At 40.5% G+C, this 144179-nt stretch overlaps 2 protein-coding genes across 2 annotated transcripts; one reads left to right on the forward strand and one right to left on the reverse strand.

The window, feature by feature from the left end:
• Nucleotides 1–4890: 4890 nt before the first annotated feature.
• Nucleotides 4891–70775, forward strand: GAS2 (growth arrest specific 2). The gene is made up of 7 exons (XM_054390609.1): nucleotides 4891–5032; nucleotides 12554–12678; nucleotides 30375–30516; nucleotides 36665–36728; nucleotides 40028–40172; nucleotides 43476–43583; nucleotides 70557–70775. Exons 1-7 carry the CDS (start codon nucleotides 4891–4893, stop codon nucleotides 70773–70775), a joined length of 945 nt encoding a protein of 314 aa, XP_054246584.1.
• Nucleotides 70776–76851: 6076 nt separating this feature from the next.
• On the reverse strand, nucleotides 76852–82468 carry SVIP (small VCP interacting protein). The gene is made up of 4 exons (XM_054390566.1): nucleotides 82388–82468; nucleotides 81341–81391; nucleotides 79018–79131; nucleotides 76852–78239 (listed from the first exon to the last, which is right to left on the reverse strand). The coding sequence occupies exons 1-4, from the start codon at nucleotides 82448–82450 to the stop codon at nucleotides 78225–78227; spliced, it is 243 nt and encodes an 80-aa protein (XP_054246541.1). The 5' UTR covers nucleotides 82451–82468; the 3' UTR covers nucleotides 76852–78224.
• Nucleotides 82469–144179: the final 61711 nt, after the last annotated feature.

Consider the following 144179-nt stretch of genomic DNA (forward strand, 5'->3'; position numbering starts at 1 on the left):
TGATACACTTTCCAAATCTGGAAGATATGCCAAGACTGAGGCAAGAAAACTGAAATCAGTTTTCAAATGTGAATGTATTTATGCTTGGACGTGCAATGTGTGTAAAAATGGCACTTGATTATGTGGAAGTGGTGTTTCCAAGTATGGGTCCCAAATTGTGGGAAGCCTCATTTCTGCTTGCACAAATGTATTTTGTTGCTGCAGCTTAATCTGTTCATGAACATTGGATCTTGTATTTAATTAAGCTTCTTTTTGCAACCAGCTTGCAGTTACAGTAAGCGAGTGCTTCATGCTTACACTTCAGTGAAGTTTCAAAAGTTCTGCTCTTTTCCATCTGCTTGAGGTGATTAGAACTAGCAGGGAGATCCAGCAGAAACCCTTGCCAGACGCTCATGAGCTCTGTTCTGGCTTTTGATCCGTTGTCTCCTTTCTTTCCAGGATGGCTGTTTTCCAATAGCATTACCTTCTCTCTAAGACAGCAGGAGATTGTCTGCAGTTATAGCTGATACCCTTCTGTCAAAGCCAATGTGCAGTCTAGTGCTCAAGTTCCAGTTCCTTCAGAGAAAACTATTGCTGCTCTTGTCTTTGCTGGTTGCTTTCTATCACTGACAGTAGAGCTATTGCACACTTGTGTGCATGATATTATGTTTCTTCTACAACTGATAGCGAATGTATTTCCTTAGTCATATTACCAGAGACCTCATTGCACAAACTTAAAGCTTAATTCTTTGAAGATGTTATGAAACAGTCTTTGGACTTAGTGTGTAGGGTGGAGTTATGCCCTCTTCTGTTACAGCTGTTACAGCTCTGTAGAGCAACTGGGCCATTGGGTTGGCTTATGTGTGAATCTCCAGTCCTGGATAACTCCATTTTGGCTGCCAGCTGAACAGAGCCAATCAATGAGCTTGCTTGCTAGGCAATAGTACTTGGAGGGACCAAGAATGGATGCACAGTATCATGGACAGGCTGGTAGGGAGCAAACAGGACATAATGTAGGACCTTTACTCTAAACAGAGTTCTGCATTTGGTTTATGACTTATGTCTTTTCCCTCCATAGACACCTCCTTTTATGCTTTTCTAATTCCGTACAAATACAAAGAAAAATGTTTGTTTCGCTCAATACTTAATTTCTATGCTAATTCTTAAGCCAAGTCATAAACAGCAAGTGAGTTAGCAAGACTTCTTCATCCCTGACCTAGAAGGATTCTATCTAGGAGTAAGTTGAAAGGAGTGGTTCAAGCCTTCTTTTGTTTGAGAACAGATGCACATGTTGCAATTAGGAGTAAGGGTGAAGTGACAGTGAAACTTGTCTAATAGAGAGAGCTCTATATAGCCAGCAGCTACTCAGACCAAGCCCTTGTGTGTATATCCTGGAATTGCATGGGCAAATTGGAGTGAAAACTTACTGGTTTGTGTGATTAATTCACAGAGATATTTTCTCTGTATGTATATCTGTGCATACACTCACACTTTTCTACAAATGTTTTTACTACACTGAATAAATTTTTCCCTCCTGATTATACTTGATTTTGGTTGAAAAGTATTACCACAGTTTTGCAGGTAAGGAGGGTGGGTGAAGTAGGAGATGGAATTGAATTGAATGCAGGGATCTGCAACTCTGAGTGCCTAATTGTGCAGCCAATTTCACTTTCTGGTTAAATAATCTTTGCCTCCCATGTGTGTATCATTCCCAAATCCTTTTGTTCTACCAGTTAACCCTAACAAAAGCCAGTGGAATTACAGAAGATCACTTGTTTGATTCTCATTGCTTTCACCTGATGATCACTGACAACAATCAGCAGATAGTGTAAATTACACTGCTGGCAAAATACAAACACTGAGCAACAATACACAGAAAAGTAAATGTACTACTGTAAAGCAAAATAAAAACTTCACTGTTTGGTAAAAGAAAGTAGGGGGAAATATAATCTTTTAGTGTGTTGAATCTGTTACATGTCACTGGGTCTGCTGTAAACTATCCCACACTGGTTTCTTCAGCTAGACAATAAGTCTAAGAATTTGAGATGTCGTCCTCTTATTGAGAGAGGTGGAAAAAAAAGGTGTGCTGCATAAATATGACCTGTAACAAAACAGAGTGAAAAGTAGTTAAAGACCTTTCCTTGTCTGCATTCAGAATAGTAGGGGGAAGAGGTTGCTTTTTGAGGAAGAAAACATTTAGAGGTAAGTTTTGAAAATGCTTCTGCATAGCATGTCAGCCTCATGTAGAGAGGTGTAATGTTCTATAAAATATTTGATGTGTTTGTGTTGGCTAGTTTTAAAGAGCTGTGTATATGATGATGTTGCTCTTAGAAAGTAGGAAGATTAGGAAAACCAATATTTTTTTGGCTACTTTGTTCATACCTTATGTCTGCCAAAAGTAAAGAATGAAATAGTTGTTTGAGCCAAAGAAATTTGCCTCAGCTGTGGGGATGTATCCTTGAATGCTACTGTCTGCCTCTGTGGCAAGTTAGTCTATTTCTCTGACCAAATTCCTCACTGCTAAATTGTCAATAAACTTTTCCCCAGCTCACCACAAATTAAATATATTCAGACATTTTAAGGAGGTGAGTTAACAGTATCTGAGTGAAGAATTAATAGCCTGACCTTGACTGCAGGTAGAATCCTCAAAAGGGTCTTGAAGGAGTTCAGAATCCAACCGCTGTCACCTTCACCTAATTCAATTCAGCTTCTTTACAGACCCCAGCCAGTGTGTGGGAAGTTTCAATAGTTTATTTATGGGCTATTACAGTTGATGATGTAGATGAATATTTTAATGAAGCTTTGGTACTTCAGCACTGAAGTATTGTGGAGGCTTGAGTTAAAGTTTGGTAGTGGTCAGTCTTTCCATAAAGAATAATGAAGAGTTTGATAGTTTTTGATGCTTGCTGTTTGATAATTGTTCCACAGTCTCACTTGCAGAATTTGTGACAGGGGCTATGGGTAACAAATTGTGCTCTGCTCTTCGAAAGCTGATTTTATTTTTAATTTTTATTGTATTTTATAGTTATTTTAAGAATGCAAGGTAGGAATTTTGTTGCTTTAGTTCTAACAGGATTTTACTGACGTGTAGGACAGGTTTTCAGGGAAGTAGCAGGGAAGGGAAAAACTAATTTATTTAGAAATGAAATTAAAGAAAACTTACACAGAGATAAGGTTGGATTGTGTGCAGTTCACCTGTGCTTCCCCAGGATTCTTCTCAATGGAGACTCTTCATCAGTATTAATTTTCTCATTCTGCAATCCTCACTTTGCATGCTTGCTTCATAAATTAACCTAAACATCATTATTATTAGTTCAGGGCTACCATTTCAAGCAGAACTATTCACAGTATAGAGATGTCTGAAATTTCCAACTTCTAGAGATTTTTTTTGCCTGCCTATCTGTCTTATCTGCTCTGCATCTTCACAGAGATCAGCCTAAATTGTTTCACAGACTGATTGGAAAACCCAGACTACCTTCATGTAGCTGCTGCAGAAGCCTTCCCTCTCTTTTCTCTAGTCTTATAAAAAAATAGCATTTCCGATATTTGGAAATATTGGTTACAGCACAGTTTTATGGAAAGGCAATTGCTTTTTTACATTCTGCAAGCATTTTCTAGTTTTCTTTTCTCTCTTTTTTTTTTTTTTTTTTTTTTTTTTTGGCAGAGGAATTGTTTTTGGTATTCTTGTTTTTCCAGGCCACAATGGAATAGTAAAACAAGTTGGGGTTTTTTTGGTTTGGTTTTTTTTTTTTTTTTTTGGTGGTTTTAAAAGTCACTGTTACCTCTTACCTGACTTGAAAGGTATGTAAAGAAAAGAAGAAAGCAGTGTTTGGAGAGTATCACAAGCTGAAGCCTTCTGACAAGTATGACCACAGTTTGTATGGATCAGCCAGTTAAGAACAGGCAAAGAACTATTCCACTCTTCACTTAATGCTGTCTGGTGCCTTATACAAGTATATAAGATCTTGTGTCTGCTAGTTGGTATGACTGGGCTTTCAGCAGGCTACAGCCTACCAGGCAAGAAAGTATCTCAGCTCATTGCTACAGGCGTTTGGGGCCAGGTCTGTTTCTTTTCAGAGAGCAAAAGGACCTTTCTTTAGCACACTTTTGCTGCAGATGGGGGAATTATGCCATCAGGAACAGAGATATAGGTCCAGTGGGCCTGAAGTCTTTGACTGCTGCAGGACTCACACCACTTCACTAATATTTAACAGATGACATATTGTCTTACCTGAAGCTAAAGTTTTGGCAAGTCAACACTGAAGCAGAGGAGTCTCTGTGTAAAAGGTGGAAGTAGGAAGTGTGGCTGACCAGCACTAGCTGTTGTGCAGCTCTCTGAAGGTATAATGCTATTCAGTAAATAGATTTGGTGGGTTTTTTTACCTCAAGTGTTCTGAAGCTGTAGAATAGACTGGTTCCATTTGGTAACAGCACTTGGTAATTGCTAGTACTTTGCTGTGGTGGTGTAACTCAGGTGTTCCCATGTTTTTCCTGGGCTTGATCCAAAAAAATCTCTGAAGCTTTCCAGTATTTTGAATGCATCAGGCATCATATTGAGTTGTTAGCTTTATGTAGAATGTTTGTTTTGATTTGATTTTAATCATTCCTTGCAGAATATTTGGTTGTGTGTTGACAACATGTGTAGTTTGGTGAGTACAAATGAAGCTGACATTTATCTCTATGATTTAATCACTGGCAACATGATCCATTAACAAAACAAACCTTCACTCATCGATGTGTTAGATCTACATCTGTTTGTCTGACAGCTGATTTATTAGAATCACAGTTACTGCTCTTCTGAATCTGTGAAACTTGATTTGGTATAACTCAGTAATTATTTTTTATTTCTGTTCTTTTTTTTTTTTTTCTTTTTCTGTAATTAACAAAACAGGTACAAGAAGCAGATAAGCAATGTGCACTGCTCTGAGCCCGAAGGCACGTGGGCCTGGCCTCTCTGATATGCATCAATACAGTCAGTGGCTTGCAAGCAGACATGAGGCCAACCTGTTGCCAATGAAAGAGGATTTGGCCCTGTGGCTCACAAACCTACTGGGTAAGATGCAATAAGATCAAATGCAGTTACTGGACAGTAAGTGAATTCTACTGTTAGTTGGGAATTCAGTCCTTCAGACTTCTTTGCATTTCAAAAATAAAGGTAATCTCGAGTAGGTAGCTACTTCCACATAGTGCACCAAAGTCAGAAGAGCTAATAAGTAATTTGTCTCCACAGTGTTGCCATGAGTAACATAGTTGAGCTTCATTAGTAATTTCACGTTTGTTTTTCCTCAATTTTAATTTTCAAATGTTCTTTTGCGTGTGTTTTCTGTATTAATACCATTAAGCTGAATGGTGCTAATTACTGCCATCACTCACATTTTCCATTTTTATTGGTAGGCTTCCTAAAGGCTATGGGTGTGCTGACAGCCTTGAATGGAAGGAGCCATTAAAAAGTCCTATGCTGCCCAAGTAGTAGTGATTGATAATTGCCTCCCATGGCAATGCATGCTAAGACTTGTGGGAGCTTGTGCAGAGAAGGGTCAGACCGAGTGGCTTCAGCTGGGACCTGGAGGTTTACTGGTTGCAGCTGTATGTCTTGGTATATGAAGCCAAAACATGTTGATGAAAGAGGATGCAAACCAAAAGCCAAGAAAAAAATGAGGTACACATGACTAGGGCCTAATGAGAATATGTCCCTGGCAGCAAGGAGAGAGACAGTTCTGTGGGGTATGCAACTCATTCAAGAAGGTGGAATTTAGGAACTATGAGCCAGGAAATAGTATGTTGTTTGTTGAGAACAGTCAGGGGAAAATGGCTTTTGTGTGATCTCTGTAAGTCCAAGGGATTCTACGAAAGAAGTGCATGACTTAGGCAATACCTCATCCTGAGGGAAACATGCCAGCAGTTCCTCTCATCAAACAAAGAGGAGGAAATATTTCAGAGGAGGTGGTGTTTACATGAAGCTCCCATGGATGCTCTCTTGGAGGAAAATTTGTGTGAACATTTTAAAGTCTGGTGTGGTTTAGAGTGGGTTTTTGGGTGATTTTGTTGTTGGTGGTTGGGGGTTTTTGGTTATTTTTTGTGAAAGTCTGTTTTGATGAGACACAGGCAGTGTCTTGTCTTGGCAAACTGTAGCTGAACCATCTCAGTGATATCATACAGTGATAGAATATATCTAGTGCCCTTTATCTGCACATTCTACATTGCTGTATTTCCTTTATCTTCTTTCTTTTTTTCTAAGAGGAAGGGAAGTGTCATGATGTTATGAGTGATGTAGTCACTAAGTAGTGTCAGCAGAATGCAAGAACGCAGTATTTTGCAGGTAGACAATGCTCATTTTAAATCTGGAATCGTTCTGAATCCACAACTGCAAAAGTGGCACTTGTTTTAAATTACATGTTTGTGTGGTAATTCCATTTAAATTAATGAGTTTAGAATGTAAAATTGTCTAGACAATACCAAAGCAAAATCCAGAAATCCTGACTTTCCATGCCAATTACCACAAGACAGCAGTCCAAAAGACTGTTTTTTGAATCAGAAGCAGCACATTCCATTAAAGATTTAGTATATGTTTAAATATTTTAAACAATGAAGCCACTCTAAAACAAATAGAAGCTTGTTTGCCATTCATAACAGAGTTCTCACAGTGACAAGTTTAGGAATGAGGTCACTTTTTTTTTTTTTTAGCAAGAAAGTAGCAAACAGCAGGAGGTTCTGAAGTGCCAACTATAATTAAAAATCTGATTTTTTTTTTTTTCATATGGACACCAAATTCTGTGCTGCAGAACTAAATGGACACAACTTGCTTTTAATTAAGCAGGATACACAGTTCATTTGCTTAATGCATTCCCCCCACACCTTCTCACACCAAGTTCATCTTTTCTCAGAGTTTGTTCTGAAAAACTGAAATTATTTGTTAGCTGCTTCGAATTCCTGTGTAGATATTGTTATTCAAATTGACAATGAAGTTAAAATTCACATTCAAACTAAATTAGGTGTAACAGAATTGAAGTAATTAATATTAATGTAAATATACTAACTCAGAAGTAAAAATGTGGTTTAATTGCTCTGTCATTGAAGTTAACTTTAATGAGAGGAGGGACATATGAGCATGTTGCTGTAAGGAAAATAGGTATGAATTTATAGCATGCTGTTCTCTTGTAAAAAACTTTGTATTGTCTCACTCTTCATCATCAAAAGGATAGAAGGATATGCAAAGCCTTTTGGTTTTGTCACGAGGGATTTTTTCCTCCATACAAGGAAAAAACCTCCTTTGCATTAATGGTCAGCATATCTTCACAGCCATGGATGTGCAGATAATATTCTGTGTATCCACAGTTTGCTCTGTGCTGTAACTTGGGTGGCCTCATTTTAAGTGTCTTTAATGCCAGATTTAATGTGGCAGAATGTCTCTGTTTATACAGAAAATGAATATGCATTTCAATTAATTGTTGCCATGCTGGTTCATGTTTTGTTTCATCTGTATTTTGGTCATTCATTTGTGGTATGATTCAACAAGGACAGAGTATTTTCAAATGTAGATTTGTTTGTTTGTGTTTTTTGTTTTGTTTTAATACAAAGTAAGTATTTTAGGCAAGCTCTATTGGACTGAACCTCTCTGAGGTAGTTTGATTTTTTTTTTGGTGGAGAGGTAAATATGTCCTACAGGGTGGTACTGGAAGTTGCAATGGTGACTGTTTTGGAGCAGCAAAGCCTGATGTGGGCTTGAAATGACAAACTGGAAAACATTAGAAGGCTGTTGCACTTTCTAATATGAATGAGGGCTTTTGATATTAGATGGAAATTAGGCATAGCTGGAATTTGGCTTTACCCAAGTGATAAATTGGAAGACAGATACATGGTGCAGCCTGAAAACAACACTGAAGAATTTTCACCCTGAGCCTTTGGGAATTGTATTCTAATTTAGTATGGGCATTGTTGTGGATTTTTTTTTTTTTTTAATTAATCACTAGCACTCTTGTACACATTTTGCTAATTATTTTTGGAACCATGTCAGAGAGACTCAGAGCTGCTGAGAGGACAGTTTGTCATTACAGCTTCATTGCTGAATAGATTTTAGCTGCCTGTATTCGGGGGGCTGGAAAAAGGACGTTGTAGATGAAATCGATGTGTCAGATGGGATTAACTCATACAGTATTGTACATTATATCCTTCTCAAAATGGGACACATCAGCATTGCAGAGGTTTGGGACTGCATGCTGTAAGGGAAGATTTGAGTATGGATGTTGTGTCTTCCCTCTGCAGATCCTTGGTGGCTAAGTTGAGAGATCCTTGCAGTAGCTAAGTGAAGGAGATGTGTTGACCTAGCTGTCTGGCAACCGATGATCATCTCTCAGCCTTGTTTTTAGTATGTGTAGGGCCAATGAAGCACTCAGCGATGCTTTCACTGCTGACACACTCCAAATTTGATAGCTTGTGCATGGAGTTGGAGATGGGCTCTGGAATTTAAGATGTCTTGAAGAATAAAGTTTGGGGGATGAAGAGTGGGAGGTTTTCTGCAAGAAGCTGTCTGTATTTGATGCTGAAGTAAAGCAAAACCTGCTTCAGCTCAGTGTTCATCTTATCTAAGAAGATTCTGTCACAATATCTTAATTTTCAGACTCAGCAGGCTCAGCTTAAGGCAATGGGTAGTGTAGGTTTTAAATATCTGAGTATCAGTAGTCATGCTACTGATGCTTCTAGTGATCCTGCTGGAACTGATACAGTTTCTTAGTTAGTTGAGTATCTTTATAATTTTCTTCACTATCAGCATGCCTTTAAGATTGTTTACATGCCCCATTTCAAGTAAGTGAAAATGTCTCAGTGCTGTCAAAACTATTTCTCTTGCTGTCAGCTACTGTGGGAAACAGAAGTAGCCTTGTCAGAAAAAACAGCCAGTTTTACATGGGTGTAAAATCATTGGCCTTTGTTTTCTTTATTTTTATTGTGCTTTGTTATCTTGGCTTTAAATGCCACACAATTTGAGAGGGTCAGGAGGAGCTGTTCCACTGGTGCATCAGTATTGTAGAAGCTCATCTGTCTACCAATGTGTTTCAGAGATGCACCTGAGGGAAATGTTTCTGTTTGTAATGTAGCAGCTTTGTGTTACCACTGAGGCATACAATTACAATAAGTGATCTGCTGGTTGTGAGGCTGGAGTCAACACTCTGCATTGTAGTGAAGAACCCAGTGCAGCAATAGAGGACCCAAGTAGATTTTGGTACATTGTTTTAGTCTTTGAGTTCCTCTGCTGCCTTCTGGAGGCTCTGGTTGTCTGAGATGGTCCATATGGAATACTTTGTCTTTGACCTCTTGAGCACACACTCTGGGCATGGGCTTCTTTTTAGTTATTCTTTTATAGACCTCCCAGTCTGGTCACATTTGGACCTCCAGGTCTGGGTGGCCTTACAGAGAACTGTCTGCAGTGGTAGATGTCTGTGTGCAGCAGTTTGTCTTTTCAAGGGGCATCTGGTGATTGAGGTAAAAGGGAGGGTAAGCAATGCTTGGAAGGTTTGAGAAAGCCTTCATTTTCCTTTTTTTTGGTGGGTTTTTTTCATATTTTTAGTGTTGTTTTTTATTATACTTAATGTTATTACCATTTTATAAAAACATTGCAACTGCTTTCTTGTAATTATAGGGGGAGTTATACATTTTTAATAGAGTTTAATGTTTTTTCCATACAAATATACAGAGCCATTTTTTTTCCTTAGGCTATGAACATTACTCTCATTTGAATCAATACATTTCAACTGTTAAATATGTCAGAGTGTCTGTTTTAGCAAAGAAATGCCACCTTTTGGAGCCATAAAATACAGTGAATTGAAAGCTGACACCTAATATATTTTTCATTGAATACAGATGTTCAGTGCAAAGCTCATTCTTTCAGCTTTCATAAAAGGAACAGAACGAAAATACTCCAGCTTAGTGTACAATATGCAGTGACCATTGCTAATGCAATTCAGCATTTAAAAGAATATAAATGTATTGTTAAACAGCAGAAGAAGATAGAAGAATTTTTTCTGTGTCTGTGAAATACCTCTGGATAGGTTTTAGGTTTTTATATGCTTAACCAGTGAAATAATAAATCTATGCATCATAGGGCAGAGTAAATGTGTAGAATGTGATTTTTCTTGTACCTCTGCGAAAAAATCATGCTTTCCAAAATAAAATAGAAATCATGGGTAGGCTAAAAATATTTGAAATAAGTTTTGGTTTGTTTTTTTTTTTTTTTTAGAAGGAAGCAAGTCTATAATAAAAATGTAATACTCTATTAAAGCAGTTCCTATAACAATGACAGTTTTTTAATGGCTTTACACCTTCTGCCACAAACACTGATAGGGCAAATGGGAAAATACATAGACTAGAGTAGTGATTAAGGTGCTGAGATGTTCAGTTCTTGTATCTGTGGCCTGTTATAGTTTCAACCCAGGCTTCAGCTGAGTTGGAGATGCTGCTAAAGCAGTCAGTTATGCACAAGCTACTACTGAATGTCTGCAGTGCTGCTACTGCTCTTTTGCCTGGAGAAGTCGTTTAGCTGTACAGGAGCTGTAACGTGGGGTGTATGGCAAGAGAGTTAAGGGGGAATAAAATTCACATGAAACAGATATTTCTGGAGTAGAAATGTGTTAGAAGAAACCAGTTTAACTTCCACTAAAAGTCTTTACCATTGTATCTGAAGATGATTTGGTGCAAGAATCTTAGTTACTGATTTTTAACTAATCAAACTGAAAAAGACTTCTTCCCCAATGGTTTTCAGGCAAGGACCCAGAGAAATTTACTTTAGCATTTTTGTAATCATATTGCTTTATAATACTGTTCTTTTCAGTGTTATAAATGACATTGACTATCAGATTACAATGTACCAGCCATATATTGAAGTACAGTAATATTTTTTTATTATCTGCTTCTGCTGTTAGTTTTCCCCTCTGAAGAAGTACAATAAGCATTTTTGATTATCTACTTCTGCTGTTACTTTCCCCCTCTCTTCTGAGTGAAAAGGTATAGAAAAATTTTTCTTCCTTCTTTTTTTTTTTTTTCTAAATGTACTTTTCCTAGGGTGTTTTGACAAAGAAATGTTGTGGACCTGCTCTAAACAGATGAATGTTGTCAGTTTCCAGACATCTCGTAGAAAATCAGTTTTCCCAAGTTAACTAGAGAGAGGAAAAGCAAACAACAACAACCACTAAACCAAACAACAACAACCACTAAACCAAACTCAAAACAAAACCAAACAGAAACTTCCAGACCCCAACAGCAACAACCCCCCCTAAAAACTCAACCAAACAACACCTGGTTTAGTCAGGCAGCTGTTGCTGAACAAAAATGTGTGGAAAATATGACCTGAAGAGTGGTGATTGGACATTTTGAGTGTCAGGAGTAGGTGTGGATGGAATGAGAAACCACTCTTACTTCTAGTTGTATTTTCAAAGGTTTTCATTATCTTGGCAGGGCAGACCATTGTTACTGCTGAGTGATGTGTAACTGATCATGAAAAAGCAGTTGATAGTGTTATTCCTGATCCCAAATGACATACCTAATTATCACCCCCTCCCCCCCAATATATCCTGTCTTAATAGGAAGAGCAAGTATAAAGTTCTTGATGCTCTCTTGGTATTAATACAGTTAAAAGCTGAATAAAAAGTGTCCAAAAAGAAGACAACTTTCCCAGGAGAAATTTGAAAATGGAAAACCTTCCATAGAAAATGTAAGATCCTTTAAGTTTAGTCTAGGGTGGTAAATGATTCCCTTCTCACCTAGACTCTGCAGGCTGGCTAGAATACACATCTCATCGTGAGACTCATGATCGCCTCTGGTAGGAGGATGTAAGCACAGTGTAATGGAAGGTTGTCTTGTCTGCTGCACCCAGGGAGGACATTCTGTGGCAGCTGAAGGACAGCACACCTAGCATAAGAGCTGATGTATTTTGAAATGGGAGTATTTTGGCTTTGCTCTTTGGCTGAAAATTTTAATCTGTGTAGCAAGTAGATATACGACATGAACTTTCTCCCTTTCTTTGAGTGTACCCTGACTTCAGTTCTGAACAAGCTCTTTCAAAGGAGCATTGCAGTCACTGTGGTATCTTGTCAGCGTCTTGCAGGATCAAATCTTAAGTCTTTTTTTTAAGTACAGTTCTTCCCTTCTTGAATGTTTTGGTTTGTTTTTGGTTTGGTTTTTTTTTCTCTTCTGTTTCAAAGTAAACTGCAATGCTGGTAACACTACAGCTGCCCAGGCACACTGGTATAAAGCGTTTGCCTACTGTATGCTTTTAAAACTCTGTGTTGAAGGCACTGGAATTTCAGAAGTAAAATGAGACCTGTGGAGTCTGATATGCAAGAATTACTTTCCAAATGACACATGCCTTCCCAAAGAAAGCATGCTGCTTTTGAATAATTTGCTGTATGTCTACCAATAAAGCAGCAGTGGGATTATTCACTAAACATTCCAAGCAATGCCAGTATTTTAGTTAAAGCTTATTTCCAATTGTTGTCAAGATTTCTAGTGATTTCTCATCTCACACAAATTGTAGTGTATGCTGTTGTGTGATTTCTGCCATGTTAACTTTCTCTTTGCTGTTCAGGTAGAGAAATAACAGCAGAAACCTTTATGGAGAAATTGGATAATGGTGCCTTGCTTTGTCGGTTAGCTGAAACCCTGCAGGAGAAATTTAAAGAAAACAGCTTTGATGCAAACAAGCCTGGCAAAGTAAGTGTTGGTTAATGTTCTAGCATGTATTATCAGTAGCTGAGCTATCTGACTGTTCTGGTACTGAACTTTTTTGCCCAGTTAAGAAATTTTATTTGTGGAGGCTCTGCAAATGAGCAGGGAGTTAATTTCTGCGTGTAGAAAAATTGCCATATAAAATTAGAGGAATTGTGTAATTAAGGTAACTATAAGAGGGAGTCAAAACATGACTTGTGCAGAATAAGACTTAGAACAAGGTCTAGCAGTGTGATGCGATAGCCAGTAGAGAAAATGCAATCCTTGTACTTATTTGCCAAGGGAATATTAAGTAGCTGTGGGAGGTGCCTTTTCCTCCATAAACAGGTCTAGGGAGACCAATAATAAAATTCTGTCATTCGTTTTGGTGTCCTGAGTCTAAAGGTTCTGTTTGTGTACTGGAAGGGACTCAGTAAAGAGTTGCAGGGATGATGTAGAAAATCGGAACCTTCAGAAGATACTGTAGAGCTTTGTAGGGATCAGGTTAAGATCTTGCTTGACTGGAACCTCCCTTGAGTTGAAATGATTTTTCCTAGGACAGCATTATTGGGAGCAATTCAAGAGTACAGCAAGTTTCTCTCTGGGAAAAGTTAAATTAAATGAATGCATTTGTTGTGAAACTGTTTTTATTTTTCCTGTTAGCTTTCAAGGAAGATGTATCTGAATTTAAAACACCAAATAGAGAGCAGATAAAAAAAGAGCAGAAATCACATAATGCATCTTCTATTTTTTGATGTTTTCATAACTAGCCTGTAGCAGAAATAAGGGCGCAGGATAAATTTTATCAGCAGTTCTGAAACCTGACAATCTTGTGTCAGCTGCAGCTGTGCAAGTTGTTTTTCTTGGTTTCAAGCTCATAATTGTTGCTGCAGGAGAAATCATCTGGACTAAGGCAGGATTTATTAAATTATTTTTACACTGCTGTGGGTTGTGGAGGTGCAAGGGGACGTTGTGTGCTTGTTTTGATTTTTCTTCTTATTTTTGTTTTTCCTAAAGAAGAAGGAAGAGGCAGCTGGGAAGAAACACAAAAAGTAAAGTATAGAAGGAGGGAAGCTTTCTTCCATGAAGAGGAAAAGACAGCTGGAACTCATATTTTACATTTCAAGTTGTAATCAGGGTTTGGTTAATAGAAGTACTGGATGATTTCTGAGTTCCTCTTTGTATTATGGTACAGCTTGTCTTCACTTAAGTGGGTGCCTGTCATGGTAGCTCCCATGCTGAGAAACTCTTAAGGCTGTCTCTTTGATTAAGCCTAGAAACCAGCTAGCAGAAAGTAGGGATGCTTGTTCTCATTTGTTTTTCCCCTTAACAAACAAAATGTACCATTATTAATTAAAAACTACTAGCAGCTTCAGGGAATACCTAAAAGGTAAACTTGGCTATGTAGTTCTGAAACATTCCCTTTTCATGTCTTGCCCAGCTAGCTGCTAGAAAAATCAATTAAATCACAAAGTGTAAAGCGTTTTTGTACAGACTGGCATCTCAGGAATCTGTGTCTATCAAATATAAAATTCTCAGGAAAAATATTAGTAATAAATGCCACTACAAACTTCTAGTGAATATTCAGAAGCTCAAAGTGGTGGATATCTAACTACTGCTTTTTGCTGGGTTTATTGGGGCTTTTTTTTGTGTCATCAGAGTGTTGTTCCATGGTAGCTTTTTTGGAGAGAGCTACTATTTGGAAAGATAACCCAGAAATGTAACAGTGTTTGGTACTTCTGTGTTTTACCACTGAAAAGAGGTAGACCTCCTCCTAGTATTAACTTCCTCAGCTGAAACTGTGCCCTTCCTTCCTTCAATTAGCTGATCCTTTTTTTTGATCCTACGTTACATTAGAAGGCAATCAGGCGTTTGTAATCCTGTGTGTTGTAATTGCTTGATTTGTTGGTGTTGTATTTGTCAAACTGGTGCAATAGGCAATGCAATGAAAGGGGAAAAAATAATCTGCTCCACTGCCTATTTTCTCAATGTATATTGCTTCATACTTAATATGGTAAGAATTCAAAGATATGGCAGAGTAATTGATTTGTGTTATTGTAGACTATTAGGAAGCTATTCATCCTTTCAGATTTTAATTCCCTGTGTAGCAGTCCTAGGCAAGAGGACTAGTCTACACATTGGAAAGTCTGGCTTGTTGTGCCAAGGAAATTTATAAGAAGATTATGCTGTAGAAATTTAGCATAGTAAGAATTCCACAGAATTCCTCCCCTCCAAGAAATCCTCCCCTGAATCATTATTAAGCACTCTGTTAATAATACATATGGAATTTTGAAGTCTTTTGGCTATTTCTCTGTGCACAGGAAAACGGAAATGGACTTTCACCCAGGTGCCCTGGTGACTTCATTGGCAGCTGGAAGAAGCTGCTGGTTTCTGCAGAGTCCAGCCTCTATCAAAATAGATAATGTGCTTTTCTAGTCATATATGTAACTTTCAACTTTTTTAGATAGAGGCAGACTGATGAAAAATGAGTGGCTGCCAGAAGGATCAGCTTGCAGGCAGCACTAGGTTGCAGCTGAGAAAGGGAGACAGGATAAGGCTGTAGATAATGAAGGGTCCCTCCACAAGCTCAAAGATTTGATCTGTTTTCATAAGTTTTTCTTTGTATGTGAGCTACTTCCTAGATGGCAAAGCTCCATAACATATCTTGGGTTTGCTTTTGTCTTAGAGGAAGATGTTTGATATGTACTACTGATCATGTATCCATGTGTGCAGCTCCTTGGGACTGGCTAGCCAATTTGGCAGTGATGGCAACACATAGAGACATTAAAAACTGATATTGACTACAGTGGCTCATCAGTTGCTTCCTGTAATTACTTAACTTTATATGTGATGCTGTGCAGAATGGCAGAGGTTAATCCTCATTGCTTCTGGGTTAACTGCAGTAGGTCCCTCTCAGTTTGTAGTTTGTTTCTTAACAGAACTGTATCATTCCCTTTCTTATTAGGGAGGACTGAACTTGATTCAGCTTTCAGGGACCTCCTAGATCAGCATCAGCCTTCTTGAGTATGGAATAAATCAGGAAAACCAAAACAGTTGTGCCTCCCAAAATATTCTGCTTTCCAAATCCAGAAGGAAGATGGTGGTGTTGATATAAACCCTTCCTTTCTGTGTCCTGTGGAGACACTTGTGTGTGTTGAGGACATTTTCAAAAGAGTTAGGAAACTGCTTGGGATATGACTTGGGAATACAGCTTTAAGAAACTGAAAAGGAGTTTCAAAGGTGCATGGTGCACAAGTAAAGCCTGCTTTCCTTTAAGAGTCAGAACAAGTCAATGCAGTAGCGACCTTTTATGAGTGAAGGGGATCAATGGAGTAGTTTTTTATGAGTGATTGACTGGGTTAGGATGCTTCATTGTGGAAAGAGGTAGCATGGGGGCACATGATGGAACATGCAGAAAACAGCGATGATGTGGTAGTTGTTTAGCCTTTTACAGTACAAAACTATGGGACGCTGAAGCTGGTAAGAGCCAAACACAAAAAGGGGGGTCCTTGTTTATGAACTGGTTGGCAATTTCCTGCCAAGGAGTGTTAAAAGTTTTATCTGAGTTCAAGAAATCACTGAATAAGGTAATAGAAGAGAGAGGTCTTGGAAGGCTGAATACACAAAAATCCCATCTAGACAAGGAAGTCCCCATAGCTGGAAATGCTTAGAGCTTCAGAAAGTATTGAGAGGTGTAGCCTATTTGCTATGGTTTTAGCCTTCCCTGGATAGTTATGGCCAGTTTGTGTCTGGGTGAGACAACCCCTTAGCTGGCCCAGAAGGGTCCCTGATGTTCTGTGCCTTACTGCTGCTTGGAGCTGAATACCTTGCTGTTTGTGCAGGTGGACATGAGCAAATCTATCCTTTCACAAGGGTCAAACTTCAAAGAAATTATTTGAAATTACATTTGTACTTTTCTGTATAGATGCTTCTTGAGGACTGAATCCTTGCAGCTAAAAATAGTCACCCGAGTCACGCTCTGCTTTGGTATTTTCTATTCAGGGGAGTAATGTGCGGTTGAAAGCCCTGGAGTTTGGCAGCCTCTACTGCCGTTTATGCAGGCCCTGCTCATTGCCCTTCTGAGCTTGAAGCCCAAATAGATGCTTTTGGATGTCATAATGGATACTCAGAATATGTCCTCTATGAATCTAGCTCCCTAACCTTATGAGGTTTGGTTTATTAATCATTCGGTAATTAGTTATTACAAACACTTCAGTTTGTAAAGATGAAGCATTTAGCAGTTGTTAATTTCAAGGATGTTAGGTGATAGGTTCTTTTTCAAATCCCATGAGACAGTGTTCTTCATTGTTAAGCAGCAAAACCATGCCTCAGAACTTGATTCTGAAAACACTGATGTTGATAAACATTGATGATGTGTCACTGATGCTGTGTCAGATAAAGCTTTGTTTGGCTCTGCTTCAGGCAGACAAATTTTTTTGAGTTTTAAGTTAAAATGGAGATTTTTAAATAGAAAGGTCATTACTAAACTGCTGTGCCTATATGATATATTTTTAAGAAGTCATTTTCCCCCCTTTTGTTGGTTTTGCAGTCATAAATAAATCTCACCATGTACAAATAAAGTGACAAGTGGGTGGCTGATATCAGTCTTAATAAATCCTGAATATTTCTGTGGTAGTAAGTTGTTGAAAGTACCTGTGCTGATTCTGCTAATGATCCATTGTCTGGAAACTACAGATTTACTTCAGGAGTTATTCAGTAAAAGTGATTCATGTCACAGGATGCTATTTTGTAATTTTCTCCTATTGGCTTGGATTTCATCTCCATGCTCTCCTGGCAGTATTTTACTTCTCCTGACAGATAGTTAATTTGAGAGTTTCACAGCTGTGCAAACAAATGTTCAATATACATGGAACCCACATTTGCTTGGGCTTAGTTTAGTAAGCCCATTAATTAAGATTTTGAAGTAAACATAAGTAACTTGTGTTAATAGTTATCACTTTTTTAATAGTCAGGGCATAATAGTTTGCACACCATCCTTGAAGCTGCCTAGATGTTTATGAACAGTGCACTGAAAATAATGTTTCCATTGCAAATGAATGAAAATATATTGAAAATGGATCATCCTTCTTCTCCAGGCTCTCAGAGGTTAATCAGATGAATCTCAACTCCGATCTCTCTTAGAAATACTTTGGATTAATGAATTGGAATCTAAAATTCAACTTCATTTTCAGGAAGCTGGGATCTATATTTGATTTAGCCTATAAAAGAAATGGAATTAAGTACAAAATAAATCCTGATACAAATATTTCTTAAGTCCTGGAAGATTTAATTCAAGTAAGTACTTAATTTTATTCTTCCAGTGGGAGTTAATTTAAAAAGATGAAATTGAATATGCGCTGAAATAAAACTGTTGTGTAGAAAACAGTGAGGAAACTTTGTCCTTGGATGTGCAGGTGGATTTCCATTGCAGCTGTTTATGAAACAGTAATTTCTGCACACACACAATAGGAAAATACATCCATTCCTGTGTTTCCTAACATGAAGAGATTCTGTCCACATCTTACCAACAGTCCTAGTATCTGAAGTGTATTTTGCAGTTTTACCATATCGAAAGCTTTTGTAGATGTATAGATTCCTAGAGTGGTTTAGGCTATAAGGGACCTTAAACATCATTTAGTTCCAACCCCTCTGCAATGGGCAGGGACACTTTCCACTGGACCAGGTTGCTGAAGGCCTCATCCATCCAACACCTCCAGGAAGGGGGCATCTATAGCCCTGCTCCTGAGAAATGTGTTTAGTGAATCCATGCATGCAATAGAGAGAATTGTTTTGATATTTATTTTTTTTTAATGTGGAGGTTTTCCTCATCTGTTTTTTTTTATCTGCTTTGAAGTATCTTCCTTTGAAGTATGTGAACCTTGCTTTTTCTTGGACCATGGATGGCCAACCTGAAAGTCTGATCTAATCAACATGGTGGTTTTACTTTTGCTGTAGGCTTCAGTTTCTCGAGGTTATCTGTGTCCTGTAGCTGGGGTGAAGTCCCAGCAAATACAGCATTCTGCATGCTTGGGGCCTTGAGCCAGTGTGCCCAGTGTAGAGTCCTCTGCTATAGCAGAGCAGTGTTCAGGTGCTCTCTGTAATTTATAAATCTGACTCTCTGGCTAAGAATTGCATGCATGTGGTTAGGCTGGGAACAGATTCTTTGTGGTCTGGGGCAGCAATTTGCTTGTCTGCACACTAGTACTTACTGGAGACTTTTGCTTTGCAGTAAAAGTCTGTGGAGCCAATTTCTGCTGGTACACAATACAGATATGGCCCTCAGTTAGCTGGGGGGAGGGAAGTGTACAGCATTGTCTTTTTTTTGTATATTAATCTTTATAGTGGCAGACATCTGAATACAGGAGGAAAAGAATAATCTTACAAAATGACTCACAAGTGCTAATCCATCTGGAAAGAATCATTTCCACCAGACTGTAAAGCTGTTTGTTAGAGAATTCCTTGCACCATTTTCAGACATGTCAATAGCTTGCTGAGCTCATGCTCAACCGGAGTGCTACCAGGAGTCTTGCAGATTTGCCTGCAGCAGGCCATGTGGACAAACTCTATATGCCTAGTAAATAACTTACTACTAAAGCTAATCTACTTCCATGGCAGGATAGAGTTCTGTTTCCCACTAGACCTTGAAAGGAGATTTCTGAACAAATTTAGGATATTTGGTGGCTGTCTGTTTGGCATCTTCCAGGTGATTGATTGAAAAACTTCTTACAAGCTTTTAGGCACACTTAGAGCCATACACTGTGTTGAGGGCAGAACTATACACTCCTGGAAGAAGCACTTTGAGACATCACGTCTCTCCAGGTTATTCTTCCCACTGATAATTCTTGTCCTTGGGAAAGCATGGTTTGCTCCTTGTGCTGGAGCACAGTTAATCTCTGTTGTGAAGTGGCCTTGTTCTTGTCAATAAAGCTGAGATAGGAATGCTCCTGCACACGCTTCCATCCTCTCCTATCTGACATTGAATCCTAGAATGGCTTAGGTTGGAAGGAACCATAGAGATCTGCTCCAACTCCCCTGCCATGGGCAGGAATCCCTCTCAACTAAACTTGGCTGCTTAAGGCCCCATCTAGTCTGGCCTTGAACACCTCCTGGGAGGAGGCATCGACAACCTCCCTGGGCAATCTATTCCAGAGTCTCACCACCCTCATACTGAAGAACTTCTTCCTAATATCCAGTCTAAACCTTCTCTCTCTCATCTTAAAATAATCAGAATTTGCATCTCAGGATAACTGCCCTGGCAAAAGCAGTGCAGATTTAAGCAGTTAACTGCCTGTTAGCTCCTGCTTTGGAAAAATACTATAAAGATTCAGACTGAAATCAGGTCAAGAGGAGAACCAACCTCTGATTTTGAATAGCATAATTTAACTAGAAGGCATATCAAGCTTTTTTTTTCCAGAGATATTTAATTGACCTTTTTATGGAATACTAATACTTAGACCCTTCACAAAACGTGTGCTAAAACTGGAAGTTTTTGTACTCTTTTTACTACTGCTTCAGACCAGGTCACTCAAGGCCACATCCAACGTGGCCTTGAAAACCTCCAGGGAGGGGGCATTAACCACCTTTCTGAGATGCAATGGCTATTTATAAATTTGTTAGATTTGCTGGATTTTTGCCTCTTATGTGAAATGATTTGTAGCATTTATTTTAAGCCTTTAAAGAGAATTATGACACTCTTTCTACTAGATCCTTCCATGGGGCTTTTTGTTGAGGCTACTAGGAATAGTCTGGAACAGAAGTGTAAGATTGGAGACTTGAATGGAAAGTAGCATCTATTTTTGAAAGCTAGAGAAAATATAATTTAGACCAACCATCTTCAGCTTAATTGTGCAACTCTTAGGCCAAACATAGTGCTAGTAGTTTTTAGGGAATAAAGAATGAACAAGAACTACAGAATTTGGTCCATTTACCAGTAGTGAACTTAGAATAATGAGCCAAAATTTCTGAAACAGTGGGAATAGTGAATATACAGCCAGAAGTGATGACTGCAATGTAGAAGGAGAAAACAGAAGTCAGTTGGAGGCATAGACACCAATTTATAGATCTTTTAGTTATATCTAATTTGTTTATTTAAATAAATGTGTCTTTCTGTTTGGACTTGTATCTCTAAATTGACCTCAAATGCTTCAAGTGTACAGTAAGTTCTGTTCACAACTTTAGAGGCTGATTTGAGGCTGGTTTGGAAATTTGGCTGTATAGATTAACATTCCAACATGTTTTTCAAATCATGGACATTTTTTAAGTCTGCGCCAGCTCAGAATTCTCAGGGCTCTAGCAGTTTCCTCGTGGTTTCTAATTGGAAAACTCACAGAAAATCAGATTCTTTATCATAAAGGCAAAGATGCATTTTTTCATAAAAATGAACACACAGAGGTTTGGAGAATCAGACTTACCTGGAGTGAGCTGCATGTGAAATTCTTTCTGAATATTTTCAGCATCTGCCTAAAAATTGTGTCTTTGTTAAACATCTGGAAATCCTAAAAGTGAACAGATAAAGCATCTGAAAAAATTATCTCTTCCTTTAGACCTTGTAGGTCTTTATCACAGTCTTCCTTGACACTTGGCTTGTGTTAGGTAAAGCACCATTTGGAACTAATCTTACCGAAAGGGCTGGGAACCCCACACCCTGCCTTGCACTTTAAAAGGTCACAAAGTGTGAAATTGGTCCTTGAGAGAAAACCGGGAGGAAGAGGCAGAAGCAGCATGACTGCAACACAGCAGTGTACACCATGTTACAGTGACATGGAAGGATTTGAGTGGCTTCTGACATTTGTTACTCAGACTTCTAGTGATCCATGATCATTCTACAGAGTCATAGATCCATAGAATGGTTTAGGTTGGAAGGGACCTTAAAGATAATCTAGTTCCAAACCACCTGCTATGGGAAGGGATACCTTCCATTACACCAGGCTGCTGAAGGCCTCTTCCAACTTGGCTCTGAACACCTCCAAGGAGGGGGTGTTCATGACCTCCCTGGGCAACCTGTTCCAGTGTCTCACCACCCTCTCTGGAAAGAATTTCTTCTTAACATCCAGTCTAAATCTCCCCGCTTAAAGCTGTTTCGTCTTGTCCTGTGGCTATGAGCCCTTCTAAAAAGTCCCTTCCTGGCTTTCTTGTACCTTTTTTCAGGTACTGGAAAGCTGCTACAAAGTTTCTCCTCTTCAGGATGAAAGCCCCAACTCTCACAGCCTGTCCCCATAGGGATGGTGCTCCAGCCCTCTGATCATCTTCATGGCCATCCTCTGGACATGCTCCAGCAGCTTCATGTCCCTCCTACGCTGGGGCTGCCAGAACTGGATGCAGTGCTCTAGGTGAGGTCTCAGCAGAGCAGAAGGGCAGAATCCCCTCCCTGTCCTGCTGCTCTCACTGCTTTGAATGCAGTCCAGCACACAGCTTCCTTCAGGGCTGCAAGCAGCCATTGCTGGCTCATGTTGAGTTTTTCATCAGCTGACACCCCCAAGTCCTTGTCCTCCAGACTGCTCTGGCCCAGCCTGTATTTGTGCCTGGGATTTCCCTGACCCAGGTGTAAAAAATATGTTGGTTAATTGAACTGTACTACACCACACTGTAAGGGAGTGTGAAAAAATCTTTCTATATGAAATTTTTGAACCTATAATGTGTTTTGATGGACTTCAGCAATTCAAACTGAAATGTTCTAGGCATTGTTCTTAGCTTGGGATTTTCTGGAATGGTTAAGGGGAAAAAGTGATTTTTAAATTTCTGAGACTAAAATGAGTTGTTTTTGCCAAAATTTAATATTTTTCATATTTAGCTTTATTTTGAGAGAATCCTATCCCCTTCAAGAATGTGACGTTTGATAAGACATTGTTGTGGGTTTATAAGTTGCTTTCTGAAATGTGTCCTATGAGAATCCACTCAGATTTGACCTGTTTATATCTCATGGGAAAATTGCTACTTCTGCATGTAGTTGCTGTGTTCTTTCACATGTTATGCAGTGTGACAGTGAAATGGAGTCTCAGGATGCCTTTGGTTGGAAGAGACCTTTAAGTTCATCAAGTCCAGCCGTTAACCCAGCACTGCCAAGTGGCCACAAACAACTTACTCAAATGCAATCCTCCTGTTTTTCTCATTAAATAACAACATAAATGAGGGAAATTTAGAAAGTAGGATTCTTCAGCTAACTGCATTAATTCAGCTCTGGCTTCTGTGGATGGAATGGGGAAAAGCTCATGGTAACATATCAAAGATAAGGTTTCATCTTTCTGTAAAAGAGTAACTGAGAACTGTCCCATTCGAGATATTATCTCAGAAATCTATTGTGAAATGCCAGCTTTAAAAATCCTCATGTACATGTAAAGTTCTGAAAAGAAGAGGTCTGAGGGCAAAGTACAGACTATTTACTGAGTGAGAATGAACTACTGAATCCCAGTCTTTGCCCATGGTGCTTGCAGGAACACTGCAAGGAGCACTTAGCGTCTCTGTCTTAGTTTCACTGTTTATAAAATTTTAATCATAGAATCAAAGAATGGTTTGGGTTGGGTTGCAATGAGGGTGGACATCCTCCCCTAGATCAGGTTGTTCACAGCCTTCTGAAGCCTGGCCTTGCACATCTTCAGGGATGGGGCCTCAACTACATCCCTGTGCAACCTCTTCCAGTGTTCCATCACCCTCATGGTGCAGATCCTGTTCCTAACATCCAATCTAAATCTCCTCTAATTTCAAACCATTATCTTTCATCCTATCACTGCAGGTCTTTGGAAACAGTCCCTCTGCAGCCTTCTTGTAGGCTGCCTTCAGGTACTGGAAGGCTGTTATTAGGTCTCACCAGAACCTTCTTTTCTCCAGGCTGAACAACCCCAGCTCCCTCAAGCTGTCCTCATAGCAGAGGTGTTAATAGACTTGTTAATCAACTTTTGACTGCAGTCTCTCTCTTGAATACTGTTTTATAGTAATCACTCTCTTAAGTGCTATTGTGACATTAGAAAAAAACCACTTTTTTTTCTGTGTTAGGTCCTAGCATTTTCAGATTGTAGGTAAATAGAAGTAATGGCTTTTAATATGTGGTGCTGGAGTTTGTAAATTGATTCTACAAGATCTTTGAAATACTATGAACAGAAGTGAACTTGTCAGTAGGCACAGATATGTTATGGAGTTAGATGTTGGACTAGATAGAGGTTGGACTAGATAGAATGCACTGGGTTGGAAAGGACCTCTTGAGGCTATGATTTAATGACTGTATGTTGTGAAAGTGAGTTTATAGACTTCCCCAAGACTTTGGACTATAGTGACTTCATCCTGTTCTCCGTTATGCAAACTGAGTTGGCAGAAAGAGAGTCTGACATCTGTTTAAGTGGGTTCTTTCTTGTCAGCTCCCATTAGTTGAGCCTCATCTGCTGTCCAATGGAAGGTTCTTGGTTGTTGGTCTCTGTGTGTTATTCAGCTGCCCAACAGCCAGTGTCTCATAGGTGGCCTTCTGATTCTGGCAGATGTTGTGATATTGCCTCCATATGCTGAAATGAGCATGTGACTTGACTGCGTTTAAATCAGTTATTAATCAAATAATCAGATGTACATAAGCTGGTGAACGAAGCTTCTGCCTTGCCATTTTTTGACGTTATTTACTTCTGAATATCCCAGTTGTCTGGTGCTTTGTAAGTGAATTGAATCATCTCTTGTATTCCTTGGTTTTCTAACACATTACTAGGCATGGGAGTTGCAGGTTCTGTTTAATTAGCTTTTCATAACTATTTATTAATCCCATCTTTTTTTTTTTTTTTTTTTTTTTTGCATGATAACAAGGGTTTTCAACTTTTGCTGGGTTGTGTCACGGACAGAGCACTTAGAAGAACAAAGACATGAACACAATTTAAACTTTTTAAATCGACATTGTTGTTATTTGAGCTTCTCTATCTATGCTTACTTTTAAGTTAAAACTAATGCTGTGTGGAAGAAGTGGGAGAACGTATTCTACTTTGACATTAATAGCATGGCTAAACCATTCACTTTGTTCTGTATTTATTTTAACGTGGTATTCTGTGTGTTGATATAAAGCCCTGATGATGTTAATTATTTTCATTGGCATATCATGAATTCCAAAGTGATCACAAATGCTTGCATAGAATCTAGCAAGTTGATAATGAGTGATTTTTGGCTTCAGTGATTAAGTAGGGTAAAAATCTGGTCAACACATGATCTTTAAACTTGAAATCCAACCTGCTATTCTATTAAAATGACATCTCTCTACAGTACTTATGTGACAGTGCAGATGTATTTCACTGAAGGGCAATGTTTTGCCAGTTGTGAACTGCTTAGGGATGCTTTCTTTATTGTAAGTGCAATGTCATTTTTCATTAATCTGGAAGCCATTCTTGCTTCCATGTCTGTTGAAAAGCTTGGCAGTTTTTATTGGTGTCTCCTAAGCCTTCAAAATTTCCATCTTGGGTGTGTGGGTTTTTTTAGATTTTTTTTTTCTTAGGATTTTAACTCTTACTGTGACTTTGGGAAGGCTGAGGCAGGATTATATGTATATATTTCGTACTTAATTAAATGCTTAAATTTTATTTAATTTTTTTCAGTGGGAAAATGCTTAATTTAAAATTCTGTGTATGTATTTCTATATTCAGAGGTCCTTCTATACATTTTGCATATGCATTTAGCACATACTTTTGATTATTGGTCCAGTTATTCTATTTGGTAAGCATTCTCCTCCATAGTAAATGGGGTAGGGGGAAAACAAAAAAGCAGTCCCACCTTGCCAAGGAGTCATTATTTTACCTTGTAGGTATTACAGTTTCATTTATTTAATGGCTACTTCATACTTGCCCATGCTTCATGGCTATTCGCTAAACCTGAATTTTGGCACTGCAAAGCAGTCTAAGCTAAACTTAATTTGCCTTTGCTGAGATGAGTGTCTGGGACACCACCTCTGATTTATAAATGAGATCTGAAACATTTTAGGTTTGAAGCATTGATAGCAACTGAATAAATGAAGCTTGGCTAGGGGTATTGTCACTCCGTGCTGAGCTGAACTGTAACGGCTCAGTAGGAGCAAATTCTTGTAGCAATGAACTTCAGTTTGCTTAGGTTTAACAAATTAACAAAAGATAGGGAGCCAAATCATGTTTACTGAGAAGATCGTGGCAAAAATTATTTTATATTATCTATCCTACTCATTATAATTATATTTAGTATATCTCAAATATAATTATAATAATTATACATTATATAGCACATATTGTTTATATTATAATGTGTAATAATAATATAACAGATTATATTTTATATTTATAATACATAATTATTATTTCTTTGTAAGGGTGAGCAGGGCTTTTTTAAGAATCCCTGAGCAAAATGAGGGTAGAATTTAGGAAGAAACAGAATAACTCTGTGGTCAGTAACAAGGTTAAAGTCAAAGCTGTGAGGTGGATGCAGGTTCTGTTTAGCTGATATATTATATATATGGATATATAGCCAGTAGACCCCACTACAGGCAGATACTGAGGTCTGCATAGTGTCATTTCCACCTGTATTTTGATTAATGTAGGTCATCAAGTGCCTATCTAACTTTAACCCTCTTCCATAACAAAATTGCAAATCTTTTTCCTTTTATTCCATTGCAAGTGACCCTCATCAATTCAAAGAGGGAAGTACGATTCGGAATCTGGAAACTATGTCTCAAGACTGCTGTGCAAAGATGGGACTTCTAACACATGTTGGTGGACCCTCATTTTTGGAAAACCAGTAAAAAAAAAATACATTTTTCCACGTGATTTCAGAGCATCGGTGTAAGAGAGGCTCTTTTGGGTTTCCAAGTGAACCTGACAGCATTTTTCCAGGATTGCATCATATGTTTCACTCACACTTTCACATCCTGCATTAAACCACATGCATGCACATCAACAAGACAAGACTGTAAAAGGAGTGTGACTGGGGAATTGTTTTCATGATATTTGATAGGAGTAATTGCAGCCACTGCTGTTTCAAAGCAACTGTGGTTATACTACACTATGTCAACAAAAGTCACTTTTGCCATATGGAAACCTAATTACTTCAGAATGATCTGCTAGAAAGCACTTTTGAGATAGTCAGGCCATTTATACAAATCAGTAAAAATTATTTGTGCATTAAACCTTTCTTAAATAAGAGCTTTCATGTGTTACAGGCTGAACATTACACTGAGGGCTTTGGAAGCACTCAAAAAGTGGCCTTTATTTAAAAGGTGGTAGACGAATTTATTAGGTGATAAAAAAAATAGAGGCATTTCCCTATGATTTCTGTGATAAACCTGTTGGTGCTGTCCTTGAATGGAGAGGAGGTATTTTGCTGTTCAGCAAGTCCCTAATATTGTGGGGAAATGGGATGAAATATGAAATGCTACATTTTTCTGAGATCATGTGATGCCAAGGATATTTATCTCTGTCTTGTTCCATAAAATGACTTAAAGGTTTGGTTTTTTTGTGGTTTTTTTTCTTCAATAATGTAGATTTTTTTCCCTTCTATAGCCTAGGGCATGCCTTGTTCTTACATTTGGGTGTTTGTCTCTTCTGAGTTGTTCAGAGCACCTGTTTGATCAAACATTTTTTTCTGTCACTTTCTGAGATACTAGAGAATATCCCAAGTTTTGATTCATTAAGTATAATAGTTCTGTACCCAAACTCTTACTGTTTGCTGTCAGTAACTGCTACTATCAAAATGTGCTTTTAAAAGACTTTCTGATCTTTATAATTGTAAAAGAAATGTTGCAAGCTCTGTGAATGTCTAAGCCTCACAGTGAAGCTAGCTTGACTGATGTGTTTAAAGGTCTGTTTTAGTTGTCGAGGTGTAGCAGCATAATTTACGGATAGTCCATTACATACATGAATTTTTTAGATGGTTAATTTGCTGACTCTGTTGCATATATTTCTGACACCTAAAGCATATGTTCTGAATTGCTTTTCTTGAAATAATTTTTATATTCAGTCCTTATGATCCCCCTAAATCAGAAGACATAACATGTTTAGAACCAGATTTATCTGTGTGTTGTTAGTATTGGGGAGCAGCAGTGACCCAGTGGAAGACTGGAGTTTTCTGTGTTCCTGCCAGGCATTGCAATGTCTTCCCATTATCCCCTTTAAAAGAAGGGTGGTGCAGGCTATCTCCTTGCTTCTAGCTGCATTTGTACTGCCAAGGGCATCTGCAACAAGGAGTGGCTCCTGTTCTTCAGGGCCGGTGCTACAGCATTGCTCATGCCCTGTGGGCTCTGGGCCGAGTAGAGCAGATTGGTTGTGCCTGCACTGAGCCCAGATCTCCTCTGAGTGCCAGATGGCAGCCACCAGCCATATAGCACAATATCTTTTTATTTTTTTGGCTGGGGCTGTTTCTGGGATTATAAATAGTTTTCATCTTGGAGAAGCCTTGCTAGTTTTCAGTGAAGGAGAACTTGAGAGCAGAGCAAAAGAGGCACTGTAGAAAATTGAGAGAGAACTGAAGAATAAACTGGGAGGTGACATGATTTGACACTGCAGGTCTGCTTTCACACAAAAAGGAATTGTAGCTTCATCTCCTTTCCCTGCTCTCTGAAGTACCTTATGCACCAGACTGCAAGTGTCAGGAATACTGGAGCTGGCTTCTTGTCATCATATTCCTGCCACAGTGCTGCCAATCCATTATAAGGTCATCCAGAATTTGCGCTCTAATTTAGACATAATCCTTTTGAAAATTCCAAAGAGTACAGTTTTGTCAGGTGTAATTTGTTTGGTCTCTTTGTGAACTGACTGGTTCAACATCCATTTATCACTTCAGATGCTGTAGTCCATGCAGAGGTATTCTGGGCAAAGAATTTCATTCTGGCTTGATTTGAACTGTGTTAAACCAATTTGTAGCTGGGTCTGTGAGAACATGACTAAGTAGCTGCTGCATACAGCTGATGTTTTATGCAATTAGGTTAGACAGTGCAAAGTGGAACCTCTTGGATCTACTCAAAGGATAAAGTTGACTATAAATTAGCTATGTGATTCTGAAAGGACTGATTGCACTGGGAAGCTAAAAAAAGCCAGAATAGTTGCTATTATAGGACCTGAGGGAACCAAAATACCATGATATTTGTGACCACCCCACCTGGGACCTCAACTTATGCTCTCTGCCCATAGCCCAGGAGCTCTCTTTGGAAGCACCACTTTTTCCTGAGCCATGTTGTGGATTCATCCTCAGCCTTGCCTCTTGCTGGCTGGGCTTTATGGCTGAAGTCTCAGCTTCTGCTGTAACCCCACATTTAGCCTTGTCTTCTGCTGTTTCTGACTTGTCTTCCTGGACAGACACTAGATGTGACTTGTTGCCTCATTTTGTTGCAGGGGAGTTGGCCAAAGCTGGTATGTCTCCAGCATTGCCCTGCTTGGGTGCTGTGGGACTGTGCTGTTGCACATGAGGGTTGCCACCACCTCTGCTGGAGTCACCCTTGGCTCCTGGCTTATCTTCCCTCATGGAGCAGCCCAACGCTGGCTGCTCTTTGCCTTTTTCCCATCTCATTTCAAACTGCTGTTAGCCAGATGAGCATCCCTGCCCACACTGCTTGTTCCTCTCCTGCCCTGGAGCAAGTAAGGTCAGGTTAGACTTTTGCTGTGGAAGTGGTTTTGAGGAAGGAACTTCTTAGAGTTTTTTTTGCAATGTTTTGTGTAAGGTTGCAGTAGACAATCATGAAACAAAAGGCTTGTTTTTACAGCTTTTCTCCACTTGCAGATTGGACTGGCTGACCTTCCTCCAGCAGGCTGCCAGAGAATTTTTTGAGACTCCTTTTTTAACAGAAGCCAGTGCTCTTTTAAGACTATTGGACTTGTCCAATTAAAATCTCCTGAGAAAGGATATGGAGGGGGTGGGGGTAGAGGTGGCCTAATGTTGTGTAATTTCTTCCTAAAGGCTGTAAGCCACAGGGGGAGGCAGTCTGTAGAGGATAATGAGAATTTGCCTCAGGTTCAGATAGTCATTCTTTCTTTGAAAAAGTTAGTGTGATGTGGGAAGAGTGCTAGTCTGGAAATCTGCCTAGTGCTAATAGCATTTTTGGTTGCTTGCTTGCTTTTGGTTTTGGTTGGTTTGTGAGGAATGTAGCTTTCCTCTTTCACAGGTTCACAGAACGCATTGGGTTGGAAGGGACTCTCTAAAATCATCTTGTCCAACCCCTCTACAATGAGCAGGGACACCTCCAACTGGATCAGGCTGCCCAGTGCCACATCAAGTCTGATCTTGAATGTCTCCAACCACATCCCTGGGCAACCTGCTCCAGTATCTTACCATTCTAATTGTGAAGAACTTTTTCATAATGTCCAACCTTAATCTGCCCCAGTTTAAAACCATTGCTCCTTGTCCTATCACTACAAGCCCTCCTAAACTGTCCTTCCCTAGCCTTCCTGTAGGTCCCCTCCTCCCTCTTTCCCCAGGCTCAGATATTGATATACTTTGAGTAGCACCTCCTTTGACCAAACACTAAACCCCAAAATTGCAGTGCTAATATTCTTAAGAAGCTGATAATACTGATCCAGCTGTGAACTTCACATCCTGTAGCCCATCGCAATGCTTTTGAAAAGACTTTGTGGTTGACAACTTCATGCTGTTAAATTCACTTAATTCTTCCTTGGTTGGAATTCTTGAATGGACAAGGAAATGTGTTGGTGGCAGTTATTTTCATGTCATTAACACTTCAGCATTATGCTAGCATGTATCCAGTATCTCAACAGAGAACTTCTGTTTTTCAGACCTTACCAGTACGGAAGATTCCATGCAAAGCCAATGCTCCTTCAGGGTCTTTTTTTGCACGGGACAACACAGCAAACTTCTTATCATGGTGCAGAGATGTAGGGGTGGATGACACCTGCCTGTTTGAGTCAGAAGGTTTGGGTATGTACTTGTTTACATAATAGCTGGCAATTTTAATAACGTTTGTGTTTTGCCTTGAAAGACAGAATCATAGAATCAACCAGGTTGGAAGAGACCTCCAAGATCATCCAGTCCAACCTATCACCCAGCCCTATCCAATCAACTAGACCATGGCACAAATTGCCTCATTCAGCCTCCTCTTGAACAACTCCAGGGACGGTGACTCCACCGCTTCCCTGAGCAGCCCATTCCAATGGGCAATCACTCTCTCTGTGAAGAACTTCCTCCTAATACCCAGCCTATACCTCCCCTGGCACAACTTGAGACTGTGTCCCCTCATTCTGCTCTCTTTAAGAGATCCTGTCTCCAAATCTGACCTGTCTGACATGTTAATTCTGTCACTTATCTGAAGCATGAACAAATAAAGGACACATCACTTAAAATTCATTTAAGTTCATTTTGAGAGGAGCTTAAATGAGACAAAAATCTTGCTGTGATTTCATGCATGCAGATGATTTTGTGATCATGGAATGCAGTTCCTTAGTTTGATGTTTAAGAAGGTGCTTTTCTCTTTCAGGAGAGTAGGATACAAATGCATGCTCAGTTTGGCTGCAGACATTAATCTGCATTAGCTATTCATGCAGACTCAATGGGTGTCTCAGGAGGCAAGGAAACTTGATTATTTTTTTTCTATCCTATACTGACTTTCCCCTGCCGCCCAGCTTATTCCCTTGTGCAGCTCTGGACAAAAATTACCTAACACTAGTGCTTCAGGTTATCCCATCAAAAGATTGGACTACTTAGGAAATCATTGTTGTAATAGAACATATTCTTCATTATTTTTACCCTTCTCTCTTCAAAGGAAAAACTTATATATCTTACCTTGAGAATTTGTTTCAGCCAAATATCATGAAATGAAAAGAATAAATCGTTTGCTTGCTATCTGAATTCAAATAGAAGTGTAAAGCAGTTGTGATGATTGACAGCTTGGTTTCCATAGAAGACAAATGAACACACTGTACTGAATCAAGAGTGTTCTGTTGCTCAAAAGCTCTTGTCTGCGTTGCAGCTATCTATTCTTTTACAGCCTTGCTCTTCTAGCACAACTCTGTCTGAAGCTTTTTTTTTTTCTTTGTTAACTTATTTGATCTTTTATCCTGTGGAGTTGTTAAAATTGAATTAAATTATTTTAGATCTCCAGAGGAAAATGCTTGGCAGTGAAGAAATTAATAGCAGAAAGGTGATATAGTATGGTGGGTATATGTATTCTCTCTGTTTTGTTAATTAAATCTTCCAAATGAAACTTTTACTGGACGTGGTAAATCATGTGGGAGATGACCAATAAGATTTGAAGTGAAGAAGTTGGACATTGCCTAGGACAAAGACACTTGCAAACTTAAGAATGAACTGCACTAGCCCTTTGCAGTTTAGGAGATGTATTGCTCTCCAATTCCTCCGTTCCTGTGACGCTTTCATTTTGTAAGTTCCTCTTTGTAGGTTTTTAGGGCAGCAGATCCACACACAGGTGTGGTAATTCAATTTATGGAAGCATTCTAGATGGAGATATTTGTAATTATGGTGCTCAAACATGAATTGTGTAATCCTTGAAGGAAACTCTTCTTGGTCAAAATAGTAAGAATGGTAATACTTTGTGTGATTGCTGTAGTTAAGCGAAGTTCTGAACTCTGTCAGTAACGTAGTGTTGTTGGATGATTATAGGATTTGGAACCAATGAATATTCTACATCTCTTCTATGATAAGAGTCTACTCAGCAAGAAAAGGGTTTGCCACTGAGTGTGCCAGCATGCTAATGTGTGTGTTTGTGTTGGGAGGTGTTGGATGATATTGTTGTATTCATGTTTTGTGCTTGTATACTCCGTAACCACCTACGTACACAAAATGTGACATGGTCTTCTTTTGATGCAACTTACTGATTGAGTTTTGTGGGCAGCTTCCCTAAAGAAAAGCACCTAGTGTTTTAGTGGAAATGATAGACTTAACCACAAGCACCTCTGATCTCTATTCTAGTATTATTTGGTTCAAATATTTAAAAAAAAAAAAACACCACTTCAATGTTGATTGCTTAAAAATGTTTTATGTACAGGGCATTTATACTCTGTTTTATCTAATTTCATATTATGAAATGGAAGGATTTTCACCATTCCATCTCAGTGACACATTTACAGCTTGGGACAGCATACTAAGTTTGTCATGCAGTTGCATCAAAATAAGGCTTTGTCCTGTCTTTCACAACATTTTACTAAACAACTCATAATATTATTGAATACATCTAGTTTTGAGGACTATAGAAGCATTCTGGACACTGTGTTATTACTGCCATTGGATTAGCATCTTAAATTCATGGATTCCAGTAAATTCTTAGTGTTTAGATAATCTCTGTATTAATTCTAGACTATTTTTTGCTATTAATTCTTTACTATCCATAGAGCTACAGTGCTTGAAACCTTAATTGCTTCAAGACTTTCATAAGTGATAGTACTGAATGGGGGAACACAACTCTTTGATTTAAGTATGTGGTGGTATAACTCTTTGGCTCAGAAGCAAGGATATGTTTGGGCCAAGTTAAGAGTAAATGTTGTCAGTGATGTTAAGAATAAACAACAAACAAAGCCAACCAACCAAATAAAACAAAAAAAAATACAATGGAATTGGAATAAAAAGTAGGAGAAAGTGAAAGATGACAGGAAGAAGGATCAAAGCATCAACCTTTTGAAAAACTCTCTGATCATGTATGAAAGTTTGGTGGCAATTGGGATAGTATTTTGATGTTGCTACCGAATATTTTTGGAAGAAATGACTACAACTCTATTGCATAGCTCCCAGCAGGAGGATCTGTATCAGACCTTGTTATGGGATCACTAGTTGTGTTGTTTGATTTCATTCATACCAAGGCAGCATTAGGAAACTCAGCAGTAGCCTACAGATCAGACAGTAAGTATTTTAGAACAGCACCTAGTTAAAGGTATTTTTGTGTGTCTAATATATGTAACTTAATTCCATGTATAAGGTGGGGATAATAAGAGTACTTACCTTATAAAAGTGTTAGAGAAAGCTTCAGTTTTACTCATTCTTTGAATTCTTTGCATCATACGGTAGCACTCCTGTGATGTGCTAAGAGCAGCCTTCTAGAACCTGAAGGGGACTTACAAGAAGGCTGCAGAGGGACTGTTTCCAAAGGCCTGCAGTGATAGGATTGAGGGGCAATGGTTTGAAATGAGAGCAGATTTAGATTGGATGTTAGGAACAAGTTCTGCACCATGAAGGTGGTGGAACACTGGAACAGGCTGCCCAGGGAGGTAGTTGAGGCCCCATGCCTGGAGATATTCAAGGTCAGACTTGACAGGGCTCTGAGCAGCCTGATCTAGTGGAGAAAGTCCCTGATGACTGCAAGGAGGTTGGACTAGCTAACCTTTGGTGGTCCCTTCCAATCCAAACCATTCTATAATTCTATGTTTTGAAGTGCTTCAGAAATACCAATTAACTCAAGTTCTATGAGTAAAACTAAGAAAGGAAGTGAGTGTAATGTTTCTTTTTCTGTTTTCTGGATACAAAAAAAGTGTAAAGGTAGCTTTCCTTTTCAAGAAGATTATTAGGCAGACTTTTGAGAGTTACTAAATACTGAGTTCTACCACTTACTGTGGAATAGCACCAGACAAAATATTCAAAATAAGTACTTGGAAATCAAATCACTTGTAAGTATTAGTTGTTTGCTCAAGGTTATATTGAATGCTTGGGACCAAGACAGGTGTGGAAATGCACTCTCATGGCATTCACTCTTTATCCTGACCAGTCTCCTGCAAGATGATGTGGGCCATTGAACGTTTTTATTTGGGAAAAAGAAATGAAAATCTAAATTCTTTCCAGTGGGTATTGCAGTATGCAAAAGCACACTTATTTGTCTCAGAAGTTCCTGAATACATATGCTGGTATAGTCCTCAGGAATGCTAACATTTTCTTGTTGAAAGTGCTGTGTCACTGTCTCCTTATCAGATGACCAGATGTTTGTTTTTGTGCCTGGTTATTGCCTTCACAGCTCTTCATCCTCTAACAATGATTCCACTGTGTCACCCTGTTCCATGTGAAATGCATGAAACGTGCCTAGATTATCTTGAGTCAGATTTGCTAAAGGACTTTAAATTGTCTTTGGGAAGACTGACTTTAAACATTGACAGAAAAATATTTTACCTTTCTTAATCAAATCCTCTGACAGTTCTATTTATGGATCTTTTTGGCAAAAAAAAATATTGGTTAGGCTTCTGTTTTTCTTCCTCCCCTCCAATATCATTCAGATGTGCATGTGTGTGACTTGCAGTTCAGAAACATTGGACTCCTTTTGACCATTCCAAAACTGATTTATTCCATTTAGGCTTTGGGGGATGCCTTATTTCTTAAAAGGAAATTTTGGGTTTGAGCAGTAAGACCAAAACAGCAGAATACAGTTCTAGGCTCATGAACATAACAATTTTTTAAAACACTGATTACTTGCAAAGGTAGTTTTAGTATTTCAATAAAGTACTGTGTTGTAGCAAGGAAGGCTGAGTGTCCAAGTCTGCATCTTTTATATTCCTAATAACAGATGGCTGAAGGATAAAAATAGTTTTCCTAGTGTAGTGGCATTTTAGTTTTCATGCTCTGCAGTTTAAATTCTGGAAATATATTTGGATGAGCTTAGAGAGGAAGAATGCATACATCCCAAGTGCTGCATAGACTAATAAAAGTTATTGAGATGAGCATTCAGCTCACACAATTTACTGTACATTCATTCAAGTCAGAGGAGCTGGAAATTAAGGTTGCAGAAGCTGAAGACCTGCCCCAGAGTGTTAGTTATTTAGAGATGTTTGTTTGTGGATTCCCTTTCTGAGTCTCCTACAGACAGTGTAGGCCAAAGCAGTGACTTTCAGAGCTTTAACTAGACATTGAAATGTCTTTTTCAGGTATGCTATTTTTTGATTCATGCATTCGAGTTAGGTGAGTTTGTAGATAACCAAATGTTTATACAGTGGATGTCTTGAACTTGTTAAAACCAAATCAGTTTTGTTACTGTTTTGTTTTGTTTTTTTTTTTTTAACTGATTTATACAAATATTCATGGAATTGTTTTTTGGTGTCAATGCAATCTGAAGTTGCAAATCTTCTGATAATTGTGGAAATTTCTAAAACCTGAACTTTATCCCTAACATGAAGGTTTTACTGCAATAAGAGAACACAACAATGCCTTTTTTTTCCTTTTTTTTTTCTCTTTTTTTCTTTTCTGGTTTTTTTTTACTTTCTTCTTTTGAACTTTTTGGAGAGTTGATTATGCAACAGTCACAGATCTTTCCTTATTTATTGATTTTTGGATTTTGTTTACATATTTTGCTAGACTTCTCCAGACCATTACCTGTCTGAATGGGAGGGGAGAGGGAGCAATTATCTTGGATTATTGTGATAATTCTTAATGAGAAATTCGTGCTGTGTTACAGCTGCTTCCTAAATCTTAAAACCTGTGGGTCTTGTGTGGAATCCGGGCATGAAAACTTGCACATGTGTGTATATATACAGGAAAAAAAACATGTTTTATCTGGATTCTTTTCTCTGATGAGCTGTATTCTTTATGTATTCTAGTTTCATGTTTACTTTAAGAGTAGATGTATAACAAAATCAGGCCCAAATTTGTAATAAGATGTACCTTTACTAAAGCTATTTTGTTATTTATGTAATTTAAATAGGCTGAGAAAAATACTAATCTAGAGAATAGGAATTCTCATACTTTATAGAGAGAAAAGAATCACTTTGGTGCTACTAATTCATTTTTGACCTTCTACTGTTTTTAATGTTCTCCAGAGCTTTCAAGTATTTTTTTAATAGTTATAAACTGCTTGCAGGTTACCAAATAGCTCAGACAATTACACAGTGATGTAGATTTAGAGTGGTATTTTAAAAGGAACTAAAGGATTAACTAAATGGTAACTTCCTAAATCATCTGCAATGAGAACTACTCCTCAATCCCATCCTTTTTATTCCAGTAAAACTGCAATGCAAGACTTAGAAAACCAAGTTTTATCTGAGTCAAGAGTAACAGATGTTGATGATTAGGTTCCATTCATCACTAAGATCTTTAAAATACCTTTTATTTATAAATGTTTTCCATCTTAATTTTGCTTTACCAGTTCTCCACAAGCAGCCAAGAGAAGTGTGTCTTTGTTTGCTGGAACTTGGAAGGATTGCAGCAAGGTAGGTGAAAATATTTGAAGAATGAAGGAATATTTACATTCTTGACAGCAGTAGCTATTGAGATACTTACTAAATAAGCACATCTCAAGCTAACTTTTATACTCATTAGGTTGAAGGAGAATGGTTATCTTGATGGCACTCAAGAATCTCCCTGGGGGCAGTTGTTAAGCAATATAATGAAATCTCTGTACCATCACCTCAGTGAAGGTACTCACTGGCTATCCCCCTATTAGGAAGGGAAAGGGTTGAGAATTATGTTCTAAATAAAGCTTTGAGGTGCTTCTCCTCCTAACAGTTAGATCTCTCTATAAAAACCTGAGATTTCATTAACTTTATTGATAACTCGATCCTCGTATGACCTAAATCTAACCCAAGCATCAGTGATTCTTATTTATTTCAATAAACTTCTCTCTGATTTTCACCAACAGAAGCAATATGAGAATTGAGGTAACAGTCTGTACCAGTCAAATGGTTCTAGCCAGGCTGGACCTTCAGTACCTTGTAGCATTATCTTGGTTGCCAAGACAGCAGTGACTTCTGCTCAACATTCAAAATGACAGCAATGAATGTGATTTTTCCTTTTATGCAGATTTAACCAGCATAGCATGTAAGATTTGCTAGAAAATATGAGGACAGTGGTGCTGCTGCCCAGATTTACATGTAAAGTGCAGTTGTGTTCATCCATATATATATATGTATATATCTATCTCAAATTGGAGTGCCTTGCTATTCTGAGAGTTTCGTTAATTTCAGATTTCCTTGTGGTTCCAATCCTTGTGGAGAAGACCCCTGTTTATTCCTGCTTTGAGAACTAGTGTTTTCATGTTCTGTTTATGTTAGGGATATTCATCTTTTTTGTGAGTGTAACAACTAGAAATTTGTCTCTTGGTCATGTTTCAGAAAAGCCCTTGCTGTCACTGGAAGCTTGAATAGGAATAGTGTTGGCCCGAAAGTGTAAATCCCAGAAGTCTTAATGCAAATAGCAGTGGGATTGAGGCACAAGGGAGCTGGCATATTCTAGTGGCCTTTTAGCCAAATTATAGAGAGATGGACTGGATGAATGGATCATAGTGTCAGTGGAAAACTGGTGTGACCACTCAGCTCAAAAAGTGACAGTCCAAAGCCCAGGTACTAATAAAAATAGATTTACCTGGTAAACTATCCTGGATATCAGTTGTTTATGAAAACAACATTCAGAGATCATCTATGATATTTCAATATCTGAAATGGGCCATTGTGTGCACCAGCAGATATCATGCAGGTAGGATGAGAACATTTATGATAAAGGGAAGTGTCCCACAGGATGAAAATGAGCATTGGCTGTACACAGAGCTGTTGCAGTGGGTTGCACAGGTTCAACGTTCTCCCCAGGTGTTTTAAGATGAGAGATTATATAATGGAAAACAGCTGAATTACTTTTTTTTTTCTCCTGCAGAAAGAATGAAGTTCTTGGGTAACTATTAAACTTTGAGGGGGTTAAACAACTCTCATAGGTTTTTGGAAATTCCTCTTGAGCAATTTTAGATCTTTTTGTTATTGTAGTCAGTTTTTCCTTTGTAAAAATGGGAATTGGTGCTCTACAAAGTCTATTGGAGATCATGTTACAGTCTGGTGCTGCTTCATCTGTAGTTATGAAAAGGCAGGCCAGTAAAGAGCAGGAAAGGAAATTCTCAGCATACCTTCCAGAACAGATTTTGCACCTCTACCCCTCCCAGAAAAGATGTGGTTTGTGCCATTCCAGCTTTCCAACAACTTTGCTTCAGGTTGATACAGTATGTGGAAAAAAAACTTGCGTGTGTGTTTGTGTTGGATTTATTTTTCAACTCATCACCAGAGGAATTCAGAATGCTTGAAAGTACAGGGCACTTGAAAAGTCTGTCACAATGACAAAACCTGGAGATTATGAAAAGCAGTAGAAGCAAAGAAGCAGCATTACTTAGCATGGAAGAGTTTTATTTGATGAGTAAGGCTGCATGCAGGTGTCGGCTTAGAGCCCAGTGGGAATGTAATGATTTACAGCCTGTCGGCATCTGCAGACAGACAGGAAGTAAATGGATTGTATGTAAGTGCTTGCTTCAGTGTTGGCTGACTTTTCAGTAGGCAAACTGCACCAGTTAGAAGCCAATGCAAGCACAGAATTTGTTCTTGGTTTTCATGATATTAATTTACTAGGCAGTAGTGTGACAAAACCCACAAAAGACAGTCTATGTGTTTGTGCCCTTTTCTGCACACTTCTAACATTATTATGGCATTCAGCTAGATTTTTGGAATATATTTGTTACTGCTCAATATTGTAGTGTCCAGATCTTTACCTAGATAAGTCAGCCCAGTTCTGCTTCTGGGCTGTGGATTTTTCTACTGCAGAATAAAATATGGTTTCATTTATGCAAATAGTTTGCTGTAAGGAGCCTACCTGGTCTGATGACTTTTCCAAGCTGAAGTCCTTCTCTGGAAAAGGAGACCTTTCTGTTTTTCTGGATTTTCTTCAGTGTTGGCAAAGAAAAGAAACAACAACAAAAACCAGAGGGGAATTATTAATGATTAGGAAAAATAGGATGGGCTTTTAGACTTCTGACATTTGTCCAAGCTCTGCCTCTTGCTATGAGATTCTGACTTAATCACTTGCCATAAAGCTTTCAAAAGCAGGCATTGTTTCAGCCATGCTCTCCAAGTGCTGTGTTTGAGATGCTTCATGCCAAAGCTGCATGCATTTTGTTTTAGTTGGAGCTGCAAGTGTTTTGCCACTGTTAACAGAGATAGGAAGATTTGCTGTCCAAAATTGGTTACAGAAAGCATTAGCCACTTCTGAAAAATATTGGCCATGTCTCCATTTATTTATTTGTAGGTTCAGTGCAGTAGTTGAGACCCAGATAACATTTCATCCCTTTTCATCTGGATTTCTTTAGAAAATAGTGGCACAAAATACAAGTTGTCAAGTGGTGTGGAAGGATGTTGGTGGGGGGGTGGAGCTAAAGTACGAAGCTTAAATCTTCCCTACATGGCACAGCAATTTTTGAAGCCTACTGTTGTTCATAAATTAGTCATTCACCAACATATATGTTGTCAGACAGAGAAATTGAAAAAAACCTGTATTTGCTGTAAAGTTGGTCAACTCAAGATTGCATCTAAATTCATTTTTTTATATTAATTTGGAATGATGGCAGTAATGATCTTATACATATTCACTGATGTATGTGGCATTCTATTATTTCGTGATAGTGCAATACAGAAAGCATAAATCCTTTCCACCTGTTTGTTTTAAAATATGTATTTGTCATTTGTTTGCATGTTTCCAAAAGGTTTGGGGTGGAGCCTCCAGGATTAATAAAGTTGGAAAAAGAGATTGAACAAGAGGAAACACTTTCGGCCCCACTTCCATCTCCTTCACCATCACCAACAAAGTCTCCTGGGAAAAAGAGCACAGGAAAACTGTTGGATGATGCTGTAAGTTGTGGGAGGAAGCTTCTTCCTATCTGACCTATGCATTTACTTGCAGAGCACACAGAAGCCTGAGTTTAAGAGCCCACTGAATTTTAAAGATTTGCAGACTGACAGAGTTAATATATTTTTGACCACAATTGTTTATGCCTGATGCTTGGAAAAAATGTTGCACTGTGTAGGAGATCTGCAGTTTAGCCCAGCTTTGTGTTTAGGGCCAAGTTCCCTTCTTATTACTCCGTTTGCTTGTTCTGCTCACTTCTTATTCATCAACTCCCACTTGGTGTTTTGTCTGAGAAAGGATTGAGTCAGGCCTAGGAGATTTAGCCCATGCTGACTTGTACAGAATGTTAACAAACACTTCTAAGTTATCTCAGCCTAATTTTTACGCTGCTGTTCTGCATGTTTCTCATGTGGTAAGGAAAGGAAAAAAAAAAAAGGCATTCTTCCCCCCTCATTGTTAGAAGGAAAGCATCTTGCTTTAAAATTTCATTGAACTCTTTGCACTGTGGTGGAGTGTTCATTTCTCTGTGGCAAACCCTAGAAAAATTCATTTGAAACAGCTGGAATCAGATGAGAAGGATACATTTTGAGACTGTGAAAGGGTTAAACTTGAAAAGTACAAATTTATTCTATAAAAAGCAGCAGTTACTATAGTAACTGCTATATTACAAGGTAGATGTGCCACCTGGGAGTTACAAAGCACTCCTTGAAAAATCCATGTGCCACTCTTTTGTTGCAAAAAGCAGATGGAATATAATGTTCGTTCGTTTTATTGAAATACTTTGGAGTATTTGATACAAATAATTGCATTTCACTTTTTTTTTTTTAATTTTAAACATTTTGTATTTCTTCCCTAACTTTGCAAAAGCACTCACTTGTGTTTCAACAGACTTGAGAAAGAACAGTTATGTGTAGAAGGAGGGTGGTGACTGCATATCTTGTAAGAACAGAACAGAGGATGAAGGCTGTCTCCAACCACCTCCTTTAATTTAGAAAGCAGTAGGGATAGAAACAGAATGGAATTCATCCAGCTAGATTCCTGACCCACACTGCCCCAGACACTCACACCATAAAATAGCAGCAGTACTCATATAGTCCAGACACAAAATAAAATAGGATATAATTCTTCCCTCTGCTTCCTAATTTGATTTCCAAATTCCACTCAGTAGTGCTTCTGTGTCCTTTGGGATAGTAAGGTAATGGAAGCCTTAATAGCAGCATCAGCAGTGAAGGTCTCATTATCCTGTGTTTTACACCGGTATAAATCTATTGGCTTTCCTTCCTCACAGGCCCGAGATGGCTCTATTTTGCTTACAGAATTTAAAACAACCTTGAACCTGTTTGGTCTGGCTGCTCTGGGTTGTTGTTTGCTGAGATGAGCCCTGGTAGACACAGCTATTAAGGCATAGTTCACACTGTCCATTTTCAGCTTTGAATGTCGAGGTTGTCTCCAGAAACGATTAAATGCCTTAGGATAGTACGTCAGAAACTACTGATTATCAAGCAGCATACAGGGGGCCATTGCCAAATAGTCCTCTAAGAACAGGCCCAGTCTTGGTACCACATGCCAAGAGGTACAAGAATATACCTTTTGTATCCCCAGCAACCTGCACTTAGGTTGAAGTCATCATTCACGAAGTCATCATTCACTGACTTCATGTAAGTTATTCTTATTGTAAACTATCAAAATAGTTTGATTCTCCAGAAATGGAGGCTAACATTCACCCATGTTGATTAAAAATCACTGGAATAATTAATCTCCAAATAATTCAGTGACTGTTCATTCAACCTGAGGACAATTCATCTGATACTTGAGAAGCACTTCTGGTGTGTAAAATACACATAGAGTTCCTCATCTATTTTTAAATTAAATAGTTTACAAAAATAGCATACCTTGATTATTTTTTTTAAGCTGAGAATAAATAATTATTAAAAACAAATCATCCACAAAGTAATAGTTATTCAGATAACAAAAATGAACAATTTCAGAAATAATTGGAAAGCCTTTAAATTGGTCAGCAGGGCTAATTTCAAAAGCATTGTGGCTCCCTATTCTAGTACAGGAAAAATAATTGGTTAACATTTAATTGTTCTGTTTTATTCAACATGCTATAACTTTATTCTAAAAGCAGATCTGAAAGGCATTTGTTGGGCTTCAGAAGCCTTTCCTGTTTGCTTATTCAAGATAACCAAAACACCTATCAGAGTGCCATAGCTTTGCCCTGATATTGTTGTCTTTTTATGAAAAAAATTAAGACTTTAATTTAACTGTTCTGAAAGTCTTCTTTCCCAGACCTCAGACTGTTTTTTACAGGCCTTGGTTCACAAACTGGATTTGGAAAGGTCTTTGGAATATTACCTGAGGTGGACAAAACTTCTAGGAAATGTCTGTGGCATTGTGTAGTTTGACACTGCTGTACTAGGTCAGCTTTCATCCAGGACAACTACAGCATACGAAAATTCTGCATGTGTAACTACTGCTCCTACTCCATAGTGCAGCTTGAATGCCAAGTAAGAGCTTCTCAACCAGGTCTGCTCTTTTGGCATTGATGGCTGTGTTACTTTCAGATCACTGAAAAGTACAAAATATACTTTTATGCAGCTTTAATTCCTTTGCTAGTGCATGCAATGGCCAAGTTTTCACAGAAGACTGAAGTCAAGCTGATGCAGCTGATAAAAAGCAGGAAAGTAGTTTTCATCTGTATTTTTTTCAGCCCTTATTGTTGGCCCTCTTGAGGCCCCTTTAAATTACCTTTGACTGTGCCAGTGCCCTCAGGTGAAGATCACCAAAGGGTAGTTAACAGTACTGGGGTGGATTTGTGATTATGCCATAGTATTCTCTGTTAATGCACTACTTTAAACCAAGTGAAGGTATTGGGCAGGGCCTTTATTGATAATCAAGATGTTCTGTATTTATTAGGCTCATTTAAAAGCAAAAATTCATTGTTAAGGCATCTTCATTTTGCCTGTCAGCTATATTAGCACTTTGACAGTTGAGCTGATTCACCACAAAATACTGAGAGCACGTCTACAGAAGTTTAATGCTGAACTCAAAAAGCTATTTGACTTCAGTTAAGCAGTGCAAATACTATGTTGAACTCTGGGACACTTGCCTCTATTTTTACTTCATTACAGCTGTAAAATTGATCTTAATACTGGAAGTGCTGTAGTCTGGGAGTAAAGAAACATACAGAACATATCATCACTGGAAACCTCGATTTGCCATGTTATGGCAAATTTTTCTTACATGTTTTGCTATACAGGATATTTCAAACAGTTTTGGTTAATAACTTCCCTGTTTTGCAGGTTAAACACATTTCTGAAGATCCACCTTGTAAATGCCCTAATAAGTTCTGTGTGGAGCGTCTTTCACAAGGAAGGTACAGAGTTGGAGAGAAGATCCTCTTTATTAGGGTAAAGATTTTGATTTCTATTTTGTAGTGAATTGCAAGTATCTGCTACCTTTCACTTTACAAATGATATCACTGATTAACAGGAAAAACTCTTTCTTGTTAACCAGCACTGACTCATTTTTATGATGCTGTCAGGGAATCAATAAACTACAGTGTGTTATCTGACCCAAGGAATTGTTAGCATGTGGTATATCTTTCTAAATTTAAGCCATTGAATTTGCTCTGTCTTTGATCAGTGCCAACTGAAAGTTTTTCACCGATGGAGTTGACGACTTCCTCTCATTTTGGTTTGAAAGAATATCTAAAGCATTATAACAGTCTTTCTCCACTTCTGTTTTAACTGATACTATTTGACAGGTCAGGAATCAGATCAAAGACTTCATGGTCACTGAATTGCCAAGTTGTGACTAAGACATATTGCTAAATTAGGATGAGCAAAACATTAATGTCCATCGTACTTCATTTGATTAAGAAATATTTCCAAAGCCTGTGTTGTATTTCAGACTTTGTATGTAATGTATTAACTCCCATGGCTTAAAGTTAATCATTAATATAAATATTTGCAGCCAGTATTATCTGACTGAATTTAGGACAAATATACTATCCAAACTTAATTTTGATTCTCTTAAACTTCTCTTTATATGCTTAAGGTAATAATAATGAAACTATGCTAATCACAATCTTCCATAGCAGGTTTATGATATGCTTCTTTCCATTTTTGTCTCCCTGTTTACTGTCCTTAATATAATGATAGCTCTTGCTCTCAAACAGCTGTTATCCCTATATTGCTAAAGGCACAAAACTGGGGGTTTAGCACTTGTGAGAATAAAAGAGGCTTCCTCCCATCTGTAGAAGTCAAGTTCCCAGTTCAACAAAACATCAGAGTGCTTGTTCTGACATTAACTTATGATTAATTTACAATGAAGTCAAATTTAGATAAGGATTTAGGTTTTCTCATGCGTATAGAGTTGAGAATATATTTAAGTCCTGTGCTGAATAGGGACTGAGAACTCCCAATTAATTGAGTAATAGCTCAGAAGGAAGAAGAAATACAGGATTTGTCACAGATAGTTTGAGGTTTCACATGCTAGTATAAAGGATTAATAGCCTTTCTGCTTCCTAGACAGGGAGCTTTCTTTTATTCTGCACTATTTTTAGGTACTAGGTTTCATACTAACTTCAGAAGACTTTGAAGAAGGTAATGATCATTAACCAAGGATGCCAGTAATCTGGCACATGCTTAATGTTTTCTTCCTTTTGATTTTAATTTAAAAGTATTTTTATTCTTCTAGTTGTGAGAAACTTCAGCTTTTCTGCCAGAATGGTGAGTGTCAAATTCCCTTTTGCTGGCTTCTTTATGGTGCAATCTAGTCCAAGTCAGACTGGATTCCAAGTCTGCAAACAAAACACCCTTTTCGTATCACGCTACCACATTCCAAGTTGAATTGTGCCAAAAAATAGCAGTAATATAGATTAGACATTAAACTCCAGTATTAGAGATCATTCCTACAAAACTGAGATCAATGGAAACATGCCATGAACTTCAGTGGGAGCAAATCCATATTCCTAGGTTTTAAAAGTCAGTTGTCTTTTGGTTTTGGTTGGTTTGAACCTCATTTTGGAATGCTTCACGTGATCACAGTAAGTTTTTCATTCTATGTGTTCTTATTGTGTACATAAGTTTATCAGCCTGTGGAATCCTTTGGACTCTTGTGAGAAAACATGTTTGAGATTTGTAATTTTTTTGATGTGTGGCACCCTATCTGATGTTGCTGAGGTAGTGCCTCCTATGTTGTACATTCTTAACACAGCAGGACACAGCTCACACATGACATTTATTTATAACCTGAAGTCTTCCAGTTGAATTGAGATCAAAAGTGTCATTGTTTTCAGTTAGCTTAGTTACACCCATTACTGCCTCTATTAGCTTTCACCAGTAACCTGTATGGGACTTAAGCCTATATAGTTTCAGTGATGCTACAAGTATACCAAATGATAAAACATTACAAGAGGCAAGTTTAAAGTGGAGTTAACACCTGTTCATAGAATCATTAAGGTTGGAAAAGACCTTTTGAGATTGAGTCCAACGTAACCCAACTATCACGACCACTAAACCATATCCTGAAGCACCACATCCACAGATTCTTGAACACCTCCAGGGATGGTGACTCCATCACCTCCCCAGGCAGCCTGTTCCAATGCCTCACCACTCTCTCAATAAAGAAGTTTTGCCTAATATCCAATCTAAATCTCCCCTGGCACAACTTAAACCCATTTCATGTCATCCTCTCCCTGTTTACCTGGGAGAAGAGACCAACACCAGCCTCACTACACCCTCTGTTCAGGGAGCCATAGAGAGCAGAAAGATCTCCCCTCAGCCTTCTCATCTCCAAACTAAACAACCTCAGCTCCCTCAGCTGTTCCTTGTATGTTATGCCCTCCAAACCCCTCACCAGTCTCTTTGCTCTTCTCTGGACACACTCCAGCACCTCGATATCTTTCTTATCCTGTGGCACTAGAAGTGAACACAGTACTCAAGCTGTGGCCATACCAGTGTCAAATACAGGGGCACGATCACTTCCCTACTCCTGTTGGACACACTGCTTTTCCAGGCCAGGATGCTGTTTGCCTTCTTGGCCACCTGGGCACACTGCTGGCTCATGTTCATCTGGCCATCCACCAGCATCCCAGATCCTTTTCCATCGGCCTGCTTTCCAGCCACTCTTCCCCAGGCCTGTAGCGTTGCTTGGGGTTGTTGTGACCAAAGTGCAGGACCTAGCATTTGGTCTTGTTAAACCTCATTCCACTGATGTCATCCCATTGATTTAACCTGTCCAGATCTCTCTGCAGTGCCTTCCTACCCTCAAGCAGATTGAAAAAGTATCCAAGTCCCTCTTTTTGTTAATTTTTATCTGTATATGAAAGAAGTGAAAAAGGAACAACAAAGCTTCCTTGGAGCCAGACTTTCCTCCCTGGCAGGAATGCGTCAAGGTAAAATTTCCCCTCACACCACTATCAGAGGTATTTTCTGTGTGGTATCTAATTATGCAAAAGAATTCTCAGTACTTCAGAGGTAAATAAAGATGAGTGACAAAGCTAGCCGAGTATGTTATGTATTACAGATCTCATTATGTCAGTTTTATTTCTTCATCTAAAGTGCTGGCAATACAAAAATAGACCAAATTAGAGAATCCCCCTCCTGTTCTCCCCACCTGCTTTTTTTTAAATGCTCTTCTGACTGCTTGGATACAGAAGATATGGATCAGTATCTGCATATCTAAAAGCACAGATAAACTGCTAATCCACTTCACCATCAGTCTACAGAAAAGAATTTGCAAAATGAACAAGCCTTTACACTTTATAGCAGAGAGCCACAGATCTGGTCTACCTAAAATGTTAATAGAGGTCCTTTTAGATCAGTTATTTTCTTGTCATGGTTCTGTTTAATAGACTAATCACATTTTAAGAATCCATTTAACACTCAGTAGACATTAGTATACTTTTACATTAAGGATGAGACAGCAGTTAATGCTTACAGTTTGGAACTAGGAAGCCTGAAGCATTAGAACTGGATATGCAGCTGTTTGTGGCATTGCTCTTCAAGGATAGCACTGAGCTTCACGTTTTATTTAAACTTCCCTGATGAAATGAAAAGGTCTTGTGTGAGAGTAACACGAGTAACATGAGGAAAAGGATTTGGCAGTTCTGGTGGATGAGAAGCTGGACATGAGCCAACAGTGTGCACTTGCAGCTCAGAAGGCCAATGGCATCCTGGGCTGCATCAAAAGAAGTGTGGCCAGCAAATGGAGAGAGGGGATTCTGCCACTTTACTCTGGTGAGACCTCCACCAGCATCCATCTCTAGAGCTCTCCATGTCTCTAGGAGGGACATGGATCTGATGGAGTGGGTCCAGAGGAGGCTTAAAAATCATCGGAGTCTGGAGCATGTCTCCTCCAAGGACAGGCTGTGGGAGCTGGGGTAGTTCAGCTTGGAGAAGGGAACGCTTCAGGAAGACCTAATGGTGGCCTTCCAGTACCTGAAGGGAGCCTACAAAAAGGCTGGACAAGGACCATTTGCAAAGGCTTGGACTGATAGGATGAGGGGCAGTGGTTTGAAATTAGAGAAGAGGAGATTTAGATTGGATGTTAGGAACAAGTTCTGCACCGTGAGGGTGGTGGAACACTGGAACAAGTTGCCCAGGAAGGTGGTTGAGGCCCCATATCTGGTGATATTCAAGGTCAGGCTTGACAAGGCTCTGAGCAACCTGATCTAGTGGAGGATGTCCCTGCTGACTGCAGGTGGGGAGGGTGGGACTGGATGACCTTTGGTGGTCTCTTCCAACCCAAACTATTCTATGATGCTAACATAGCCAAGGTAAGCACATCTGTCTTTTATAGGATGCTGCTGCAATATTTTATGGAGTGAATTAAAATTAATATCCTTCACTCTACCTTTAGATAAATAATATACTAAGCCAATTAAAAAGAAAAAAAAACAGCTGAATTTTTGTTATGCTGGACTTTGTGTACAGTATACTTTTGTACTATATGTATGGCTCATGCTGCCATCTAGAGAAATGACACTAAGTGAAGTTTATGTGGTAGCATCAGGAAACTGCACTGTTCATCAGAGAGCCTCATTAAAGATTTAGGATTCAGGCATGAAAACACATTGGTTATCTGTTGAAGTATTCTTTAGCTTTAGGGTAATGTTCTTAAAGACCTCTTAGCTTACACAGGAATTTCCAGCTGGACTTTATATCTTGACTTGGGAGTGATGGTTGTACATAGAACTGAATTAGCCATGATTTAACAAAAATGGTATGTGGGCTTATAAAATACTTAGTTCAGTGTGGTTTGGCCTTTCCATTCCTGAAATAACAGCAAAAAAACACTTTTAAAAAAGTGCTTTTTTAAAAAAAAAACTGTTTTATTTCTTTGTAATTCTCTTATCAGAGTGAAAGCAGTGGCTTTTCCTCCTGCTGCAGCCTTACACTTTGCATGCATTCGTCTTGGTCACTAAAAACTATTTCTGCCTCCAGGATTGTATTTTGAAGCTCCATCACATTTCTGTGGCAACACACACACTGCATGGAAAGTACTTTTTTAGCATAAATAAGGGCAGCAGAACTTTATCCCATGCATTTATTGATGAGTTTGTCCTTTGTGCTGCTTTCTTATTCTGACCAGTAGAGAAGTAGTAAATGCTTTATTTCCGAATCCTATTTATCATGCTGAAATATAGAATACTGTATGTTAATGAGAAGATTCATGATTTGCATACCAATGAATCCATCAACCTGTCTGTCCCACTAAGATGTCTTTTTCCTAGCAGAAGTTGTGAGATGCCCATTCTTCTGAAAGAGAGAGGGGGAATCTGAGTTCTAAGTTTTTGTTTGCTTAAAAAAATTAATATTTTATATGAGGGCTGCATTCACCCCTCGTAGATTTCATGCCTCCAGGGTTCTTCCACTGGAAAGGAACAAGCAGTTTTTCTTTATTTCTGTTATGTTGATTAACTGGATTGTTAATTGGCTTACAGAATTAGATTAGAATGATCTTAGATAAAAGAATTAATAAAGTGTCAATTGGAGATATTCTTGGTTCTGAATTATAGGGAGTTTGTGGTTTACATTGATTTCTTAACATTCCATCTTGAGATGTTGTGTTCCAACGTAAAAAATACCAAAAATAAACCAACAAAAAACCCCAAACAAAACCAGAATAAAACTTCAGTTGCATCTGTGTGAGTCAATGGGAATTGACTTATCTTTCAAAAACAACAACAAAAAAAGTTTTTTGAGCATAAACTCTCCTGATAGAGTGGATAGAACAATGAGACATTTATTCCTAACAGTTGTGTCCTTGGATTATTTATTCATCTGTCTAGGAGCCAAAGACTATGAAATAGTCATGATAAATTCAGTGTATCTGCCTTACATACACAACAGCATAGAAATGGTACTTTTAGGATACACTGAACAATGTTCTTAAGGTGCAGATGTTTACATTTCATGTAACTACAACGTAATAAAATTGCCCTTTGAAATGTAATCTGCTGTTAAAAATTTAGCACAGTCCTAATAGTTATTTTTTAACTCCATATTTTAAATTTAATTGTTGATTTAAATTAATCATTCCAAAAAGTGGTTGGCAAATGTTCTTGCTTACAGGGAGAGAATATTAAAGGAAAGGTGTTTTAAGCTTATGTGCACTGAAATTTCATTGTATGTTTTGTTCTCATCTAACGACCACTTGCCCATTCAAGCTGTTTGTGCTAAATATATATAAAATTTAGTTCAGGATCAAAATACAGGAGCAGGTGAAAATGTAGATTTTACTAGTTCTCCATGGCCAGCTGTCAGACCTTAGCCTAGACTATCAGTTACTGTCTCTGCTTCTTGAACATATGACTTCTTCTTATGTCACAAGTAGAAATAGTTGCACCAAATGACTTCACAAGTTATGCTTTCATGGCTTCTTCAGCAACAGAAACTGCCAGTGCTCAACCAAGGTCAACATTTGAGCCTGACTTTACATTCTGTGTCTTTGTTGAATTTCTGATTGGCATTAGAAGTAATATTTTTGGAGTCCAACTCCTCTTACATGTTTTGTGCATCAAATAGTGAATTTTCACAGGAGTTATTTCTATGTAGTTTTACTCCTTTAGCAACAGAACATTTTAAAGGCTATAATTAATTCCTGCTTTTTTGCCTTGATGAAAAGGTTATGAATCATCAGATGAATGCTACAAAGTGCCAACTTAGAGACAGATATAAGGTGGTAGACAAACATTGAAGTCAGTGGTAGACAAACATTGAAGTCAGTGGTAGACAAACATTGAAGTCAGTGGTAGCCCATAAAAACCAAGGGATTCTAGCTTCTGCAAATGTGAAATTTGAGGTTAAAACTGGGTATGAAGTTTTGCTTAAATATATACCTAGTGCCATTAACTATCCTTTCCTGAAAACAACATTGTTTTCTTTATGTAAGTCCAGTCTGGATGATTGTCTTGTAGCAATGAACTTTTTCATAGCTGTAGATGACAAAAATTTGTCCTATATTTGTTGATTTCAAAAATAGTGAATGCACAAATTAATATTTAACTTTTTTTAAACCCTGTGGTTTTATCATCATCTTGTTTTGCAAATCTTCTGAGACCTAATACGTGTAAACTCCATCTTAACTTTTTAAGTAGTGTTGTGCAGGTTTTAACGGAAGTTTAGGAGTCTCTCTTCTGCTCTTTTTTTGTCATTAGTTTCCGAAGCTCAGAGCAAAACAAGAGGAATCTATTGCTGTAAGGAAGTATTAAATACAGCAAACATTTTCTTTGGCAAAGATTAGTAAACTCTGGAGATCCCAGACTCAACTATTTATCTGAAAGGTATTTTCCAAAAACCCAGTAACTATTAAGCTGAAGACCAGATATAGATTGTTCCTCAAACCATAAATCAGCATCAGTTGATTCAGAGTGCTTTGTGGTGTGCTCTCATGCCTTGTTTTCACTTGCCAGAAACGAATTTACCTTAAGATTTTAAAAAAGTGACCTCCAAATAAACCCCAAAAACCTCACCGTACCAGATCATCAAAACTGTATTATTTTATCAAGTTAGTGTTTCAACCATGGCAACAGATGCTGAAATGCGTTAGTTGGTATAAACATTCTGTTTAGATAAATGCGTGTTGTAATCAGAACTGATGAAATCATTTTATGTTTTGCAGTTAAAACCATGCCTTTGGTCTACCCAAATAGATTTCCACCCTATTGGTACCTTTAAAAAGTCAAAAGACAGCCAGAACTATTCCCTTAACTGTTAGTTATTAGGTTGTGATTGCTTCTGTAAACAATAACGACATTTTTAGTTAGAGTTAATATCTTTTAAATTCTATCACAACATAGCACAGGAACAAGGAACTGTTTCCTGTGGTGTATTTACTACCTAAAGCCTTTGACAGTCTGGCTTTTCTCATTTCACCTCAAATATGTAGCATGTCTTAACTTCTCATGGCCATTATTGTATTTAAGAGTAATTATTTATTCATAAGATACATGCTTATAACTATTTGTCAAATGCTATTGAAACAGGAATATATTATGACTAGGAAGGAGCATTTAACAGTCTCAAAACAGCTTCTAAATATAAACAAAGTGGTGTTATGCCTCAGTCTCACTTCTACATGTGTTACATTAACTGCACTTCATGTATGGAACTGCTTTCTACCTCAGCTATGTTCTGCCTCAGTGGACCCCAATTTGAAACCTTTCCTTTTGCTGAATTTTTTATTTCTTTTGAGTGAGATTGGGGTATAAACCTTGATCTCTACACATATGACTTTCAGCCTTGATTCCAGACACATGACATACGGCCTGGGCCTTTTGGCTTAGCAACTGACCATCTTTAATTACCTAATCTAATTCTGCATGAGAAAGCAGAGCAAAAATTAGCAAGTGCAACATGTTGACTTTGGGCTGTGTGAGTGTTCCTAGCTGGTACAAGCAGGCTGGTAAATGCCAACAGGTTATAATTTCCACTTGTAAGTAAGGTCAGTTTCTTTCCTGTGGCATTATTAGAAGTGTCTATTGTCTGTGTTTCAGCAAACATATTTCATGTCCTTTCCCTGTTCAAACACACCAAAAAACGCTGTGGAAGTCAATGGGATCTGTGAGTGGGAAGTAGAATTAAAACTCCAAGCCAGTTTATAGCTTGAGCTAAAACACCCAAACACTCTCACCCCCACACCTCCTGACATCAAGGCATAGTTACAGTTATGATTCTTCTCTGTATATGTGTAAAACACAGACATCCGTTACAAAGAACAAAAAGCTAATCCTGACTAGCCTAAAAAGCTTTCTTTGCAAAAAGAATGCATTTTAAATACCACTGTTCTGTTGTGCCTAAGGTGTAGGACCACACTGGCACTCAGAATTCTGTGTAAAACTTTCTAGCCAGAGTCACATAAATCAGGTAAATGACAGGTTGGTGATTTAGCCAAACCAGGTTTGCAGAATGACTATGCTGTTTGTGCTGATTTCTTGGTTCGTGTTACTTAACTGCTTCCCCAGGATTTACTGAGGGGCAAGAGGAAGCAGGAATCATTTGGCGTTTCGTAAGGGTACAAAGAACCCTGTTTCTGTTTCCTTCCCTCCTCCCTGCCCCAGTCTCTCAAAGTGTACATGTTAGCAAGCCAAAGAATGATATCATAGCTCTTTCATACTGAAAGTGTACATTGTTCTCAAGCCTCCCTACTTCTCTTTAGTCTGCTATGGTAGAGTAGTGGAATTTATTTTTTTGTGTTGTTATATTTAAATTATGTATGCAATGTTTGCAAAAGATGCTATAGAAAGTTTTACATAAGGCAACTCTGAGCATAAGCCCTGATTTTGAAGGAGTCAGCAAAAGTATTCTCTGCATATGCTGGTAATTGTTTAATTATCTTACAGGCTCATGTATGATACAGCTAATTTGCTTAGAGTTGCTGTCTTACTGGCCTTATTTTGGAACAGATAAGGAGAACTAATGGGAAAAAGTGTGTGTGTGTGTGTATATATTGGTTTGGCTTTCAAATAGGATATTATAATGTAGGTATTCAGTCTTGACCTAATCCCTGATTCCTGTGCAAACAGTGCAAAAAGCAGAAAAATCTCTGTGGACTTAAATCAGTTCTCAGTGCTCCAGCAAATCCCATCAGTACACAAAGCCAGTAAGGATAAGTAACCTGCCAGCAGGTTAGGAGTACTAGAGTATGCATAGGTCAGTAGGGGAAAGACCTTTTGTTAAGGATGTTAAGCATCCAGATCCTTTCTTTCAGCTACTGAAATGCATTGCAAGAGTAACAGGTTGCATTGGCTTGGAAGGGACCTTCAGAGGTCATCTTGTCCAGGTCCCAGCTGCAGTGAGCAGGGACAGCCCCAGCTAGATCAGGCTGCCCAGTGTCAGTCTGAAGATACTTAAGATGTCCTTAACATACTGACTAGGCTTGTGAGAGTGCTTTTAACTCCTCTATCTTCTCTACTGTGGCTTCAGTACTGTTCAAAAGGCTAGCCTGAGTGCTTTCAAGCTGAAGGCTTTGCAGAGTGTAGTATGGTGTCTGTGATATGAAATCTTTGCTGTAGGAAATGTGGAGATAAAGTGTTTGAGCCAGGTCTGGCAATGTATCTATTTCTGGATAAAAGATTGGTCAGCGAGTTCTTCTGTGAAGCCAAGAGTCTGGCTGTATATGGCTTAGAGCCACCAAGTAATTTTTTGCAGGTTCTAGTGAATATTAATGTATTGACATTTAATACTTTAGCAATCGTTGCAGAATATCCCCGTTTTGCTAATACTGAAGTACAGAGTCCAACACAAAAATGAAGATTATATTGCTGATAAAAGATGTTGTTGACATCAAAATAGAAATAATTATATACCTGATCTGGCCATGAAGATGGGAAACAATGCTTCAATTTTATGAGCATTCTATAACTATTACTGGGAGGGTACAGTAAGTTCATAATCAGCCTTAATTGACATTCCCTTAAATTTAAGGGAATCTTTACCAGAGGAATTAATTTATATTTCTTAACTGGCAAAAAAAAAACATAATAGCTTTAATACATTACAGCTGTAGAATTTCAGTATGTGATTTGAAGAAGTCAAGAATGTCCATGCTTTGTGTTTAGATGATATATATGTTTTTAATAATAATTTACTCCCTAAGGGATCATAATAAGGCCTTAGACATTTAACAGACCTGTAGATTCAACTAAACTTTTTAGGAGCTGCAAGAGCAGTCTTTTTTAGTCAGCTCTGACTATGTTTACATTATGAAGTAAATGTAATTTTGGACACATGGGATTTCTTGAATGTCCAGACTGAATATGCAGCTAGAAATGTTGTGGCTTGTCTTCTGTCTAAACCTGAAAGTAAGAGGAGAGAGAAGGTTAAAAAAAAAAAAAAAAAAAAAGCCAAACCCAAAAGGTCTTGCTTTAAGATGTGGCCAGGGCACATGATAACAGATGTGGAACACAGGAACTGCTTTTGAGCTCACAGTTCAGTTGTAGCAGCAATGGATGGGAAAGAATATTGGAGAAGGCATTTCAGCCAAGAATATTTCCATAGCATTTTCAGGCTTTACTGGAGCATCACCTTAATGGAAAGAAAAAAAACTCAAACCCATCCTAAAAGTCCCCTCCACAGTCATACAAATAAATCATCATCGTGCAAGTTCATCTTGTAAATAGTCACTGAATTCTGTTTTGGAGCATTATCAAAGGAGACACTAGTATGCTAGTGTCCTTGCATACTGGGTTTGACTAAAGGTAGAAAGACTTTTTTCTCCCCATTTTTTCTTTTTTTTCTTTTTTTTTTTTTTAATTAAAAAGGAGTTTTCCATAGTTCCTGCTATTGAAATCACGATTGAAAAGCATGCAAGCATTCGAGGTGCTGTTTCTGTTCCTATCTGGTGTGTACTCCCTCAGTCTCCTGCAATGTAGGACTAAATGGTATAAAATTTATTTATGCTCAGAGTAAGTGAAAATGGGTTTGTGCATTCTAAACCAAGAGAGTCACATAAAGTCTAGCTATACATAAACTAGCACTGAGGAAAACACCTCTGCCAGAAGAGTCAGTTCTAAATCAGAAACAAGTTTACATATTAAAAGGAAAAGGATAGAAACTCCAGGCTACTCTGTTACAGTAATCAGTGCCTTTTTGGCAACTAGTGCACTTTCCCATTCCAAGATCTTTGCCAGAACCTAAAAAGATCTTTCTTCTGGTATTTGTGGAAAGATATAAAACTGATGAGTGCAAAGAGATCCAACATCCTAGAATATATACAGTAGGGGATTTCCATGTGACTAAATTGAAGTGCCGTCAGGTTACAGCTGGCAGCTATCAAAACTAAACTAAATTACTAACTTTAAATAATTCATTCCTGTGTCAAGAGTATGGTCAGAGTCCTAAAATTATTAAATATCCCAAAGAATGGAAGCACTAGGTGAAAAATCTGTGCACTGTTTAAGTCTGATTCTTTTCCCCTTTATCTTGATTTCCACACCAAGGAACTGGTTTGGGTTTTTTTTTTTTTTTTTGGTAGCACTCACAGCACTTTAACAGGTTTCAGGGCTTGGCACCTGATCAGCCACTCACGAGTGTCATGATAATGCAATACAGTAAACTGTCCTAGAACATGTTCCAAAGATAAACTTGGAATTCTGCAGAGCACAAGTGATAGTATTACCATGATTTTTTCCTGGATCTGTCTTGTGGAAAAGTGAGGATTAGGCACAAAGTTAACATCAGATATGCTGTAAAGTAGGGCTGAAGAGAACAAACCCACTATTTTCTTTTGTCATCCACATTTACCAAACTGGGAAGTCTTGGCAGTTTCATGTCCATCATGTGTCAGGAAAACAAACAAAGAAACAAAATTACACATCAAACTACATGAGACTGATGTCAGCTGAATTTCGATTTGGGCTGAATTGATTTAAAAGAGATTCCTGATTGAAAAAAAACCAAAACAACAAAACAACCCCAACAAAAAAACAAACCAACCAAACAAAAAACCCCCAAAACCCAAACAAAAAAAACCCCAAACAAACCAAAACCAAACAAACCCTCAGCTGATTCATGTGTGTACAGCTTAGAACACTAGAAAGATCTGCTAATGTTCCTGAGAACTGAAATCGCTGCAATTTGTGTGTTCAGTTATGTTCTGTAATGATGGAGTAATAATGAAAGACTGAGCCTGGGTTACTGGTAAGAAGGTCCAAAAATGGGTGTAATGACTGTGACAAAGTAGCTGTGTGTGTGTGAAAGGAGGTACTCAACTTCAATATGTAAAACTCATACATTTTGTAAGCTGAAACGCAGCTCCCTCATTTATGGCACTATAATTTCAAGAGTAAGGCTGTTTTAGGTTCAAATGCACTGGAAATTTGAAACAAGATGACTGCAAATGCTGATCTGATCCCAGAAAGAAAGGAAAAAGGTGGAACAAGAAATGTTGGCAATAGTGAAAATGTCCTGCAGCCCTGTTGATATATGTTACCTTGTGCTTATGCTACCCTCATCAAGGCAATTAAATCTGATTTGCATTTGGATGGCTGTTTTTAGAAGCTGGGAGAGTGGGCAGATGTCGATTTCCTGCTTTCATATTGTATCAGAAGTAAATGCTGTCTACTTGCTGAGCTAGTTTAAATTCTCTATCCTCTTCTCCAGTTATTGCACCCGGTATGTAATTTCCACTGTTGTTTATACTATGACTGAATTTGGCTTACAAACCTCCATGCAAACTGCAGTCAGTTGAACCCCATGGTAAGCCTTGGGGATGTGTGGTTGGAAAGCTGCAACTTGGAGAGGGACATGGGGGTATTGGCTGATAGTTGGCCCAGGTGGCCGAGAAAGCCAATGGCATCCTGGCTTGTATTGGAAACATGGTGGCCAGCAGGAACAGGGAGGTGATCATCCCCCTGTACTCAGCACTGGTGATGACTCACCTCGAGTGTTGTGTTCAGTTCTGGGCCTCTCACTATAGGAGGGACACTGAGGTGCTGGAGCATGTCCAGAGAAGGGCAGTGAGGCTGGTGAAGGGCCTGGAGCACCTGGCATATGAGGAGGGCTAAGGGAGCTGGGGGTGTTCAGTCTGGAGAAGAGGATGCTGAGGGGAGACTCTCACTCTCTACAGCTACCTGAAGGGAGGTTGGTGTGAGGAGAGGGCAGCCTCTTCTTGGTGGCAAGTGACAGGACCAAAGAAAATGGTTTCAAGCTGCCCAAGGGAAGGTTTAGGCTGGGTATTAGGAAATATTTCTTCACAGAGAGGGTTCTCAAACATTGGAATGGTCTGCCCAGGGAAATGCTGGAGTCACTGTCCCTGGAGATGTTTGAGTGGCATGTGGACCTGGCACTCAGGGACATGGTTTCATGTTCACCCTTCAGTGCTGGGTCGAAGGTTGGACTGGGTGAGCTTGAAGATTTCTTCCAACCAAATATATTCTGTGAACTATGGTGGATTAGGGTTTAAGTAATACACTATAGATTGCCAAAGATATATCCACTTGAGTCTGTTGTCAAGACTGATGATCTGTAATGTCTTAACTTGATTTGAAGTTGTTCATTCCATTCAGACTTTTTCCACCATTTTTTAACACATTAGTGTAGCTTTGGTTCATTACTTACAATGTTGCTTTCATAGATCTGCAGTGACATCATTTCATTCCAACGCTGTAACATCACACCCCATTGACTCACACTCACATCATTTTGCAAACTTTGAGAGGATGCTTTGTAGTATTTAAAGGAAATTAAGCTTAAGCATAAATATTATTGAAATTATGCTACCCTCATTCTCCCCTCATTACCCCAGTGAAAATTAGAAGGGATTTTTTAAGCCCATGGTGCTAAAAAAGTTTATGTCAGGCGCTTTCATTTAAAAGATTTATCTCTAGTCTTAATTCAAGCAAGACCTGATTAAATAATCTGTCCCTAGATACGTTCCAAATGTAATTTTCTTGGTTGTGCATGTAGTTCTGCTGATTTAAAAAACAGGGGCTGGAGGTAAGAGGCAGTTTCCAAATCTCTGCATCTTACTTCAGGACATCTGTGGTTGTTTTCACAATTTTGATGTTGCCCTTAACTGTGGAAAACAAATCTTTTGAGACTTTTATGTTCTTTATCTATTAGATCTCACCTATACACATGGATTTAGGCTTACAGCATAACTAAAAGTGACAAAACAAGGAATCTGAAGCACTTTATAGGTGGCCAAACCAGTATCTTGGGCTATTTGCATTTTGCACAACTCTTCTGAAGTATCTTAGAGAATCCTGACATTAAATATACATGATGCATTTTTTCAAAGACGACTGCTGTACAACATAAACCTCGACTGAAATTAATTCAAAATAGCTGTTAGAATAAGTGTATAGTGTACTGGTATTCAGTATAATTACTATGAAATACCAGTTATTAACTACTATCTGTTTACCAGGAGGATATAGAGGAGACATAGACATACACATCTTAAATGTTGGTCAGCTTGTGGTTTTTTTGCCTTGCTGTGCTCTGCCTACAGGGCTTAATAATCTAGGAGGGTCTTTTTCGGAAGAGGAAAAGGACATCTAGTTGAATGGAGTTGTAGAGGTGGAACTGCATACATTTGGGGGCATGGGGGGGAAGTGTAGGGTTTTTTCACTTTTTAATTATCCTGTCCGTTATGTGCTCTTTTGTCCACGTATCTTTGCTATACCTGGATGAGGCAGGAATGGCATTGAGCTGGAGCCCACAGTGCCTTACTGCATACTATAAGGAGTGAGGGTGTAAGGTGCTTAATGCAATGTGATGCTGTCCTGCAACTCATCAGGAGAAGGAGATGAGTGTGGAGTGGTGGAAACGTTCCTACCAGAGAGAGCAGGAGTAGGAGGGTATGGGATTGCAGCTCCCGCTACATTACACCATGGGGGAAAGCAACTGCAGGCCAAGACTTCATTTCATGACCCAGAACTTTTTGGAAGAGATTCAGACTAGAAGATCTGTTTCAGTACATTGGGAATTAATTTGCCTCTCCATAGAGCTAGATTTTGCTACTTAGATTTTTGGGCAAGTTAACCACATTACTTTTACAGTGTGTGTTAGTAACATGTCAACTACTCCACAATTAAGTGTTCGCATGCATTCTTTCACCTTAAGGTAAACGTTAACCAATAGTCCCTACTGGGCTGGTACTAAAATTATATTGTACCTGTTTGAGGAATATTCTGGTTGCAGAATACCAGAGAAGTACAAGACAGGTGAGAACAGTTTCCTATTTTCTTCTCCTTTCCATGTTGCAGTGCTGGATTGCCATGGGGCACTTGTAAACAGTGCTCATGCCCTTCTCTGTTTCTGTACTTGTGCCTTTGTGTTTCCATTCTTAGGCGGGGCTTAATTTTCTCTCCCCTATACTGCAGAGAGCAGATTTTCTCTAAAGCTTCTGGGTTATGGAAAGTGAAGGAAAAAACCCACAAACATCCTGTAGAGGAAGGTAGAGGAAAAATTAGTGAATTACATTATTGAAGCGTAACATATCCTTAAACACCATAAATGTACCTCAGTGGTGTTTACTAATTCCTGTTGTTACTACAAGAGATTTTGTAAGCAATATCCTCCATGAAGCCACAATTTAATGAGTCTTTTTTCAGAGAGGATAAGATAAGGAATAATTTCCTTCTAAGAGACCATATTGTTACATATATTTAAGGGTAAGACTGGACAATAGCATGTAACCTTTTGAATTAGTCAGAATAAAGGCCAAATGAATTTCTTTACATCTCTATTCTAGGATCACTAAGCAACCAAGGGCAAATGGCTTTGTGTCTGGCTGGTATATTGTGTTGCTTGAAAAAGCTTTTTTTAAAAGACCATTAGTTCTTTGGCACAGGAGTAAATGGATTGTAAGCATATTGCAGCTCCTCTTCAATCATAGCTGGGGTTTGGCACATGATCTCCCCAGGCCAGTGTAGTCACAAGGGCTTCCCCGGTTTTAAATCTCTCACTTTAACTAAACTTCCTAACTATCCTCCTTGCTATGCATCATTTTGGTGGTGTTCTTTTGTGTTTCTTTGTTGGTTAATTAATTTAATAAGCTGCAGTCACAATGAGATAGAGGCCCTAGTGCCCTATAGAGTTGTTGCATCTTCAGGCACATGTAGGTGGCTTGATGTTAAGTCCACACCAATTACACTCACAGTTTATTGTAGATGCTGTGCTTAGGGACATAACTTAGCAACAGACTTGGTAGTGTTAGGTTAATGGTTGGACTGGATCTTGGAAGTCTTTTCCAGCCTAGACAATTCCTATGATTCTCTAATAAAATGCTTGTTTTTCAGGTCCTTGTAATCTGCTAAAGTGTCTAGAAGCTTTTAGTTTCCATTAGTTTTCATTACACAAGCAAGTGAAAAAGTTGTAACTGTCCTTCCTGAGGTCTTCACTTGTCCTGAATGCAGTTTTTTGTTCCTTTTTCTCATACATTTAATTGATTGTGGTGTCTGTCTGCCTCCTTGTGATTTCCTTTGTAATTGCAATCCTGATGTGCTTGGTGGGTTTGATCCTTTGATTGCTTGTTGTTTTTTTTCCATAGACTGTGCTAAGCAATTGAATTGTACTGTGATGGCTCTAGGCATGCCATTCTTACTTATTTCTCAGAAACAGAGAAGAGTGATGCCCTTGAGAGACTCTTAAATGAGAAGATGAGTGTGCTCCCATACTTTGTCATCATTTTTCCTTTGTGATAAGTGGTAGCTGATGCTACTATACCCCCTCCTTGCTGACTATGTTTTTAATCTTATGGATGCACAATGAAAGAAACACATTTCACATTTTAATTCCAGCTTCTCCATTAATCTTGCATACACTTCAAAGCAGCTGTTTTAAGTAATTTGGAATGTTAAAAAAAAAAATCCAGGCAGAATAAAAGGGAGTTCTGCAGGTTGCTGGAGTTGAATGCATGTGATAAGTCAACCTGTGCTAGACGTACAACACATCTTTGTCACCTACTACATGCACATCATTTCCACAGGCAAGAAGTGGAAGAATTCTGTAGGTGAAAGTGGGGTTTTTTTGTTTGGTTGGTTGGTTTTGGTTTTTTTTCTTTTTTTTTTTTTTCATTTGCTCATGGGAAATACTTTCTTTTGTTTGGAAATTAGGAAAGACAGAATGAGTCTTGAGAAAACAGCTAGAAAACAGATGGCACTTCAGGGTTCAAAAGAACACTTTGCTATACTTCTGCAGTGCTGTAACACGAGCATGTTTGCATGCAGCCCACGCACATTTGCGTGGTGAAATCCTAGACTGGCTGAATTCAGTGGCAAAATCTAACTGGATGGTTGCTGTGCACCAATACACTCTGCAAATGGCTTAATATCTTTAAGGAAATGTAAATCAGGAGAATCTTGATGGTCTGGGTAGAATTAATTTCCTTTTGTGCTTAGAGAGGTTTCTGTTTTGACTTTCTGCACTGTTTATAAGCAGAACTCTTGTTTTTATTTCACATTAGATTTTGTCTCTTATTCAGCACAGCATCTCCCTGTTCCAAGATATGATGTCAGTGGTATTCCTTGAGGGGTAAAAACCTACTTTAGAAAGTGAGACAGAACTGTCCTCTTAGCTATTTGGTTTTAAGAGAGTCTTTCCAAGGCTTAAAATGCTAATAGAAGCATTAACTATCTGCAAATAAGAAAAACAATTAATTACATATATTTATTTAACAGTAAGAGTAAAGCTTTTTTTCTTCTTTTTAAGCAATCACTCATAGATTTATTTTGGCAGCCTCATGGTTGTTTTTGAAAAAAAAAAATATTCTGAAAGGCAATCTTCCCTCTTCCCACTTCTTGATCTTAGTACATCTGGTTTTCCATGTCTCCATCCAGAGAGAGCATTTGCCAGTTTATGATTTCTCTTTCACTTAACCTCATACATGCCACCTGATTTCTTTGCCTGTATTTAATGTTTGCCATGTCATCATCCCTGAGCATTGCCTAAAATACTTCTTATGGTTCAGTGCTGTAGCTAGAAGCAACTAGATTTCTGTTAACTGCCCTACATTTCAGCTGACAGGGAATAGCTCTGGTTTGTGGCTAGCTCCCACAGAAATGGCTGGAGGGGAAGCATCAAGGAAGTGTCACCTTCACTGCTCTCAGAGTCAACTAGCTGCAGGGTCTCACCTGATGTGGTTGGCAGTGCACAATTCCTTTGCTTACAAATGCTGTTCTGAACATGACTTCCACATCTAATTGTCCTTGACCATATTCCTCCTTGTCCAAGAAATAAAAGCCTCCACTTGTCAGATATTAACTTGCCTCTTAATGAATAAACAAGTGTGTTTACTTCTGTCTGCATCTGAGTCATTTCTCTCACACAAAGTGCTCGCCTACGCAGGATGCTTGTTTCAAACAGCAGCAGAGGTCTAGCATTAATTAGACACCAAATGTGTACCACTCCAAAATTCTATAAATCGTGCCAGACAGAAACTAAAAGTAAGGTTTGAAGGAAAGTTTAATCAAGAGTGAGAATCCCAAATGTACAAACCCTCCTGTTAACTTATATCAGTACACATCCAAAGCTGTATCTTGATTTCACTTAGTTAGGCAGGAATGCATTGAGTAATCATTGCAATGAGTCTGCTATATTCTGAAAAGAGAAATGAAGACTTTAGTTTTGTTAAGTGCATTATTGGTGCTACAGACAGGACTTTAATTTGACCTTCCCCAGTGCTTCCCCTTTGTAAAAATGTTTTATGCACCTTTGTCATTGTCTTCACCTCTGGAGGTCAATAGGATGTTGACCCTGAAATGTCTATGCTGGACAACATTTATGTGGGTATGGTTTCACCCTCTAAACCAATTTCTGGCTTCTTCAGGTATGTGAAAAGTGGCTAAATCCTGTTATGTTACAATCTAGAGCTTTGCAAACAAGGCTGGCTTCCTGCACATGTGTTCAATCCAGAGCTGAATCAGTGGAGGAAATTCCTGTGTGAAATCGTGTATGAATTATATGTCACTTATGCAGTGTTAGAGCATTTTTAACTTTCTTCAGCAGGTGTCCCAGTAATATAGGTGATACCAAAAAGATATTTTAATATATGAAGCCTTTTTGAGCTATAGCAGTCTGATTTCAGTGAAATGACCAGACACGTTATTTTTGTGCCTCTGTCTTCAGCAAGGTACAGATGTCTTCAGCTCCCAGTTGCATCATCAGCCCTGCACTGAAAATGTGGCATCTTGTAATAGTGTTTCATAAGCAGTGTGATGAAAGAGTTTTGACTGATAAGGTATTAAAACACCTTGAGTAAGTATTGGAAAAATAAATTGAAAATTTGTGAGGTGAAAATCTCAAATGAGATCCAAAGATCTTCTAGCAGGAACTTGCAAACGGAATAAAGAGCATTTGAAAAAAAATTGAGTCCCAAGAGGCAAAGATGTTCTCATTTGATGTCAGCTTTACTTGCCCTCTTGCTTAAGTTTTTTGTGGAAATGAGTGTTGCTGCAAGTGAAGTAATAGCCAAATTTTGGAAAGGAGAACAGCAGATATGTGCAGTTGCCATTTTCTATTTCATGCATCTCATGTTTAAATTGCCTTGGAGGTATTTACACATGCAAATGATTATTTGGATTTCTTTTGCACTTGCATACACAAAGCCTGCTGTTCTTTTGATCTGAAACAACCTTTGAAAAAATGACTCAGTGAATTATAGGAGGCTTCTGATACATATTTAATGTAAGGCCTGGTCTATATATGCTTTGAAGGTGAGACTCTATGGCTGCCTCACCTGGCAAATCTATCAGGCTTTCAGTGTCTCAGCAGCCACTGAAAATCATTTCAGCTGGAGCTATACTAATACCTTTTTTTGTATCACTTGTTTAAGTCTTTAACTTCTTTTAGTCCCCCCAGCCTGTATGTCAGTCAGTAAACATGGAGAACGTAAGTGTGGTGCTGTTGCTGAAGTGGTTGAGAACTTTATTAGGTTCTACTTGAAAACTGAGCTCCCTGTTCAGTGACAAATATCACTTGGCACAAAGCAATAAAAGTTACTTTGGCCAAAAATAGAGATTTAGGGATTCTGATGAATGCCTCCATTCTGGTTTATTTTCCACCTTTAATATTTACTGTAAACCCAGGAATGTTTGCATTTGATTTGTTTCAGGAATATTGACTTGAACCAATGAAGCCTATAAAATGTTTCTGAAGTATTATTCCATCCCATTCTTTCTTTATACAACATAGTGTAAGAAATCATTTCAGTAAACTGCTTGGATACCTATCAATGTGTTTGATACAGCTCAAGATAGAACAGTAAAGTAAAGTTCTTTGTAATTCAGAAAGTGTCTTAATTATAAAGTCCAACTGGAGCACTGCTGGAAATACTGTGGCAAGCAATTAGCCTGCACTTTTAATCATAGAATGGCTTAGGTTGGAAGGGACCTCAGAGATCATCTACTCCAACCTCCCTGCCATGGGCAGGGATGCCTCTCAACTAGACTCAGCTGCTCAAGGCCTTGTCCAACCTGGTAGAGGCATCCACAACCTCCCTGAGCAACCTCTTTGAATCTCACCACACTCATACTGAAGAACTTCTTCCTCAGATCCAGTCTAAACCTACTCTCCCTCAGCCTAAAGCCATTCCCCCTTGTTCTATTGCTAGACAGCCTTACGAAAAGTTCCTCTGCAGCTTTCCTGTAGGATCCCTTCAGGTATTGGAAGGCAGCTCTAAAGTCCCCCCAGAGTCTTCTCTTCTCTAGTATCTTTTTTTTTTTCTTTTTTTCCCAAACTTTTTTTTTTCAAGCAGAGCTTTCTTATAATGCTTTCTTTTCCAGATTCATTTAGTGAGAGAGATTCATTTAGTGTGATTTACTACACATAAATCCTTAAAAATGAGAGGGAGCTGTAAATCCAGCGAGCTATTTTTCCTGCCATTATCATGGTGTCTGTAGAGAGGGGAAGTGTAGGCTTCTTTATTGGGGTTTCAGAATGACACTGCATTTAGAAACTCAGTGGGAGTCCCTAAATGAATCCATATGGAATGACTGAGTGATACAAGTTGCATCATTTTGAACTTTGAAAACTAGTTAGACATCATCCGAAACAGTTTTGTATAATACTGTACCCTGAGGGAAGCTGGGTGATATGTGACTTAATGAGGGATGACAAGGAAAAATGAGGAGAGCATTTTTCCTGTTCTTCAGGTGGGGAAAGATTTTTCTAAATTATTTTTTTAATTATTCTTATAATATTTTTTCCCTTACTACAGTTGGATCATAAGATAATGCAGGTTGGAAAGGACTAATATACTGTTTCCTGCCAAAATACACATTAATATACTGCAAGTAGATTACTTCAGCTTGGATGAATAATTAATATCTGAATTGGCTACATAATTTGCACTTTTCCAGCTTTGTAGAGTTGAGGTTTAATTTGAATTCCTTAGATGTGCACTTAGGCACACAAGTGAGGTCTTTAAAGTCTGAAACAAGCTTTATGTTTTACCTGACTCAAGCTTTTCTCTGAAAAGACAACACACAGGTTCAACAGCAAGAGGAGAATGAAAGCCAAGAAAAAGAATACTTGGAGGGAAGCATTCTGGCTTTCCAGCTAGAAATTGGTTTCCTTCCATATCCTCTTGAGAATGATCCCCAGAGGTCCCTTCCGACCACTACCATTTTGTGATTGCGTTACTGGCTCCCACCAGTCTCTGTGTCCATGAGGGTGAACTCCATGTAGATAGCAGCAGTCATGCCTCTTACAAAACGTATGATACAGTGGCTGTAAACCTTTTAAAACAGGAATGTTATCTACATCTAACCTGACTGCTATTTAAATCTGATGGTTCTCCAGGATTTTGCTTTAAGTTTTATATGCACTCCAGAGGTGAAGCTGCATAATGTCTGCTAACAAGGCAATTACCTGGCTTGCAGCAATTAATGCGTGGACTATTACACATTCCTGGTGGTGTTTTCAGGTCATTCAGTTCTCAGGGAAGTAGAAAAACTGCATACAGCAAGTCACCTACAGATTTCTGAAAATGCACTGCCCCATTTGGTGCAAACAGCTACTGCCACCTCCATGCATTTACTGCATGGGTATACTGGAAACAAGGAAACTGTCAACATAGTGACATGAACAGTTTATGGAAATAGGAGGTTGCTGAACATCACTATGAAGTGCCACTAATCCATGATCTACAAGGCAGCACTGCAGCTCTTTCCCTCTTGTCCAAGACGTGCTCATGTCAGTTCTCCTCAAACCTCCCTGGAACAAACAGAAATCCTAACTTCAGTCTGCTGCTGCCTTGCCCAATCAGAAGCCAGCCACTTGCAGCACATGTTGCATATCTGTCTAGTTTCTCTCAATTTCTTTTTTTTTTATCAAATTGACTTTCAGACCAATTGTCAGGCCTTTGTCAGACCAATGACAGGCTCCTTCAGGTGTCTCCAGTGTCCTGCTCTTGGCTAGCCCCAAGTCACATTGAACCTGTACATTGAACCTGTTTGAGTGGACTGTTAGCACTACCTATTAATGTGAACTTTTATGTGTCCTGGTGACTGTCAGGTGTGTTGAACAACTATCATCAGAGCTTCTTTGAAGGCATACAGCTAGATAGGCTCCTCTGCACGTTGCCAGTCTTTCACAGAGTCTTTCTCAGGGCTTCAGACCAGGTCCCTTGTATGCTAAGACAGGAGAAACAAGGGTTCTGTCTGCTGAGTCCAAAACACTCATATGCAGTGAAAATTAACTGAAATGTGTTGAATTCTTCTCCTTCCCAATCTCATTAACATCTCACCTGTGGAGTGCAAAACTGCCTCTGCACAGCCACTGATGTGATGCCTAGTGTTATTTTGCCAAACAGCTTTGGATTTTGTGGTCCATATTCTCTGAGTAGGTAGCCTATGTTGTTTCTGAAATTGGCCTAAATTCACACCAACTAACTCCAGGCTATGGTTTGTTTTAGGTTTGGCTTCCAGAGCCAAGGCCAAGCTCCTTTCAAGGCAGTACTATTCTTTCTGTTGGCTTTTGTCAGATCCATATTGCGCAATTCCTTCTCCTCTCCCTGAACATACTCTTTAAGAAAGTTATAATGTAATCTGGAGAATAACAACAGTGGGCCAGATTTTCAGTTCCTATGAAACAGGACAACATTTTTTCTGTTCAGGTCAATAAAACTGTGATTATTTGCATGAGCTTCTTATCTTTACATACAGCCTCATACCTCTTTAATCAACCATAAAGTTCTCTGAACTTACTTCAGTGAAAACCAGAGCTGTTTAAGCTATATTTCACTTTGGTGCCAAAGTGACACCTTAGCTCATGTAATTTTTATTGCCTATCTTCCACGTTATCCCTTGATACAGGCTCAATGCATACCAAAAAATCTGTAACTTCCCCCTCTCCAATGCTATTGTCTGGTCATCTGTTTCCTCATAGGTTTGCTTCACCCTAGCTTCAACTACAGCACAGATTCTAGAGGGAACAGCTTTTCTGACAGCCCTGCTTCAGACACAACTGAAACAATGAAGATTTATGGCAATCGTAAACATGTGTTGGGTTTTATTTTACAGCAAGGGTTTTTTCTGTTTCAACTGGGCAGAGAACAGTGTGAAAATACATGTATATCATAAATTTATTTACATTGGGAACTGACAATAAACTTTTATTATGGTAGAATCCAACTTTTTCTTTCTCAGAGATCTCATGCAAAAGAAAAGCAGAAAAATCTCCAAAGTCTCATTTTGACCAGAAGTATGTTGGGGAGGAAATGACTTTTTCAGTAGAAAGTAGAGCAAGTTATTTAACTATTATTTTTTTTTTTTAAATCTTTTTTTTTTTTTTCTTCTTGAAGATAAATCCTTTATACTTCTGTGAACCTGGGGCAATTCTGAAGCTAGCAGATTTATGCTGGATGTATGCTGGTGTTAGTAACATCAAAATGCAGCTGTAGGAGTAAAATGATGCTTTTGTGGCCAGCACAGCATGGACAATGACTCTACTTAGGCTGCAGGAAGACCCAATCTCTATAGAAAGCACATATTCAATGAATTTTCTTATAGCATAATAAAGAGAAAAGGGAGGAAAGACAGAAGATGTACATTGAACCTGAGCAACAGGAAATAACATACCAGCAGTAGGTTTTATTTGTCTGCACAGTAGTCTCTAAGGGAAATGGAAACCAAATATACTTTTTGCTAACTTTCCATTCCTAACTCTTAATCAAAAGTCCAGATACTAACTGCTCTTGGAACGTGAAACCCCCTGTGACAATGTGTGGAAGCTGAAATTCAGCAAGTTAACTCCTTCCCACATCGTGTAGTGGACCGAAACTGTGCTTCAAATGTTTTAATGTGAAAAGTTTTGGGAACATTTTTAAAATGCTTTTGTTTTTTGGCATTGAAAGAGGAGGAAGTTGCTAAATAAAGCTTTCTAGATTGTTGTCTCAAGGCTGTGTCACCATTTGAACTGCAACTTTCAAACTTGATGTAAAAACCATTTCTTCTTTCGTAATACATTGTCCAGACTAAAGACAGGTTTCAAATCCCATACAGCTGAAGGCTGATCATACCTTTGCCAGTTCAAAATGAAGTCTTGAAACTAAAATACAAAGCCTGAGATGAAAAGGTGTGATTGGCAAAGATTGTGAGTCTGATTCTGCTTTCATACCCTTGTCAATCTAGAGTAAAACCTCATGTGCTATTGCAGAGCCTAACGCTCCTCTAACTCAGAGCAAGAGTCTCAGGACTCTTAGTTAATACAGCTAAGAGCACTGGAGTGTGCTGTCGTTGGGATGGATCAGAAGGGACTTTCTTCTTCAGTACCTGTGAAGCTGAGTTGAATTCCCACTGTTTCATACAACACCCAAAAATGCAGAAACAAGAATTCCTTTGCATTGAAACGTTTGAAACAAAAACTTTCAAACCAGATTTCATCTGCAGCTGCTTGTTCAAACGAAGAGTTTGATTCCTTATGAACTTACCCTGGTTTTCAGATTTCAAAAGGCTGTACAGCTTGCCATGCTTCACTCCAGGTGGCTCTATCTCCTCGTGTAACAGAAGTCAAACAATGTATGTTCAGGCTGGGGTGGGCAGTTTGTTGGCTGGGTTGTTTTTACTAAGAGTTAAATCTTTGCCTTTTATTATCTGTGATTGTGTTTAACAATTTCTATTTTGTTGTCTATGCTATGTGTACTAACCTGAATTAAGCCTTGTGTGCCATGTAAGGCTCAGCTGCAAATACTGTCAGCTCTCAAAGGAGTTTTGGACATGGAGAAGAGCCCATACACACATCTCAGCCATAAATCCAAATGTCATTACCCAGCCTACATTAAACATCTTCTAGCAGGCCTTTTACAGGGCCAGTTTGTAATTTCTGGCACTGAATGGTGTTTTGCATTTCATGAGATGTACCAATCAAAGCATTCTTCAGCGTGTGATTTAAGATGTGGATTCTATAGTATATGCTGCTTTATGATGCTTCACTGGTATTTATTTGACTGTTCTCTGTGGAGAACTGGAGGAGAGAAAGTGGTGAAACTGCCAACTGGAGTCACAGGTGCAGGCATGGGAGAAGTTACATTGGTGCTTGGCAAAAATATTTATTTGAGTTTAGGCAGAAAATGTGTGGATCTGGAGGATATACATCAGAGGATATACATCAGAGACAGGTACCTAATTTGGCACTTAGATATCCCTCTCAACCTGAAACTCCTTTGTAGGTCAAGCTCTAATGTTTCTGGAATAAAGGCAGCAAGCAAAAGCAGTAAGAGCTTGGGGACTTTAATTGTATTTCCTTTCTCAATTCAGATTTCACAACTCTGTAAAATTCAGATATCTCCAAGCAGTTCCAGATGCATTATTTCTGATGTCCTTCACTAGGCTGATTTAATGGCAGCATTAGGCTATTTTAGGTAGACTGTATGTCAGCAATGTTAAATTGTTAAATTGAATGGCCCTTTGTTTTCTTAAATAACTTTGCTATTTTAGGAGATAGAGGAGATTGGTTTGGTTGTTTGCCCTTCACTACTGCTTTTATATAGATCTCTGCCCTGTAAAGAAAAGGCAGCTACCAAGACATATAAACTGGTGTCTCTAGCAATATATTTTTACAAAATTAACCTGAAAAACATTCTTGTGCCCTAACATCTTTATCTGAAATGGATGAAGAACAGGAACAATCTGTGCTACAGGACTAGAGAGACATGTGGCATTGTTTACATCAACTATGAAACTTTTCAATTTTGAATACAGTCTCATTTTATTGCAGGTTTTTCAGTTTACTTATTAAATTCAAACAGAAGCCACTCTACTTCCTTTCCTTTTATTATACAGCAGGCTAGTGACTTACATCTGTGACTTTTAATTAAACATAGCTGCTTTTTTTTTTCCCAATAGGAAAAAAAAAAAAAAAAAGTGATTTCCCAGTGAATGGTTCCCTCTCAAGAGCTTTTGGGTTTTCTTCCTGTCTCTGTTATTTCAGATGCTGCACAACAAACACGTGATGGTTCGTGTTGGAGGAGGATGGGAGACTTTTGCAGGTTACTTACTGAAGCACGACCCCTGCCGAATGTTGCAGATCTCCCGAGTGGATGGGAAAACTTCTCCAATCCAGAGCAAGTCTCCAACCCTCAGGGACATGAATCCAGACAATTATCTGGTTGTTTCTGCCCATTACAAAACCAAGAAGGAGATTAAGTGAAATAAGCTTCTCATGTGATCGGGACTCTATGTACGTAGGTCCAAATTCTTTTTCTCAAGTGTAGTAAATTTAGTTTCTGCTTTAAAAAAGGACTTTGGAAGATTTAAGACAGACTGGAAATGGCAACCCATTCTGAAGATCTTTTTGAATTGTAGAACTATTTATTTCTAGTACTGTATCTTTTATAGCAAAATACCCTTGCTAGGCTAATTACTACAATCAGATAAGAAATAGACATATATATTTTTAGCCAAATTATTACTCTTTAATACCTGAATGTATACTTAGAGTTCCATAAAGGAGCAGATCCTGTTAATGGAAGAAAATACACACTACAATATATTTGTATGAAAATCTTATTACATTGAATCCTTGACTGTTAGACTAGGTAAGAAATATATATGCAGGTGGGAAATGACTATTTGTGGAAATTATTTGGTAATGCCTCTTGAAATGAAATAAAAATTGACTATTTTTATGGGTTGCAAGACTTTCTTAGCCAGTAGAATATAAAGACTTATTGCATGCCAAGCAACTTCCCAAAGTGATTATTTTAAACAACAAAAAAGCCCAAGAAAAAAAAACCCCACACCTTCTACTCTTTAAAGCTGAAGACAATGCTCAGTGCTAGATCTATATGTAGAGCCTTCCTGTTTTTTACCATCTGCCCAGTATAGAAGCAGGGGGAAGTTGAGAGGTTGCCCCTTCCTCTGCCAGACAATAGCAGTGTACTAGTGGGGTGATGTACTGCAACCCACAGAGGCATCCATAAAAGGTGCTCAGCCCTTTGACCCAAGGAGGAGTTTCAGAAGATGCTAGTCCCTCCTGAATCACAAACACTGTTCCTGAATCTGAGCTTTTCCTTCCCCTTATTTTCAGTTTTGCTGGTCCTGCCAAATGTGAAATATTCATTACCCTGTCAGTAGAGTGATTCACCTTCTTGTAAATCATTCACACACCTCTAAAATAGCTAAAGGCGTATGGGGGCTTAGTTCATTATTTTGGCTACTTTTCTGTGTTTATAGTTGATAATTTATGTGCCTTGTAATGTCCTAGAAAAATCATTTTATAGGAATATTTCACTGACTGTATAAATTTGAGCAGAACTCAGTCGTTTCATTAAAAAGGAAATAAAATTTTTTAGAATACTTGGACATTTTGAAAGTCGTCTTTGCTCTTTGTAATCTGTGTTCCTACACTTCACTGCTACCAACTGGATGCCTGCAATATACAATACTGCTCACTAACCTAGAAATGAGCTCCAGAGCGATCAGGACAAGCATTCACTTACTACAGAGAGCAGAAAAATACCTGGATGTTATTAAAAAATAATTTTACTTTGCAGAGAAGAGAAAAAGAAATAAATCAAAAGCATTCCTGAAATAATTTTTTAAGTACCAGCTGGTATTTTTTCAGTATTTTTTGCAAGTTTAATTTTACATCATGTCATAGAATCATAGAATGGCTTAGGTTGGAAGGGACCTTAGAGATCATCTACCCCAATCTCCCCACCATGGGCAGGGACACCTCTCAACTAGACTTAGCTGCTCGAGGCCTCATCCAATCTGGCCTTGAACACCCCCAGGGAGGAGGCATTCACAGCCTCCCTGGGCAGCCTATTCCAGAGTCTCACCACTCTCATACTGAAGAACTTCTTCCTCAGTTCCAGTCTAACCCTGCTCTCCCTCAGCTTCAAACCATTCCCCCTTGTCCTGTCTCTAGTCACACTCATGAAAAGTCCCTCTGCAGCCTTCCTGTAGGATCCCTTCAGGTATTGGAAGGCAGCTCTAAGGTCCCCCCAGAGTCTTCTCTTCTCCTGGCTGAACAATCCCAGCTCCCTCAGCCTATTCTCATAGCAGAGGTGCTCCAGCCCTTGGATTATCTTTCTGGCCCTCCTCTGGACTCGCTCCGTGTCTTTCTTACAATAGGGACACCAGAACTTACATCCTTATGATCCATTCCTGTGGGTTTAAAATTAACAGCAAAGTATCCCCTGGCTGGGCAGGGTCAGATTTTCTCTCATGTTCCATGCCTTGTTAAAATCAGCACATTGCATCTGAACTGTTCTACCTCACCATCTACAAATCCCCAGTACATACACATAGCTCATAGTGCCTGGGTACAGTGCAAGATTCCAAATGTGGTTCTAGAGAGAGAAACTGCAGCCTTTTATTTGTATTTTGAGACAGTTTCTAGGAAGATTAAACATCTACTGAAGCAGTAAATCCTTTGAAAAGCCGTAGGAAGACTGAGTTCTCACAGAAGCAGTGTCTGTAGCCCTTATGGGAGTGGAGAACAGGCCACAACCAGCATCACTTTTTAAAAAGCATCATGGCTAAAAAAAAAAAAATAAGAAAAGGTAAATAATGATTTTAATAGATACACTTAGAGATCTGTTTCCAAATGAACAGAGAAGAAAAAAAAAACCCAAAACATTTGTGAGGCTGTCATTTTGTCTATTTTGAAATAATTGTTACTTTTAAATCCACAAATAGCTGTATTTCTGTCATCCAAGAATCAGTTTACATTGATAGGAAGGTTTGTATCTAAGATAGTTGAAGGTGTTTGCATGTTAAGAAACCAAAAGCAGATAATGATGGAAAAGAAAAGGTATTCTTAGGTTTACTTTAATACTGAACTTCAATCCTGGTAAATCCAAACCAAGATTTTGAATTCAACATGAACTGCTTTAAATGCTTGGACTGCAGCAACCAAAATAGGGATTTTTTTTTGAGTCAACATGCTCAGACATCTTCTAAACCCCTATTTCCTGACTTAAAACTTCAGCTTGGCCAGTTTGAGAATGCAGGACCTTTAAAAGACTTTTGAAAGCATTGCCTCTTCCAGCTAGTCTCTGTAAAAGGCTTGCAGAAAGGATTAGCTGAATTTGAGGCACCTGGTGTGGGTGTGGGCCTGGGCAGCAGAGGAGGAAATTAAAGCAGAAGCATCAATTAACCATCAAGAAAAAAAAACCCAAAAAGAGACATAGAAGGCTAAGAGGCCCTGGAGGAAGGAGCTGGGAGAATGTTGCTCAGAAGGTAAGTGTTGTGCATCTGATCAACAGTATTTGGTTCATGCACTGTGCCCTGTAGCTCTGTAGAAGTTGGGGGTGTGGGAAGGTCTGTTGGGAGCCAAAGGCTCCATTTGTAAAGCTAAAGCTGATCTGCAAACTCTTGTTGGAAGAGGTGTGGCTGTTGTTGCAGTGATGAGGGCAAAACAGGCTTCATGGAGAAAGTATTTGGAGAGAAAAACCAGCTGCTTCTGATGATACTTAGAGGTTTCTATGCCAAAATTGATGGTGTTAAGGTATCTGGTGTAGATTTCTAGAAGTCTTAACTGAGTGGATAAGTACCAGCAGGAAGGATCTGCAGCTCTTCTCTGGTCTGCTGAGAGCGTGGAGGGAGGGGGTGATATGCTGAGATGTTGAAATAACCTTGAAGGATGATTATGATGGAGAGTGTTATGGAATGGTTTTAGCTGGCTCTGCTGCTGTGTAACTCAGCTAAATGTGAGTGCTGAGGAGGCTGAAGGTCGTAAAAATTGAACTGTTACACAGCATCACAGAATGTTAGGGGTTGGGAGGGACCTCGAAAGAGCATCAAGTCCAACCCCCCTGCCAGAGCAGGATCACTTAGAGTAGGTCACACAGGAATGCATCCAGGTGGGTTTTGAAGTCTCTTCTTGAAGTCATTATTGGGTCATAGGAAAAACCCCATGAGACCTCCTGTTGGCTCTGGGTATGTGTCTGTGCTAAAACTGAAGATGGCTAAATGACTCAAGAATACTTTAAAAACTATTAATATTGTATAATGTCAAATAAACGTCACCATCCTGGAAGCAGTTCAGAAACAGTTTGGAAATGGAACTGTAACATCTGGTACTGCTCATTAAAGGAGGTACCTTCTGGCATCTTGCTGTTCATACATTACCTGGAGTTTTTTCTTCCAAGTGGGTTTATTTGCATAACTGATTGAGGATGAGAAGGGGTTTCCATATCTCTATTGCAGTGATAATTGCTCCTTCCTTTTTGTTGCCACCTTTTTTCTAGCAGCATCTTAGTGATGATACAGAAAATCTATGGAAACTAGTTCAAGGGCTGCTGGTGGGGTTGAGGGAAATAGGGACGCATCAAGCTATGCGTGGGAAGGTGCAACAAGTTTCTTATCACTTGCAACAAATTCAGTGTTGAGTCTTAAGTGTGCATTTTAGATCAGGGAGATGAGCTGTTTGCCACACCACAGTGTTACAAAGGCATCTGCTTGAGGTGCTTCCAAGGGTTTGGTTCTTTTGGGGCTTAATGTTTTGTTCTGCTTTGTTGGCTGCTGATAGGCAGCACCTGACAGGGCAGGAGGTAAAGTGCTTTTTCTTGGCTTTGTGTCTCCTGCTGTCTTGGCCTGTGGTATGTCAGGAATCTAAAGTAAGATGAAGCAGACACAGGCTATCACATGAACATTTATGGGGCTGGAGAGGTTTTTCCATCCTAGTCTGGTCGCTGGCACCACTTGTGCTTGATGAGCTGTGTCCCAACAATTTAGTCTGTCACTGTGCCAAATCCACAGGCTGAAGTCACCCATTTTCCTAAGGGCCCAGAGTGGTGCTCTCCACTCTTGTGGAGATGCAGCTTCTGCATCCTCCCAAACCTCAGGGAGCTCTGCCCCAAACACTCTCCCTGCCATGATTTGTGTATTTTAACAATGTGCAGTAGCAGATGGCTTCACTTTCTGTTACTGCAAGAGACCATGCTGGTGCAGTCACTGCAAGCCAGCCCTTGCATTTCAGCTTCTGAGCACCGGGCTCTGTCTGATGGGTTTTTCAAGTGGTCTGCAAGGGAATGCTTTCAGAAGGTGGAGAGGAAAAGAGGTACAGTTGCTCTGCTGCAAAGCAAAGAAAATGTCAGCTGTTGAGGTATTTTGCATGAAGGGGTGTGTTTTAACAGCCTCTGAGGAGAGGTTTCCCCAGTTCTAGATGTTTACAAGAACAAAGTTCCTGTTGCATTTTGTGTTTTCTTGGTGCAGCTCTAAGTGGTGAGAGGAGAGGTGTTGATTTCTACAAGCAGAGAGCAGCTTGAATCTACATAGCTCTGAGCTTCAGCATTTCCACTTCAGGTAGCTCTCAGTTGTGTACTACCCAATTGCAGCATTTTCTGCTTTCATTCTCAACTGAAATTCATGTTCTCAAAAAACTTAAACCAGATTTCCCAGGCTGAGCTCAGGCTGGCCAGCTGAGCAGTTAGATGGCATTGGCATTGAAACCTCTTTTAAAATAGCTTTATCAATCAGGTTTGTAGTACTGACCTACACAGTTCCAAATCCTCTGATGTGTTTCCTAGCTGTAGGAGTAAATTTGACTTTCAAAACAAGGACTAGTGGGAAGCACAGACATATCTGGCTTTCACTTAAGGGATGTAGAGGAGTTTTCTTCCATGGTAGTTCTGCATTGCACCAATCATCACTTAAATACAAGGTACATTTATCTGAGGAGTTTCAGACCTTTTTTCCCACCTTCCTGAAATGCTGCCAGCCAGAAGCAAGCCAGCTGTCTTAGCAGGGCCAAAAGCTGGAGGAGAGGCAGGGTGGGTGTTCAGCCAGGGTGGCAATCTGTTACTGGGATGCACAGCACCTCTACTGATGACAGCACCTGGAGCAGAACTGAGCTTAGGCTGCCTAACAAGCATGGGCAGCAAGGCTGCTTCCCACTGGAAACTCCCCTGATCTTGACAGTGCTGGACCATCAGTGGGTAACCCAGGAACTCTGATTTACTTCATTAGGGTATTCCAGTGGCTTTTAATGGAAACCTTCATGATGTTAATCCAGGCACACACACTTGGTGGGTGGGTCAGGGCAATCATTCAGCAGGGCTTTGGATGAGACTGCTGTTTGTTTCCTCCCCTAATGGTTTTGGGGGAGCACTAAGACAGAAGAATGTATCAAGTTTGAACTAAACTTGATGCTAACTAAATGTTAAGTGCTGCATCAGTATTGTCTTTGTAGGACACCCACTGTGACTGATGCTAGACTGAAACCCATATTTGAAATTCAGGTTTAGTGTTTTTATTATAATTTAATGCATCTGCATTAGACTTAAAAAAAATCACTATGACCAGTTAATACAGTGAAGAGAGCAACAACCAGCAATCAAAGGAAACAGAAGGCATTCATCTGCCAAGGACACAGCTTCCTAGCCCAAAGGCCATTATGTTAACATTGAAAAGTCTTCCTTTTCTTCTCAGTTCTGAAGGCTAAGCTAGGAAACTCATTGTGTCAGGTCTGCAACCCTAAAACAGCATGAGACATTACTGGGGGAGGTAAAAGAAATATTTAGTTCAAGGGGGACAAAAAAAAGTTTCTGTAGCCTAAACTAGGTCAGAAATGGGGCCAGTGAGATGGCAAGACCAAGAGTAATGGTCTCTGGGAAAACTAGAGCTGGGATCTTAGTGTTGATCATGCTGTAACAAGCTTCCTTCTAACAAAGCAGTGGCTCAAGGAAACTAGTTTGCCACTAGTTATAACACCCTAGTTTGGGTAGCCCTAAATAATCAAAGACAGCTTCACATTTGGGAAAGGGATTACAGACATTGCTGAACAGAGAATAAAAGCAACAGAGCTTTGGCCATTTAGCAAACCTTGCAGTGCTGTAACACACCCACCTCCACAGCACAGAATCTTCAGGCAACAAAACCATCCAGAGATGATGTAAGAAGTCTTTTGCAGAATCCTGAAAGTGCAGCACTGCCCTCTTGTGGTAACATAGGCCAACAATTTACAGCATTCATTTCATGTTTAACTTCCAGTAAATAAATACTTACAGACTCCAAAGAAATCCCTATCAGAAAATGAGGAGAACAAATCTTAGACTCCTAATAAAACAGCCTTCTTGCTAGAAGTATGACAGGGTTTATAAAGGTTTCTAACTTTTAACTAGTGTCACAAAATGCTTCCATTTCTAAGGACCTGCTATGACTCTGATGTCTTATGTAAAAGGCACTAAATCCCTAAGCAGTTCAAAGGTCACTAGGAAGCTGAAGAGAGATGCTGTCACCCACACATTATTCAAATATATATATTTATGAATAACCTTCTACATGAGGGCTTAGAGAAAGGTTTAAACCAGTCATACCCAGACAGACGTCAACTGGCCAGACAGCACACATATCCTGACTGACTACAGCTAAAGAGGTCACTTCGATGGGAAAAAACCCACCTCACTCCCTTGACAGGGAAGTAGTAAAACATGCACATAAAGAAACTAACAAACTGGCCAAAACTTAATTGTTCAGAGTTAGTTCTTAAGTTTCTTGGTGTATATATCCACAGCTCTTCTCCCACAATGGCAAAGTACTGCTGAGTGTTCAGATGCAAAGCCACATAATGAGTAAGTGCCACTTGGCTGCAGACACTGGCAAGTCACTGGCAGTAAACATCAATCTTCTCTTCTGAACTCTTCTTTCTTTATCCAACCTGCCACTGAAGACAAGAACAACAAAACACATCACAGGTTTATATAAAGATATGGGAGAAAAAGAAAAAAAAGCCCAAACCAAAAAACTCCCTCCTCAAAGACCACAAGGTTCTCTAAAGACAATAAATTCCCCATCCTAACACCTTTTATAGTCAGGAATTGTGGAACAAGCAGCTCCCCAGGGGTCAAGTTAAACCAGCTCTTGTCCCCTAAGTCATCTACAGCAATAAGGGTAAGAGATGAAGGCTCATGAAGCCTGTGCAAAGGTGCAGCTATTGCCTTGGAGAGAGTCTAACTCTCAAGTCTCTGCCTGACCTTCTGAGACAAAGTTTACATTAGGAAAGTAGTAGTAGCAGCAGTGAAGTTCATCAATAGCTATGGCAGCACTGTATGGCTCTTTTGTAAAGCCAGAGATGAAACCCAAAGCCATTAGCCTGCTTAGTTCAAGTATTTTCTATGAAGAGAAGAGAGGCAATCTCAACCCATTCTGAAAAAGGACACCAAGTACAGGTCAACCCAGTGAGGTCTCTAATGTTGAGAGTGCTGTAAAACTGATGCATCATAGGTGGAGAGGAAAAAAAGCCCCCAGCTCTGTGCCATTCTTGCTGTTTTTGCATCCCAGAAATGAGAACACTGTGTACTAAGGACACATGCTTCCATTTCTTTTCTCTTTTCCTTCCCCTTGGTTTTAACCTGAGTTACTCAGTCCTGCAGATGACAACAAAACAGGGCTTTCTCAATGAGCAGATGGACAGCTGCGTTGTATTTCCTTTTTAAACTTACTCTCAGTCCTCCTTCTCCTCCAGGACCTGAAGCTGCCATTCTTTTTTCTATTTCTTCCTGTTTCTTTTTCTTTTGCTCTACAGAGTAGGTGTTCTTAATGCCTCGAGAGGAAGCCTAGGAGAAAACACATTTGTGTAAGACAAGCTAGGGTTTTTTTGGGGGATGCAAACCAAACTGCAAGTCTTGGCAATGCTGTTTTGTGAACTCCAGTTTGTGTGAAAAGACTGAAACATGAAATAATGCTACTGTAATATCAATGCAGAGATGTCAGAATACCTCTTCACTGTGAGGGTGGTGAGACCCTGGCACAGGCTGTCCAGAGAAGCTGAGGATGCCTCCTCCCTGGAAGTGTTCAAGGACAGGCTGGAAGGGGTTTTGAGTAACCTGGTCTACTGCAAGGTGCCAGAAAGTTGGAACTACATGATCTTTGAAGTCCCTACCAAACCACACCAGTCTATGATTCTTCATACTGTGAGCTCCTGGTCCCACAGGTATGTGACAGTGGTTTTGTTTCACATTATTTACATGCAGGTGACTAATGTAATTATGTGTACCTGCTTTGCATCCTAAGATGCAAAACCAGAACCTCCCTTCCCAGAATTCCCATGATTTTTTTTAGCCTGCATTTTTTTCCTAGTGTCAGGGCCTATCCTTGCCTTTGCAAACAGAATTGACTGGGAAGAGATGATTTAGGTAGACAGACCATCAAAGAACCTTAGGTGTTTTATCTTCTGTTCACTTCTTCCACCACTTTTTATCAGAAGGCTACCCAGATAGGATCCAGATGATGGAAATTATAATGACAGCTTCTATTCTAACATTCAATAAACAGTCACAAGCCCTGTACAGCTACTGCAGAAATCAATGGGAACTTTCCATGCAGGGGAGAAAGAAAAGGTTGTGTTAGTGCTAGCCCAGGCTATAAAACACTCAGCTTCTAAACTGTGATCTGTGAGAAATGATCTCTGTGATGGTCTCTCTTCAGACTTCTAAGTGCTAATCTTACCAATAAGGACTAAGTTACTTCAACTCTGTACTGTCTAGTTCTAGGCAACTGGTCTTCCAAGGGAGTTAGGTACCCCAGACTTTATGTAGAGCACCCCAAGATGAAGAACACTTCACGTGACTTCAGGCTGAATTTCATAATGAACAGCAGGCACAAGAAGCACTAAGCAGAGCAGGACATCTGATCTACTCCCTTGTCCTTTGAGGGGAAACTGAATTGGGTTGTTTGCAAGACATCTCCATTACTCAACATTTAGAAGTTAAAATGCCCTCAAAGATAGTCTTGAAAAACCTTGGTAGATGTTTTATCCCCTTTATTAAAAAAAAGACAGACAGTGATAGTTGCATTCTTTTTTAGCAACTTAATGGCTACCACAAAACTTCAAAGCCATCCATAACCCAATTTGCTTCATTCCTCCTTCCTCCCAGGAAAGATCTTAGCCATTTAAAATATGAATGGAGGTGTTCCCCTTTCACACACTTCTCAAAAGCATGCTTCCTACAGTTACACCTCAATGCTTTCCAATTTCATACTACACGTGGATTGCTTTTAGTATGGAGCCTGACACAAAATCAAGAGTTTTTAAGGACTCTGAAGCATCACTCAGCTGTTGCTCCACTTATTCACCAAACTCTCTTACAACCAGGTCAACATGGTCCTTATCAATACTAGTCAATTTGTAATTCAAGCCTTCTCCAGAGGTATGGAAAGGAAGAAATAGATTTGCTAGCTTTGCATTCTACTAGAGTGTTTCCATCTTTCTACATTTAAGGATGCTGAAGTAGTTAAAGCTTAGCAGCTTTAGGGGAAGAATAAACTAATACTTCTTTGTTGGAGCTGAGAAACATGTTCAGGTGTTGCTGTCTTGATGAACTGAACTTGCAAGTGCCTATAACTTGTGTTTGTAAAGAAGTAAGAGTGCAGTACCACTTGAACTTGCCACCATGGCCATTGTGTGCCAACTGTTTTGAAATACTCCTCCATCTGTTGTTTGCAAGTCTTACAATGAGGAAAAAACAATGTTGAGCTTGTTCTTCCAGTTCTTAAGTTGCCTTTTTTTTTTTTAACTGCTGCAAAATTTCTCCCATCCAAACAATCTCAGTGATCTTGCAGTGGTCTTTGAGCACCTACTGAGCTGGAACACTCTAACTGTAAATATATGTAAAAAATGGTGTAAAAAGAATAATAGATGAAAACATGTCACTGTAATTCCCACAATCCAGGCACTACATCCAGTGTTCCCAAAGAAACCCTTGCTGTTTTCCCCATAAACCACTTAACTATATTTTGAACAAATAGCATATTATCAGACATTACCTCCATCTGCCTCTTTTCAGCAGCTTCTGCTAGCTGTCTTCTTTTTATTTCCTAAACAAAATGTGAAAGACAGGGAAATTTTATTCCAATACAGGCTGTACATACTTTTGAAAGTCTTAATTTTTCAGTATGACTCAAATCTGTACTGCAAACTGCCACAAAAAATGCCAAGCTAATTAGCATAGTTTTTCCCCTGCTCTGCCAGTCTGCAAGAACAAAGTACTTTAGTGACTAATATGCTAGAAGAGCAGCTGCTGCTATCTCCACTTAAACCCCACCACAAATCTGTATCCAGCCATTTCTGTCACACCTTCACTCCAAAAACCTCACACTGGAATGAGAAGGCTTCCAGCGTGTGAAATGTCTTTCGGGATTTTGAACAGGGGGAACGGGCTCCTTCTTCCCAACACAACTCTCAGGTGAGGGGTACAAAATCATGGAGATGTGTTCCTATCCGTTCAGGAGAAACTCCATCCTAGGGAGATTACTCGAAGTGAGCATCACTGTCCACTAGAGAGAAAGAGGCAGGTTTTCCCGTTTCGGGTCAAAATGAAATTCATCTCGCCCTTGCTGACGGCACGAAGCTTCTTGCCGTGAGATCCCTGGTCTCCACACAAGCACCCACGAGTGAGAATTGGGGTGGCTGCGGGGTGCCAGGCGCCAGGCTGTGGAGCGCCTGGGGTAGTCTAATCCCGGGCGGTCTCCGCTCCAGAGCCCAGGCTGCCAGGGGCCGTGTCTCCTCCGCACTGCCTCTGTAGTCTCGGGCATCCGTTCTGGGGCGCTGCGGCAGTCAGGAGGCCTCTGCCCGCGGGCTGCCATGGGGCCTGCCGCGCAGGTAGGCCCCGGCCCTGCGGCCCGACCTCCCTTTTCCGGCAGGCGGCCCCCGTTCCCCACCCTACCCCGCCCCAGCGGGGAGGGCCGCGGCTCCCGGCGCTCGTTCCCCCGTCCCTGTGCTGCTGGGCGTCACTGCACGCTGTTTACAAACAACCGAACGGAAGGAAGAAGGAAGGGAAACGCGCCCGGGCACAGTCGCGGCCCCGCACTCACCGGGTCGGGCGTCTCTACCACGTCCTTGACGGCGCCCCCCATGCAGGGCAGACACAGCCCCATGGTGGGACCCACCGCCGGCAACGGCCCCCGACCGGCGGCGAGGAAGCGGTGGCGGTCCCGGCCCCGCCCGCGGCCTCCGCCCGGCGGCGCACTCCGGCAGGGCCCGCCCCGTCATGGGGCTGGCAGCTGCGGCCCGACGCGCAGCCGGGGGCGGGCATGGCCGGCCGGGGCCCGCGGAGCGGCTGGAGGCCTGCGGAGGAGGAGGGTATTGCGGGCCCGCGCTAGTTCTGCCCTCCACCCCCGGGAGTTAAACTAAATGACGTTCACAACGCTAGGACACAAGGTTCAATAGTTAATTAATTTCCAGCTCGCCCCGGTGAAGCTGCCGCGGGCAGGCAGAGCCTGCGGGAAGCGCTTCCTCGGCCGGCGGCGTTGCCATTCGAAGGCCGCTGCTGCCGCCCGCTGGTGCTGAGCTGCCGGCGGGCACAGCTGCAGGTGGCCGGAGAGGCATATATTCAGCCTTTTATTCTATTGTGAATGGTTTGCTGTGGCTTACTGCCAGGAACTGTTGTGCAGCAATTGCTGGCCTTGCTGGCCTTCACTGGAAAACTCGGTGTCAGTACACAGAGGAACCCAAAAGCCTTTTCCTCTTTTCTGGTTCTCCCAGAATTTCTCTTAAAATGTTGCCTGCTTCTCTTCTAGTTATTTATAGCAAACTCCATCATTACTCTGTTCCAAAGCATTTCTTGATTTTGAGTGTTGGTGAATACATCCATTCCCAAGGGTTATATGAAGAGTATAATATAGAATGGATTCATAGTCATTGAGGTTGGAAAGACCTCTAAGATCATTGAGTCCAACCACCACCACCACCACCACCACGCTCAGTAAACCATGTCCTGAAGTGCCATTTCTACCCATTATTTGAACCCCTCCAGGGATGGTGACTCCACCACTTCCCTGGGCAGCCTGTTCCCATGCCTGATGATTGATGTATTCTCCATAAACAAAGTAACATACACTCAGCATCTCTCCTGCCACTGGGTTTTGAACAAGTTGTATCTTTTTGTAACAGTGTTCCTGTCCTGCAATTTACTCCATGAGCCTCTGATGTCATGTGTTTCTGTAAAATACTACTTGAAGTAGTTGTGTTTGTTCCCTGCAGCTATCATAAGCCATTGGGGAGGGTTGTCATGGGGCTAAACTAAGCACTTCACGCAAGTTAGAACATCACAGAATGACTGATTTATAGGAAGATTGAAGCATGCTTGGACAGAACTCTGCATAGAGACAGAGTACAGTTCTCTGGTAGTATGTGCTGGTAGGACAGCTAACTGAAAAGGTGAGAGGGTCAAGCAGGACTTCAGGTCTTTCCAAATGCCTGCATAAATATGGTAACAATTTCTTGTCCTGTAACAAAAGTTCATTAGGTTAACACTGAGGGTTTTCAAGGCTGATGTTTTTACTGCTCAAGTTTTAGGTATAATCTTGCAATGAAGTTACTTAAAGTCCTTTAATAAATAGTTCTTCTTGAGGCTTCCCAGAGTGAGCGTAAGGAAATTCTGAGGATGTGTAGTCTGAAATGAATTCAACGGGATCTTTGTGTCTTCAGGCATGCTGATAACCAGTGGCAGCTTGAAAACTAGATGCAAATTTAGATTGTTGGGGTAATTTGATTTCTACATGAGTGAAGAGCTAGCCTTGCTGTATTCTAATGCAATAGCAAATTTTAAGTAATCAGCTTTAAAATCACCACAACAAAAAAATCCAAACCACAAAACAAACCCAAAACCTTAACATTGACATTAATAGTAGCAGCACATTGCTTTTAAATGGGGCTGCTAGGCTGCCTGAGTTGATTTTTTTTCCCCCTCCCCCCTATCCATGTGATGAGTTCTGTGTAGTGAGTTTTGAATATTTGATTTAACAAGCAATACATCTAGAAAATGTCAGTGACCTTTCTGCAGGCTTTTGGCAGATCCTTAGAAGATTTGGCAATTTGTTGCTGGTTCATCTGTAACAGTTTAGTCACGGTGGCATTTGTGCAAGAACGGTATAGAATTGCATCTCAAGTCTGACGTTTGCCAGTGTCTCTTTTTGAAATCCAGCAGATGGTACTGTTGACACAAAAATTGCCTCTGTGTCCCAAATTTATAACCACACCTTCATTTATTGTGTTGTTTTGACATTACAGTCTGTGTGGCTTTGAATAGGAAAGATGCTGCTGCTATCTCCTAGAATTCTGGAAGTGTCAGAAAGCTTTTCACAATAACTGGGGTGCATCAAGAGCAGAGTGTCCAGCAGATCTAGGGAGGTTCTCCTCTCCTTCTGCTCTGCCTTGGTGAGACCACATCTGGAATATTGTGTCCAGTTTTGGGCTCCCCAGTTCAAGAGAGTATTTGCTGGAGAAAGTTCAACAGAGAGCTGCAAGGATGACTGTGGGACTCGAGGACCTCTCTGTTTAGTCTGGAGAGGAGAAGGCTGAGAGGGAATCTTACCAACATCTATAAATATCTGAGGGGTGGGTGTCAGGATGAAGGTGCCAGGCTTTTTTTGGTGGTGCCCAGTGATAGGACAAGGAACAATAGGTACAAGCTAGAACACAGGAGGTTCCACCTCAACATGAGGAGAAACTTCTTTACTGTGAGTGTGCTGGAGCACTGGAACAAGCTGTCCAGAGAGGTTGTGGAGTCTCCTTCCCTGGAGACTTTCAAAACCCATCTGAATGTGTTCCTGTGTAGCCTACCCTAGGTGATCTTCCTTTGGCAGTGGGTGAAAATTAGCCTTTATGGGTGCTCAGTCTGCCCCATTAATTACTTTTCAATATCTCCATCGTGCTCAGTCTGCCCCATGAATTACTTTTTCAGTATCTCCATCTTCTGAAGCACTTCATGTCACTATGCCACTGCAGAAGAGAATCTTTCAAGTGTGAGGTCTAAAGGGGCACAAGGATTGTGGTGTTGAACTTTGAGTGTGGGAACTTATTGATAATGGAGGGTTTGTATCATTGAATGTAAATCTAGAGAGAGGATACATTTCTGAGTGACAGTTTAGAGATTTACCATGCTCATTTAATTATGTACAAAGAAAAGTAAAACTCATTCATGGTTGAATGGATTTAACTTGGGAATGTTCAGTTACTTATCATACCTCACTTCCAGCTAATAAAAACATTCATTTGAATTTTCAACTTGGTGAATTTTTCTTCAAGACAGGAAAGGTGACTGTAAGAGTGGCTGTGTGCAATTGTAACTGTGGTTTGGGAATCAGCAGTACTTGCTTTCACTACAGGCAGCTTCAAAGGCACTAAAGACAGGTGGCCTTCCCAGGAGAGGCACGGAACAGCTTAGTGTCAGGCTTTCTGCTGGAAAAGTAATTGCAACATCTATGGACGTTTGTACAAGTCTTTGTGGTCCTGATGTGTTACTCTGTAGTCATCAGCTATCAACTGAAATATCAATAGGAAAGGACTGAAGCTAATCAATACAAAGGCTGTCATTGATTTCCGTGGGAGCAGGCACCGTCCTGATGCGTGGCAGCGATGTGCCTCGGGTGTCTGTCGGGTTTTGTTAGCAAGCTCCAGCTCTGATGCTCTCCTCAGCAGTTCTACTAAGTCAGTCCCACTTAAGTTATTTCTTCTCTGGCTGTGTTGTTGCATGCCACCATCCACTTGGAGCAGTGAATTAAAGGGGAAAATCAATTTCTGGTTGTAGAAGAGTTCTTGTCTCTGTAAATGCCACCTGTAATGCAAGGGAATGTGCTTATGGAGTGTGGTCAGTTGCAGAACAGCAGGTTGTGCTGGAAGGGAGCATGTCCACCTCTGTCCTGTCTCTTCAGGGGCATTCAAGCACTCTATAAAATATGTGTAATCCAGCCAATAAGTGTTTCATCTCAAGGAACAGATGGGGTCTTCTATGCCTTAGGCACACTGAATATACTGAGGTTAAAAACAGTGCTGATTTCAGATCCTCATCTGCTTTGTTCCAGCTCCTTCCTTCTCTGGAGGTTCAAGAACAGCCATGTGTGTAAAGCCTTCCATCCAAAGGGCAGTTACTAGAGACACAGGCTCTGAGTACTGATGAAAGGAAATAAGAAACAATGTAACTCTGATGGGTTTTTATTCGTAATGTTTTATTTATATATGGGGAGGTTGATTCCCACCACAGAGATCATGAAACCTTAGATATAAATTCATTCTCACCTTGGCACCCTCACAGTGGTTCCATCAGAGTCAATGATGAAAAAAGACAAAGATCTGTTCTTACTGTTGCCAGATCAGGATCTTAATGATAATTGCTGATTTTGAGCCTAGCTGCATGGGATGAGCACAATTTAATGACTCAGTATTTTGTGGTGGGTTTTTTTTTGTTGTTTTTAATGGTCTGTATCTCAAGAGTTATATCTGACCAGAACCTCAGATTTGTACCTGTCTGAAAAGATATGACATGATAATTGGACAAATTAGAAAACCAGCTCTTAAACCACTAACTTCAGACAAAAGATATTTTAGATATGTGCATAATAAAAAAATTAGCAGTGAAAAAATAATGACCTTTCCCTCTACTTAGAAGTATATAATTCTGCACAAAATACAGGGATGGAGATGGACTCTAAGGATCACTCAGATGAAAACACACAATTAATACTTCAGGACAGATTAAATGTACTTGTTCTGAACATCACTGGAAGTTTGAGAGTAGTTGTTTGTTTTTGTTTTTAAAGAATGTAGGAAGGCTGATTTGTAGATTTATTGCTTATTCCAACTCATTCTAACCAGATGTGAGTGAATACAGTGTAGTGCTTAAATATAGATTATGGACACAGATATTCAGTGTTTACTTCATGACTTTCCTCACTTCTTTTTATATTTTATCTTGGGGATTACTCTGAATGTCAGCCTGCAATCCAAATTCTATATGATCTCTGAGAGTTCATTTGAGTTCCATGAAAGCTTTTTCTAAGCTACAGCTTAACTTGCTTCAGAAGCGTTCAGCTAATCTTGGTAGTTTTTCTTCATTAGCAATTAATCCTTTTCCATTCGTTTCCCGTCTTTACTCATGGCTTGTCAGGATTTGCTTCACAGAATCAAGACAGCTGTTCAGGGTTAAGGATATTGCTAGTTGGTGTCTTTAAATGTAGAGGCTGCATACAAGCATTTTGTTTATACATTTTCCTTTTGTGCAAAAACCCAGGTATAGGAAGCACTGAAAACGCTGGGGAAAATCAGTGTAGCACTCAGTAGCATTATCCTTGGATAAAAATCTCTAAAAGCACATAGAAGTCCTGCTTGACTGACTATCCAGCATCTAATGACAAACTGAATCCTGGTGAAGCTCCTGATTTCTAGCTAGAACAAAGGATGCTTTTAGGTACTGAGCTGAGCATGTTCCTCTGATACATTTATCAGTCCACAATGCCTCAGTTAGTAATTGAGACTGCAAAAAAAAAAAAAAAAAAAAGCATCTGTTTGCACTCACCACTTCCAAGGATAAATCTGAGTCATGAAGTAGCTTGTGTTTGAGTACAAGGGCAATTAAAACCTGGAAGGAAGATTTCACTGTTCTTTAAGGTCAATCTGCACTCTGTTCCACTAGGCAGTTTGAGAAATCACTATGCAGTAGGCTGCTGTAGAAGACACAGAGCAATACATATGCTTTCTCCCTCTAGCATGTTAGCAGAGAGAGGCTTGGAGTTATTGGGCATAAAATAACTTCTGAACCAAGTAAAATGCAGGCTGTTTTTCCATGATTGGATAAGGATGGGAGCAGATGATGCTTGCCCTTTGTACGTTCAGCATGGTTTCTGCAGGCAGCTGATATTCTTCTAGCCCTGCCTGGGGCACCCAGTTTCATGTCTTGGGTACTGAAGAGAATTATGCTGTCACACATCTGGCTTCTCTGTGTTGAATAACCCACACCAGAGGGTTCACAATCTGTTCCCTGTCAGAATGTCTGGCTTCCTGGAGACTGGCACAGCTTGAACCTACCCCACTGAAAGATAGTCTTCTTTTAATGCTACTGAAATTTCATCCTGCTCAAAATTGGCCTGAGACAGCTGCTCTAACTCTTGCCTGTTTGAGTCTTCTACTGGCTGACCAGTTGCTAATGTGGGTCATGTTGTAGAGCTGCCTCTTCAGACCTGAGAAATGCTTAGGGACTTGCAGAGAGTGCAGCTTGTAAAGTGTAAGGCTGTGAGAGCAAGGACATCTTACAGAGTGTTCTCCAAAGCTGTGGTGTTTTCATACATAAGTGCACTTGTACTATTGTTGTGTGTGGCCTTGGGTTTGGCTTTTTTTTTTATTTTTTTCTTTTTTTAAACCTCTTGTGTCTGCTCAGTGAGGAACATTGTGGATTCACTTAAACATCTTAAGTCAGTACTGCAGGGAGGAACCCAAAAGGTGAAGGACAGATGTACTTTTTCTCTTTCTCCTTTTTTCTTATCCTGGAAGTATGACTTAAAAATTAAGTCTATACCTTAAGAAAAAAGAGAGACGTGCTTCCTGTACCAAAACCAAGCTTCAAAAATTGACATTTGCAGTCAGAAGATGCTGGAGTGTCTGACAGCACACTTGGCTGAAATCTGCTACTTCCCCCCCCCCTTCCCTTTTTTGTATGTAGAGTATCAGACTAGATCTTAAGGGTGAAACTTTTACTGATACGTAAATTATTCTCTCACCAAAGCCCATGGGTGCATGTTCTGACATAGATTTGCACTGCTGATGTGTCATGGTCTCTTCAGTCACATGGAAACCTGTCTGTGTGATTCCATCAGTGTAGCAGTGTTGCTTTGCCTTAATTGTCTCTTTGAAACAGGAGAACCTACCTAAACTACATAGACATGTGGACTATGTTTAGCAATAAATTAATGAGTAATAATGCTCATTGCTCCAGTAATGGTGGAGAGAATTCAATGGAGAGCCACAAGGATGCTTAGGGGACTTGAGCATCTCCCCTATGAAGAGTGATTGAGAGCCCTGGGGCTGTTTAGTCTGGAGAAGAGAAGGCTGAGAGGGGATCTGATCAATGTCTGTCAATATCTAAGGGCTGGGTGTCAAGTGGAGGGGGCCAGGCTTTTTTCAGTGGTGCACAGTGATAAGACAAGGAACAACAGGTTCAAATTAGAGCATAGAAGATTTCACCTCAACATGAGGAGAAACTTCTTTCCATGAGGGTGACAGAGCACTGGAACAGGCTGCCCAGGGGGGTTGTGGAATCTCCTCTGGAGAGTTTCAAAACCCACCTGGATGCATTCCTGTGTGGACTATCCTAAGTGATCCTGCTCTGGCAAGGGAGTTGGACCTGATGATCTCTTGAGGTCCCTTCCAACCTCTGATATACTGTGAGACTGTGATTTTAGGGCTTCATTACACTGCAGTGCCTCATCATAGTCCATAGTCCATAGTCCATAGAGATCAGAAAACTAAAAGGTAAAAATCAATTGTGTAACATTATAATGGAGTTCAAGGAGGTTCTAACAATTAAGCTTGTCACAGCTGTGTTGGAAAGCAAGAACATTTGTCAGACTTAGAATAAATGTTTATCCTTCTAGTATGTCACTTAACAATAAATGAACTATGTAATTTCTTTATTATTCTATCTGAAATTGTGTGTTTTGTAGCAAGTGATGTATATAAACCTTAAAACCCTGTATAAACTTTCTGCTGTGCCTGACTGCATTTAACGAAGCCTGTAGGAATAATTAAACAGCAGTCATTGTACAGTTCGTATTGGTTGCATCCTGATAACCACAGTGAAATTCAGGAGATAGTAAAGGTGTGGTAAACTCCCAAAGCTTTGCCTGTGCATCCCCTTACCAACAAATCTTGTTGCAATAAGCTGTCTTTGTTTATGAGTGTTTCCAGAAATGGTTGCCATAGTTTTCTGGACACATCAGTCTCTGAGATTACGAATGTTTTCACCCCATGCTAGAAGAGAATAACAACGGGAAGAGGATTTCATGTTCCCAGCTCTTTGCTGTCCTCTAATATACATTTGTGGTGAATCAAGCATGTCCTTATTAATTACCAGATAAAGACCAACCAGGCCTTTCCAGGAAACACTTTTTCAACCACAGCAGAAGCCTCTCTGTGTGTGTGCGCACAGGTGTGTTTCTAAACACATAAATGCTTAATGGACGCAAAAGTTTGCTTGGAGAATAATGAAGGGATTTTTGCATTGCTATAGAAACACTCTGAGAGTTTGCTTTGCCTCTCAGGCGGAAAGTTTCCTGGTTCTAAACTGTCTGGCTGGAGGACAGTTAATTTGCTTGGGAAAGGACACCTTGTAGCGCTTTGTGGTCTGAACAAACAGTCAGTCCACTGCTTGAAGTGCTGACCACAGCAGAGGTGTGGGTAAACCTTGTCAGAAGCAGCTAAGACAGGGGTGGTTAATAACTTCATTCCTTTGTCCTGTGACACTTTTTAACAATTATACTCCCACGTTTTGTACCTTGTCAGCGTTTCAGCTTCTGCCTTATTTTCTCTTTGCAGCTTTTTATAATTTTCCAGCTCCTTTTGTCAGAGGTGGTTTTGTGAAACCCTTCTGTCCATGTTCTTGCCCTGCAGAAGAACACTGTCTCAGTTCTGCAGTTCTACATGTGCTTATTATAGAGAGAAGCATTTGTGTCACTCCATTAACTTTGCTGGCACTTACCATGACAAGATTTGGGGTTCAGCTTTTCCTAGTGCTGCCAAACTTGAGCTGCTTGGACTGAAATTCTTCACGTGGGTGTTTGCCTCAGGCTGCCTTTCTTTGAGGAGATTCAGCAAAAAGTTTAGCTACTATAGGTTGCATTTGAGAAGCACCAAGTCAAATCCTTTATGCAGAAATACTGCCCCGAGACTCATGTGCCCAAAGCCTTTAGCAAAGGACTGCCTGATGGCAGGGATGTGACTTGTGCTGCTGCAGAGATAAGATGCCAGCTCTTGGCAGATCTAGGTGTTGGAAAAACATGGGAGTTCTGATGACTGGTTATGGAGAAAAAGCTGTGCAGGTGGAAAATGTGGAAGACTAAGTGGGAAATGTAATTGCTTCATGCTGGCTCTCACTTAAATATTCTTGACTCTATCTTCAGAAGCACTGCTCACTAACTGGCTGCAGCAATTAAAAAGAAATGCTGTCTTTCCTGTGAACTGCAGATCAAGTCTGCATCTCATTAGTATCATGTTTCCATGGCAACATTTTGCCTGTTTATTCTGTATAGCTGAACACAGGCTTTGGACTCGGACAAACTTTACATTCTGTGCAAGTAAATGATAATTTTTTAAACTGAATTAAAACAATTATGCACAGCTACTGTGGTCTGAGATGTACTTTTTGGTGGGATATCAGTCCTAGCAGTGAATGAGAGTCATTTCCAATTGGTAGCTGACTAGAAGTAAGTGGAAATTACAAATTTCTTGTTAAGCCTGCCCAGTTATCAGACTTTCTGTAGGACTACACAAGAGAAGTTTCTCCCAGCACTACAGATTGTGCATATTCTTCCACAAATGATGGCTGTAGCATCTGTACAATAATATGCCTTGTAGAACTATCAGGATTTTCCTTAAGGGCTAGAGGGATCTCAGTGAAATCCCAGCTGCAAATTAATTGGGAATGAATGCTTTGCATGATTGCAAGCTTGCAGTTTACCCCAGTGTGCCTTCAAGCCATGTATCATCTAAAGCTGTACAAAGTGTGAGTCTGAGGTGCCACTGAAATAGTTGGCTGTGTTGTCAAAATCTCCTATCCTATGTTACAGGAGTCACTGGAGTGCAGCAGTAGTGGATACAGATGAGTATTACCAGAACAATCAGCAGTGATGTGGCACTGTGGAAAGAACATGATAGCTCTTTCTGTTCCTGCAGTGACTGGCTGAAAGCAAAGTAACAAAGGACAGTAACAGCACATCACTGTAGGATCGTTTGATACATCTTTTAACTGACTATTGCAAAATGTTGGTACTAAGGGTTTACTGAGATATGTTCCCAATACTGCTACTGGGACAGGCTGAGGCAGCTGGGGTTGTTCAGCCGGAAGAAAAGGCACCAGGGAGACCTAATAGCAGCCTGCCAGTACCTGAAGGGGGCTAAAGGAAGGCTACAGAGGGACTGTTTCCAAAGGCCCGCAGAGATAGCATGAGGGATAATGGTTTGAAATGAGAGGAGATTTAGACTGGATGTTAGGAACAAGTTCTGCACCATGAGGGTGGCTGGAACACTCCAACAGGTTGCCTGGGGATGTAGTTGAGGTCCCATCCCTGAGCATATTGAAGGTCAGTCTGGGCAGTGGAGGATATCCCTGCTCACTGCAGGGGGGTTGGACTAAATGACCTTTGGAGGTCCCTTCCAACCCAAAACGTTCTATGATTCTATGTTTATGCTTCCCACTTATTTCCATTTTTAGTTATTAATTTGTTGGTTACTAGTTTCATCTGATATGTAATATGTATATGAGCAGAAAAAAAAGGACAACTGGATTGCCAGGTTGCAAGGTGTAACTAACATCTCTGTTTCAGGAATCTATGAAACCAGAGACTGATCTCATAGGTATGAACTGTACCCACAAGGTGGTAGTTGTGTGTCAGATCAGTGAGAAATATGCTCCAGCATCTTCCAAGGCAGTGTTACTGATTTCCTAAAGACACTGAAAATGTTCTTTCACAGCATCTTCAGCCTGGTGCCTGTTAAAATAGTATTCCAAATTAGGTTTGGAATTTGTTTATATTTGGTTCTTAAAATGTACAGCTCTTGCAAGGGAATCTACACATCCTACCATCTCTTTTTGTCTGGATATATGCACGTGCCCCCACGCAGACACCATTGTCAAGTGTGACGTTATGACAAGTGCAGCCATAGCAGCTCATCTCTGTTGGGTGCTGGTAAGAGTGCAAATTAAAGCAAACCAATAGGAATGCTCGTGAACACAGGCCAAAAAGCCAAGACATGGACAAATACCAGTGGAAATTGTCAACTGTGAACACATAAACTGGTGTTTAAGAAACAGAAGAGGAACAGTACAGTACCATTAGGCATCTGATTATCTGAGAGAAAATATAAAGGCAAGCAAATAACTGGTGTGTCATCTCAGTGTCTCAGGAATTGCAGCTAGGAACTTGAACAACAGCTTGTGTCTCTGTTCTTAACATGTAATTCTGAAAGCCAACAGTAGATTGTTTAGGCAGAAGAATCATAGAATCGCTAAAGCTGGAAACGACCTTCAAGATCATGAAGTCCAACTGCAACCCAACTGCCATGACCACTAAACTGTATCCTGAAGTGCCACATCTACAGCTCCAGGCACAGTGATTCTGCCACCTCCCTGGGCAGCCTGTTTCAATGCCTCACCACTCTTTCAGCGAAGTTTTTCCTAGTATCCAATCTAAATCTCCCCTGGCACAACTTAAACCCATTTTCTCTTGTCCTATCTCTAGTTACTTGGAAGAAGAGACCATCATCAGCCTCACTTTGACCTTCTTTCAGGTAGCTGTAGAGAGCAATAAGATCTCCCCTTAACTTTCTCATCTCCAGACTAAACCACCCCAGCTCCCTCAGCCACTCCTTGTACAACGCCCTCCAAACCTCTCACCAGCCTCATTGCTCTTCTCTGGACACACTCCAGGACCTCAATGTCTTTCCTATCCATGAGTTACAGCACAAACTTCTTTCAGTCAGTCATACCATTTGCTCTTCCTTGCTGTCATTAAGTGTAGTTGCTTTTGGTGAAGAAATTCTATTCAATGGAGGGTTTTGGTCTTCACATACTCCTTAGTTCCACCTGAGCTTTCGTCTCTGATGGGAGAAAAGTGGGTCACAAATAAAAGAAACTTCGACTGCCATTGTCCTAATGAGATATGGTCTTCAGCATGGTCTTTCATATTATAACTAAAGACTTGTATCTCTTCACTGTAGCAAGCTTTATAAGCCCATACCTGCCTAATTAATTTGGTGGCTTCAGCCATCTAAAGTCTTTGAACACAGAGGTCCATGCTTTCAAGATAAGATAATTAAGAGGTTGAAAATGTGATCTGGAATAGAAAGAGGGGATGGTGTTCTGCAGAAATATTATTTATTGCTGTTGAGATTTTTTTCCCAGAATTAAGTGGAACTGCTTTATTATGGCTGTGCATCCTGCAGTTTTACATGATAATCCCTCTAAGATATTTGGGGCTTTACCTTTCATTTTCGAGCTCTCCTTCTTTTCTTTCTCACTGAAGGTGTGAATGCAAAGCAAACCTCATTTATCAAAGGTGTTAATCTCTGGATTAACAGGAGTTGTTAACTGATTTGCAGAGCTTGTTCTGAGAGCTATTAACTTTCCCTTCTTCCCCCATATTTGATTGAATAGTGATTTTTAGGACTGTTGCCTAGCTTAAATTCTCTTTGATGTAGAAACCATCATGTGGAGACTTTCTATGGATTGTAGTAGAAGCTGTGCTGCATTTCTAATGACTTGCAAATGTACACACTTTATGAGATACTTTTTTACTCACTGTTCCAGAGGAAGAAATTGAACTTAGGGCCATTTCAAGGTATTGGATACTGTAGTGTTTGTGTGAATTAAGAGATGTGTGTCTGAGTTGATCTTCATGTCTAATGTTTTAGGGTCTAACGAAACTAGCTGTATAACTTCCAAATGAGTGTGTGTGTGGGGAAAAAATCTCTGAGGTGTTGTGTTTTGTTTTTAGCCTAACCCTGTCCTTTTTAATGTAGGTCAAAAATGGTTTTATTAGTTGGTGGGATTAAATAAATCCAACTGGTAGTTTTTTCTTCTGAAATTAATTCCATTATGGAGAGTCCTATGGCATTTAGCAGGAATGAAACCACTAAGGTTTTCTACATAAATTACATTAGAAATGTGCATATTTTAGAGGAATTACCTTTTTTATTTTATTTTTCTAAAAGAGCCTTTTTAAACCTTCCTCTAGATTTGTATTGCAGGAATAGAATTTGTTCTCCAATGCCAGGAGATACTTTAGGATGACTATTCCTTTTGTGATATTCTAATAAAACCTTCCACAAGGGTTTCCATCATAGAATGTTCTGCTGTAATACAATTTGTGATGCTTTCTTTCAGGTGAGTCAGATGTCCTATAGATTTGAATTTAAACATAAAGTGAAAAAATGTTCATTTTATTTCAGTAGAACCATTGCAGAGCAGGGAAAGGAAGAAATGACTTTTACCTTTCAGATGTTTAAGATGAGCATGAGTCATATCTTAGCTGACTATGACCTGCTTTGAACCACAGTGGGTTGTGCAGAAAGTTACTGGCTGCAGGCATTGTCATTCAAACACTGAAACATAATAAGATGAGAGAAATGTAGCCTGGCACCCTCACAGTTGGTAAAAGCCACCCAAATACACAGCAAAAATATCTTTTGGAGTTTCTATTAGCTTACAAGAGATGCATGCAGATATAGAAATCACAATAAATTAATATTTTTATTCATAAGAGAGGAACTATTACTCTTTTTTTTCTGCTCATGGTTATATTTCACTTTACCATGCCCAGTCAGCTTGTGAAAATATCTTCCCTGGCTTCTCTGTTGGTATCACAGCTGTTGTGGTCTGGCTGAGACAGCAGCCTTAAAATGTGTTTTGATCAATACATACATACTTAGAGGTTGAAGGTTAGCTAATAGTTCATACTACTCAGGGAGAAAAAGGGCATAGAGTCAAGTTGGAACTCCTGTGAGTATATGAGCTACTCTGGGCTTGGGTCAGTGAGGATGTCACTTGTGGGGATGAGAAAAAAAAATATGTGCACCAGGTAGCACTTCACAGGGAAAGGAGAACTTTGGTTCTGCTTTTACAGTAACTCAGTGTAATTGTGGACAGAAATGAATTATCTTGTGTGACAACTCTGAGTCATGGGAGGAGTGTTGCTTCTGAGAGCAGGTTCTGAATATCAGGGCTTCCTTTCTCACTCCTCCATCAGAGAAGTGGCAGACAATATTCTTGGGAGGGTGGAAGTGGTGTCTTTAACCTCGGGGAAAAGAAATTGAGTCATGTCTCAATCCTGCACCACCTGACCCACGCCTCATCATGGCCCACGCACTGTGAAAGGGAGCACAATGCTTGCTGTTTAAAAAGCCATCCTGTCTTTACCCCTTTTCTCCCTTACTCCCTTTAGCAGAAAAGACATTGTTCAGAACCTCTGGGAAAAGGGTTCCAGATCTTTGGTCCAAGGAAAAGCCGAGGGTGAGGTATTGAAGCAGAGTTCAGCATCAGTTTAATCCTTGCTTTGTTAGCTAAGTCTCTTGCCAGATAAGTGATGATGTCTCCTTGCTGTGGTCTGCTTTGATGCCCAACTTGCCACCCCTCAGCTTAACACCAGGCCTGGCACTCTCTTTTCAGGGCAAGTATCTTAATGTGAGGTACTGCAATGCCACTTCTGACATGGAAATCACTTTACAGCTATCGTCCCTATGCTACATAAAGACTGATTACAGTCAATACAGCCCTCACAGATGTCTTTGTGTATGTAATGACTCCAACACACACGACAGGCTGCAGCTGTGGGCCTGCATTGATTTCTATTCCAGCAAGTCTTTTCAAAACAGCTTCCTCCCAGTCCTTTCTTGTCACCTAGTTTGAGGTGATAAACTGGAGATAACAATGATTTTTCTGAAATGTATCTATTATTAAAAAGCCAGCAGCAGTAGTAAGGGCTGAGAGTATTCAGCTTGTGGGGAACTGCAGTGTCTGCAACATAATCGTGTCAGAACAGCACAATGTGCATAGGTGCCCTGGATGTTGCTGTGCTGCTCTTTCCTTCTGCCCTAGTTTCAGCTGGCATAGAGTTAATTTTCTTTGTAGTAGCTGGTACAGTGCTGTGATTTGGAGTTAATCTGAGGATAGTGTTGATGATATGCTGATGTTTCAGTTGTGGCTAAGTACTGCTTTTCGTAAGTCAAGGACTCTTCCATTTCCCATGCTCTGCCAGTAAGGAAATCACAAGCACCTGGGAAGGAGCATGGCCAGGACAGCTGACCCAACTAGCCAAAGGGGCTCTCCATCATGCTCAGCAGATAAACTGGGGGAAGGTGATTGCTGCTCAGGCACTGCTCAATGGATGATGAGCATTTTGCATCACTTGTCCTTGGATTTTATTTCTCTCTCCTGTTGTTAGCTTCCTTTTAATTCACATTAGGATAGAATAGAATAGAATCTTTCAGGGTTGGAAGAAACCACAAGGATCATCTAGTTCCAACCCCCCTGCCATGGACAGGGACACCTCAAACTACATCAGGCTGGCCAGAGCCTCATCCAGCCTGGCCTTAAACACCTCCAGGGATGGGGCCTCTACCACCTCCCTGGACAACCCATTCCAGGCTCTCACCACTCTCATGGGGAAGAACTTCTTCCTCACATCCAGCCTGAATCTCCCCACTTCAACTTTGTTCCATTCCCCCTAGTCCTATCACTACCTGAGATCCTAAAAAGTCCCTCCCCAGCTTTCTTGTAGCCCCCTTCAGATACTGGAAGGCCACGAGAAGGTCACATTGGAGCCTTCTCTTCTCCAGACTGAACAGCCCCAACTCTCTCAGTCTGTCCTCATAGGAGAGATGCTCCAGCCCTCTGCTCATCCTGGTGGCCCTTCTCTGGACACCTTCCAGCATGTCCCTATCCCTCTTGTAATAGGGGCTCCAGAACTGGACACAGTGTTATAGTTTATTTTTATAGCATTGTTATAGTTTATTTCAATTATTAAACTGTTCTTATGTCACAAGTTTGAATTTTTGTTCTGATTCTCCTCCCCATCCCACTGGAGGCAGGGGAAAGTGAGCAAGTGGCTGCATGGTGCTGAGTGGCTGTCTGGAGTTAAACCAGGATACCTTATTAGAGAGTGAAGAATCAAGATGTAAAAATAGTCCCAGAGTAATAACTCTCTTAAAAAAAAAAAAAACAAAAAAACAAAAAAACCAAAAAAACCCACAACTTTCTGGAAAGGCTCCAGGGTAAAGGAACTACTAAGTTTTCAGCTTTGGAATGAGGAAGGAAGGTTTTGTGGTGTTAGTTTTTACTGGTTTTATAAAGGAGGCTCATGCCTATAGCACACTTTAGAGTGCAAAGTTCAAGCTGGGGCTTCTGCCAGTCACTGATTGATAGCCACAGCATTTGATCAATACCTGATATTACTCCTTCTTATTCAATCATTGCATAATAAAGCTACAGGACTCAAGCAGCACCCTGGCCCATATTAAGAAGCCAAAGTTCATACTGATGCAAATGGGAGCCAAATTGAGCAGTTCTTGGTAGGGCACAAATTTGAAGATAAGAGGCTCTATCTAAACATGAGGAGGAACCTCTTATACATTGAGGATGACAAAGCACTTGACCAGGCTACCCAGAGAGGAGGAGGAAGAGTGTCCTTTCCTGAGTCATTCAAAACCCTGGACTAGATGGTCTTTGGCCATCTATCATTCTGTGATTCTGTGAAAGCTGCATGGAGACCTCCCATCCACAACAACATTTGTTTTTGAGTCCTAGCACTTCTTGACTATGTAATGTAGCCTTTCTGACTGAGAACTAGGTATTTTATTTCCCATTTCAGTTACTCTTTAAAATGCATCATCCATCATAGTGTTTTAGCATGTGAATAGCCCCAGTGATTGCAGATTGAATCAGATCAGGCTTTATAATAAGACATCTGTTGAGAAAATAGACTTATCGACAATGTAAATATTGTATTCAGACACAAATCTGAATCCTCTTGAAATTATGCATTGATTTAGAACAAATAATATTTATCTCTTTGCTCTCTCAGCACTGTATCCCACAATACAGGAATGCTTCCTACCCCCATTATGTGTCTCTCCTCAGTGCCTGCATCCTTTCAGCCAAGCAGGATACTCAGCTTTGTAACAGAATTAGTCCTCTTTGTTTTAACAGAAATCACCTGTGGCTACAGGAGGCAAGACCCTTTGTTTGGCTACCTAATGTTTAGCATTTCAAATAGAATATTTTGGCCTTTCAAAATTTTTCTCTGCCCCAGTAAAATGCAGGATTAGACTTCTCTGCCCCAGAGGGCTGTGAGAATTCACTGGATGGTGTGTGTCAGCCTTCTTCTCAGGCAGTGCTGTGTGCTTGCATTGGGTGTCTAGATATGCAAGTGATACCCCAGTCCAGGGGATTTTGCCCCTTGCAGATTTTCTAAATCACAGTCTGACGGTGTATCAGAGGTTGGAAGGGACCTCCAGAGATCATCAGGTCCAACCCCCCTGCCAGAGCAGGATCACTTAGGGTAGTCTGCACAGGAATGCATCCAGGTGGGTTTTGAAACTCTCCAGAGAAGGAGACTCCACAATCCCCCTGGGCAGCCTGTTCCAGTGCTCTGTCACCCTCACTGGAAAGAAGTTTCTCCTCATGGTGAGGTGAAATCTTCTGTGTTCAAGTTTGAATCCATTGTTCCTTGTTTTATCACTGTGAACCACCCAAAAGAGCCTGGCCCCCTCGACACCCACCCCTCAGATATTGATAGACATTGATCAGATCTCCTCTCAGTCTTCTGAGCCTCAGGGCGCTCAGTCTCTCTTCACAGGGGAGATTCTCAAGTTCCCTAATCACCCTTGTGGCTCTCCATTGGATTCTCTCCAGCAGATCTCTGTCTCTCTTGAACTGGGGAGCCCAGAACTGGACACAGTATTCCAGGCGTGGTCTCAGCAGGGCAGAGTAGAGAGGTAGAAGAACTTCCCTAGACCTGCTGCACACACCTTTCTTCATACATCCCAGGATCCCATTGGCTCTCTTGGCCACAAGAGCACGTTGTTGTAAATGTACAGCCACAGCAGCAGACCTGTCTCCTGTTTCCTTTCTAGATGTTTGTACTGCTGTTCAACCCTCCACCATTATAACCTTTATTTTAATTTGAATAAGGAACAAATGGTTGCTCTTCCTATGCCCAGCAGACCATTGCAACAGTCTCTTTCCTGTGAAATTCTGTGCTCAGCTCCTGTCCTTCTGGGCTGGTGCATCATTAGTTGCTTTACAAGGTTAGTGCTGATGTGGTTTTATCAGAGTGGAGGAGCTGTGTGTTAGCAGATGATATTTTTGGAAGGCTATAGTAAGCCTTGGGGTGTCTTTCAGCAGATCATTTCTTGGTTATCTTGGCATTTTTTTTTTTTCTGCTTCAGGAATATATTTTCCCAAGCCAATTCCTTGACAAGAAAGGTGACCCTTGTGAGGAATATGGAGACTCACTTCTCAAAATATTATGGTTAAACACCCGCTGAAATTATTCTTTTACACCTATGTATGGGTCTTTCTCCCACTTTTTTCCTCTGAAATGAATGTAACATTTCAACTGGTTCTGTCAAAAAACCTGAACCAGCTATGCCATGTTGCTGCCTTATGCTGATAAACTTCACATTGACAAAGTTATAGGTAACAGAAATAGTCTGGCATTCAAAAGTCAGAGAAACCATATCCAGTATTATTTGAGTTGTGTTTTCTGTACAAAAAAAACCCCCAACAAACAAACAAACAAAAAAATAACCAAACCAAGAAACCAAATTAAACAAACCAAGGGCCCTTCACGTCCCAAAGAAAAACCTTCTGCCAAAGCAGAACTGGTCCTGCTTAGGCTTTTGTTTTGTTTTGTTTTGTTTAGACAAGTGCAAGCTGTGCTCACAACTCCTTCAGTTTGTGGAAGAAAGGCTCTTTGAAGTAAGAATCCCTTTCTGGAATCCCTCTTTGCCTTGAAAGACAAGGATTAAAGACACCAAATCTCAGTGAAAAGGTTTTGGATAGTGTCAGTGAGCTCTGCTCTGCCTGAATCCAAGACTTGGAAGAACTTTCTATGGAGTGGGGATCACTGTGGAGTTTGAGGGCAATTCCATGCCAGTACATGGAAATCTCTAGAAACCTGGGGAGCAAAAGGAAGATTGAGTGTTTGTTGAAAGCAATAGCTGTTCTTCATTTACAGAGTTTTCTGGATTTGCTATTCCATATGTAGATTTGGCTCTGTGATGTTTTGCAGCATTGCAAGTTGTTTTTCTTTTAATGATGCTGCTGTTGCATTAAACACTCAGCTTACAGAGGCTCCTGCTCTGTTTAGCAGTTGGGTGCCTGCAGAATTAACTTGCAGGTGTTGAAACTGCTCTGTATGTCATGTGCTCATACAAATACTCAGTCTTTTTAGGCAGGTAAACCCTGTAAAATAGTCTCAGACTTGAATGTAAAGATCGAGCCCTAGAATTGTTTTCCAGCTAAAATCAGGAAGGTACATCCTGTAGCCCTTATTCAGTGACAGCTTTGCTTATTTGTGGCTGGATCCAGCACTGGATTAGTTATTTTCATTCAGTGGCTGCATGTCCCCTCCTTTCTTTCTCTCAAAGGAAATCTGGCAGCTTGTCTGTTCCAGAGGCTATGAAATATTGGCAGCTTTCAAAACTAAATGTGTTGGCCTCTCTGGCAGTCAGTCAGTCAAAGGGCAGACACGTTCCTATCGCTTTCTCTGAAACCAGCCAGCTCTGTGCTAGAGAGAAACTGGCTCCAGGAAAGCAGAGCTGCAACCAGGCATTTCCCAAAGTGCTGCCTGTGACTGTGTAATCATGATGGAGATTGCACAGGCTGCACCTCCAGCAGGCTTTGCCACTGTGAGAAAAGGAGGAAGGATATCAGAGCTGTGAGGCTGCAAGTCTTTATGCTACAAAGCCCCATGCCAGAGGTCATTCAGCTGGCTCTGGAATTGGACAAGGAACTATGGTGGGAAGGCCCTTGATACAGTTTCCTTTGCTTTTGTTCTGGAGGAGCAGATGTGTCCAGATTCAAGTGTCTGAGTTTGACGTTTTAATGGAAGATTTGGACTTGGGTAGCAAAAAGGCAAATGTTTTCTTTAGAGGGGAAATAATGAAGAGTGATCTGTACATGTGTAATGCCATGCGCAGACACCTGTATCTAACAGTCATGGAACAGCTTGGGTTGGAAGGGACCTTGAAAGATAATCCAGTTCCAACTCCCCTCCTGTGGGCAGGAACACCTTTCACTAGACCAGGTTGCTCAATGATCATGCTGATCAAGTGTGAGCTGCCAATCCCATGTGTTTGCAAGAGTGAGACCTAAGAATGGTCCTTGGGATGTCAGTCCAGGTGTACAGTGGTGTGGGGAGAATACAATGGAGAGTTTAACTTATGCTTCTTGGCCTTTGCTGTGGGACCTGGTCTGCTCAGGCCTTTAGATATGTCCTAAATCAATTACAACTTGAAGGTTTCCAAGGTATGATCTATTTACCTTTAGCTTTGGCCAGCTGCTGGTTCTTCATTGTTAAATTAACTCTTTCAAGTTAGAGTTTTTTTGAAATTCTGACTAGGAGACCATACAGCCAGGGGTGTTCAGTGATCTAGTAGTAATAATTCTGGCATGCCATCCTTTAATCAAGCTGTCCTGGCTTATCTGCTGCATTTTCAAAGCTGCCAAGGGTGCATCACTTTGGAGATTCCCAACCTCAGACATGATGGTACTTAGTTCATGTGCCCTGTCCTTGCTACCTTTAACAGACAAGTTCCAGTGTTTCCATTAGCTGAGGGATTTCTGCCAGAAATGATTTTTAACTCTGCAGTGGAATGAACAGTTCATTTCACTGGGAAATGATTTTTAAAGCATCCAAGAGCCTGGGGCTGTCACGACAATAAAGGCTGCAAATGATCCCTGGGTCTAAGGAATATTTCTTTGTTATTTAGAAGGATCAGAGGTTTGAGTACTGCTTGCAACTTTGCAGACTCAGTGGTTTAGTTTTCATCCATTGGTGGTGATTTCATCCATTAAAAGAACTTCTAGGTTTATTCAGCTGTACTTTTTGAGGATGGGTAGAAGTTGTGTCCTTTTCTGCATACCTTAATAATGTACTTGCATGCAGCAGGGACTGGATACACTAAAATATCACAAAGCAGATTGTGTGGATTTCTGTTCTGCTTGGAAGCAGGAAGGGGGAATCTTGCAACAGATTGTTTTTGAGAGACTAATAGCCAAATGCTACAGATTTTCAGAGCTCTGCTTCAAATATGAAGTGATGTAGTTGAGGGCATGTTCTTTTTGGTGTGTGTGGTTGTGGTTTTTTTTTTTTTTTGGTTGGGTTTTGCTTTAAAGAAAAAAAAAAGACAGCAGTTGATTTTTTTTTTTTTTTTTTTTGAGTTCCATCTGTAAGAGTTTGGATTCATAACCACTTCAATTGTGAAGGACCCACACAGCATATTGGGAGTAGTTTAAAGTAAAAACAGATTTTGTAGAAAAAAGCTAATAATAGATACAAAGAGTTGGAGTCCTGGAAGTAGTTGAGGTGGTGAAGGGCCTAGAGAATGAATCTTAAGACTGGGGTTGTTTAGTCTGAGGAAGAAGAGGCTGAGGGGAGATCTTATTGCCCTCTACAATAATATGGAGAGGTAGGTGCTGGTCTCTTTTCACAGGTAATTAGTGATAGAACGATAGGGAAGAGCCTCAAGCTGCATCAAGGTTTAGACTAGACATTAGAAAATGTTTTTTCACTGAGAGGGGTCAAGCACAAGGCTGCCCAGGGGGGTGGCTGAGTCACCATCCCTAGATGTGTTTAAAGGTCATTTAGATGTAGTGCTTATTGTTATGGTTTAGTGGTGAACTTGGTAAAGTCAGGCTGATGGTTGGACCTGATGATCTCAGAGGTGTTTTCCAACCTGAATGATTCCATGATTCTAATAGAGCTGAGTTCTTGTGATATCCCCCCCTGAAATAATTAGCTTGTGCTGGGAACAAACTCAGTGATTCATGCATATCATGCTAGGTTGATGCTGTATGTCATGATGGTGTCTAACATGTTATGTTCTTTGCTGCTTTTAAACATGGAAAAAAAACTTTGAACATATCTGAAGAATCCTGAGAAATACCTGGCTGATGTAAATGTGCCATAACCCTGAAAAAAGATCAAGAAGGACAGCCGGGATGCCATGAACAAGGCTTGCTGACATTAACCTTGCAACTCTGATTGTGAAGTACCAAGACTGATTTTCAGGGAATTCCATTACATAGAGGAGGTGTTTAAAATGATTGTTAGAGAACAGTATTTTTCACTGAAGACAAATGTAATATGCATTTTAATAGCTACTGCACTGGGAAGGAGATTTTTCTTTCTCTGTTAATATCAGGAAAAGGAAAGGGTTTGCTAATGAGTTTTGAAAGAGGGTAAACTTGACACCATGGTTCATGATCTGATTTTCAAACTAGGAGAACCTCACTGGTTGAATAACTGCATGGGTTATAGTTTTCCTCTTTCACTCCAGAGGAATGCTAGGATTCCTCTGAGGAATGAGGCAAAATTCACCCTAGATTCATATTCAGCAGATGATGGAGAGCAGCCAGGCAGAAAGGGACCTGGGGGTACTGGTTGACACCTGGCTGAACACGAGCCAGCAGCGTGCCCAGGCAGCCAAGAAGGCCAATGGCATCCTGGCCTGCATCAGAACTAGTGTGGCCAGCAGGAGCAGGGAAGTCATTCTGCTTCTATACTCGACACTGGTTAGACCACACCTTGAGTACTGTGTCCAGGTCTGGGCTCCTCAATTTAAGGAAGGACATTGAGATACTTGAACCTGTCCAGAGAAGGGCAATGAGGCTGGTGAGAGGCCTTGAGCACAAGCCCTATGAGGAGAGGCTGAGGGAGCTGGGGGTGTTTAGCCTGGAGAAGAGGAGGCTCAGGGGTGACCTTATTGCTGTCTACAACTACCTGAAGGGAGGTTGTAGCCAGGAGGGGTTTGGTCTCTTCTCCCAGGCAACCAGCACCAGAACAAGAGGACACAGTCTCAAGCTGCACCAGGGGAAGTGTAGGCTGGAGGTGAGGAGAAAGTTCCTCACAGAAAGAGTGATCTGCCATTGGAATGTGCTGCCCAGGGAGGTGGTGGAGTCACCATCCCTGGAGGTGTTCAAAATAGGATTGGATGTGGCACTTGGAGCCATGGCTTAGTTAGTCGTGAGGTGCTGGGTGATAGATTGGACTTGATGATCTCTGAGGTCTTCTTCAACCTTGTTGATTCTATGATTCTATGAAAGGATGCTGAAATGAATTAATTTCTTCCATTACTCTAACTGATACAGGAGGTTAGCTCTGCTCTTGGAGCAATACTTTTCTTGAATACTCCATCTTGACATCTCAGGTACTTAAATCACAGAGAACAATTTGTGTGCATCAGGAAGCTGAAGGCTTCTCCATCTCCAATTTTTTTAATTACCATCATCAACCCAGAGTTTTACTTTGACTACTGCTTGGATAACTTGCTTATTTGAGCTTCTGAGTGTAAGGTGTAAATAAAACCCCTCGTGTTTACCTGCAGCCTGTGTCGAGATAATCAGTCTCTGTGGTGACTGCAAACGCTTTTAATCTCTAAATTCATAATGGCATTTCACTTGCCCTGCTTGCAATGAGAAAAACGTTCACACTTGAGAAGCAGTCATTGTTCTAGTTGTCTGTTTATAAATTATCCCAGACCATGTTTTCTGTTCCTACATGCTGCTTTTTTCTTTTTTTTTTTTTTTTTTTCTGGTACATTCCATTCTTGTGCATTTGAAAACCTTGGCTATCTTCTAGGGTTCAGGGTAGATGATGTGATGCAGCTGGCCCAGGGAAATGCAGGGCATTTAAAGACAGGGCTCTGTGTTTAAGAATCCTCCCTAATGGATTATTTGCACTAAGAGCACAGTACAAATGAGCAAAAGCAGTTCAGCAAACTTATGTTCAAGTGCAGTGTAGGTCCTTAATCTTGCACAGAATCTGATAAGCAGAGAAGGTGATCTATTTTCATGGTATTTTCTGTAGCCTAATGCAAATCTAAGGTGTCTATGTGACTATGAATTGTGAAGTGAAATATATTTATTGTGAAGCAATACTCTCAGTCTCTATCAAAGTGACACGGCAAATATAAATCATAGAAACCCTCTGCCAACTTCTTGTTTACTTGCTGCAGGGGAAACTTTCCTGTTCATCATTATCCTATATTTATCATGTTTTTCAGATGCTTTGTGTGCTTCTGGCTCCAAACTGTGATCATTCTGCTGATAATATTTTGAAGTCCTGTCTGAAAATAATGGTAGTGTGGAGTAGCTGGGCAAATGCAAACATGTGAACTTCTGAAAAGTTACTTTATCCTTTATTTTTTTTCCCTCATCATTCCATGTGATATAAATGTGAGTGTAATTATTTTGTCATAAATAATATTTTTAGCAGAAGCTGAATATCTTTTCTCTGGAGGTGTTCAAGACCTGTCTGGATGCATTCCAGTGTGATCTGGTATAGGTGATCCTGCTCTGGCAGGGGGGTTGGACTGGATGATCTTTTGAGGTCCCTTCCAGCCCCTAACATTCTGTGAATAACATCAAGTTCTAAAAAACCAAACTGTTTGCCCATGCCAACCAGCATGTGAATGAACACTATGAATAGCAATAAATAAGCTGATATATTATCGATGGACAGTCATCATAATGTCTTTCAGGGCAAATCATTGTTTGGAATTCTGGTACAAACCCATACTGAAGTCCCAATAAAGATAAATGATATTTGAAAATAACCTGTAGAAGTTGTCTTGGGCAGCAGAGATTACTTACAGTGGCCATGACCTTTTAAAAATGGAACTATCTGAAATGGTGTTGCCTCTGCTTCCTGTCCTGAGATATTAGTAATTGTCAAGAACTTTAAGGAGCTGGGGGGAAATCCACTGTATTAGGTTTCATGAAATCCCATTACTGTTTTGTTACAGAGATAAAAACCCTTTCCACTTCCTGACAGCCCAGGGGAAATTTGATATTCATTGGCATACAGAGTAATGAAGTATCTTTTCGTGCTGGATTTCTTAGTTTAGGAGACACTCTGTCAGCAGTAATAACATGGGAAAGGAAGCAATCCCAAGTGGAGGTGCAGGGCTCCAAGCAGAGGCAGACCCACTCTGCCCGGGAATGTTTTTCAAATTATTAGGAATGATGTTGAAGTTGCACAGAACAAAAATGTTGTAAAGAACAGTTTGAGATTACCAGAGTGTTAAGGCACTGCATTAATTCTGTTGTTTATTCTAAGACAAGCAACTGTTTCATAAAGCAAAACAGATTAAGTCAGTTCAAATAGAATAAAGTCTATACAGGCAACTTCCTGCACTGTTTAATTTCCTTAAACAGTTGATTAGCAAGGATTAATATTATCTCTTGCCAGTTCAAAGCACTCAAATCCTTTATTGTTTTCTTTGTTTCAAAATGGATTGAAGAAAGGCAGGAACAAGTGTTTAAGAGCCAAGGGCTGAGCTGAGCTTTTGTTTCAGCTCTGCCCATGGGTTTGCTCTATAAAATGCATTTGCTGAGCTGCTCTTTCTGCCCTTCCCAACTGCAAGATGGTTCTAGTCATCTGCTCTGCTGGAGACTTGGCTTGCTTCTGTTTACACAACACTGATAGCCTTGAGTAGGCAGTTCTGTGGCAGTGCCAAAGTATCCCTGAAATGCTACAGAGATAATTATAGATTACTTTGATCAAGCTTTCTCAGAAGGATAGAGAGAAAACTTCATCCTCAGTGCTGGGCTAGCACCAGTTCTTGTCAGAATTAGACTGGTATGGCCACAGATACAGCAGTCAAAGACTGGCAGGGAGAGGGTGGCCTTCTGTGAGATGAGTGTCCTAATTCTCTTAGGCTACATACCAGGCTTAGCAGGCAAGGTGATGAGTTTCTCTTTGGTGAGGAAGCTGCTGCTCTCTGTTTGCCATTAGGAGAAATCCTGAGATGCTGCTGACATCTCTAGGACATGACACGCTGCCTCTGACTGTCCCAAGCCAGTGCTTGGCTTGCCTGGCAGGTGACTCTGTTTTGTATCTGGTTGCCTCGGGGTCTGGGATGTCAGTCATGTCCTCTCATGTGAGGTAGATTGTGGACTGGTGTAAAAATGATCTTCACTTTCCCCTGACCCATTTCATGGCTTTCTCTGGTGACAGTGAGTCCCTCTGGCCTGAAATTTTCTGCAGTTGTTGGAAGAAAGCTAATTCAAACACTTGTTATCCACTGAGCAGCATCTAGTCTTACACAATGGAAGGCCACTTTGCCAGTGCTGAAGGGTAACCTAACCTCTCATGGTTCATGAGTTCTCCTCCTTTTCCCTGTACCTCTGTGGACTGTATAGTAGCAAAATCTCTTGCTGTTAGTTTATTTTACAGCAAAGATCAAGTGCTTCCTTACCTGAGAAAGCTTGATTGCTGCTTTCTTATTATTTTGCTCTCCAAACTTCTCCCCAAGAACATTCGTGAGCATGCCAGAATGGATTTTCTTTCTGTCAGTGCTGTAAACATCTAGTCTGATGGATGTTAGCAGTCCTCAGGACCCCAGGATGGGTTGTGTGCATTGTGTGGTTAATGGAGTTAAATCCAGCTGGTGGCCAGTCCCAAGTGGTGTTCCTCAGGGCTCAGTGTTGGGACCACTTCTGTTTAACATCTCTGTTGATGACTTTGATGAAGACATAGGGTGTGTCATCAGTAAATTCACAGATAACACCAAGTTAGGTGGAGTGCTTATCTTCATGAGGGTAGAGAGGCTCTACAGAGGGATTTGGATGAATTGGATCAATGGGCCAATGTTAATGGGATGAGCTTTAACAAGGCCAAATGCCAGGTCCTGCACTTGGGTCACAACAACCCCAAGCAATGCTACAGCCTTGGGGAAGTGTGGCTGGAAAGCTGCTGGCAGAAAGGGACCTGGGGGTGCTAAGGGACAAGCAGCTGAATGGGAGCCAGCAGTGTGCCCAGGTGGGCAAGAAAAGCAACAGCCTCCTGGCTGGGATTAGAAATGCTGTGCCCAGCAGGAGCAGGGAGGGGATTGTCCCCTTGTACTCAGCTCTGGGGAGGCCACACCTTGAGTGTTGTGTTCAGTTTTGGGCACCTCAATACAAGGGAGATGTGGAGGTGCTGGAGCCAGCTCAGAGGAGGGCAAGGAAGCTGGGGAAGGGCCTGGAGAATAGATCTTGTGAAGAGTGACTGAAGGAGCTGGGGTGGTTAGTTTGAAACAGAGGGGGGTGAGGGGAGACCTCATTGCTGTCTATAACTACCTCTCCACAAGTTCCTTTCAGGTAATTAGTGATAAAACAAGAGGGAGTGGCCTCAAGCTGCAATTGGATAGGTTTAGATTGGACAGTAGGAAAAAAAATTTCCCAGCAGGAGTGGTCAGGCATTGGAATGTGCTGCCCAAGGAGATGGTGAAGTCATCAACCCTGGATGTGTTTAAAGGTCATTTGGATGTGGTGCTTGGGGCTATGGTTTAGGGGTGAACCTTCTAGAGTAGCATTCCCAGATGGACCTGGTGATCCTGAGGGTCTTTTCCAACCTGAACATTTCTGTGCTTCTGTGAATCATCCTGTGAATTTTACCAGAGCTCAGCTCTACTGGTTTTGTGACTCTAACTCTAAAATCAACATGGAGAAAACATTCAGATAAATCAACACTTGAAGGAATGATAAATAGAGGTTCATTGAAACAGAGATAAGGTTTAAATACACCAAATATAAAACAATTCTCATAGAAATAAGGAGGGTGAGCTTACTTCAAATGAAAATTACTCTGGAAGGAGAGCAGCCAGAAGGACCTGGTTGTAACAGTGTACAAGTAACAGAGCATATGCTCTCTGTGTGGTGCTGTAACCAAACAAGGGGGGAATGAGTAAGGGAGTAGTAAATAGGAGCAAGGAAATTAATCTCTTCACAATACTAGAGAGAATGGTGGCACTGGTATGGGGCTCTGAATTTCCAGTAATGTCTTTTAACATTGTGACATGCAACTGATGATCTAAAAGGAGAAAAAAGGTCTGATGCACTTGAAGGGAGATCAATATTCATTGTCATGAGGGAAGGATCAGGCTATGTAGTATATGATAATATATAATATATATATATATAAATGTAACAGGAGGAAACCAAATAAAAACCAAACCACCCCTTCACTGATCACCAAAGTTCCTTCACTCTGATGGCACCCAGCAGCTGGAAGCTGAAGCCTGAGAAGTTTGTCTTGGAATTTTATTTTTTTTTTTTGGGGGGGGGGGGTGTTGATTTTTTTTTTTTTTTTCCCACCCCTCTCCACTGCAATGTGATAATCAAGCACTGGAGTGAATTACCAGGGAAGCTGTAATTCCTTCTCTGTTCTCGCTGTTATAAATCTTTCACAGATGTGGTCAGTCTTGATGTGGTTTAGTAAATGCACATTACTAGATCCAGTGCAGGAGCAACTGTGTGAAAGAACTAAAGGCTTTGGCTTTAGTGAGGAAAGCTCAGGGTGATGAACTAATATCCCTTCCCAATTTCTCTGTGTATTCAGGGCCTCACACAACCTTTTCAGTCAAGTCCACTTTGTGCTCTGCCCTACACCACTTGTGGTTCAGGTGGTTTTTAGAGTAAGGGCTGATTAAAGGAATCTATCACCTCTCTCTTTTTTGCTTGTAGTAAGTGACTGGAATGATAAAATGAACTATATAAAATTTCCACTTCTCTATTTATTTGAGCAACAGATATTGTCATGATTAAACAGGGCTGCCCTGCTTGCTGTGGTGCATAATAACTTCATGTGCTGGATGCTGCTGGAGCTTTTGCACAGCCTGCATGCACAGATACACCCATGTGTCTATGCAGAAAAATATAACGTGTGAAAAGATAGAGGTTTTTAAAAACCCAACAGGATGAATTCTGGTGGACTGTAGGGTAATTATTAAACCATTTACCTGACTTGTAAGCTTGACTACAAAGTGAGATCTAGGCTATATTAACAATACTTTGTAGCACCTACAGCATTGCTATGGATGCCTCTTTTCTCAATGACCAAGTACAAGTTCTGAAGTCCTGCTGTCCTGTCCTCAGTTCTTGGAGACCTTGCATTCCTCTGGACACAAGATATTTGCTACTTAATCTTTTAAACCAGGCTTTGAGTGAGGCATGTGGGGCAGGTCATAGAAATCAATTGGCTTAGTTCTTTTATTTCAGTTGATTTTATGCACCAGTGATCCCCATCACTGTTATCCTTTCCATTTTGGGTTTATATATTAATCTCAAAGCAAAATTCCTCTTTAACTGACAACTTTCAAGGACAGCAGTGAATTTCTGTTTTGCAGCTGGGCAATGCTTTCTGAGTTCACTCAAAGCTTTGTGAACTCTGGTGGCTTTGAGCCAGGCATTGTAGACTAGATCCTTGGCTGGTGTAAATGACTTTCACCCTTAATGCATCATTGTTCTGAATGAAACTATGATACTTTGACTGCTGAGGATTCAACCTCCCTCTGTAAATCCCAGAGACTGCAGCTCTGGGATTTGCAGTTCTCAGTCTGAAAAAAATCCCCTAAATTATATCAACCCTGCTTCATGCAGCTCTTCTGAAGAGCTGTCACCAACTGCTTGCTAACTACCATATGCTTAAAGTGAGTGGCCTGATGATCATCAAGGCTCTTCTTTAATAAGAGTTGGAGTCCTCTGTGTGTGTCCTTCCAAAGTGCTTTCCTCACTGAACTGTGTAGTGCAAAACTGAGTCACAGAACAGCAGAGACACAAACAACTCTGAGTTCCAGTCCTTACCACAGCTGAATTTCTGGTACTCTGGAGATATGCTTGATGAAAAGAAAAGGCCATAATTTCTACTTTATTAGTTCTCTTTTGCTGGTACTGTATTGGTTGTTTGGTCTTGGTTTGTATAAGTATGCAAAAAGGGGGCATGAAAATGACATTTATTGGAAAGTTGTTGACTGGCTTGGTAAAATTGGAATTCCAGCACACCGAAGCATTTTCTGGTCCATGCACAAAGTTGATAGTTTGGCTTGAGTTCTGCTCTTTTTGGTCCCACATAAAGCTTTTCCTACTGAAAATTATAGAGGAAATAGTTATTATAAATTTGGATAGCAAACTACAATTTTATTACTTTTTTTTCAGTGAACACAAAGTGAATATTTATGGATAATGTCCTATCATTCAGCTAGAAATCTGTGAACAGCTTGCAAATACAGATAGCAGGAACTCATGCAACTCCAGCTTTTTATTCAGCAATCTACCCAGTAGCAAAACCTTTTTTTTTTTTTTTTTTTTTTTTTTCCCCAGAACTTGATTTTCATTGCATGCATCACTAGACACCATCCCCCAATTACTCTTTTCTGAGTGAGTCCTTGGGGAGCAAACCTACCAATTTCCAGCACCAAACTGGAAAATAGCTTTGACCATCTGACAAAGCCAGGGTGCAGCCAGCAGAACAGACTTCTTTTGCATCCAGCTAGCCCTAGGAAAATAATTGCAATGGCTTCTGGTTAAAGCATAAACAAAAACCTTTCTCTTTTTTTCTTCTCATTAACCTACCAAGGAAACTTAAATGTGGCTATTGCTGCTGTCACTGTATGGCTAGTGGCTCATTACTGCAAGAAAGGTTTTCTACCAGATCACCTTGTCTATATTGCAGCTAGCTCGAGGTTTGTAGGGACAATTTTCTGGGATTTGTGGGATTTCTGTATGCTGCTTCACAAAAAAAAAAAAAAATGTTTCAGAGTCTGCAGCACCCATTGCTTATAAATATTTTATTATGGTAATAACCAATTACTTGTCAGAGTTGCAGATAGCATTGGTTCTTCATTTGGGGTAATAAAATTGACTAGATTCTTCCTTGCTAATTTGCACTGTGATCAGATCTGTCAGCTTTTCATAAACAGGCTCAGTCAGAGGGTGTTTCTGCTTGCCTTGGCTTGGCTTTGAATGTTTTTGGCTTTGTTGGACATAGGGATATTATTTTCTCAAGCATTGATAAACCCTCACAGATAGAAAGAGCTTCAGTCTCCTTAACTTGATTCCCTTTGTGCAGAAGGGTTAAATATTTGTTGGTGGAGCAAAGAGCTGGCATGACTCTAAAGCCCAGTGGCTCTGTTGGTTAGCTGAGAGATAAGAAGACATCCATCCCAGTGTCTGTGATGTCCAACACTTTCTTTACATTAGGCATTCAGTGGAGCAGCACAGAAAGCTGTGTTTCCCTGGCGAATAATCAGATACCCAAACCAGTGGTCTATAAATCCTTTTTCTCCTTTTCTTGGCTCAATGAATATTTAATTCATCCCTGTGAAGCAGTTTAGCTTCAGTAGAAAAGATTGATGCCATTGCATTTCCTACCTCAGCCTGTCTTGTGTCTGGAGGTTTAAACATCTCCTGTGCCAAGTCTAAATAAGACAAAGGACGGAGCTGAGCTCGTCCACCAAATATTCTGTCAGTGGTTTACTGCTAGCAGTAAGAGGGATAGGAAGAGAAGACAGAACAGCATCCTCCCCATCTCTTTTTCTGGTACCTTGTCCACTAGCTGCCCTTGCAGATCAGGTCCTACCAAAGCAGTGGATGCCAGAGAGCCCAGCAGTTTTGCCAAAGCTGAATTTAGAAGCCCAAGTATTTACTGACGGGCAGGACTTGGGTAGCTCTTGGAAATGCTTTAGGCAGTGTTTTACATGCATATGGAATCTTACTATGGAAAATTTAGGTCTTGTGGATTTGGAATTGAGTCTGCAGTTGAGTAGCTAAGATAGGAAGGAAACTCTTCATGGATTCAGTTTGTGGTGTTTGGACCTTGTTTCTCTGCTAAGGCAGCTCCTGTCTCTGTCTGCTTAAAGACAAAAGGGAAGTAAGACAGGAATGTTAAGGCTGGCCTTGATTCTACAACACACAACAAACCTGACTCTAATGTGGGGTGGCTGTGTACTCTAAAATAACAACTTTAATATCTGTTGTTAAATGTGTTTTAAAGCCACTTGCAAATTGCATTGCTTTTTCTTAGCTCTGGGCAAAGAGATTTTTGTTTGAAACCTGAGTCAGGATAGAACTTGACCTGAAAGTAGTTGTTACTTGACCAGGAAAGGATGTAACAAGTTTATCTGGGCTGGAGATGCTTTGGAGGGAAAATTGAATGCAGATGCTATGTGTAGGCAATGAGGACTTCAGAAGACTGATTGCAACAGAGAGATCTGAGTTCAGTATGCTCCAACACTGAAGAAATGTTCTTGCAACTCAAAAGCAAAATCTTCACCAAGTCAGAGGTGCAGTTTGAAAGAGGAAGGTCCAGAAAGGACAAACTGGTACTTGGCTCTCCAGGAATTCCTATAGATTTTGCTTTGCTTCCCCAGAGCCTTGCATGACTCTGTAATATGCCTTAACTTGACAAAACTCATTTATCTCAGAGGGAAGAGTGTTCAGTGTACTGTCCTTCAGCATTTGTTGTGTAGTTGTTCCAGTATGGTTTTCAGAGCTGAGAAGCAGTAATACAGTTTGTAGTTACCTGAAGTATGCAAGGACTATCATTCAGATTCTGGTTTTGTAGCTGTAAAGTGACAGGATGTAACACACCTGGAAAAATTCCCATACTAAACATTGGTCTTGTGATCATTTCCTGAAAGCTTGTACACATTTCAGGATAAGGAGCACTGTGCTGAGTGTCTGCTGTATGGTAACAGCTGTCAAGCAGGTGCTGTTTTTGCTTATAAAAACACAAAAATAACATTGGAAGTAACAAAAAAGCAGAATCCCTCACTTTTTTTTTTTTTTTTTTTAATTTATTTCTAGTTAGGTTTAGAAGCTAGCTGGCTGGGAGATGATGAGTTGGTTTTGTCTTATGAAAAATTAATCTGAATTACTGCATTACATATGGTACACATGAGAAAGGAAATACAACCTCGCTCTGCAGCAAAGTACTGCCTGGAGATCTTGAGAGCCAGGCATCTAAATCCTTCTCTGCCTGATCCCACGTTCACAAGTTTCCCAACAAAAAATAATATCATGTACTCCATTCCACATCCCACCCTCCAAAAGCCACACTGTAAAATAGCAGCAGCAGAGTGGGGGAGGTTTGGAGTAGTGTCACTCTCCCTGTTCCCTAGATGAGAGACTGCACACCAGTGGTCTCACCAAGCCATTTCCTTTGTCTGGCAATTAAATAGATGTTTTAAGGCTTGGTCAGGGTCAGCAAGGGGCTCCATGTTCTTTAATGATGAAAATGGACAGCAAGTTCTGCATGGAACAACAATGTGCTCTTGTGGCCAAGAGAGCCAGTGGGATCCTGGGATGTATGAAGAAAGGTGTGTGCAGCAGGGCTAGGGAAGTTCTTCTACCTCTCTACTCTGCCCTGCTGACACCACACCTGCAATACTGTGTCCAGTTTAGGGTTCCCCAGTTCAAGAGAGACAAGAGACCTGCTGGAGAGAATCCAATGGAGAGCCAGGAGGATGCTTAGGGGACTTGAGAATCTCCCCTATGAAGAGAGACTGAGAGCCCTGGGGCTGTTTAGTCTGGAGAAGAGAAGACTGAGAGGGGATCTGATCAATGTCTATCAATATCTGAGGGGTGGGGGTCAAGTGGAGGGGGCCAGGCTCTTTTCAGTGGTTCACAGTGATAAGACAAGGAACAATGGGTTCAAACTAGAACATAGAAGATTTCACCTCAACATGAGGAGAAACTTCTTTCCATGAGGGTGACAGAGCCCTGGAACAGGCTGCCCAGGGGGGTTGTGGAGTCTCCTTCTCTGGAGAGTTTCAAAACCCACCTGGATGCATTCCTGTGCAGACTACCCTAAGTGATCCTGCTCTGGCAGGGGGGTTGGACCTGACGATCTCTTGAGGTCCCTTCCAACCTCTGATATACTGTGAGACTATGAAATGGACAGTACAGAGAGTAGAGAACATGAAATGTATAACTTGGATTCTGGAAAATATAGCAGAAGCTTTATCTCAAATACTGCCATAAGCAGTTTAAGTAGTTCCAGTTCTCATATATTTGTGTGTAAACCTTTTCTAAAAAGTGGCAGCTTGTATCTCTTGATGAATGTTTCCACTTATTCACACTTCTGCAGGCTGCTTTGCAGAGAGTTTTGATTCAGAAGTGAATCAGACCAGAGATAAACATCCATTCCTGGTGTTTGCAGTGCTCTAGTTTCCCTGCTCAAGGCAAGAAAATAAATGATACTGGAGCCCTGGAGCTTAACTGCAAGACATGAGCAAAAAAAAATCTCACTGGAAGGTCTTTTAATTTGTGGTATCCTTATGCTTTGTATGCTGGCTTCTGGTAGCAACTCCTTAGGTTGTCTGGGTTATCTTTCTCTCTCTGGCACAATCTTCCATGAGGCATTATATAAAATAATGCTTTTGAAAAGCCTGAGAAGTAATAGTTTTATAGTATATCCTTCTGTATATGCTTGTATAAAAAGATGTAGTACATAAATGTGCAGATGTTTCCATGAAGGAGGGTTGTTGGCATCCACGTGTCCTCTCCCACAGCAGAATACTCCTCATGCGTGTTTACCTACCCAGAACAGCCTCTCAAGAGATCTCTGGAAGACATTACATACCTGTTCTGAAAAATATTAGAAATGTGCATGAAATCATAGAATTATTCAGCCTGGAAAAGATCATCAGGTCCAACTACTACCCCATGTTCATCACTAAACCACATCGCTAAGCACCACATTTAATGACCTTTAAACACTTCCAGGGATGGGGACTCAGCCACCTTCCCTGGGCAGTCTGTTCCAAAGCTTGACCACTCTTTCAGTGAAAAAATTCTTCCTTATCTCAGAATCAACCACCTGACAACTAAACCATGGCTCCAAGTGCCACATCCAGTCTTTTTTTTGAACATCTCTAGGGATGGTGACTCCACCACCTCCCTAGGTAGCACATTCCAATGGTCAATTACTCTCTCTGTGAAGAACTTTCTCCTCACCTCCAGCCTAAACTTCCCCTGGCACAGCTTGAGACTGTGTCCTCTTGTTCTGGTGCTGGTTGCCTGGGAGAAAAGACCAACCCCCACCTGGCTACAACCTCCCTTCAGGTAGTTGTAGACAGCAATAAGGTCTCTCCTGAGCCTCCTCTTCTCCAGCTAAACACCCCCAGCTCCTCAACCTGTCTTCACAGGGCTTGTGCTCTAGACTTCTCCCCAGCCTCATTGCCCTTCTCTGGACAGGTTCAAGTGTCTCAATATCCTTCTTAAATTGAGGAGTCCAGAACTGGACACAGTACTCAAGGTGTGGTTTAACCAGTGTTGAGTACAGGGGCAGAATGACTTCCCTGCTCCTGCTGGCCACACTAGTTCTGATGCAGGCCAGGATGCCATTGGCCTTCTTGGCTACCTGGGCACACTGCTGGCTCATGTTCAGCTAGCTGTCAACCAGTACCCCCAGGTCCCTTTTGCCTGAGCAGCCTAAACCTCCCCTGGTGCAGCTTGAGGCTGTTCCCTCTTGTTCTATCCCTAATGACCTGTGAAAAGCCATCAGTATCAACCCCTCTCTATTGTTCTTTCAGGTAGTGGTAGAGGGTGATAAGATCTCCCCTCAGCCTCCTCTTCCTCAAACTAAACAGTCCCAGTTCCCTCAGACTCATTCTCCAGGCCCTTCCCCAGCTTAGTTGCTCTTTGCACCTGCTCCAGTTTGAAAGTGAATAATAGCCTAGGCTAGAGCCCACTGGTGAAACATCACAGCAAGTCACTTCTCTGTTTCTCTGTTCTCTGCAGCCTTGTGAAAATATTCATGACCAGCACCCCAGTCTTCCTTACATGAATGTGCTTTATTCTTGCAGACTACAAAATCCTTTATTTTTGTCACTGTGGTTTTTAGAAACATCTTTCTGACCTTCTGAATTCTGCCAACTCCTACATGTAAATGAAATGGAAATCACCAAACTGTTTATTGCCTAACAAGTGAGAAATTCAGTTACATCTAATAGGGGGTCAAGTCCTGCTGGGTATTTAAAGCTTCCCTTTGTGTCTTTGTCTGTTGTAAACCAGTGTATGTTCCAGGGAAGGATGCTTCAAGGTTACTTTTGGAGTGGTTTTACCCTGTTTGTGTTCTTCAGTTGTGGGTTTTCTGTTTGGGTAATGAGTCACCCCTACGGTTTTCAGTGAACTTGGAGAAAATGGCATCCTATTTTGTCTTGTTCACCACTTTGATACATTACTCCATTACAGCCACAAAGAGATACAGTTCTGTCAAAATCTGCTTTGCTCTACAAAAACAGACCCTGACCCAGAAGTATCACAGTCATAAAAAAGTTCTTGAAACAGGCTGCAGCACATTTATCTCTCTGGCTTGGCTCAGAAGGAAGACACAATTTTCCAGCATCTTCTCCTTTCTTTTCATATGGATCATGAGCTGGGAATTTTGCTGCACTCAGTTACAATGACAGCTTTGTTTTGTTTTGTTCTAAAGACCAAGAATAGAAGGCAACTGACAGGAGGAAGGGAGGAAATATACTGTACAGAGAAATAATATCTGCAAATTCCTATTTGGTTTATCAGAAATGTTTATCAAATGAAAATATTGACATCTGCCTGCTAAGAAATGGGGCTTGGGTAATGTGTGGTCTCCTAGATTTGCTGATCCCTCTACTAGCACCACAAGTGGTTTTCATGGAGAAGAGGAGGCTCAGGGGTGACCTCATTGCTGTCTACAACCACCTGAAGGGAGGCTGTAGCCAGGTAGGGGTTGGTCTCTTCTGCCAGGCAACCAGCAGCAGAAGGAGGGGACACAGCCTCAAGCTGTGCCAGGGGAGGTAGAGGATGGATATTAGGAGGAAGCTCTACAGAGAGGGTGATTGCCCATTGGAATGTGCTGCCCAGGGAGGTGGTGGAGTCACCATCCCTGGAGTTGTTCAAGAGGAGACTGGATGAGGCACTTAGTGCCATGGTCTGATTGTTTGCTTAGGGCTGGGTGATAGGTTGGATTGGGTGATCTTGGAGGTCTCTTCCAACCTGGTTGATTCTATGATTCATCTTGGAAGACCAGCTGAGGAAACGCTGATGGATTTAACATAAATGATGGCTTGTACAGAGACTGCTAGAATCCTGGCCTCTTCACTTCTCATCCTTTTTAATCAAGATCTAAGGCACATAACTAATGAAAGGCTATCATTTGATCAGGAATTATGGCATGCTGCAAAAAAGAGTGGGTGAAGTTCTAGGATTCATGTGTTTTGCTGGGATTCAGAATATCTAATGCCCTTTATTTCTAAGACAGCCTATGCTTGAAAGACATAAATTAAGAAAACTGTCTGAAGGCAGCTTAAGAAAATAGTTATTTCTGGGGATCACAGAATATTAGGGGTTGGAAGGGACTGAAAGATCATCTAGTCCAGCTTCCCCTGCCAGAGCAGGATCACCTAGGGCAGGTCACACAGGAATGCATTCAGGATGGGTTTGGAATGTCTCCAGAAAAAGAGACTCCACAACCTCTCTGGGCAGCCTGCTCCAGTGCTCTGTCACCCTCACAACAAAAAGGTTTCCAGATGTTTCTTTTCTATCCATTGTAACCTTTATAACTTGTTTGAAGGTTCTCTTTATTATCTTTCTTTCTTTCTTTCTCTCTCTCTCTGTCTGCTCATTGATATGAGCATGAGCCTCATCTGAAACTTCCTTGAATTCTCACATATATGCCTTCTTACATCTCCAGCCTTTAAATATTCATATCCCTCCTGCCAGCTCTGCTGGATACCTATAAGGCTGCAAACATTCAGAAAGTATCTAGAGACACAAATACTGGTTTGTTGCCTTTTTTACTGCTTAAATTTATCTTATTAGATCCACTTCCCCCCACCCCCAAACTTCTTGTTCTTCTTTATCTCTTTTTCTTTTTTTGTGTGTGTTTGTGAGTTCTAAGTTTTTATGGCTCTTTTTAGCTCCTGGCCTCTGCTGATCTTCCCAATCCTTTCATTTGGAAGCAGCAACCCCTTCCAATCAAATTAAACTGAGAATAAAACCAACTCTTGTGACTTTTTGAAAAGCTTAAATGTTTGGCAATTGACTCGCTGTCTTCATTTGTAGTTCAAGGGTGAATGAATATGCCATAAGAACATTTGAACTTCGTTTTCTCCTCACAGAGCAGTGGTGAGAAGAGATGTGCTATAACTCAGGCTGAGGCTAAACACATGCAGTGCCTGGAGGAAATATTTCTTAATATCCCTCATTTCCAGTCTGCTTCGAAACTGAGTCATTCAGGGCACATGGAGCCCCAGACTGACTGTCACTCATCTTGGAGTCTTTGTCTCCAAATAGCTTGAACTCTCCTAGTCTGGTTTCCTTTAAGCTGCAGCTCTTCATGCCTTCCCTGAATGATGTTTATCACATTTTCCTTCTCAGCTTGAGATGCTCTCTAGGTGAAGCCTTCTACTCGAGGCTTCTGTGTTGTGTGGCTTTCCCCCCCCCCCTCCTTGCCAGCTGTGTTTCTGTAATAATTTATTCTTTTAAATTATTAATTCTTCTAAAAGATTAAAGACAGTATGTATTTGTCTCTGCATCTGCTTTCTGTATTTCTCTCTCTCATATATATATATATGTGTGTGTATACATCTTTTAAAAGAGTTGGCTGAGGTGTACCAGCAACACCATGCACAGAAGGAAAGCAATCAGCCTCATCATTTTCTTTCTGTCCCCACCCTGCTGTTCCTGGTGCAGAAATGCTCACCTGGTTCTGTGGCACCAAGGCATCACATCACAATCCAGGTGCTTGTTCTTTGGTGACTAATTGATACCACTGCAGTTGGCTCTTTGAAGTCATGGAATTGTAGAATCACAGAATTATAGAATGGTTTGGGTTGGAAGGGATCTCCAAAAGTTATTTAGTCCAACACCCCTGCAGTGAGCAGGGACATCCTCCATTAGATCAGGCTGCCAGAGCCCTGTCAAGCCTAACCTTGAATATGTCCAAGGATGGGGCCTCAACTATCTCCCTGGGCAACCTGTTGCAGTGTTCCATCACCCTCATGGTGCAGAACTTATTCCTAACATCCAATCTAAATCTCCTCTTTAATTTCAAACCATTGCCCCTCATCCTGTCACTGCAGGCCTTCTTGTGGCTCCCTTCAGCTACTGGAAGGCTGCTATTAGATCTCCCCAGAGTCTTTTCTCCTCCAGGCTGAACAACCCCAGCTCCCTCAGCCTGTCCTTGTAGGAGAGGGTGAGACTGTTTGCCTTTGGGGTTAACGACCAAGGACCCAATTCACTAGTGGCTTACACAAAGAGGATTCATCAGAGGACTCTAAGCCTGGTCAAGAACACCTCAGTTCTCTTCAATTTCTGGTCAGGTGGGTGGGTTGTTTCTTTTGTTTTGGTATATCCAACAAAACAATTCCTGGGGAGCAGTATTCATAAAGATAACCAACATGAAGCTTCAGCCATGAAGCTCACTTGACATAATCAAGCCCTTAGTAGTCTGTGGTCCCCAATAAATCTGGTATTGAAATATTGCATTGCCTGTGGAGAAAAACATCTGAGAAGGGCTGAGCTGAAGCATACAGAAGATCTAATTCTGCTGCACCATCAGGCATCCTATTTTACTTGATTTACCCTGTGCTTCTTAAACCACATCTTGTCATAACTGTTGAGCACTGAGAAGATGTTGCCCAATTTCTTTATATTCAACAATTTGTAGAAATCTGAAATTGGTTTCAGACTGGCTGAATCTGAAGTTGTTAGAAATTGCATGCAGTACCCTGAGAATGTCTCAGTCGTAGGATGTCATAGTAATAACAGTTTTGGGTTGGGTTTTTGTTTGATATTCTGCTGGAGCTCATTGAAGGATTGCATTTCGCTTTGTCCTAGCATTTTATTTGTATTTGGCTATTCTTTATCTCATGGCTTGTGAATTCTTAAGCTGACTTGTGATATGTATTCCTGGTTTCTCACACCAGTTTGCATTGAGCTGCATTTCACATCATTTTTTACCAAAGCTGAACATATTGTGCAATGTGGGGTTCCTTGGGAAATAATTGTCTACTTATTTCTGCATCACCTCCAAAGCTTACAACAACTGCATTTCTATCCTCCTCTGTACCATTGGTACGGATAGCACAAGTCCTGTTTCCAGAATAGATTCCTGAGGGACCTTCCTTAGAATAGCTTTGACTCAATTATACTTCAACATTTTCCACTTGCCTTTTTTCGTTAGGCTGTCCATTAACTGTTTATTAACGCAAGTAATAATAACAATTTCAGACAGCATTTATTACACTGCAAAAATAACTGTTGTGCAAGGTGAGATTTATGAACACATTAAGGTGCCTATCTCCACAATAAACACTGATTCTGACCGAGAACAGCTTTGAAATTAAAGCTTGAACATGTATTCTTTATTGATTAAAACAACCCTTGGAAGCTAAGTGATTTCCTTCAAAGCTTATTTCTTCCAGGATCAGAACAATGACATTGCCAGTGATGGGAGGTGAAAGTAGATTAGGATATCCTATTCTTAATTAGCTTTGCTGAGAATCAAACTTTATTTCTATGGCTATAATCACACTTGTATTAATTAGTTGAAATAATATTACATTATAAAAATGTTCTCCCATTGAGGTTACTAGCTCAGCAAAATAATTTCTTCAACCCAACTTAGTTTAGAAAGGGAAAAAAAAAAATCAGCTTTGTTTAACAAAAAGCTCTTTGTTTTAATGTGTCACCATCTGTCTAGCCAGGAGGGATTGGGCCATTCCTATCAGGAGATGTCTCATAATAAAAATCATAATTGCAATTTCTTTTTCTCTTCTGCAATGAGTAAAGAAAAAAATAGGAATGAGCACATTATATCTGTAATAAAAACTAAATTTGGACACTTTTTGGTTTAGGTCATGTGTTGGCAATGCTAATGCTTGGTTTGGTTTCCATGTGATTGATTCATAGAATGATTTAGATTGGGAGGGACCTTCAAGATCATTCAGTTCCAACTGCCCTGCTATGGGCAGGGATGCCTCTCACCAGCCCAGGTTGCCCAAGGCTACATCCAACCTGGCCTTGAACACCTTCAGGGAGGGGGCACCCACAACCTCCCTGGATAACCTGTTCCAGTGTTCCACCACTCTTATGGTACAGAACTTGTTGCTAACATCCAGTCGAAATCTGCTCCTCTCTCATTTCAAACCAGTTTCCCTCATCCTATCACTGCAGGCCTTTGCAAACATTCCCTCTGCAGCCTTCTTGTAGCCCCTTTCAGGTACTGGCAGGCTGCTATTAGGTCTCCCAGGAGCCTTCTCCAGGCTGTCAGACTCCACATTTTGGGCTCCACTTAGTGTGTGCTCTTGGGAGAGCTGGTTTGGGGTATAAATCTATGATCAATTTCATTTCTACATTAGTAATAATATAACTCAAATGTTTCTTTAAAAATAGGGAAGTGTGACAGGTCAGTCACACCATGAATGTCTCCTGTTTTTAAGGAAGAGTGTGACACTGATATCATTGCAAGACAAATACAAAATATGACTTTTTTTTTTTTTCTCAAGAAAATAAAATGCAGCTATTAAACTATTTTTTTTTAAATTACAATAGTATTTATTTTATGTTTGTTCCTTTTTGTGTTGTTCCTTATCAGCTTGAGATGCTCTCTAGGTGAAGCCTTCTACTCGAGGCTTCTGTGTTGTGTGGCTTTTTTTCCCCCTCCTTGCCAGCTGTCTTTCTGTAATAATTTATTCTTTTAAATTATTAATTCTTCTAAAAGATTAATGTAAAGACAGGATATATTTGTCTCTGCATCTGCTTTTTGTATTTCTCTCTCTCATATATATATATGTGTGTGTATACATCTTTTAAAAGAGTTGGCTGAGGTGTACCAGCAACACCATGCACAGAAGGAAAGCAATCAGCCTCATCATTTTCTTTCTGTCCCCACCCTGCTGTTCCTGGTGCAGAAATGCTCACCTGGTTCTGTGGCACCAAGGCTTCACATCACACTCCAGGTGCTTGTTCTTTGGTAACTAATGGACACCGCTGCAGTTGGCTCTTTGAAGTCATGGAATTGTAGAATCACAGAATTATAGAATGGTTTGGGTTGGAAGGGACCTCCAGAAGCTGGTTTGGGGTGTAAATCTACGATCAATTTCATTTCTATATTAGTAATAATATAACTCAAATGTTGTAGTTCCTTTAAAAATAGGGAAGAGTGACAGGTCAGTCACACCATGAAGGCTTCAAAAATGTCTTCTGTTTCTAAGGAAGAGTGTGACACTTGGATATCATTGCAAGACAAATACAAAATAGGTTGGGGTTTTTTTTTCTCAAGAAAATAAAATTCAGCTATTAAACTATTTTTAAAATTACAATAGTATTTATGTTTTTTCTCCTTATGTATAGTCATTGGCTCTATTTGAAACAGGCTACTGATACTAAGAAAGTAAAATGCAACTCCCTTCACCTATTTCAAGCTTTACAACATCTGTATTATTAAACTGTAGTGAAGTACAACTTTACAAAAGCTCTAGGTGAGAGCTGGTTTGCTTGCAATTCTTCTGCAAGCTGAAAACTCTCAGTACAATTACTTTGGGAAGCTAAGTAACAAACCCAGTAGAATTCATATGTTTAGAAGAATCTGCAGTGATGGATTTGTCACTTGGAGGAAGTTTCAGTGAACAGACTTAATTTTTGGTTGAACCATATTGGACTATGATAGCCATGTTTGTGATAAATTGGCACTAGTGTTATGTTCTCTTAAGATGCTATTTAAGAGCAGCTGATGGAGAAATCCTTGTAGTCACCTAATCTTTATTCATGACTCTTTTGAAACACACTGTGCTGAACATAAAGGTCAGCTTCATCTACTTTGAAATGATTGAAATTCAATTAAATATGCTGTTACAATCAGAAGAAGAACAAGATGTACTTTCCTCTTTCTGGAATTTCACCCTGTGTCTAGCATAGTTTCTAGCAGGAGTATCTAAATGAGTTCTGTTGTCTCCTAATTTTTGAATCAAAATTCTTCACAAGATGATTCAACAGATTCAGCTTCTGTGACCTGCAAAACAAATGTAAAGTGAGCTAGGAGCACAGCAAATGAAGTTAGGAGGACTAATCATAGAATTGTCAGGGTTGGAAGGGACCTCAAGGATCATCCATTTCCAACCCCCCTGTCATGGCCAGGGACACCTCACACTAGATCAGGTTGCCCAGAGCCACATCCAGCCTGGTCTTAAAAACTTCCAGGGATGAGGCTTCCACCACCTCCTTGGGCAACCTGTTTCAGTGTCTCACCACCCTCATGGTGAAAAACTTCTTCCTAACATCCAATCTGAATCTACCCCTTTCTATTTTTTTTTCCCATTCTCCCTAGTCCTATCATTACCTGACCCCCTAAAAAGTCCCTCCCCAGCTTTCTTTTAGGCCCCCTTAAGATACTGGAATCTCCTTGTAGAGTAGAGCTGGGCTGAGCTGTCTTGGTTTATGACCAAACTTTTTCATCCCACCGATTTCTTTCTACTATTGGTCTGAAAGAAAATAGTTGTAAGCAAACAAAACAAGTGCCTTGGTAGGAAAACTCCCATGCAAGGAATAGTTCACAGCAGTTTTACAATTTGTTCTGCCTCAAATATTTTTTTAGGAATAAGAGATGCTTTCTTGTGAGAAATTGTGAGCATCTGGGCGGTTTTAAAAACCAAAGAGATAATTTGAAGACCAGAGATGAGATTTCTGTCTCTGCTGTGCCGACTTGAAGCAATATTTTTGTAATTTTGCTGACATTTAAGACATTAATTAGGCACACATGACTCTGTTTAGACATTCCTGGAAAACTGATTGCAGAAACAGCAAAACCTTATGTTAATTGGAGCACTCTGATACATAGAGACAAGTAAAGGTCAACGCTGGGTCTGTCAAAATGTTGCAAAAGTATTTATGAATATTCAAAAATCACATAATAGCTCAATTGATACTGGGGATCTTTCTTTGTAGATGATGTTAAAGCAAATTATCTGATAGATTTGGTGTTTACAGGACTGCTCAGACTTGTAGCACACACAGCTGTTTTGTTAGAGGAAACATTCAATTACTGTTCATCTAATACTGCTGCATTACTTTGTACATGCTGTCAGGAATAGTAATAGCATAGTGTTAATGGTTATTTAGGATGAACACAGAATCACTGAGTGTTAGGGTTTGGAGGGGACCTCCAGAGATCATGAAGTCCAACCCCCCCAAACCAAAGCAGGATCACCTAGGGCAGGTTGCACAGCAATGCATCCAGGTGGGTTTTGAAAGTCTCCAGAGAAGGAGACTCCACAACTTCTCTGGGCAGCCTCCTCCAGTGCTCCATCACCCTTCCTCCTGTGCTCTAGCTTGTACTCATTGTTCCTTGTCCTGTCACTGGGCACCACTGAAACGAGCCTGGCACCTTTATCTTGACACTCACCCCTCAGGTACTTACAGACATTGATCAGATCCTCTCTCAGCCTTCTCCTCTCAAGACTAGACTTCCTCAGGTCTCTGTCTTTCTTTATAGGAGAGATGTTCAAGTCCCTCAGTCATCCTTGTAGCTCTCTGTTGGACTCTTCCCAGCAGATCCCTACCTCTTTTGAATTGAGGAGCCCCAAACTGGACACAGTACTCCAGGTGCGGTCTCACCAGGGCAGAGTAGAGGGGGAAGAGAACTTCCCTAGACCTGCTGGACACACTTTTCCTAATGCACTCCAGAAGATAAGAGAATGTTCTGGTCTTTGGGGAAATCACTAACCATTTTGATAAGAATGCATCATATTTGGACTATACTTGTTAGTTTTAATTTCATTTTCAGTTCTGAACAAATATCAGCAAACTGTCTGCTATTGGAAAAAACATGGAGAGGAATTAAAAAAATTAGAGATTTTCACCAAGGAAGATAACTAATGTTACACATTTTCTTTTGGTCCCTTGGTCATCAGATAGTTAATTATTTTATTTTATTTTTAAATATGTAAAAACCCAAGTGTTTAATAAATGAATTTACACTGCCTAAACTTAAAGAGACAATGAAGAAATGCTCTGAACTAAATGGAAGAGAAACTGAACATAGAATGTAGGCAAAACATGCAATGATCAGAGTCCTTTATTACTCTGTCTGTTTACAAGAAAAAAAAAGAAGAAAAAAGAAAAAGAAGGAAAGGTTTGATATCTGTGGAAAAGCACAATCAAAAGAGCCATTTCGTCTTGTCTTGAGACTTTTTAATCTTCAAACGCTTTGGCTGGGAAAAGTTCCCTCCCTTGTGACAAGCAGGCAGGCGAGAACTGGAGCAACAGCTCTGTTGGCCTAGTAAAAACTGAAGTGCAGCTACAATTACAGCACACTGAGAACTGCTGAGAAATTAATGTAAAGATTGTGCAGGGCATTGCTGAGAAGACTGGAGAGGCACTGCTGGGAGCAGCAGTCAGCTGCTCTGCATTGACCTCTCTGCAGGAGCGTTCTGTGTTGGTGTTTGTCTCAGCGCGCTGGTGTGAAAGCTTAGAGAGGCAGAGGAGGTGCTGGCAGGATGAAATGCAGAATCTACAGGAGAAAGGAAATCAGTTCCCAGGGCTGATGCAAAGGAGCTTGGGGTCTCCCTGAAGCCCTTGGCCAGAGGAGAGTGGCTGGGAGGAGGCAGGGATGCACCTGTGCTGGATGGTGTTGAGTCTGGAGCGAGGTCCAGACCACATTTTCCCAACTAACCTGGGTGCAGTTGTACTTCTGTGGGCTGGTACCATTCAGTACCTGGAGGGGGAGGAGCAAATAGGAAATTATCAGACATCAAGCCTTTCAAGCTTGAATAACTTGTAATAAATGCTTCATAGGGAATAATTCAGCTTTGCAGATTTTAAAATGTGAGTGATATCTAAATTGGAGGTAATGGGACAAGCGAAGTGTTTCAGGAGACCTGTAACAGCTTTCTCAAATTTGGCATTAGTATCTTTGACAAGTATTTGGGTGCTGTTGTTTAGAAGTAAGCAGGAGCTGAAAAATGAGTCTAAACGGGTTGGCATCTTGAGAAAAACATTTCTATTTATGTGATTATTATCAGACATAGAAGACATGAACTCAATATGCAATTTAATTTTCTCTATATCTCTTAGATTCATCCATCAGAAGGAAACAGCCTCTTCACCCACCTCCAGTGATACAAAGGAGCCATTTGTGCACCACAGACATGTATTTATTTGTGCTTCTCTGACAACTGTGCAAACAGTTTGTATCCTCTGCAGGGAGCTGGAGGATGATTAGAAGCAGCATTTAGCTGGTGGGAAGACGAAGGCAGAGACAGGTGAAGCATTCTTTGTGATGCTGCACAGGAGGTGTGTAGCAGAAGTGTGAATGAAACGTTGCTGTCTTTGCTCACAGATCCCTGTGGCATCTGACACATGGGAGCATTCCAGACTAAATGTGACTGATGGTTCAAATCATCCATGGATTTGCAGGCAAGCATTCCGGTAATGTGTTGGTCTGATGGGTCTGAAATTTAACAGATTTAAAAGGTTTTCTATTTTATTCCCTTGCTCCCCCCCTACCCTCCCTAGGGCTTCTAGACTCAGCCTTCCATTTCCAATTTACTACTTGAAACTTCCATTGAAAGCAGCATAGATTTTCATTATGAATGAACAGCTCTGGGGATTGAGAGCAGCCTTTGGAATGCTTCCTCCTGTATTAATTTAATGGACAATATTTCTGACTGTGCTTCTGCATGTGTCAGAGGGTTGGAGCACCTGTCCTATGAAGACAGGCTGAGAGACTTGGGGCTGTTCAGCCTGGAGAAGTGAAGGCTCTGGGCAGACTTTACAGCAGACTTCCAGTATCTGAAGGGGTCCTACCAGAAAGCTAGGGAGGAACTGTTTACCAGGGTTTGTAGCAGTGGAATGAGGAGCAGTGGTTTTAAACTAGAAAAAAGTAGATTTAGGTTGGACATAAGGAAGAATTTCTTTACTATGAGGGTGGTGAGAACTTGGACATGTTGTCCAGGGAGTTGATGGAGGCCCCATCCCTGGAGACATTCAAGGTCAGGCTTGATGGGGCTCTGAGCAGCCTGCTCTAATTGGGGATGTCCCTGCTACTGCAGGGGGGTTGGACTAGATGACCTTTAAAGGTCCCTTCCAACCTAGTGCATTCTGCTTTTGCTTGACTAAGTTTTATGGAGGAGTTTCAAAACACTTTCTGTGACATCTCACTTACAAAACTGGGCAAATCAAATCAGAGTGAAGTGGACTGAGTGGGGTAAATTTTTGGCTCTGCCTGAAATGAGTTGGGAAAAAAAAAAAAGTGGGGGATGGGTAAAGGATCTTCCATATGAATGCCAATCCTTGACCTGTTTGCTGTAGAAAAGGGAAGTTTCTACCTGGGGTCTTTGTGCTTCTACCTGCTTAGGTTTGGGGCTCACTGAAGTACCCCTCAGCAATCCAGAGCAGTGCCTATGCACAGCCAGCTGGTTCAAAGGACTTTTCATTCAGTTTGCTGGCTGAGCAGCCAAAGAGCTGTCCTAGGGCAAGCAACTGGGCCATTAATTCATCACATCACTGCTGGAGTGTGCACCTTGAGTTTTAGAGATGTGTTAATGTTAATGATCTGCCATTTTTCAACATGATAAATGAAAGCTCTTCTGCATGTACAACTTGTCTGAAGAGTGAGTCTCTGAAGGAAAGCATCACTTCAGTCTCTCACATTTATTCTCCCTCACTGATTCCCAGACAAAATCTATTGAATTACAATACAAAAAAATATGGCTTTGTGTTTTAACTGTGAGCTTCACCTGACTCTGGGAATCAGTCCCCAGACTTTTTGGCATTATACATTGACAATGATGATAAGAACTGTGGCAGAAGCATTGGTAATTCTGATAACCCTATTAAAAGGAAAGGAGGCCAGCTCCTCCTCCTTCAGCCAGTCTGGCTCTGCAGAACAGACAGCAGGAAGAGCTCATTTGCTGTTTTTTATTAAAAAAAGCAATTGCAGCAGAAGTATAGAGAGAACTTGTAGTGAGTAACAGATTGAAGTATCTATCCATGTGTTCTTTCTGTTCACAAATTGTTTTCACTCCATGTTTTTGGAGGGTTTGTTTGGCATTTCGTTTGTTTTTGTTTTGTTTTGATTTGTTTTAAGTGAGGATTGTTTTTCTTTCAGGTTACTTGCAAAATAATTTGACTGATTATCAGTTAATTGATGAGACTTTAGAATGGGGTTTTTACACCTAGGTAAGATGTGCTTTTTGCAGGCGTATTCACTACATCTTGATAGAAACGTTCCAGAGGAGTAGCTGAGATGATCTTGATCCAGAAAAAGCAGAGGAGCCTGTGCCTGAGCTGGTGCTGGTAGTTAGATTATTGTTTGACTTGGAGCTGAGTTATTGTGTTGAGCAGAGGTGTGTGAGAATGTTTTCTGATACTATTTGCAGCTGTTATGCCTTTGTATGGAAAACAGATGATGTGGGCATCAGACAGGTTGGATCAAGTCCACTCTGTTTAATGTGCTGGATGGTTCTTTGCAGTTGTTTCTCAGCAGACAGCTGCACCTTGCTACTCTTTTGAAGCACTGACTTGTTCCAAAAAGCAGTGATCAAAGGGAAAAACCTGTGTGGGTGTGTAAAATTACTGGACTGTGGGTCAGGAGAACAGAGTTCTTTTTGTGCAGGCTCTCTCCTTTGCTTCCTCTTCCCCAAAAACAAAGATCATTCTCCTCGGCGAACCACTCAGCCACCTGTTCATGAGAAGTGATTTTTTTAAGGGCTCATGAGTTAAGACTGCTAGAAAACTATGCAGCATTTGCAGTTTCTCCAGATAAATGCAGTGCACACCCTTAGGATACATTTCCAAAACTTTTGAAGCTAGTAATATTTGAGAGCAGCATCGGAAGCTTAGCTATAATCTTTGTTCTTGGTTCTGCAAAAGGAGAGCTGGATACAGGAAGACCTGAAAGTGCTTTTCTGACATAATGCTTCAGGGGCCTGACGTTCTGAGAGTAGGTAGAATTTTTCTGTTGGCTGTATCAGGGTTGGGATCAGGTTTTATCACTGGATTTAGCAAAATCCATAGACTGAAAGTCAGTTCATGGCTCTTGAGGTGTCTGACTACAAGGGTAAGCTTCTCTTCACCTTGTGCTAGTTTAACTGGAAAAATCCTCAAATACTGCTGACTGTGCAGCATGGCCTCATTGCAAGGGGCTGCTTCAAGGACTGGAGTAAGTTGCTCTGTTGTAGTTTGCTGTTATGGCTTGCCATCTCATTGTCACTGTACCCTGATTTGGTTTTGAGTTTCTGTCTGAAGTTAAAATTGATACACCTTTTTTTTTTTTCCTCCTTAACTTTCAAAATATCATAAATAAAATTAATTTCTTAAAATAGATGCCCTGTGCTTTCTGAAATAACACCATAACAGAGGTATGAGAGAGGCAAAAACCAAACTGGAATGCTAGTAGCACTTTGAAGTTTAAATGTCTGTGATCCATCTTCTTTTCTCTCATTCAATGTTTGTTTATAAAACCTTGTTTTGCAATCTTAGCACTTCATCTTTGTGGTTTTTTTTTGGTGGTGCTCCTTTTTCTCTCTGGGTTCATCATATTGTTTGGCCAGTCATGGTTTCAATAATCTCACATTCATCACATCCTGCTCACAGCACAGAGTCTGCAGTTGTAATGAGAATAAGAATGTGCTTCTTATCTGGAGCAGGTATTTCTGCAGCAGCAAGCTAAGCATTTTTATCCCCCATGCTACTAATAAACTGGTTTGACAAAGGAGACTCTTCAATTTATTGGCAGAATTGAGAAAAAAAGGAAAAGAAAAGCAAACAAAACAGCTTTGTGTTTAACCCATAGCCCCACCTGCCAGCTAGAATGGAGTTTAAAATCCAGCTTTTTCACTACAGGGACACCTGGGGTCCTTAGCTGCTCTGGTTTTACAAAGACCTGGGGACCTGTTGAAGCCAACTAGAGAATAACCACCTCATAAAGGGGGAAAAGCAATCTTTTGCAAGGAAATTTCCTTGGGCAGTGGATCCATGCTAGACAGAAGAACATGGAAGGGTCTTTTACCGACTTGGGCTGGTTTGCATAACAAAGCTGTGGCAATAGTTCAAAGAGCTGGCAGGTGAGAATGTGCAGGGAGGGAGGTGGTGAGGGGGTGGCTCTGCAGTGCCCATGAGCAGCAGTGCAGGAGGGACAAATACCATGGGAAAGGGGAGCCTGCCTCCAACAGCAGCTTTTGAAAAGATTGGGTCTTCTGTGGCTAAACCATCATCCCATTTCAAGGAATCACAGAATGGTAGGGGTTGGAAGGGACCTCTGGAGGTCAGTGAGATCAATCCCTGCCAAAGAAGGATCACCTGGGGCAAGTCACACAGGAGCATCACGTTTTGCTTCTCTTCCTGCTGCGCCAAGGCTGCATTTCAGATGTCAATGCCTCCCTGAGCCTGGCTCATAGGAGAATGTCATCTCTTAGCATGCAGTCATAGGCACAATGTAGCCAAAGTGAGTGACATGGTCCTACTGGGGAAAATATGATCCATAGGAAAAGAAAAAAAAAAAAAAAACCAATCAAAAAAACCCCAAAAAACAAAACCCCATGAAGTACTTCTGCTTGACTGAAGAAATGGAACGCAAGAATCAACATCTTATACCAGCTGAAATGCAAACTAAAGTATTTTTTTAAAGCAAAATTTCCTGGGGTTATTGTGCCTGATGAAATATTTCGAGTTGCACATGAAAAAAACAACACAAACCAACCAAACAAAAAACCCCTAACCAGCCAAAGCCAAAACAAACCCAAACCAGCAAAGATTTACCATATCAGGAAAGTTTTGATTTATATTTTTTTTCTCTCTCCTTTTTTTTGGGGGTGGGGGGGGAGGGGGGTGATTGTGCAGGATAAAATTGGTTTAATGTGCTTAATACCTCAGAAAAAATGAAGAGAGTTAGTGTTAATAAGTAGGAGAAGCTTCATTTACTGATGTTCTTGAGACCACAAAGGACCACTCTGACAGTTTCATTTGCCCTAAGTAAAAATGAGTAGGTAAATTCTTTAAAAAGATATTAAATGAAACCATTTGCTTCTTTTAATTAGATGGTTAAAGATGTGTAAAATCATCTTCTCTGAGGAGGTCTGCATCTACTTAACTTCAGAGAATCCTTCTTAAGTAAAATGAGTCCTTAATCAGCAATGCAAGGAGCCTAAATTAATCATCAGGCAACTACTTTAGGCTTTAAATCCTTACTTGATGATGCTTTGATCCACAGTAAATATTTAAAGAAATGTCAACATAGATGCTCATTGTCCACCCCAGAGCAGAAAACAAAGTAGCTCAATGTATGTTAGCAAAGCTGAACTACAGCAGGGTTTCCTGTAACCAAAGGCTTTTGCAGCTGTTGCACTTCAGGAAAGGTCTAGAAACAGAAAAAAAGCATAAAACCAGAGTGCAGCCATCATAACCCACCCCTTTCTCCTTCATATCATTGCTAAACACCCTGAACCAGAGATTAATTTACTAATGGGACTGCATCAGATCACTTGGGAAATTTCATCAAATCCTTTTCTATCATGTATAAAAAGGGAATTTACTGTGTTTACCACACTGCTGCTGTGTGCATTCCTTCCATTGCTTCTGCTAAGCCAAAACAGCAGTCCCCATCCCTGCTCTTCTGTTCACACACACTGAAAGGTTGGATTTGCCCTCTGAAGATCACCTAGTCCAACCCCCTGCTAGAGTAAATCACATCCAGAGTAGCCTCCACAACTTCTCTGGGCAGCCTTTTCCAGCACTCTGCCACCCTTAAAGTGAACATTTTTTTTTTCCTTATGCTTACTTGGAGCCTTTTGTGTTCCAGTTTGTGTCACTGCCCCTTGTCCTGTCACTGGACACCACTGAGAAGAATCTGGCTCCATCCATATTAGTTAAGGCTGTGTTCAAGCCACTACTGAGCTTCACTGCATTCACAAAGGTGACCCTGTGTAACATACTCACCACAATTAGACCATGCTCAAAGCTGCTGGCTGGCCCCAACACTGCCTCCTGCCACATCTAAATATTGTCTGTCTTAATTGGCAGACAGTTGTGAGCATCCCCAGAGCACTTTTGTTTCTTCTCCTCCAGGCAAGAAAAGCAGCAGAGGAGGGAAGCAGGAGTTCACCTCTGTGGTAGTCTTCTCTTATCTGCCCAAGTGGATTTATTTACAGACCTGACATTTCCAGGCTATTTATAAAGGTCTGACTTGCTGCTGCAGGTTGTGTGCAATTCCTACCACATCTCACCTTTCCTGGCAGGTGCAGGCTTCCTGCCTTTTGTGTCCAAACAACAATTACTTTCAGGGAGCAGAAGTTAGTACTACAGAAGCTGTTACAGCAGCCTGTGCTGTATCTCATTCAGAAGAGGCACCTGGGTCACCCACTTCTTTATTTTGTTGTTCAAGATGACAACATTTTAAAAGTTGGTAAAGATATTTCTGGCTGAGCTAAAGTGCAGCAGCAAATGGAAACACACAGCTTAGGAAATCATCATTTATCTCAGCAGAGGGCTTTTGCTATCCCTGTGCAAACACTTCTGAGAGAAGATGCAACGTGACTGTGCTGTGAGGAGCAGACCAGGTGGGATTCAAGCAGTGGAAAAAGTCAGCTTAGTTTATATGGTAAGCCATGAGCAAGGCTGGAGCAGAAATGAAGCTTTCCTGCTTAGCACCTCTGGCAGTTAATATCCTTTTTATTTATGTGCTTAAATCTGGATTATGTTTCTCAGTTCTGGGTAGCATGTCTTAAATTTCTTGCTGTCATCACTAACTAACATAAGCTGCTTTTTTCCTTCCTGCTGCCAACTCTGGAATTCTGCTTTTAAAATACCTTTGATACTTGGGAGGGAGAGGGGAGAAAGCTCTACCAGGCAAAGTCATTTTTTAAAAGTATAGGAATTAAGAATGAGCTGATTACTTGATGCAAGAGAAATGAGAGCAGAAAAACAAAACAAAACAAGAGGACTGGGTCTTAAATATGCAGCACAGAACTAGGGATATTTACATGAAAAATGTCAGATATTTTTTTACTATTTCCATAGGGATTAGGAGAGCAGTGAGGTCTCCACACAACTGGAGGATTTTTGTACTAAATGGAAGAGGATGCTTCTGCTCAGAAAGACTTCCTGCTGTTTGCCCACTAGGTAATGGCCTCCTCTTTATTAAAAGTACTTTGTATTTCAAACTCCCACCCATTCCTCAGGAGTGCTCCTGGAAGAGCTGCTAAGGGTGGCTGCTAGGCAGCCACCTCATGGTGTCCTAGAGAGGTCCTCTCGGCTGCTTTGATCCCAGCAAAAATGTGTTCTGCCTTTCCCAGGGGGCTGTCTGCTGGTGGTTCCCTCTTAGCTCCTTCTCTTTTGGAAGAAAATTTGTATTTGCTCTTGTCACTACTAGGCAGAAGATGGCTTTTTAGTCAGGGAAATGGGATAACCCAAGGAAGGCATTAACCAGAGTACTTTAAAAAGATTTTTTATTAATACAGCTATTGGCTAGGTGCTGTGGAAAGCCTGCTAGTAAAATTAAGCCTGTCAGTTGGGAAGGTACTAAATGGGGTTCTGATATGCTTCACTGAGATACAGCTGACTTGAGCCTTTGCTACTTTGAGCTGTTACTTGTGTGGTGGCACAGAGCCACCAGGAAGTTCCCTTAAAGAAGAGACATTATGGATTTTCAAGCTTGATAGAAAATCCTGTGAAACTGAGCAACTCTGACTAGATCCATACCATTTTCTCCCCTGCCCTGGTTTGAGAAAATCAACTTGAGAGGAAGCTAATATCCATAACAAAGATCTATTCCTCTGCCTAAAGATCCATCTCTGCACACATTCACAGGTGTAGAACTGATAGTTGTCCTAAGTCTCTGAATTGCTCTCTTGTTTCCAAATACGTGGAACAGGAGGGCAGCTTAAGATACAAGCAGAGGATTTTCTCCTTGGCTTTGCTGATGACCTGCAGGCAACTCTGGGCAGTGGCTGGCAGGGACTGGCTAGAAAGCAGCCCTGAGGAGAGGGACTTGGGGGTGCTGGGGGATGAGAAGCTCAACATGAGCTGTCAGTGTGCACTTGCAGCCCAGAAAGCCAACCACAGCCTGAGCTGCATCAGGAGAAGTGTGGCCAGCAGGTCGAGGGAGGTGATTCTCCCCCTCTGCTCAGCTCTGGTGAGACCCCACCTGGAGTACTGCATCCAGTTCTGGAGCCCCTATTACAAGAGGGATATGGACATGCTGGAAGGTGTCCAGAGAAGGGCCACCAGGATGAGCAGAGGGCTGGAGCACCTCTCCTATGAGGAGAGACTGAGAGAGTTGGGGCTGTTCAGTCCGGAGAGGAGAAGGCTCCAAGGTGACCTTCTTGTGGCCTTCCAGTATCTGAAGGGGGCTACAAGAAAGCTGGGGAGGGACTTTTTAGGCTATCAGGTAGTGACAGGACTAGGGGGAATGGAATAAAGCTGAAAGTGGAGAGATTCAGGCTGGAAGTGAGGAAGAAGTTCTTCCCCATGAGAGTGGTGAGAGCCTGGAATGGGTTGCCCAGGGAGGTGGTTGAGGTTCCATCCCTGGAGGTGTTTGCAGCCAGGCTGGATGAGGCTCTGGCCAGCCTGATGTAGTGTGAGGTGTCCCTGGCTATGGCAGGGGGGTTGGAACTGGATGATCCTTGTGGTCCCTTCCAACCCTGACTGATTCTATGATTCTGTGGAAACCATGACTGTGCTTGTCCTCTTCTTCTATATGATGATAATCATGGGTCTGGTTCTGTCTTTGCTTTGTGCCCTCTGCATGATGATGTGTTTGGGCATCTCTGGTGTGGGATTTCTGTGAATCACATAATGCTCCAAGAAATGGTCTATGTCTGCAGTAAGTACAACACAAAGCACAGAGATGGTAGAGGAGGTTTACTTGGGAACCCTAAGGTTGGCACCGTTGATAACTTAGAAATTGAGGTTAAAAATCTGTAAAGAAGCTGGTAAGGTCCTCATGAAGTTTTCAGCCAGTGAATTGTGCTGGAGAAAAGACAGCAAAAATATGTGAGAGAAATTGGAGCTTTTCAGGTGTTAGGCTAGTGGCTCATAAACACTTGAGTGATGTACTGAAGAGTCCTTCAATTTTCATATGCCTGATACTTGTTTAAAAAAAAAACAAAAAAAATCACAAACAAAGCTTGTTTATTAAGGTCTTAACTGTTAGAGCCTCACCATACAGCACCAGCAACTCACATGGTGTACTTGACATAATTAAATTCTGTATTAAGTGCATTTTTAATTAGTTTTTGAGAAATCTGCCTCTCTTCCCTTACAGAAACATAATTCTCTGCCTGAGAGTTCATTTTGCTCAGATCAGCTAAAGGTAGGGAGGCTCTGACAGCATTTCAGAGGAGGTGAGGAATTTTTCCATACAAATATGCTAAGTGGGAATTGTCAAGAGAGAGCTGGCAGAGCTCACCCCCCACCCACCCACACCCAGCAAAGGTCTCTTCAAGTTATGTCTGGATCTGCTCCAGCTGACGTCAATGGCAAAACCTCAACTGACTTGTGGTGGGAGAAGGCTCAGGCCTCAGCAATGGCAGAGTTCTGATGAAAGCAGAAATGCAGCCTTGCTCCACTGTGTGAAGGTATTTTTGTAGCTTTCCAGAATCAGCAGGGATGAAAACGGTAGATACCTTTGCAGGTCATACCTCTCTCCTCACCTTAGTCAAATTTTCTCCATTTGTGGACTCATTAGCAGAGGAACCATTTGTTCTACAAAGTGTTCAAGAAGAAGGGAGTGTCCACAGAGCAGCTCCTCAGAAGGGTGTTAGATGAATGCATTTTTGATGAGCCATCAAGCCTCATAAAAGCCATGGACCTCTGCAGAAGCAAATCAAACACAGAGCTATCTTTTCTGTGACTACAGAGGACCTTGCCTGTGACAGCAACCACTGGTTTGAGGAAAATTAATTTCTGGGCTCCTTTTGAACAGGATTTTCAGTGTGCTTTGTGCTTGAGTGCTCAGTTCCTGCATGTTCTTGCTATTTTAAAGCTTCCTGGAACTTGGGGTGCTTGGAAGCTGCCTTGAGGTAGCAACGAGCTGTGATAATTAGGCTCTTGCTTTTTATCCTGAGAGACAGGGTTTGAGTGCTGCTGAACTGCACTGGGCAGCAGCTTCTGGCTGAAACTTTCTTTTCTCAAGTTGCAACTTGCTGAAAAGGAAAATATCGTTAGGGAAGAGTTGCTTCCAGTGATCTTTTTTCATTGTTATTTATTTAATTTCTAATATAACAATTCCAGGTATATTTAATACATTTGTTATTTAGTCTGGAAACGTTGGAAAGTTGAAACTGCTGGATTTGTTTTGTTTGGTGGGGATTTTTGTTGTTGTTTTTTGGGTTTTTTTGGGGGGGAGGGTTGGTTTGTTTTTGTTTTGGGGTTTTTTTGCGGGTTTTTTTTGTTTCTTGTGCAATAAGCATATGTAAGAGATGCAAATAAAAGCAGACTTAAAGCCAAAAGCCTATTGAAGTGGATTATTCTGATTGACATGTATATCAAGTGTATCCATATTTTCCACTGTGTTTCATCTGGGGATTTAAAAGTATTTAAGATATCCAGCTTATCTGTATGCCAGGGAAAACTCAAGAATTCTTCATCAGCTTCAGCCTTACAGTAATGGTTTAAGTTTTAGTGTGAGGTGTCCCTGCCCATGGCAGGGGGTTGGAACTAGATGATCCTTGTGGTCCCTTCCAACCCTGACTGATTCTATGATTCTAAGTGATATTACTGTGTGATGTGGTTGAGGTGAAGAGAAGATGAACATTTTTAGAGCTCTATGACTGAATGTTTAGGAGGAAAACATTGGGGAAATAAAAAAAACCAAAAAAATCCACTTAATGAAGGATGTTTGAGATTGACAATGTGTGGTTTCTTTATGGAAACAAAAGTTACCTGCTCTGGTTCCTGTGTTCCCAGCTGAGGACTCTGACAGCAGATCACTGGGTAGGAAGAGCCAGCTGATTAGAAATCAACTATGAAAGCATTTATTAACCTTACACATTAAGTGCATTAAGTATGCACCTGAGCCCAGCTAAATGCCTAAACATAGAACCATAGAATAGTTTGGTTTGGGAGGGGCCTCTACAGGCCATGTAGTCAGCAGGGACACCAGGTTGCTTAGATCCCCATCCAACCTGACTTTGAATGTTTCCAGGGATGGGACATCTGCAACCTCTCTGGGCAACCTGTGTCTCTTCACCATCCCTCATTGTAAAATATTTCTTCCTTATAACCAGTCTGAATCTGCTCTCTTTTAGGTTAAAACCATCACCCCTTGTCCTGTCACTACAGGTCCTACTAAAATATGTTTCTCTAAAGGTTTGGTGAACACTGCTACTGATGTCAGTGAAAGAGGAGCTGTAGAAAGATGATAATTTCTGATAGTGTGCCGGAGGGATGGGACTTGATGCTTTGCTCTCCTTTCATCCAGTCAAATCTTCCTCCTCAAGTAGTCCCATACAGCAGAGGAACTCCCAAAGGTAAAGCTCAACATGAAAGGTACATTTCCTGACAGCTGAAGACAGCCTTGTTAGAGGTGCTGAGGGACCAGGCAGTTCTGCCACTCTTGTTGGCTTTTGTTCCCAGCATCTGCATCAGTATAGGAGGCAGGGAGGAAATGCAAGAACATCATCAGGCTATAACAGTAAGATGGAACCATTGCGTTCTGGCCAACTCAAATTAATTCATGATGGTCCCTTGGAGGTTTGCTCTTCAGACTTTTAACATTCCCAAAACCCCACTGTTTTGTGGAAAGCCTGACTCCTTCTCAGGTCTCACCAGACAAAAAATCCAGAGTGGGCTCGTGTGATTCAAGACTTCCTGACATACGCAAACGTGATTTTGAAATTGAGATTCTGAATTTAGATCACCTGGCATGGTTGTCATTCCACATGCCCATAGCTTAATGAAGCTCCATTAAAGCATTTGGCAGAGTTACACAATCTAATAGCCCATGGCACTGTCTGTCACCTGCAACGTGGATTATTGTTGCTCTTCTTCATTTTGCTGGATCAAGCAAGAACTTAAGGATATTGTCCCAGGAATGCGTTTTTAAACAAACATATGGTGTGTTCATTGGATGTTTCTCTTGCTTTTTAATCTTTCAGAAGGAAATCCCATCTGAAAAGATCTTTTTTTTTTTTTTTTAAATTATTATGGCAGGTTTCAGATTTGATTTTGATTCTCTGTCATAACGGAGGCAACAGGGACTTGAATGAAATGATGACAGATCCACGAGTGATACCCCATCTGCTGCACTGTCATGTAGAATATTATTCCTCAGAGTTGAACTTCCAAGATAAAACAACCTGGTAATGTAAAGGAAATTCTGGAGTATATTTCTGGAATTTTTGATGGTAGCAGGGAAAATTGATTTACTGATTTTTGGAAGGCTTAAAGAGAGAGAAGAATATTTAGCCATTTAGTGTTTTTGCAACAAGTATGCTGGGATTTCCCCAGGGTCTGTTAAAACTCAAGATTTATTAATTTATTTTTGCTTAGAAATACCCTCAAAGGATTTTGTATGGTAAGCACAGCTGGCTGGGGTCTGCCACTACATCCAGACCTTCAGTCCTTTTTCAGTGTTACACTCAATGGCTGGTTTTGGACAACTGCTTGTCTTTCCTTTTCCTAAAACTCTGAAAGGACCACAATTATTTAGGCAAGGAGAGGTCAGGAAACTTCTATGGATATTGTCTTTTTGACTATCAAAAAATCAGGATGCACTCAGAAGTATAGGTCATGTTTGGTTCTTAGTTTTGTCAGGTGGAGGAAATGGATTGTGGATTTACCACACATAACCACTCTGAAAATTATTAACTTTTTTTTTTTTGGGGGGGGGGGGGGGGCGGAAATTTGATACTGGTTCAAAGAAATATTTTGCTTAGCTCTAAAATATTGTTATATTCTCTTTGGATGTTACAGATGAAATTGTGGGTTTGTTTTGTTTTTTCTTAAATTAGAACCTGACTTGAATTTCCACCATTCAAAATGCTGAAGGGCTGAAAGTTCTGGTTTGTTCTTCAATTGAGTTAAATCTCACATAAATTCAAAAATGCTGCAGATCAGAGCCTAAATGCTTCACTCAGCTTTAATTTTCCTCAGGTGCAGCAGTGAGTGATATCACCATATACTCTTATGTGTAAATTCTAAGTTTAAAGTGGTGACCTGAATGGGGTTTTAAGTTCTGCTGAGAGTAGAGGGGGAGAAGAAATGAGTACAGGACAGGATTTCCCTCCTGTGAATGTAATTTTTAAATTAGGTGCATTAGATCTATTCTTGATAAACTTCAACCCCACTTCTTTAGATGGCTCCCTCAATTGGGAGAACGTTTTCAAAAGCTTTGCAGTATGTTTAGAGTTTCATGTAAAACAAATTCCGGTGCCTACCAGCTGAGTTGTGCAGCATTAGTTGTGTGAGTCTGTACATTAGTTACTGAAATGTGTGGTTGGGTTTTAAAGTGCTCAGCATCTTCTGCACAGGGAGACCTTGACAGTTTTTTTCAGTTATTTTGTTGGGTTTATTTATTTATTATTATTATTATTATCATGTACTAGGAGAAATTGTTACTGATGGAGTATAGGAGAAGATTTCAGTCTTCACAGATGTCACCAATAGCAAGTGCTATGTCTCACAGCATCATAGGATGGCTTAGTTTGGAAGAGACCTTAGAGAAGAGGAAGAGGCCTGGAACACAAACCCTACAAGGAGAGGCTGAAGGAGCTGGTGGTGTTTAGCCTGGAGAGGAGGAGGCTCAGGGGGGTGACCTCATTGCTGTCTACAACTACCTGAAGGGAGGTTGTAGCCAGGAGGGGGTTGGGCTCTTCTCCCAGGCAACTAGCACCAGAACAAGAGGACACAGTCTCAAGCTGCACCAGGGGAGGTTTAGGCTGGAGGTGAGGAGAAAGTTCTTCACAGAAGAGAGTTGTTAGCTGTTGGAATGGGCTGCCCAGGGAGGTGGTGGAGTCACCGTCCCTGGAGGTGTTCAGGAGGGGATTGGACGTGGCACTTGGTGCCATGGTTTAGTGGTCATGAGGTCTTGGGTGACAGGTTGGACTTGATGATCCTTGGGGTCTTTTCCAACCTTATTGATTCTGTGATCACCTACTCCAAGCTCCCCACTGTAGGCAGGGACACCTCTCAGCTAGACTTGGCTGGTCAAGGCTTCATCTAACCTGGACATCTCCTTTTTAAACCTATGCATTCTTTTTAAATTGTCATGCAAAATATTTTTGGCAGGCTTGAAAGTCACACATGAGAAGTTACCATTCAATTCAGGGTGAAAAAATGTAAATACACTCAGTGTGTGGAACTCCTTGACAACGTCTTTGGGATGCTGTTTTTCAGAAGAATACTTTAGGGGCTCGGTGGCTCAGGAGACAGCAGCTGCATTGCCACAGATGGGTAATTCTTTGTTGTTTTGGCCAACACAGATGTCTCTCAAGCAGTGCTTTCTGAATTGGAGAGAGTATTTGAATTCTATTAACAGTCAGGTGCTGAAGCATCAGGTGCTAGCAAATGGAGGTGGTAGATTCACTGGAGTATATCTGCCTACAAATATGAGCAGTGAGTTGCATTAGAGAAAACACTGTGGTTCTTTCCCCCCCCCTTTTTTTTTTTTTCCCCAATTTGCCTTTTTATGTTGTGCCACTGTGGACTGTACAGATCTTTACACCTGTTATTAGAATTATGCTTAGCCCATTTCTCCAGTTAGAGAGCTTTTCCCCTACAATTATGTCCTCATGCAAGGGAACAAAGACAAAATACACTGTGTTTGCAAGACATGCTAATAGCCTTCAGTGATGCGAAATCCATTGCCAGAAAGTTTGGATTGGAGGTAAGTAGATGCAGATTCACAACTGTGTTACCTGTTTCTCTGCACCTACATGAGTCCACATGGGGTCTAATTGCTTTTCCTGGGGTTATATTTAGTAACTCATTGCAGAAGGCTTTTAGATACCAGGAAGGAGAAAAAGAAAACCTTCCCTTTTATGTGGAATTATATTGAAACTTTCAAGGTGCAAAGACATTTATTTAACCCTGAAAAATGTCTTGCATTAACAGGGTGTGCCTCTGATGAAAATATTTTGTTGTCTTGTTCTTGTCCCCTACCAGATTGTTCATATTTGCTTACTTGTCTTATTTGTTTTCATTTTAAACCCTTTGAGACAAAAGCTATATTTTTCTTCTAGAGTCACAGTGAAGTTGTGACTGCCACACTATGGCATTCCTAAACACTTCTGATGTATTCCAGCATTGGATATGTCACATTTCTTCTGTGGTATAGAAATCCTTAGAAGTGGGCTCTGTAGGATGTTGAAATGCTCATGGTCTTATCTGTTTCTTTTTTTCTTTTTTTACATGGTTTGAAGCACTGCTTGGAGTAAGATTTGTGAGTTCTGATTAACATAAAACTTCATTAATTCTGCTTTAGAATTGGAAGGGTGAAAGACAAGATCCTAAAATACTACTTCCCTCAGCAGGGAGTGAAGGGGATGGTGGGGCACGATGATATGGTGCTAAGTGACTCACTGTGTTGGAGTGAGTACTGGTGACCACAGCAAGGCTTTACTTGCCTCTGTGAAACCTCTGCCATTGTTAATGACATGAAAGAAGCAGCAGGATACAAGTGAAAAGTTGTTCCTCATCTAAGTGTCTACAGTGCAGTAAGTCACTTGAAATTTTTGGTGCATATTCCCTTCATAAAAGGGAGTAACTTCCACAATGGACTGGTCTCTTTTTAGGGGACAGACACATAGTGATGCCCCAAGCGCACAGAACAGATCTCACTGGGAAAAAAAAAAAAAATCAGCTTTTCTGTAGAGTTGCCACAATGTGATGCAGCAAGGATGCTAAGGTATTTTCACAGAATCACAGAATCAGCCAGGTTGGAAAAGACCTGAGAGATCTTCAAGTCCAACCTATTACCTAATACCTAACACCTCCTGACAACTAAACCATGGCACCAAGGGACAGTGACTCCACGACTCCACCACCTCCCTGGGCAGCACATTCCCCTGGCCAATTACTCTTTCTGTGAAGAACTTTCTCCCCACCTCAAGCCTAAACCTCCCCTGGTGCAGCTTGAGACTGTGTCCTCTTGTTCTGGT

Source organism: Indicator indicator, chromosome 21, assembly GCF_027791375.1.
Source record: "Indicator indicator isolate 239-I01 chromosome 21, UM_Iind_1.1, whole genome shotgun sequence".
In the NCBI taxonomy this organism is placed as follows: Eukaryota; Metazoa; Chordata; class Aves; order Piciformes; family Indicatoridae; genus Indicator; species Indicator indicator.

Excerpts from the sequence above, each read along its gene's own strand:
- SVIP (XM_054390566.1), bottom strand. The coding sequence starts at position 82,450 with ATGGGGCTGTGTCTGCCCTGCATGGGGGGCGCCGTCAAGGACGTGGTA. Across the intron at positions 81,392-82,387 it reads TGGTAGAGACGCCCGACCCG|GAAATAAAAAGAAGACAGCT; the intron begins GTGAGTGCGGGG and ends CATTTTGTTTAG. Across the intron at positions 79,132-81,340 it reads CTGAAAAGAGGCAGATGGAG|GCTTCCTCTCGAGGCATTAA; the intron begins GTAATGTCTGAT and ends GTTTTCTCCTAG.
- GAS2 (XM_054390609.1), top strand. The coding sequence starts at position 4,891 with ATGTGCACTGCTCTGAGCCCGAAGGCACGTGGGCCTGGCCTCTCTGAT. Across the intron at positions 12,679-30,374 it reads ATGCAAACAAGCCTGGCAAA|ACCTTACCAGTACGGAAGAT; the intron begins GTAAGTGTTGGT and ends TCTGTTTTTCAG. Across the intron at positions 40,173-43,475 it reads GAAAACTGTTGGATGATGCT|GTTAAACACATTTCTGAAGA; the intron begins GTAAGTTGTGGG and ends CCTGTTTTGCAG.